The 144179-nt window shown below is 41.7% G+C and overlaps 1 protein-coding gene and 1 long non-coding RNA gene across 2 annotated transcripts; both read left to right on the forward strand.

The window, feature by feature from the left end:
- Positions 1 to 10695: 10695 nt before the first annotated feature.
- TGFB2 (transforming growth factor beta 2) lies at positions 10696 to 71599 on the forward strand. The gene is made up of 7 exons (XM_023922855.2): positions 10696 to 11672; positions 48493 to 48656; positions 63324 to 63456; positions 63564 to 63674; positions 65367 to 65541; positions 66099 to 66252; positions 68075 to 71599. The coding sequence occupies exons 1-7, from the start codon at positions 11330 to 11332 to the stop codon at positions 68231 to 68233; spliced, it is 1239 nt and encodes a 412-aa protein (XP_023778623.1). The 5' UTR covers positions 10696 to 11329; the 3' UTR covers positions 68234 to 71599.
- Positions 71600 to 82291: 10692 nt separating this feature from the next.
- On the forward strand, positions 82292 to 87232 carry LOC147655044 (uncharacterized). Its single transcript, XR_015283739.1, has 3 exons — positions 82292 to 82355; positions 82885 to 83092; positions 83508 to 87232. It is a non-coding gene; the product is annotated as an uncharacterized LOC147655044 (long non-coding RNA).
- The last annotated feature ends 56947 nt before the right edge of the window (positions 87233 to 144179 follow it).

The raw sequence follows: 144179 nt of genomic DNA on the forward strand, positions 1-144179 counted from the left end.
GAGAGGCTCTGAGAATTGCTAAAATTGCTACCTACATATTTCGATTTTAGGCTGCTTTATTTCACAAGATTTGTTTTTGTTGACTAGCAGTTCAAAAGATTTTGTTTGGCCCAGGCACCTTCCAGTCTCTTCTCTGGGCTGCCCTACCCCCTTTTTCAGTAATGTTCTTCCTCTTCAACAAGCTACCAAGAACAACCTTCAGCAGCTTTTCCCAGCAGTCAGAGTGCTCGCTCTGTTTTTCCCGCTCCCATGAATATCTCTGCTCAAGCAAAGCTGTGCTGCTGCCCTTCATTCCAGAGAGCATGAATCATCTCAACTTTGTATATTTCTGTACCTATCTATATAAAGCCAATAAGGATGGGGTGGTTCCAGTTTTGTTAGGCTTCAAGCCAATTCCAGAGTATGTAAAGTTGAATATTCTATGGATTGCACGCAAAGCAAGGGTTTTGTTTAATAAGAGAAGGCACAGGGTCAACTCTTCCCCATGTCTTGTGTCCCCTGTTCTAATTTCTCTTCACATTAATTGTCCTAACTTTTTTCAGCAAGGAAAGCATGAGTTGGCCTGTGGAAAAAAATGTCTTGTCCCTGCTTTTCTTCAGCCTCCTGTTAGGGAAACACCTTGGGAGTGGTGATGGAATATCCTTGTTGTGCCTGATGCCACTGTACCACAGCATCTTCTCTGCTAAAACCTGGAGGGAAGAGCTCCCACTTCTGCAGCTGTGAGGCAGGTTCTCCTGGGTTCACATGCTGAGCAGAACAAAAGAGCTGGAAGCTGCTTTCTAGTGAAGATAGGGCTTTTTTTGGTCCAATTTGTTTTAAAGAGAGAAATGAATTGTTTGGAGGCCATAAAAGTTTTTTGACTATCTGGTGCTTCCAGAAGAAGGTGGTCTGTAGAGCTGCATCTGTTCGGAGCTGGCTCAGTAGCGGTCTCCGGGGAGGAAGGCAGAAGTCATCTGGCACAAAACACTCTGCACAACTGAAAATGACAAACTTCTCATTCTTATGAAATGAGTCCTGGCACAGTTAATATACACACAGAGCAGTCATCAGTGTTGTTCACTTCCAATCCCTGCAAATTGCTCAATGATTTCTTCAAGACTTGCTGAGGTAAGGAGTGAGAGGGCCAGGAGAAGGCTTGAGGTAGTGGAGACTTAGGATCATGTTACACAGATTGGGTCCCTGTGCTAAATAAGATGTTAAACTCGGGAGTCTAAGACCTCAGACACTGGAGACTGAACAAGTTCTTGATTAACAGATGGTGGAAGACTGTACATCTCATTTACTGCTGTTCTAAAGCAGTGACTTCTAACCTCTTGCAGCATGTAAAACTCAAATGTTTCACCTGTTTAAGTGATCTAGCAGATACGGGCTTTTTTCTTTATCATTCTTCTTCAGACTTCTAGCAATGGCTGATGCTTCTTAGACAAAACATTGTTTTCAAATGCATCTTTTCAATAGCTTTTCTGTTTTAAGGGTCATATTAAAAATGAAACTCCAGTCAAACTGAATACCTTCAGCGTGAAAAGATCCTTGTGTTTGTGTAACGCTCCATCCCTTATTTTTGTTTAAACTTATTTTTGTTTAAATCCATGTGTTTCACCTGTTGGATACGAAATGGTTAAATGAAATATGGCACTTTCATCAAGCTTCTGGATGTGAACTCATGAGCACAAGGAGTGTTTCCAAGAGGCACTTTGGAAGGTTATTTTAGGAATACTCATAAAAATCATTATTTCTTCACAGTGCCACAGTTGCTTCAATAGCCCATTCTTTCATGCCAGTGCATGAACTTCTGGAGCATCATTTTACAGCATTTTCTTAGTGTTTCTTCACTGTGTTTTCAGTAAATGTGGTGGTGTTAATAGTGAACTGCTAACCAGGATCACACTTGCATTAAGGTTTTCATACCACTAGGATTTCTTATAGACATAATGTTCTCAGAAGTAGCTGAATAATTAATAGAAAGCGTTCACTTACAAGATAAGCTGGTTACACTTCTTATCAGAAACTCCATGCTGTAATTAAGGAATGGTTAAATATAAAACCTGCTGATGTTATGTTAATAGTTCTTTAAGTCACGTGTTGTAGGCATGTGTGATTTTAAGTAGAAGGTAACGGGGTTGTTTGCCATAGTTCTGTCATAAAATCTGACATACTTAAAGATTTCAGTAGCCATTTGTGAGCCCTTTATAAAGTGGATTATGAATATAATGGTGGAGATTGTGACTTAAGGCCCATGGCTGTTCAATCACTCTTGCTTTGAAGTTTGCTACATTCTCATATTGTTCAGGACAGAAAAGCTTAAAAGTGTTGCTTGATTCAAGCAAGAAGATAGTGAAAAGCTTTCCTGATTATGTGGATTTTGCATTGACTTTCAGGTTGAGTACAGTTTATCTCAAGAGGATTTTCTGTGGTTTCTAAGTGATCCATAAATTGTGAGTTTTGTGGGCAGTGAAGCAGCCTTTTACTTAGGGTACCCTATGTCCAGGGACAAGAACTGGCCTGTGTCCTTTTCAGGAAGGGTGCCTGAAGTCAGGCAGCTGAATGAAAACTGGAGAGCTGAGTCCCTGAGCTGTTGGTAATTGAGCTTTTGACATACCTGCCCATGGCACTTTCCCAGTCACACCTCCCAGGGCTGCTTGGAGGCAAAGGGCAATCAAACACACACTGTCAGTCTTTCTACCACGGGGTACTGTGCATCCTTATAATCCTGAGTTTCAAAAGAGGTTCACATTGCACAGTAGTGCAATATTGTGCAGTATACTTTTGCACAAAAGGTAACAACAGTGTGGATTTGTATATAGTGGCTTTTTAGAGGAGTGAAGTATTTGACAGTACCTGCTGAAATTTGGTACAACCTTATGAAAGAAATGCTCATTAATTAAGAAAAGACTTCATAAAATTCTGAAATGTCTGTTCATGATTAACAGAAAAAGACTGAAGATTTTTCAGAACCTTCTGACAAGATCCTCAGTTTAAGGATGCATTACTCAGCCCAAACAATGTATTAGACCCAAGTATAAATATGCTTCCACTGTGAACATTGATCAGATTGGAAGGATGATATATTGGTATTCTTGTGGATTTTTTTTTGTGTTAGAAAGGGGACTGGTCAAGCCTTGCAAGATGCTGAATATCTTTCTGATGTTGTAGCACTGCAACCAGCAGGTCAGACCAGGATTGCCACTGCTGTTCTCTCCATCTGCTATGTTTTGCCTTTTTTTTTTTTTTTTTTTTAACTACTGGAGTATTCTTTTATTTTAAATTTTGGTATCATTGCCTAGAATTAAAGAAGAGGAACAGATTTTATGTGAAGAAGATTGTTCAAGTAAGAAGGGAAATGTGTGTCTTTCTATGTCAATATTGTGCCTCCCAGACACAGGCTGTTGCCTTTGATTCTCATTCACTTCACTTCCTGCTGAAGTACATTGCTGGACTATTTGTCTCATGATGAATTAATTGCTTTTAATTTCATAGGATTGCAGTGATGAGCTCATGGACTCAGGTCCTTTATGTGAGATACTACTGGTTCTGATGCACATTTGCAGCCAATTTGTAGGGGTTTTTACACTCTGATTTAATTGTTGATTGGGTGAATGTTCAAATGATGCTGGAATTTGTGAGAGGAGTCATTTCAGCTGTCAGTCCATATCCATGATGGGGAAGTTTAGAGACTGGTCCATAGAGCCCAGCTAAAACCAGGGTTACTTCAATTGCAATCCCATCTAAAAGGTCAGTGATTCAGGGGAAGCAAATGCTGAACATCTTTGCCACTCCACAGAGGTGACCTGTTCAAGATCCAGCTCTGAAATAATCTGGATATAGATCAAAATTAGTGATACAGAAATGAATCTTTCAGTTTAATTCTAGGAGTCACCAAGCTCAAACCATCTATCTAGGAGGATGTAGTTTGATCAGCCATTCAGGAATACTGCATTCATTGATTTCAGTGGTGAGGCATAGAAAATGGGTTTAAAAATGTGTAAGGCTGAGAGGCAAAGACCTCTGCACTGATCTGGTGAGTGCAGCACAGAAACTTGGTACTGCATGAAGTCTGGTTTGGTTTTGTTTCCTGCGGTAATATGAAAATGCATTGCTTTCTGCAAGCTATCTAGGATATTCTTGAACACATGTTGCTTAAAAACTATTAGGAAAAAAGCATTTCTGAAGCTGTGTTAGCTTATTAGAGCTTTTCAGTTGTGCAGACTGCATAGGCAGTTTGTGAAGAAGTCAGGATGCCAGACACAGAGCTGTTTGTTTCGTGTAGCTGCAGAATATGATTTAAATGTGGCGTTACTGGCTGGCCCATTTTTGAAGTTGCTGCCAGTTAATCTTGCTATACACGTAATTTTCTTAAAATTTCAACAGCTCAATCTGGGTGCATATTCTAACTTGGGTTACATGGTTTTAATTTGTTGAATAAACTCCAGTGGATGCTCTGTTAGGAATCCAATATTTACAGATATCATTTGTGTGTTACTTAATGAGGTATAACCGAAATCATCACCATGCAGTTCAGAAATAGAAGGCAACAGCTGTAATACTGAGAAGGAGATGCAGGTCACGAGTTCAAACCTTGAGATTAAAGGGATGACTTTTACCCTACTGTCTTTACTTTGTCATGCTTGCTATAAGTAGATGTCAAGGCCCTTTGGTTTATAAACCACTGAGCTTATATTTCTCTGTCTTATTTTATTTTTATTTTTAGTTAGTGAATCTGATCATTTTCCTCTGCTGATATTTAAGTCTTACTGACTTAAGTGGAAACAGGATTTCCTGTGGTGATTAAAACCACAGGTGCTAGGATTAAGGAAGGCCTTTTTTTCAGCAGCATATAGACTAAAACTGGAATGATACATAGAAGATTAGTGTGGCATCCTCAAGGCTGACAAGCAGATTTGGGAAAGCACATGAGGGGATCAAACTCCAGGAGGTGTAACCATGGGGAAACTTCTCTGGCAAAGTTTTTATGAGGACTTGAATCTTAACTGATTCAAGTCCTGGAACTCAGCTGCTGGAAGCAGAAACCTCTTTGGATGCAGCGCTGACGTGTGCAGCCTTTATGGGAAATGTGTGTGTTTTTAGGACAAGGGTTTTAGGCTATTGATGCTTCCCAAGACCCTAACGTCTGGCTGTACTCTGTGGAGACAGGGTGCAACTTCACTGGAGAGAAGCTATTTTAGGAGTTGTAAATCCTAGCCATGTAAAATGTGAAGAATAACCTAGCACTGAAATACAGGCTAAAGTGATGTTCCTTTCTGTTCTCTTTTTCCTCTTAGCCGTAAGAATTTTTTTCCCCTTCAGATTTTAGTCATTCTGGCTTGAGGTGTCCTGTCTAAAGTTCCAGGGTTGTTGTTGTTTTGAAGATTTTTTGGTGGTCTTTGGTAACAGTTTTTTTGGGGTTAATTGCATTCTAGATGGCTTTTATTAATCTGCAGTTTTAGACACAGACTATACACTGCTGTGTGGACATTAAAGCTTTGTGTTCTTACTTGATGGTGGGAGATGATGCCATTCCATAAGTTCTCGGGGATGACACCTGAATGGCTTTTTGGATCAGATCCTGTTAACTTCTCTTGTGACTGTTTCCACTGAAATTATTAAATCTATTTGTAGGAATGAGAACTTTTTTTATGTATATAGGTATGTATGTATGAATACATAAAAGTACACAAAAATGTGTGTGTCTATAAATGTATATAAAAGCAGAAGTTCTTATTCCTGTTACATGTTTTATATATGTTTTATATATATTTAAAAGAAGTTCTGGTTCACACAGATTATCTCTCTCTCTCTCTCTCTATATATATATCAGAAACATACTGTTGATTTGCAAGTTGACAAGAAGTTACATATGTATATATGAGTAGCAGTCTTGCGTGTCAAACAGCATGTTCTATAAAATAGCCTTTATCTTCTGGAACATGAGTGCTGCAGGAATGGGCTGTGGTTGTGTGAAATGCAATCCTGGAGCAGGGGGGCTGCTTGTGTTAGTAAGGTCAGCAGGGTTTGCTCTCAAATTCATCCAGGCGTTACAGCACACACTAATGAAATGTGCAGCACAGAGGTATGGACTTCTACTTCACTAAGGATAATAAACAGTAAAATCTAAGGTTTTATTGTAGTATATATTACAATTTTCCATTATTTGTCATCTCCTCTTTGCCTCACCTTTATTAGGTGCCACCTTGGCTCTCCAAGTTGAACCTATAAAGGTTCAACGTGTATTTTTATAAAAAGGAGAATTCAAAAGTTTTTTTTCCCTAGCACCCTGCATCAGAATGGCTGAGATTCTACACAACCACAGTTATGGCTGCAGATTTCTGTGCGTCTCACAAAGAATTAATTGTGCAATCATCCTACACTCGTCATCAGTGTGAGAATTTACAAAAGTCACCTCTTAACTTTTAAAAGCTATTCCTCTTCCAACAATGTTCTTTAGTTTATGAAATGTGACCAGCCACCTTACTTAATGACCTGGTCGTCAGCAGTTTTTAGAAAGATTATTGCCTTTGTATTTTGCACAGCGCATTTGCGTATAACCAAAACAATCTAAAAAGAAACCACAAATTGTAAAATCTTGACCACGTAATTTTTAACTTAATAGGAAACATGAAACCTTTACATTTAGTGAAGTAACTTTCCAGGTGTCCCTGTTTTTCTAATAAACAGTTAGTGTTTATTAAAAAAAAAAAAAAAAGAATACGTAAAAAAGACAGTATTGTATTGAATTGAAAGCACCAAAACAGATAAGTTCTGTTCTTTCCCCATATGCACGCTAAGGGCCCATTCCCACTTTCTGACTTAGAAAGCTTCCACTGACAGCAGCCCCACAGGACAAGGCCATTTCATAGAGGCTCAGGGAAGAGATAAATGTCAGATGAGTTAAACTTCAGTGGCAGATAATCCCAGCAGCTTTTGAAACTAACAGGTAGTCATCAATAAAAGCTATTGTGGAATGAATAAAAGCTAAAAAGCTTTGCAAGATAAAACAGAAAGTTGTAATTGGGATAATAGTCACAAAAATTAACAGTAGTATGTAGAAGTAGAATTACCTGTGTAAAAAGTAATTTTCTAGTTGAATTCTATGATATAAAACTTTATTCAGCTTTGTCGAGTGCCTGCAGTTTGGTTCTGCCATTTCTGACAGTTTTTGATTGCCTTCTCTATGTGTTCCTCGCTTTAGCAAAGTAAAAATGACACCTGTTTGAGTCTAGTTTGCAGGACTTTGGTGGCAAAAAAAACCTCCTTAAATGTGCCAGGGGAAGATTTTAGAACTAAAACCAGATCTATCATGATGCATATGTTCCAGGTATTTTCCATTTAGATTACATAATGGAAAATAGATGTTTATGAATATGGATGTGTATTTGAATGATATGGCTAGCAGGTAGGTGTCCCTTCCTGGAGCAAACTGAAGCAGCTCAGGTGTGTGTGGTGGGCTTCTGCAGCTGCTGGGGATTGAAGCCCAAGCGGCCAGGACTTCTGGAATGGAGTATGCATGCTCAGGAAGTTCTGCATGGCAAAAACACCACCATGATGACATCAGGAAGTTTAAGGGAATCCAGCTTTGTTGCAGTCATAAGGCAAAATGTAGACACGCACCTGGCTAACCTTGATACCCTGTGTCACACTAAAAGGGTCAGAAGAGAAGGGTTTTTCTCAGATGAGAACAAACCCAAGATTTATCTTAATTATTTTCTATTCTTTTTCTTTTATTTTTTTTTCCCTAGATGGTCTAAAAGACATTGAGGAATCATTGCCAAATCAGAAGGAATCTCAGCAACTTTCAAAATCTAGTTGAACTGGTTTGCTGTCAGCTTGGCTGGATCTCTGTAAGGTTACACGGAGGGTTTCTCTGGATCTTGGACCTCCTGCAGCTCTGTGGGCAGCGTGACCAGCTGGGCACTGAACACTTGGGGGTTGGTGGCCTCCAGCAGGGCATCCCTAAGGCTTCAGGATTTGTAAAAGTCACTGCCGTTAGGGTTGGTTGAGTTTTTGGGTTTTTTCCCAGCAATAATAAGCTTCCAAGGATCAAAACACTTTGTAGTCCGGCGGGTTGTGTCTACAGAGCGATCCTGAGAGGTGGGGGTAAGTTCCGTGCCTGAGGAGGGTGTCCAGCACTGTCCCAATCACTGCTCTGAAGCCCTTGAGGTGAGTGGTACACAGAGTCAAGTGTTACAGGGCTGTAGTTGCTGTATAAGGAATTTCTTCATGGTTTCAGCTGTAGCTTTTGGAGGAAATAATTTAATAACCCTTTTCTTTAGAAGTATTTGCGGTTGAGGTACCTCGTGTAACAGAGCTGATTCCTCAGCTGGCTAGCAGTGGAGCTGTGAGATGTAACAGCTCAAGGAACTGTCCCTTTGGTTTTGTACAGGTGTGCTGCAGAAGTGAAACCAGCTGAGTCTACATGTTGAGCTTGCTTGTTTATTTGAGTAATTTTGGAAACGCTGCCATTCCTGACACTGCAGCTGTGTTTTTGAGGTCAGTAGGAGCAGGACATTGACATGTACAGCAGTGAAAGAGTGATGTTGTGGCAGAGAGGTTTAATCTGGCCTTGCAGGAATTCATGGATTTAAGTGGAAAGCACTATTAACTCTTGCATCGTGAGGATGCAGTCTTGGTTGTGTGCAGGGCTGTACATACCCACATGCTGGTAAAGAATGAAGTTTACTTTTAGAGCCTGTGTGTGTACACATACCTGTCAAAAATATATTTTCATAGCTCCTCCATCTCTCGCAGAACGTCATCGTTGCTGGTACCCACAGCGGTCCGAGGTTAGCTCCGTGTTGGCGCGAGATTCCCCCGCAGCAGAGCCCTGCCAAGGCAAACAGCGTGTGGCAGCTCCGTGCTGCTGGGTGCCTCCATCACCCCAGCACACAGCCACAGCTGCTCAGAGGAAGCACTTTTCCTCGCTGGGAAGGAAAAACTCGCATTTAATTTGGGGACTGGCGTTCTCCAGCTTTGGAAAACATTTGAAAATTTTGCAGAAAGAAGATGGTTTCCTGAGGTGTGGTCAGCTGGAGGAAGCCTTCGGTGGTGTTTGGCTGGTTTGTGTCTTACATGATTCTCAGTGTGCTTCCAGGTGCCAGTTGTGCTGCCTCCTTTCTCTTGTGTGTGATTACCCATCGTACCACTGGCAATGGCTGAGCTGTTCTTGGGAACACCTATGGCCCTTCAAGTACCTCTTCTACATCTTTCTTCATCTCTGAAAACAGAGGGTCTTCAAAAACAGCCTTGCCCCACTTTGGATGATGTTGTTGGAAAGTTCTGGCAAGTAAAACCTGTGATAACTTAATTCAGAAGGGAATGAAGAGCTAAAATGGGTGAGAGTAAAGAAAAAGGCTACTTGATCACTTTTTAAAGTTAATGTACAGTGGTGATAAATGAACTGTAAAATAAAAGCTTTATGGCAATGAGTAGAGGGATGCCTAGTAGACTGTGGAGTGATTTCCCTGGGGCAGAGCAGGGTATGGATGGAGCCTGTGATGTTTGTTGTAGCCAAAAGAGGCAGCGGAAAAATTGAATTACAGGCATAGCCAAAGCATCTGGGGCTTGAGAGTTTCTGTCAAGTGCGGATGAGGATGTATTTGCACGCTTCTGACAGGAGTGGAGACCTCGGCGAAGGAGCAAATCCTCCTCGTCTGTTGTCTCTCCCTCTTTGGCCGGTGGTACCGATTACCAAGGTATCCGGGGAACAGCGAGAATCGCCCAAAACGCACTTGGAAGTGAAACTCAGGGGCAGCGCTGAGGAGCGCTCTGCGGCAGAGCAGCGGGCAGAGCTGCCCCGCAACCTTGAACAGGAACGCGTCTGAGCGGTGTCCAAGAGGCGTGTTATTCTTCCTCTAACGCCAGAGTGCTATTTGGCCCAATTACTTTAATAAAAGGTGAAAGAAGCACTAAAGCCTTTATTTAAACAAGAAGTAAAATAAAAGCCTGGCAGAACTCGCTTTTTTTCTTCTGGGCTCCGAGTTGCCTCCCCTCGCCTCTCCCCGGGCTGCGGCACCTCGGCAGCGGCCGGGCTGCGGCGAGTCCCCCGCGGCTGGCGCGGAGGGGAATAAATAGCCGGGCGGCGGCGCGGAGCCCTCCGCTCCCGCAGCCCCTCCACGTCACTTCGCAGCGAGCCGAGCACGTGGGGCGGGGAGATCGTATAAATCTCCCTCTCCCTGCGCGGCCGTGATGTTATCTGCTGGCACCCGTCCCCTCCGCGCAGGGAGAGCCGAGGGGCCGGGGGCGGCAGGCGGGGGGCGCCGGGCGGAGCGCTAGAGCCGCCGGGGACGGGGCCAGCCCCAGCCCCGCGGGGGAGGCCGGCGGGGCGGGGGGGGAGAGCGGCGCTGCGCTGCGGCCAGCCCCGGGCGGCCGGCTCCGCGCCTGCGACCCGCGGGAGGCTGCCGGGGCGCGGCGGCGCTGCCTCGCCGACTGCGGCGCGGGCTTGGCGTTTCGGAAGGAGGAGGAAGAGGAGGGAGCTGGGAAGAGCTGTGCGGCGCGCAGCGGCCCGGGCGGGGGTGGGTCGGTGCATGCGGCGCGGGGCGCACGCAGCAGCCTGCGGGACGCGGCCGGACGGGAGATCGCCGGGCGCCGCCGCGGGGCCGCCGCCTGCCGCTGCCGCTGCCGCTGCGCCCGGGCCGGGCGCGGGGGCCGGGGCTCGGCGCTGCCGGGCGCACACGTGCGCGGCTCTCGGGGCTGAGCGCCGCCGGGCGCGGGGCGGTGCCGCTGCCCGCCCGGAGCCGTCGGGCGCCGCGGGCGCACGGCGGGGCTCAGCGCCGCGCCGGCAGCCTCTCTCTGCCGGCTGCGGCAGCGCCCTGTGATACCCATCACTGCGCCTTCTCGCCCTCCTTTTTCTGGGTTTTTTCCTTCCCCCCACACCCTCCCCCCGCTTCAGATTTTTGTTTTACAGCGCGCTGAGAGCAGCCTCTCTGCCATTTACTTGATTTGCAGGTTTGTTGTATCTGTCTGGGGGCTTTTTTCCTTCTCCTTTTTTGCTGTCCGGCTCGCTCTACCCCCGAATTTTATCTAGTTGTAGCAACTTGCTTTTTCTTCTTTTTAATTTTTTTTTTGTTTTTTCAATTATTATTATTACTGGTGGTTTTTATTTTTTTTTTTTTTTCACTGGCGCCTCCCGTGCGTTTTCCGATTGCGAACCGCCCTCGCAAGCCGGTTTTTAAGAGCATTTTTTTCCTGCAGATCTCCCCTTTGTTTGCACAGATCCCCTTTTTTTAATTTTTAAATTTTTTTTTTCTTGTTGTCGTTCGTTGTTAAAGTCACTTTTTTTTTTTTTTTTTTTTTTTTTTTTTTGGTGGGGGGGGGGCGCTGTATTTAAACACTTAAAATGCACTGCTATCTCCTGAGCGTGCTCCTCACCGTGGATCTGGCCACCGTGGCTCTCAGCCTGTCTACCTGCAGCACCCTCGACATGGATCAGTTTATGCGCAAGAGGATCGAGGCAATCCGGGGCCAGATCTTGAGCAAACTGAAGCTCACCAGCCCCCCGGACGAGTACCCCGAGCCCGAGGAGGTGCCCCCGGAGGTCATCTCCATCTACAACAGCACCAGGGACCTGCTGCAGGAAAAAGCCAACCACAGAGCCGCCACTTGCGAGAGGGAGAGGAGCGACGAGGAGTATTATGCCAAAGAAGTTTACAAAATAGACATGCAGCCTTTTTACCCCGAAAGTAAGTCCTCCGTGTTTGTGCATGTGTGCGTGATTTCGCCCCCGAGGCTGAGCGGCGCTCAGCACCTTTAAATAGCACCCCCGAGCACCGCAACCTGCCTTCTCTGCTCGGCTCGCTTGTCATCCTCGGCATCGCTTAGGTGAAGGCTTCTAGGCTTTAATTTCGGTGACGGGGTGTACATATGACTGGGTGGGTGTGTTGGGGGGTCACCTGTTGCCCCGGACTGGCGAGGTTGGCAGAGCCCTTAGAAGTCCCCCAGGAATCCCTCGGGGTGCCGGTGCAGCGCCTCGCACCTGAGCAGAGCTCCCCCCGCCCGGGATCCCCCGCCAGCAGCGCCTTGAGTTCCCCGGCAGCCCCCTGTACAGCCTCCAGAAAGAGCCAAGGTCTTTCCACTGCTCTTGTTTCCCTTGGAGTGTCCGGGACGGGCAGGTTTCCATCTCTCCATAACTGAAAAGAAAAGGAGGTCTTTAAAAAAAAAAACAAAAAACAAAAACCAACAAAAAGTCGCCAGCTCGTCTTGTCTGTGTCCCTGTAGAACATTGTCCCGCAGGCTGCTGTTCACGTTGGTGCTCAGAGAGGACAGGGACGTCCTCCTTCCTCTTCCCACTTTAACTAGCCTCCCCTTTTGGTTCGTGGGCACTTTTCATTTCAGGTACAGAAAAACTTTTCCCTTCTGGGTAGCCTCGGTTCTTGGAACCTGTCTCAGCCCGTCTGCCTTTTGCTGTTTTTAACGACCTTCTGGTGATCCATGCCACGTTTTGCACAAAAAAAAAAAAAAAAAAAGAAAAAGAAAAAAAGAACAGAAAAAAAAAAAGGTACAAATGCTCCGTGCTGACCAAATCCACTTAGAGTGATTAATAATCATAACGATGTGCCTCTTTGTTTTGGTAGCAAAGCTTAAGTGCATAGGAAAAAAAAAGAAAAAGCACCGCGCTGCCTTAAAAGAATCTAGATCATCATCATACCAGGGAAAGTGAAATACCAGAAGCAGAAAATAACTTCACCGTTCACATAACCAAACCCTAGTCCCTAGTCATTTCATTTAGCTCTCTTCCCTCCCCCACCACCTGATGCCCTATATACTTGCTCTCTGTTTCTCAAAAGCACATAGCTCTCGCTTAAATAGATAATTCAGCCATTTTGGTAACTTTATCCTAGAGTTTCTAATTGCATTTTCCTCTTATTTATTTTTAGTTTAGCAAGTTGTAGCTTTGGGGCTTGCTCTGTCTTGCATGGGATAGTCCTAGGATGCCAGCCAAGGTATCTGAACCCCACGCTCCGTGCAGCTGCCTCCCTTTCTTCCTTTAGTCTTAAATGACAACATCAGGTACAGGACATCCTGGCAGTCAGAGCCATTTTATTATTGTAATTATGGCACCATCCTTAATAGCCATGATAAATACACTCCACCCTTATTACCCTTGGGGAAGAAATACTTTCTTTTTTAAAAAAAACCCCACATATTCGGAGCCAAGTGGGTATGAGCAGAGTGGTTCAGTATAATTCATAGCTGTAGCAAGAGCACAGAAGTCATGCTTGTTTTCCACGTTGACGTACTGTATTATTTTGCTGGTGGTTTTGGTAGAAGTCAGCACTTCCTTTTGAGACCTATTAGATCGTACCCAGGGCAGAGGAGCACCTATGGGCAAAGGTTGGGAAGACCTATAGCAGTGCCTTGGCTTGGGGAGTTGACCCTGTAGCAGAGAGTCTCTGAGAATTGTAAAGCGCATCCGTCCTGAGCACCTCTGTCCTCTGTCCTTGCCTCAGCAAACTTCAAAGCACCGATAGTCCAAACTGCAGCTGCGTACTTTCCAGAAAATTAAAATATCTGTGCTGTGTGACTTGGATGGTATTGACAATAGAGGATCTATTTTTAAAACGTTGTCAGAGGCCAGATTTGGTCTGAAGTATCGACAGAGGCTTTGGAAGAGCAAAGGAGATTGCAGGTATCTACCAACAGAGTGCATCAGACGTTTGGGATCCGAGGGCCAGCTAGCAGCAGATCCAGCACTACTGTGCGAGGGCTGTCGCTAACATCAGAGTAAGTAGGTTAACTGTTTTTCCACTGCTCTCTAGTTATGCTGGATGGAGCGAACCTTTCCAAAAAAGACAGTAAGGAAGAAATCACTCCACCATATTTTAAAGGAAGAAATTGAAAGCGCAGCTCTGGCGGCCACAGGCGCTTTCTCCGAGGCATTTCAGAGTGGATTTTTTTAACTCTGCAGTGTCTGCTGTGTTGGAGAGGCTGGAGGGAGAAGGGGATCAGTGTGAATGCACTGGAGGTCAAAAGCTGCTATAAGGCAGGCATGGGAAAGATCAGTGGTTCAGTTTTTACCACAAGTTGTTAGCATCCAGTAACTGACTACAACCCAAGTATTACAAATATGCTCTAATTATACTCATAGTCAGCAATATATCACTACAGATCGCTGATAGGTCTTCGTGGGGCATTTTGTAAAGTTCAGACTAAATATTTTTAGCAATGAGGAGATTTAAAAGGAAAACTATAAGAGATATTGTATATACCCTAAGGCATATTTTGTCTTAAATATTATCCTTGGCCAACTGTACTGTATAAATACAGTAAATATGAATAGAACTGGCAAGATGCCAATCTCCTGGGATGAATTTTAGTCAAGAAGGTATTTATGGGATATAAATAATACTGTGTCAACATTTAAAGAAGGGATCTGATTAGTTTTGAAATTATTCATATTAATCTTTTCACATGCTGTTAATTTAAGGCTCAAACTATAAAGTTTTGCTAAGGTTTACTGATAGTTTGCACTGAGGAAGTAAGGGGGCATCTGGCTTGAGGGTCCGGTTGAGGTTAAGGACACATCGGGATATAGGTGGAAATTCAGCAAGTCAGGGACTTGCCTGACCCAAAAGCAACAGATGTGAAAGAAGTGTCAGAAAAAATAGTACAAAGACATTTGGAAAAAACAGAAAGCTTTTGTCTGTCAAGCATGCCTTGTGCTCAGGACAGTATGCATCTGTGTGAGTCTGAATCTCTCCTAAGTCCAGGTGGCAGTCAGAATTTGAGGGTTTTTTTCAGAGCAGTTTAAAGAGGAAGGTTGGATATGGTGTTCTCTGAGCACAACATCAGAGAGTTCTTGGGAATTTTGTGCCTAGGCAAAGTTACCTGAGTAAAACTGGTTACTGTGAATTCTGGATCACATTGGAAGCTTATTACTTATGAGTTCTTCATTGAATATCTAGGCCATGATACTTAAGCTAAGTGATGATTGCCACTGCACTGAGGGTAAACAGAAATTTAATGCCAACACAATTAGGGGTGGTGAATTGTAATGCTAATGAGAAACGGGCAGACTTGAGAAAAACAGGCAACACATGTATCTGGAGGCAAAGTCCCATTCTGTCATCTTCATTCAAAGCAGTTTTTACCGTAGCCTGTGAACTGGTCTGTAGTGACAGATTAAGGCCAATGCAGGTAAACGTTTAAGTTTTCTGCATTCCTGAAGATAGGTTTAGAAGTACTCATTAGCCTAAGAAAACACAGTTTTTTCTGGGTTTGGGCCTGGGTTTCATGAGTTTTAAGCTACCTTAGTGTGAAGGAGTCTCCCTGGGTTCCATCCTGCCCTAGTGGTGAGGATTACTCTTCTTAGGAGCTCTGTCCCATGAATATTGCTTTACATAGGCAGGCCATCATTCTGCTGAATATTTGCCCCATGAAAGACAACATTATAAGCTGGGAGGGCACAGTGACATGCTTCTACTTTATCAACAAGGACTCAATTTACCAGCAATGTTACACATATGTGTGCTCCTTGTCTTCAGGGTACCGGAACTGCTCCTGCAGACGGCTCCCAGCACTGACTGCATCATTAGCACGATGTTAACAGCTCACCTGTGTTCACATTTAGCACAAGACAGAGTCTAATCTGTCGGGTTTTCTCGTGTTATTAATGATATGGAAACAGACTCAGGAGGAACAACTAATTTTAAAGCTTTCTAGCTATTCTGGACCTATGGTTGTGCTCTGGAGCACCTCTTACAAGAGGAGGTGTTTGCCAGGCGTACTCTCTCTGCATTACAGAGAGCACCTGAAGCAATGTGAAGGTTTTCCCAAGGAAAGACATGGTGGGGGAACAGTTCCTTATTCCTTAAGGAATGACATTTAACGCAATCTTCGTAGGTGGAAAACCCCAGGAAATTGCAAATGGCATTAGAAAGGCACAGGGTAATTTTCTAGACAGTAGTCCTCTACATACTGAGAGGCATAATAAAATAACATGCTCTGGTGCACTAATGAAGGGCAGCACCACATGTGCTTCCTGCCTGGCTTCTGAATCACCAGCCACTTTTACTGTAAGCAGGGTGCCAAGCTGGGAAGCAGGGGGGGAAGGTACAAGAGCCAGTCATGGAATGAGGCATGGTCCTTGAGTTTCTTCCAGAGGATGAAGCCTGCAGAAAACTAAATACCCATGATCCCCAGCTTTAACACTGCATGGTCAGATGAGCTACAAGACAAGGGCTATATTCCCAAGTCCTTTCCATAACCCTCCTGGAGCTTCTTTCTTGTGTCTATTCCAAAGAGGCACTTTTCACTCTAGTTTGGTGAGTGAGAAGGTTTGACAGAATCATGGCATCATTTAGGTTGGAAAAGACTGTTAACAGTCATCTGAGTACAGCTGTTAACCTGTCACTGTGAAGTTCACCACTAAGCCTTGTCACTGTGTGCCACATCTGTACTTGAAAATACCTCCAGGGATGGTGACTCAACCACTTCCCTGGGCAGCCTGTTCCCGTGCCTAAAAGCCCTTGTGGTGAACATGCAGCAGTGCCCCTGCTGCTCCCCACCCTCCAGCCATTGACAGTGTGAATGTTTTATAGTCCCAGAGACCTTTCTGGAAACGTGCCCTTGTCTTCTGCTCGTGGCTGGAGATGTGCAGGGAGTGCCCAGAGCTTGTGCTGCTCTTTCTGGCTCTACTTGCAGTACTAGTGTGAGTAGGTGACGGAGTGAAGAAAGCAGAGCATCATCTTCATTAGGTACTGGTTTTAGCCTTGCTCCTCTCTGGTACTATGCATGAGAACAGTAGTGGCCATCAGGATGGCTGTGTAACTTTGAAGTTATTACTTCCAGCATTTTGCTGTCAGCTTGAGACTCCTGTCTGCACCAGAGCTGAGCAAAAGGATGAATGAGAGAACTGGCTGTCATTCTCAGTGAGCTTCTTCAGCACAGCCCTGAAATGCACACGGAGCTTCACACACACGAACAGACTGATTTGCATTAAGGCTCTGTGTATGCCTAATTAGCTTCCTGAGCTGCGGCCCGGTTTATGGCGCATTTGCAGGGATGAGCAAAGCCAGACAGTTCAAATCCCTCTCACTGTGATGAAATCTGTCATTTGGGCATGGGAGCCCAGTGAGAAGGAAACGCTTTACAGCATGTTTTAGAGAGGAAAGAAGAAACTCTTCAGTGATCCTGAAGAAGGCTGACCCTGTTGGGCAGCTGGCTTCTATTGCCTTTGCACTGATGTGCTAGACTGCTCCTGTATTGCAGATAAAGGGAGGAACCCCAGGGTATGGTGACAAAAAGAGTCATGAGTGAAGACACACAAATGTTTTTGTTCCTGTTGTGAAACCACATGCAGCACGTTTTCAAGCAGGCAGTTTTAGCTTGAGGATGATACGCTCCCCAGGTATTATTTAATGTAATAATGTGTTACGGATGTTTCTGGTGGTTTGTTTAGATTAAAAGGATTGGTTTGGTCATTTGTTTAGGGGAAGCTTGCACCCTGCCTTCCACTACAGGCTGTTGCTTGCTTCCCCTTCAGTCTGTGGATAGTTGGTTCCTAGCTCCAGCATCACTGTTGGTTGGCTTCCTGTAGTAGTCAATCTGAAGCAGCAATGTTTCTTCTTAAAACATCTCCTCCATGCTTGTCCTTGCTGTCTGTGCTGTGTTAAATGATTGCAGCTGGGCACCCGACTGTACAAGACATTCAGCTGCAAGGTATAGAGGAGAAACTCAAAGATTTGTCTGTAACAAGACAATAAAATGTTGTGAAAAAACCCTTTAGTGTCAAGGGTTGTGTTTTATCTCCTTCCAGTGTGACCAGTTGTGTTTGGATTTATGAATTGCTCATGAGGCTGTTCACTGCTGTGGTTCTTTTAGCTCGAGTGGCACAGGACAGGCTTTGCAGAAATGAGGGGCTAGACCTGGCTTTGTTAGACCTGTCTGGTTTTTATGGTTTTTTCACATGTGTTTGGTGCTCTGTGGTTTGGTCCACCGTAGAGAAGTTGCTTCTTTGGGTAAAAGCATTCTTTAAAACAGCCAGGTTTTCCAAAGAGAACATGGCAGCTCATGCCACTGGGAAAGCTTCTGGCTCCTTGTGGTGGAGGTTTTGTTGGTTGAGTTGAGGCAGCTGTGCAGAGAGATTGCTCACTCACTGTGAAGAGACAGGCTCTGCTGAAACACGTGTTGTTTTTTGGGCTCTCTGGCATCCGTGTTTGGTTTTCAGGAGATGCTGGACCTCACAGGCACCCCTGCAGCAGATGCATGGCAGAAGAGTGTGGAGAGGATCTTCAGAACATCTTTCCCTTGTTCAGGTTTTAATTTGGACAGTGACTGAGGAATGCTTCTCATTTCAGGTGTGATGCTCGTTGACATTCAGGCTCTTCATTCTAGAGCCGAGCTTTTCTCCTCTGAATCCCCCTTAGGGAGGGAGCCTCTTTTTGTTGTTATATAATACTTAGTGCAGTGTGTGCTGACTTCAGGTTATTAAAAATAACTGTATAAATTGTAAAACATAAGTTGACCTCATAGCTGACCCTGCTTTGAGCTGGAGGTTGGACTTCCAACATGAATTAACCTGTAATCCTTGTAATACTACATTTTAATACAAGGAAAACAATGCATTGTATTTCAGCTTCTACAGGGTGGTCTTGATTCAGTATCATTATGGATGTGATGTTTTCTGCAGTCCTGGATTTGTCCCTCTGCTGAAGCTTTCCTGCACCAAAATGTTCCTGTTCTTCTCTCCCTCTGCACACGGTTTTATTTTGCTTCTCTTGCTTGAATGTTGCTTTTCAAATAGGCATGGTAAGTTGCATGAAAATAGACTACTGTATTGGACTTCAGCAAAAGCTGTGGCATAGTTTTAGGCAAACTGAGGAGGGGCGGGGAAGGAAAATGTTGTGATACTGACCTTTCACTTTGCTTGTTTGGCTCCTTCCCATCGTATCTAATCCACGCTGCACTGACAAATACCGCATCTGTCTTGACAGGCAAGTTCACAAATAACCATTCATTCATAACTTGGAGCTGCTGTAAGACTCCTTATGGATTGCTTAATCTGACAGTTGTGCATTTGAGCAGAGACTTTGAAGCAAAGGCTTTGTAGAATGACCGTGAGTTCAGTCTGACTTTGTGCAAGCTAAGAGGGAGGTCTTGCGTGAAAGAGGATACTGTACTTGAGGGTGTGTTGCGTGTGTGCATGCGTGCACACACGCGCGTGCATACATTTTAGAGTATTAAAACATCTGTTGTTGCCAAAGCCCAAATTGGAATGTTCTGGGAAAGATAATTTAATTTTTAGCTTCTGGATTCATTTCAGTGATGGTAATTTCAACACTTCCTGGGGAGAGTCTATCGGTGGTTATGTGCATCAAATGCAGCAGTAAATCTGTCATTCTTTCCATTTCAGTTTTTCAGGCTTACAACTTCGTTATTTTTCCCTGTTTGGCTGGTGTTAGTATCCAATGTTTTCCCTGGCTTCATCTCTTTTAAACCCCTGCTTTGAATTTTAAAAGGCAAGCTAAGCCTGTTGAAGTTCCTTCTCTTACTTGTTTTTGTTTACTTACAGCATTTGCAATTCAGCAGCTAGCTCAGCTGAAATAGTGATGGTAATATATCTTTACCATGGTGATGATTGAAAGATAGGAATCAGAACATGTTGGTTTTCATTCCTTGGGGTGGAAAAAAAACCAATCCACAAAATCCCCCAACCCTGTGGGTGAACTTTGTACTCACAAGGCTGAAAAACTTAATAGGTGTTAGCAGCACTTAGTCTTTTGAAGTGGTCAGAGAGCACCTCACAATCACATATTTGATGAAGGCTTCTGCACTATAATACTTATTTATCCTGAGCCCTCAGTTGTGTTTACAGCTGATCTCCAGTACCCCAAATTGAAAGAGCGGTCCTTGCTTATTTGAGTGGGCATTGTCCAATATGAATAAAATTACTTCTCTGGGGCTTTGGGCAAACAGTCACAGAGATCTCTAGGACTGCCAAGATGTACACTTGGAAGAACACCTGAAAAACTTCACATCTTCCAAACAGTGTGTAAAAAAATGCTGCAAGCTTGGCCTCTTCTGATGCGGCAGTGGGTTGAAACAAAGGCACAAGTGGCGGTCAGGGCCTGGTGTTCACCAGAGCCTGGGACAGGCTGCTGCTCCTTGTCCCTTGTCTCTGCTTGGTCTCGTGGGTGGTCCAGGCTAGCAAATGGAGAGACATCTCTGTTCTTCCTGACTATGGAGGGGCAGCTCTGCCCTTGGCATCACAGTTCCTGGCCTTTGTGCTTTGAGGCTTTGGTGCAGGGCTTGATCCAACTGACTGGAGAACAGTTTTACAGAGCCCTTAGTGAGTGCCTAGTAAGCAAGGTCTATGGATGCCAAGGTTCAGGTCCACTGGCAGTTCATTTCTGCTTTCAAATGCCTGCAGGGGATATAAGGGATATTTGCCTTCAGGGAAGGATAAATGATATATTGTATTCTCCAACATGATAGGACATTGTAAACAGTCTGGAGATGTGTTGGATCTATGCAGATCATTGATGTTCTCATTCTCACCCAATCTTCAAGAGATCCAACCCAGTTTTCTTGGCTGTTGCAGTTGGCTCTGGGCCTCCCTGGCAGAGCGAGGGCTTGTATGTCTTGTGCCAATCACTGCTTTATGCTCAGATTTTTCTTGTTGCACACTTTGGAAGTGAAGTAGCCGCATTTCAACATTGAGGTTTGCTGAAAGATGTCCGTACGTTTCGCTTGTTGTGCTCGTTGCGTGTTTATCCAGCCTACGATGGCAGGCTCTTGCAGCAGACACACGTCTCCTGGTCTGTGAGTGGGGAACAAGTTCCAGCTTTCTTGAAAATCAATCTGTTGTTCTGATCTGGTGGTGTGATAGGAACTGAGAGGCTCCCTGCCAGGATAAACAGTTTGCAAATCAAGGGAGCTAAGTGAGCAGCTTTGGCCCAGTTTGGATGGACTCAGAACAGATTGTTGGGGGCCTGACCTTTCCCTCTTTGAACCTGAATTCCCCCCTTCCAGTTTGCATTTCTCCCTGATGCTAGGAGCCATGTATTTGGAAGTTTCACATTCCCTTTGCTAATCAGGGAAGAAAAGAGTCCCAGAAGAATCTAGAAAAAGGGATCTTTATGAATGTGGCCATAGTCCGAGTTACAGCAATATCATGTATCTGAAGGAACTTGCCTTCTTCCAAGCTGTAGTCCCATTATTTACCACACTTTATTGGGAAACCTAATTTTCTCTGGCTACAAGTGTATTTGTTGAGGTAGAATCTGGAAAGGAATCTGCCTCATGCACACTTACTGCCACTGGGCCAGCTATACATGTGATACAGTCAAACTTTTCCACTTCTCTGCCTTTTGAGAGTATGTTCCCCAGATTAAGGCCCCTGGTTCAAAGCCTGCTGAAAAGGCTGGAAGTCTTTCCACCGTCTGGAGAAGTCTTTGGTCAGGTATTAAGTGTCATTCCTTTGTTTCAGGGAGTGGCCGCATCTCCAGTATATATTGAGGTGTGTTACTGTAATGTGGTGCTTTCCCCTTTATTGAATTCCCACTGGAGACATTCTTCTGCATAAGGCCCTGAAAAACAAAGACCACGTTTGAAAATAAACACCTTAGTTAGCTTTATTGATGGACTCATTTGTTGGCAGATGTCATCTGGGATCAGCATATGGTGGCAATATGGCAAGAGCTGCAGAATGCAGAGAAGGAGAAATAAGTTAAAGCCCTGTACTACTTAGGTATTCCACATCTTCCCTTGTCTAAAATAAATGACCATCTGACTGCAAAGGTCTTGGCAAATAAACATACCATAATATATCTTTATCATCCTCCCTACAGCGTGTTTTTGTCTAGAAGTTCATCATTCCACATCCAGAGGCTTCTTAGAAACATATGCAAAATCAGACCTCAGCACCCAGAGCAGGGAAGAATTTAAAGGCTTTGACTAAGAATGTGGCAAACCTCTGTGCAGTGGACTGTAAAGAAAGGTCAGGGCTAAGCCAACAAGGTGTTTTTATGTTATCAATAAAATCTTAAAAGTCAGTTCTGCATAGAGCTGGAGCCAGGAGGACCATTTCTGAAAGTCAGTTTGCTACATGATATATGCTGAGTTTACAAGCTGGAAAGCCAAGGAGTTTGGAAACAGGAGCTGTGCTTATAGCATGAAGGTGCACGTGGTTTTGCATAAAACCTCTCTGACTTGATGTGTCTCTAAGCTCACAGACTTTTGAAATACATTTTTTTGCATGGATGAAGAGCTGGAGCAATTTAATTTGAGTCGGTAAAGTCACTCCAGATTTTTCCCTGTGATGTTGAAACGATTCTGTGCAGCATTTGTTTCGGCAAGCAGAACAGTCATTGTGGCCAGGACTTAGAGCAGCACCTAAAGGAGTGGCTTCTTTGTAGCCTTTGAGAATCCCAGGCTTTTGTTCAGATGAAGACTGAGGCAGTTAAATCTGCTTTGCTGATAAGAAATGTCCTGAATGCTGTTCTGTATCATATTTGTACTTCTACTCTATACTTCTCAAACCCTGAAAGGACTCAACGTCCACCACAGGTTGTTGGGGTTTGTTTGTGTTTGCTTTTTTTTTCAAAAAAGCAGAGCAAAATGGTTTGTATACTATCTATGTGGTACTTCCTGTGTCCCGGTGGGATGAGTTTTCATTTGATTCGGGATATGAAACCAAGTGGTTTAGTTCTTGTTTAATATAAGGGAATATTTTAATGTCACAGGATATAAAGTGCCTTAATATAAGGTCAGCGAGACCTGCAGGCAGCTTTCTGATTGAGCCTGTATGTAGCCTGGCAACTGAAGGAGATGCTCATCTCAGCAAGGATGAGATGTTCTTCTCAGGGTGTAACATTTCCACATTTGTTCACACTCCTGGCTAATCAACAGTTGGTATCATACTTTAGAAAGGATGAGAATGATACTGCTTTAGGAAGCTTTGAGCTGTGATGGAATGGACAGGTTAAAAAAGCTGGAAGTTCTCATTATGGTCTTCTGATCTCTTTACCTGCATATTCCAGGCTATTGAGTTTTGAATTAATTCCTTTTTGAAGGGGAGTTCACAGCACACTTTGTAAATTATTCCAGTGATTAATTAAAGGGACTAAAAATGGGTGTCTTCATGGCTTATGTTGTTTAGCTTGAAGTTCTAGCATTTGAATGTGGTTAAAAGCTTCACTTGCTATTTTGAAGACCCACTGTCAGATCTGCGGGTTTTCTGTAGGTACCCACAGGAAATGGAAGATTTGGAGAGCGGAACAGAGTAAGCTGGTGTGGCTGCTGGAAGACCCTGCAATAAGCTCCTCCAGGAGCTTGGCACAGACTGCTCTGTCCGGTTTCAAGTGTCCTTCAGATCTGTAGTCTGTGATCAAGGCACGTCTCTTTAAAGGATGCTGTAATCCATGGGATACCTTCTAACCTTTTCAGTTGTTCTCATGGTTCCCCTCTGAAACTCCTTTGCTTTGTTGATGCTCTGCTGAGACTCTGGGCAATGGTATTGGATGCAGTGTTTCAAGAGTGGCTGTGCCATTATCTAGTTACATGCATGTTGCAAACTCCTATAATTCAATACTACACAGTTCATACAGCTAACTTAGGCAGTAACTTTGCCAGGAGCTCTGTAAAGAGAAGTTAAAATTCATGCTTGGGTCATTACCCACCAGGGTCTGTTCCAGGTTCTTTTCAGAGGTGCTGACCATCAGATGGAATTGCCTTCTTTGGAAGTATGGTCCAATTTCTCTGTCCTACTTCTGCATTTCCACACTGAAAAACGTGTACACCTTGAAAATTCAGGATTCAAGTCACTCTATTTTTGGTGCATCTTCTTCATTATTTAACACGTCCATATCATTATTGAATCTGCAGTTGATTAGTAATGGTTTGGTTTCCTTCCAGCTGATGGATAAAAATATTAGATAGTAGAGTACAGTAAAATGTGACCTTTGTAGATGCTTTCCTCTCAATAATGGTTTGCTGTTTACCATTGCATTTTAAGTCTCACAAAAGTGCAGGGCTTTGATTCATTTACTGCCTGTTTGTGTCTTCTCATTCCTATTTCCTAATGAAGCCATCATGTAGCACCAGCTTAAATGTCTTGCAGCTACCCAAGTACGTTATATTAAAACAGTTGTCTTACCTACCCGTGTCACTCACTAAGGTACAGACCAGTGGGACCTCTTTTCCTGGAGCTGCTGTGGATCATACTTCCTTAGTTCCTCTGAGCTCTTTCTTATTCCCACGCTTCACATATTTTTTCTGGGATCAGTATAAGGCTGACTGTGAAAGTGTGATATCACTGATTGCCTGTTTTAGGATTGTGTATGAACAGTTGTGTTCTGCCTCAAAATCTTTAAGGTATTTTTCAGTGTTTAGGATTTATTGAAAGCTTTAATAATTTACATTCTTCCCTGGACAGCTCTTTAAAAAGTCCTAGTACAAGTTATCTGGTCTTACTTGTTTTACACTGTTGTTTTAAGACCTTCTGAGTTGATGCTGGAATAAAAAAAAATCTGTTCATCTTATCCTTGCCTGGCTTACTTATCTACCAAAGTATATTTCGTATTTCTGTACTACTACTTCAGCAGTTTTTATGTAATGGAGGAATATCACTGTTAAGCTTCCTGAGTACTTAAGTAAATTTCATCTCCAAGATTCATCGCCATAGAGTTGGTCTGCCCATTTGTTTTTTCTTGCCTGTTACCTGCAGTTCTTATTTTCTGATGTTATAGTAGTTCTCAGCAGGTATTAGTTTTAGTTGTAGGTTTGTTTTTTTGGTTACAGTTTTTTAATTTATCTGCTTGGGGTGGCGTTTTTATGGTTTCGTTATGGTTCACAGACAGTTTTCCAACCCGAGTGGTCTTATTTGTTGATTGTGTATCATTTCTACTTGTGCAGCAAACCAAGTGTCAGTCCAATATCCTGTACAGTTTTCTCTGTAAACGCTTCCAGTTCTGTCCAGTTGATTCAGTTCATTATTTTATCATCTTTGTATGACTGTTTCCTTCCTAATACTAAACCCATATGTTCATTTCTTTGGGACTTCCTGGTTTTGTGCAGAACACAAGGTAGTATCCTCTACCTGAGCTTTGAATCTTGCCTGTCAAGCACCTCGCTTCCATCTTAAAAATAAATCTGTACTTGAGTCTGGCTCTTTGAAGCTGCTTAGTTGTTGAAGTGCCGGCAACCTAAGGTCAGGGTTCTGTAGAGACCAGCTCATCAGAGAGTCACCGTATTTCCTCAGGAGCCAGGTGTAAAGATGTGGCCTGGCAGAATTTGGTGGCACTCATGATGACGAAAGCGGTGCCACCCACCACTCCAAACTGCAGACTGGGTGGTGACGGGTTATCTGGGGCTTGTACCATTGGCAGCTCTTCCTTCAGAGAAGCAAGGGGCCAGACACTCCAGCTGTGAGGTTAGTTCTCTTGCCAGAAACCATAATTTTGGAAGGCAAATAATATATTTGGATTTCTTTTCCATGTTCAATAGCACAAGACATGGGAGACCTCCAAGTCACCGACTCAGTTGGTGACTCCATGTGCAAAGTAGTTAGTGGATGTGTTCTTCCTTCCCCACCCTGAGGTCTGAGCCCTTAACCTGTAAGGAAATTTCACTTGTGCTAAAAATAGTGTAGAGGGCATAATGGATAGTAAGTCATCCTAGTAATTGCAACTTAGTAAAAGGACCTTGGCATTAGGGTTATCTGTACTTAAATAGTAGGAGTTGATATGCTTGTTAGCACGAAATTGGAGCTGACTCTAGCAAGTATCTTCATGGAGCAATCTGGGTTTGTTTTATTTTTTTACAAGTTACTATGTCAGAGAGAGTGACCAGTTACTCTGCATTAATCCTCTCCATGTTAGCCATGATTCCATGGTAGCAGGATTTGTGGCTAGCTGAACATGAAGCTCTGCAGATGAGTTTTCCCAGGTTTTGTTCTACTGTTCTGTCCTGTCTGTGCTGCAACTTCTAATCCTTCCATCTCCATCTCTGTAGCTGTTTCTGGGCTCAGTGGGCAGACACATTTCCCATGCAGAACATGAAGCATTTTAGGGATTTTCAGAAGTGGCCTGGGAGCTTTCTGGGCCAGCTGCAGTGAAGAAGCAAAGGAAAGAGTTGAAAGCTGAGCACCTTTGGATGGGCAGACAGGTGTGTGTTCCCTGCATGCAGACAGCTAGTGGCACTTCTAGTGTCTGCCGAGATTTCCTGAGAGAGGCTTAAAATCTCTGTGCTTTTCTGTTCCTGATTTGCACTGCACCAGAGTGTAAATCATTTTAATTGTAATTACTGTTACAAAGCAGGAAAGATTGAACAGTTTTAATGTGGTTTAAAACTTTCACTTCCCTCTGTCTCTAGCATTCATCTGTTGTCTGCTCTCTTTATCTTAATCATTTAAAGATGTGTTGCCTATGCTTTGAGTCTGTGAATCTTGACTTCTCTGCAATGAAAAAAACCCCCAACTTAGTTTTCTTTCACTTTTCCCTCTTCATTATACTTTTGCTTCTTGTATAATTATTTTTATTTTTTTTATTTATTTTTTTTTCTCCCCAGAGTGAAGGGGTTGAACAATCCGATCTGCTTTTCTTGAAAATAACTTGCTTTCATTTCCTCCTCCAGCCAGGGAATAGTTTGGAAAGGCTGTTCCCTGGACCCTTGGCCGAGCAGGAGAAGGCAGCCAGCTGTGCTGCTTGCCAGGGGAACAGGAGCGCTTCCTGGCAGAGGTGGGGCGAGAGGAATGGAGCCTGTGCCGTGGGACTTTGCTTTCATCTCCTCCACTCTCTGCAAGGCACTCCTGAAATTTCCTGACCACTGCTGGATTTTCCAGTTAGAGTAGCTAACTAGTGAGGCACACTTGTGTAGAAAAACAGCTATAGAGGAAGAAGATGCAGCTTGCTCTCACAAACAGCAGTAGATTAAAACTACTAATAAGGGAAGATGGGTGCTCCCATGTGTCTGGTCATCATCACTATTCACCTGGTGTGAGTGCCCTTTTGGTATAATCATCCACATACGTTTCTTCTGTTAAAAAGAAGTCTATAGTTTATCCTATTCAATTTTATTCTGCATATTTAGGTTTGGATGTGCTGGAATGTTCTGATTCCTTTTTATTTATTTTTTTTCCCCCAAATTTCTTGATATATTTGGATTTGTGGGTTTGCTTTTGGGGGCCCTGAGTGCTGCAGTACCTGAGCCCTGTTGCTGAGATGAAGTCTTGGGCAGGGAGAGTGCATTGCATTCTGGCTTTGGACTCCTGCAGACAAGTTGCTGTCAGCAACACTGCAAATGCTTTACTTCTTGGAGTATTCTCTGAAGTGAAATGTTGCAGGTTTCCTGGTAAAATCTAATTCAACTTAATTCCTTGGTCTTCATTGCAGGGGCCTTTATCAGAAATATACAAGCAAGGAGGCTTCTCTTTTAAGCCTCTGGGAGAAAGTTTGGAAGTATCTATCCCCTTTTATGATTTCATCACAAACTTGTTTCAGAAGAGGTCCCAGTTGAAAATGACTCCCCTGGAGAAGCCTTTCTTTTAATTGTCTCCAAGCCTAAATCTGTAAGTGTTTGCTTGCCTTCTTCCTCAGGCACTTCAGTGATACCTGGAGATGAAGTAGATTCTCATGCCACGTTTTTAAGTGATACATTCCTCTATATCTGTACTGGTTCAGCATTTATCATGAGCCTTAAGTGAAGCCAGCAAATGGTGAGAGGTTTGTGGCTTGGCTTCAAGTCACAGCTGGTCTACCACTGGTGACAAAGTTCCTCACATGAGGAGCTGATTCCTGCACTTGCACCAACAAAGTCTTTAAGTGGTAGGAAGCCTCAGCATCACAGGGAAGCTTCGCTCGTGCTCCCATGTGTTTTCAAAGGTGGAAGAAACAATTTGAGGCTTTATTTTATCCACTTTCCTGAAAGTCTGGTTACAGTGAGGTGAGCTTTACAGACTTCTAGTTTGGATTGTTGCAATTCATGATCCTGCCATTGGATGCAGAAACTGCTGATGGCTGACTTGACAAAAAGCAGCCAATGCCATCAAAAGCAAATACATCTCGTGTGCTGTGCAAATGGCTTTTGCTCCGCCAAAATCTTCCTGGTAAAAATTTGTGTCACTGACTGGAATTTGGAAACCCCACGAGAGGTTGGGATCTGTCTGCCCTAGAAATTTTGTTAACCTCAAGTAAATACAAAAATATCCATCTTACTTTTAGCATTATGAAGCAGTGGTAGTGTTTTTGGGTACTGACAGCTAAGCAGGTGGGCATGAGCACTCTTAGTTCAAGGGCATTGGCAGCCATTCTCTGTTGTTTGTAATCTTTTCTTTGCTTCTGACAAGGAGCTTTAAACTTTTATTGATGCCACCAAAGGGGAAAAAAAAAAAAAATCTACGTGAAAGCAGTCTTGGTTCTTCTGTGCCGGAAAAAGTGAAAAATAGAGAAAGAAGTTCACTATGGATATTGCTTCTTTTTTTTTCCCTTTGGTGTTATTGAGAGGTGCTAAGTAAAACATCTATGGGTAGGAACAGTCCAGCTGGGGAGGCTGTTACTGCCCATGTTTAGTGAGTCAGGGCTCTCCACAGCTCCTGTAACAGAGATCCTTTTCTTTGCTCCCATTCTGGTCCTTCTAGTGCATCAGCCAACTTTCACCCCATATTGCAGCTGCTGACAGAGAGGTTTTCTGATGTGTGGAGCCAAGGGCCAACCACAATTTGTCCATGTATTTACAGGGATCATTTCACTCCTCTAGAAGCGCAGCCAAGTATTTCTTGATAGAAACATGCTGCATCCATCTAACAACACTATCCAATTGAGGCAAAGTGGAGAATGCTGTAATACTTGTATTACAGTAGTTGCTGGAGTCCCAGTGAGAGATCAGGGCCCTGGTGCGTGAGGCACTGTTGATCTCACAGTACTGTTCCCATTGAAGCTGACAAGTCAGATAATGATGCTCTGTGGTATTATCAGTCATGCTGCAAAGGGCACGTGTGCTTGAAACCAGAGATTTTCATGTGATCTTAAATATTTCTTCATGTGAGAGTATTCATCATCTCATCCAGATTGCTTATCTAGGAAGTGATCACACATGAGAAATGGAGAAACTTCATGTGTTCATTCACTGCTACTGGTCATTCTTTTGTTTTGTTTTGGAGTTGTTGGGTTTTTTTCTTCAGGGGCAGACATTAATCTTGGCCTTACAGCTCCAATAACTATTATTTCTCATCAGCAGCATGGTGAGTCTGAAATAAGAAATTAGAGTCAAGAGGATATTTTCCCAGAAGATTACAGCAGTTGTAATGGAGGTCAAACTTTTGGCTTCAGCTATTGGACTGTTTCGCTTTAAACTTGAAATGCACATCAATGAAAGGAGCAAGTTCAAAGTTTAGCATGAAATAATGCCAAAGACTAAGGGGAAAAAAAAGCATATCATAGTAATTTTACAAAAATTCACCATCACTCTTCACACTGAATATAACTTTTCAAGCAATATAACAAGCAATCCCAAAATAATGAATCACCACTGGCGGAAAGTGTCATACTACATAGCATCCTAGTTTGGGGAATTCACAGTCAGGGAATAGAGTATCAGTTATAATTATTTACTGTATTGTTTTAAGCACAAACTTGGTTTTAATACCACAGAGAATTTACTCATTATACTTGCATCATTATACATGTCAAGTATCCTGGTATAAATTCCTTTAACACAAGGCTTATTTCTTTAACTTAAGGAACTGTTATGATTTATTATTAGTTAGTTCCAGGATAGTTGCAGCAGACTTTCAAGTGCACTGCCCAGGAAACAGAATGCTTTGAAGAAATATTGTTAAATTTTTAAGCTAGCTGGTCTCTGTGTGTTTAATTGGTGTCCTGTAAAAATCCTTCCCTTAAACAGGAAAGGGTTTAGAAGCCTGCCACTCATTCTGGATGCAGTGGGAGCCTTCTGTGCATGGCCCATGTTGTCTTTTCATGATGCCTAGAACAAATCTTCCATGCTGCAGCTCAGAGCTACTCAGGATTTATCCCTCATGAACGTGGAAAATGGATCATTCCCCTGCTTTCTGTGGCAGCTGGTTGGATAGCTGGGGGCTGTTTTTACGTAACACCCTCAGTAGTCTCTTTCTGGCTGAGCAACCCAACCCATTAGTCCGTGTTTGATACTCAGTAGTAATCTCATTCCTCTGCAGCACCTAGGTGGGTAGAGCTTCTGTTATACCTAGGAGACACTGATAACTGCTGGCTCAGGGCAGTTTTCCAGCCTTGCAGCCTACCTACTGTCTGGTTTTGTCTAGACCCCATTTCCCTCCTTTGCTAACAGGCATGTCAGTGTCCAAATGTACTGAAGTCAATATATATGTTATCCATGGTTTCTCCTCTATTTGTAAAGTTTGTTATCCAGTCCTGAAGGCACTTCAGTTTGTTTGGACACTAATTGCTTCTGACAAGGCCATGTGTGAGCAGTTACTCAACTCCTTGTTTTCTTCCAGGTGCTAACAAATTTTTTGTTTGAATATTTTTCCACTCTCATTCTACCTTTAATTTCTCTCTACCCCTTATTTCCCTCACTTCCCCTTTTATTTTATTTTTTAATAGATAGCTTAGATTGCTCCATTCCAGTCTTCTGATGCTTGACACTGTACTTAAAATTATCTTAATTGTAAGAATAGTGTACTAATTTGTGGCAGGTATTTTCAGAAGGTTAGGTGATTGTAGAAAAATGTGCAGGTGTCCATAGTCCCCTGCACACGAGGCTGTGCACTATAGAGCTGCATTTCTTGTATAAGAAAGGTAGAAAAAAGAGGGACTGAATGTGTGTGTCACAGAGACTGCCTGGATCCCTGCCTGAGATCATGGTCTGTGTCTGGGGTTTTTCACACTGTGCTGTGGCCCTGGTTCATCAACTGGTCTTTTAATTGGTTTGTAGCTTACTATGTACTTGGAGAAGCAAAACAAAGTTTGGGAATCCTCTTGAAATATATTGAGTTGCTGGTTGTATGTTAAAGTCACTTGTCAAATTTGAACAGCGTCATGATCATCGTGCTCTTTTTGTTTTCAAAATCAACCTGAGGAATGATGAGTACTATCTGTAGTATGTGCAGTAGCATTCTGTAGTATCTTTTACTCAACTGCCTACAGGAGGCTGTCAGCTGAGAAGAATAGAGCTCAGCTTTGACTCTCTCCATCTCACATTATGATTATTTTGATTCCTTTTTTCAGATGGAATTAGGATTTGATGCCCTTTCCAAAAAATGGAAGCTATGAAAAGAATGGAGAAAACAACTTCGAATAATTTTCTCCCAGGCCTCTCTTTTGAAATAACTGAATGAATTGAGAAGTAATTTTTCCATACTCTTTTCAAGAAATCAAAATAAGGCTGTATCATCTTTCTGACTCAGTGTACAATGTTGGCTAGGTTTGCTATCCCAGAGAACACAATTGGTATTTACGAGAAATATAATTTTCTACATTCTTGAGCTTTTGTTCTTTGGATAGGGACTACTCAAGTTTCATGCTAGCACGGTACCTTTCCCTGGTCTTCAGGAGAGTGGGATTTCATCTCTTATGATTAGTAGAGATTTTCAAGCACTATTTTTTTCCAGTGGCCTGTATTTGATGCCATCGATTATGTTACTTTGCACATGAGTTTATCCTTTTTTACATTTCCTCTCTTTTTTTTTTTGCTTCAAGTCTCAGTGGCCCCCTTGCTGTAAGGGTGCCCTTCCCTCCACCCTTGGGCTAGCTGACAAGGAAGAAGGAGATATTATGTATTTGCAGTGCTTTAGGCAAGTGGTGCCACAGATTAACTAGAGATGTGGTTTATCACATGTAGGTGCTATTCCACTAATCCTTAGATTAGCACTTTCATAATTTACTTGAAAATTAACTATTCAGTCTTTGTTTTCTTTCATTGCACTCTGGAGCCGTTGGATCTCCTTCCTTAGCTCTGCCTTCTCTCCATTTTGACACTATCCTATTGGGAAGAGATGTGCAGTGCTGGAAGGAAATATTTTGTGTGTGTGTGATCCCAGTTAATTTCTGTAGTAAAAGACGTCACTTTTCCTTGCAGTCTGAGAGCACATTACTTTTGCTGCACTGATGCATTGAGAACTTGTTTATCTGCAGTACACCATCAACCCTTCTCTTGCTGTGTCCTTGCAGTTGAATCATTTTTTTTAAACTTTTTTTCGCAGTGATTTTAGCATTTATGATTATTTTGTGTGTTCTAGTAATACTTTTGTGTGCGTAAAATAACCTATTGTTGTGTAAATTTAAAAATGGCAAAAAATTGTTCTTTGTTGCTTGGTATGACTGTAGGGTGTCCCATACTGTAGCTGGTGTCCCATACTTCTCATTTGTGTCTGTGATCCTGAGGTGCTGGTAGAACCTGTGTACCAAGAATACAGAGCCAGGACAAAGGTGTCACCTCATTATTGATGTACTTCATGGGCATTTTGAAGACAAATTCCTTCTGAAGTTTCACCTCTGAAATGTAGAACTTTTCCTTTTGTATGGAGGGTCAGATTGAGGAGACGCAGAATAGTCCTGAAGCATTCTATGTTTGGTATAAACAGGTGGGATATTTCACTGCCACCTGTTCTTTTGTGTCGGTGTTGAGGAGGACTCTGCCTCCAGGGTACACAACCAGTACTTCAGACAGAACACCCAACTCAACAGCAAACTCTTCAGACAGTTCCCTGTCTCACAGCCACTGTCCAGTGCTCGTTCCCTCTGAATATGATCCTTAAGTATCATGTGTAATTGGTGTCAGTGTCATATGACTGGAGCAGTAAAGACTTATTTCTGGAGCCCTGCTTCTGCGGGCACAGGTCAGCTGAATACCTGCAGAGCCCCACCAGTAGGAAGTATGACTAACAATGCATGTAGAGCAGAAAATTCAAAACTTGCCGTGAAGAGCCACCATGGTTTTCATGCTCCTTTGAACTAATGTGTTTTTTCAAATCATTCTTTAGCTTCTATTCCAAGAAGCTGCTGAGGCATTCCTAGTCTGTTTTGATCCTTAAGAAATGCAGACATTGACCCTGTAGTTGCTATCCATATTCATTATCGCAGTCATGGTGTTGTATGATGCAATTTGTGGAACTCTTTCACTGAATGTGATCTCTGTCTGGAGTCTGCGTTAGTTTTGGATTCTTCTGAATCATAAATGGTCAGAACATCTTTTTCTAATATTTAGTTGGATGTCATTTGGTTAGTCTGAAACATATTCTTTTATATTTTTTGTTTCTTCATGTGCATATAAGTGTGTCTGTATTTCTATGTATTTCTCTAGAGAATTTTGTATCAAACATTTATGTGTGCCCAAAAAAGCAGAAAGTAAAGTAGCTTGCCAATGTAAAGCAAATTTTGGGGGGTATTATTGTAAAAATTTAAAAGAAAACAGGTGAAACTTCAGGTGGAGGCGAAGAATGGAAATTAGCTGAGCAAAACCTGTCTTTAAAATAGGAGGCAATAAGCAATCTGTTGTTGAGCTGGGGTGTAGTTCCATTGTCTTGGTGATACCACAGACCTGCTGGAGCTGTGTGTCCCTAGCCCTGCCACTCAGGTACCTCTGGTGCGCAAGTGTCCTGCAGCACAGTTCTGTTACCATGGTGTCTCCTCCAGGGTGTGAGAACGCTCACCAAGGAAAAAGGAATCAGCAACTCAGCTGTGGCAATGTCTGTCCAAAAGCCAGTTCTCTGCAGATGAATCTCGGGCAGGTGGTGGCACTCAGAGTGATTGATATTTGTAGTATTTCAGGGAAAGACGTTTATCTTGCCTTTTGGAAAAATCCAACTGGATCAATCTAGCTGTTTTATTTGGACACAGGAAAGCCAGTCTAGCCTTGTAAACTTGAATTCTCAGCTATGAATAGCGCAGACAAGAGCTGAGTGCCCACTATGATACTAACTTCTGCCCTTTCCTCGTGTGTTAACCTGTCACAAGGAGGGGCCACGCCATCAAATGACATTTTCATGTCTGTAGTGCCCATTGTTACCTTGTTTAATGCAAAAAAGAGTCCATACCTGCAACAGCCCTTGCAGTGAACCTTACCCTTCCCCATCCTTCTTATTCCCAACTCTCCCAATTCTCTTCCATCTCAGACACTAGAAGGTTAAAATATAAAAGCTGCATAAATTGTAACAAAAAAAACTTAATCCTTTTTCAATCTGTATATGATTTTACTCCAGACAAGGCAGCTTTCCAGATTTACATAAACCAACATTTGAAATGGAATGGTTTTAAGACTCAGAAAACTGTCTAGGATATCTTACTATGTTAACTTGAAATTATTCAGAAAAACAATCTCTTTTCTTCATCTTTTCTTTTCCTCTTTATTTTTCCTTCTTTTTTGTTTCCTCTTTTTTTTCTTGCTTTTCTGGCAATAAATTTTTTAGATTTTTTGTTTTTGTTGTATTACTGTTCAGGAGTGATCTGGGGGGGCTCTCACTTGCTCAGAAAGGCCGTTGTTTACTCACTCTTACTGTGCTTGGACCAATAGAGATTGGAGGCCACAGTTTAAATCAGACTGGAAAGAGGTGGGTTTGTATAAAAAGTAGACTTGTTGGAATAAAAAATTTTTAGTCATCAGTTCTAGAACATTTCCAGCATTGGATAAAATAAAAAATTTAAGTTGGAACAAAAGGGTCTGAGAAGCACCTGAGGGTCTTCCCATACCTTGCTACTAGTCAGAGGTCCTTGCATGAACATCTGTGATGAATATGGGTGCCTTTTCAGATTCAAAGATATTTTGTTTGTTTCAGCTTCAGATTTTGAAAGGCATTTTGGTACAAGTCTTCTGAGGATTAGGTTAGCAATATAACTTTCTGCCTCAGTGTCAAGCAGACCTGTAGCCTGTATGTAAATTAGTCAAATTATACCATTCAGAGCTTGTGCCTGTTGGGCTGGCCAGCCCTTGCATTCCCATGGGAGAGAAGCTGGGAATGCTGTCTCTTTCTGACTTGTGCTGACACAAAGTATCTAATCCATACAGGTAATTAGTAGAAGCAAATGTTAAATTCAGAAGAGCTCTTCCAGCCCTAGGGGGTCCTGCAGTTCAGAACAGAGTGCTTGGAAGTTAGCATTAGTCAAGACTGAGCCTGTGTGGACACAGCCCTAGGTTAGAAGGTGAGAAATGCTTGGAGTTTATCCTTGCCAAGCTATGCTGCATGATGCCAATCAATAAGGCTTGATTATAAAGAGAGTTTGAACTTAGTTGCTGTTTTATGACTGTTCTTACTCTTCAATATCACCTGGCTGTCAGTATTATTCTGGAAACTCAGTTTTGGAATGACAGAAATTTGCCCATGTTGGTCCTTGCTGTTGTGCAGTTCATAATGTGACAGGCAAGGATCCTGTATGACAAAGTATGACAAACTGGCTTATCTTCTTTCTCTTGTCTTTGATTTGTGAAGGGCAGTAGCAAAAATGTAAGTGTATATTCCAGATGGAAAGGTCTTTTTGCAATTTTCAGGGACTCTAAAAAGGCATGTAGCACTCTCATCTTCTCTCAGTGGCATTTCATAGAAGGCATTTCTTAGGGAACGTTTCTCTTGACTATGGTTTAGATTTTTAAGAGGTTTGTACAGTCATGGCATTCAGTATCTTTATTTGAAATTAATAAAGCCAGTCAAATACTGTTTGGCACTAGGCAGCAAGGTACATGTGAGACACCAAGAAGGGACTCTGCTGAGCTCTAGATGCTACGCATTCCAGACCTGTTACCTTGCAAGTGTAATATTTACAGCATTTCATTTCAGCTGGAGATGAAGAGCAAGCCTGTGAAGGAGAAGGGAGTTGGTGGGATTTTGAGCTTGTGGAAGAAAAGCTTGACTGAACTGGTACAGCAGCCAAATTCTCCCTGGGTAATTGACTTACATGAAGACGTGTGAAGAACAGTCACTCACGGGCAGTTTGTTCACGCTATGATCAGCGTGCGCCGCAGTAAGAGGAAAACAAGAAAAAGAAGGAAGGAAAAAAGAAAGGCTCACTCTAGCTGTGAATGAAAAGCACCAAGCTTTTGTGTTAGCAAACATGAGTGGATTCTTGGAAGGGCACAAGAGTGGTTCCAACACTTCTGCTCCTCTGCACACTTCAATTGATGCCTTTATTAACTCAGAGGACTTCTGTGGGGGGGGGGGGGGTCATGGTCCATGGTTCAATTGGTGCTTGAAATCTAGTTTAGAAACAGAATTAGTAAATGAGGAAAGCTGAAAAACTGGAAGTCATAGATGTTTATAATGGGTGCAAATAATAAAATCCAAAGCCTGAGTATAAGTGAGGCAGCTTTGCAAAATCACCTTGATATTGCATGTTTCATTCCCAAAGGAGTGCTGCTGGAGAATTATTTCAGATTTTTGTCTATCAAACTAAGTATCAAGGAGAAATTGGATCTAGTTCAGTTTGGACTTATTGGATTATGCCTTCATGGTATTGTAGCTGAAAAAAAAAAAAAAAAAAAAGGCCGTGATTCCAAATATGATGTGTAACAATTGTGCAAATTCCTTAATCCTGTTTTCCATTCATTTATGTAGTAATTAAAACCATAAACCTGGAAACGATTTTCACAGGCAACTTTCATTTGCAGAGACCTGTTTAATTTCCTATGGTTTATGGCTGTATATTCAATTTTACTCTCTTCCTCTTCTGGAAGAGGGTGAAACCTGATGGTGTTACCTTCATTATCAGTCTGTGCCTTGGCTTGGTTTCTTACAAGTTGCTCAGAACATGACAGTGTAATTTTGGGGAGAAGGAGGTTTATTTAGTTTTGTTCTCCTTAGAGAGTTCCACAAAATGCACAAATGAAAGAATAATCATAAGCTTAAAGAGGAAGGAAAGTTCTAAGGGACTAATTGAAGAGGGAAAATGCCTGAGTGGTTTAAAGGAATGAAATGGTGGGAGAGCTCCAAGTGAGATGAGGCAGCAGAAGTAAAAGAGCTACCACCAACTGTGATGAATGACAGATGTGCACCTAAAAACCGTGGTGGTGGGGCTGCATAAGTACTCAGATAGAAGGAGGAAAAAGAGAGTTCACAGTTTCAAAGGTACATTGCCTTACCTGCAGCCATAAGTAATGGGCAGGACTTGGTACTCCAGACCTTTGGCAGTGGGACACTACTCTTTCCAGGTCCATCTTAAAAGGAAAAGTAACTTAGGAAAACTTGGTTTATGGTATACTCTTACTCAGTAGTCATCCATGACTGAGCAAAGATTGTTGTACTGATGGGTTCTGTGGGATGCACTGTTTAAATTAATCTCTGTGCAAGGGACCTGCCTTGACCAACTTCCGACAGCTGAAATTGTACTCTCTTCCCATGGTAAAACAAAAAAACAAAGAAACAAAAAAAAAAAAAAAGAAGAGGTGGGGAGACTGGATGACTCTATCTAGCCTGGAAAGTCATCCAGGCTGTGAGTGGCCTGGAGAGTGTTAGTAGGAGGTGACTGTCCACAGGCCAGTTTGAGAAGAGTGGAATGAGCAATCTCTGCAGGAGGTTGATGCTCATTTTCATCTTTCTCACCAGGAGTGTGAACTTCAAGGCCACTTACAGCATAAGCAGGAAAGCTGTTACCTCCTCCTGCTCCTGCTCAGAGGAGGCCTCTCCTAAACACAGGTTGGGTAGGATGGGAAAACAGTAACAAAAAACACATTCCAAGTGTGAGCTGCATGGAGGGTTTGGTCTCCTCAGTCTGAGGAGCATCATGAGGACTAGGTTCAACCTGTGCACCCTCGCTGCTATGGGCTCTGAGGGAGGAAATCTTTTAAGCATGTGGCAGCATAAAAAGCCCTCAGAATGACTCTGAGAGGACTTCATTCAAAGGGAAGGCAGTGCTGTGCTTTTTCTCTGAAGGAGAGTGGTAGGCTTCTTGCCCTGTTACTGTGCTAAATATTCAGAGTGTTTTTACCACTTATATCACATACATTGAATTCCAGCTGATTGAATTGCCCTGCAAATGTATAAGAGAAGAAATAAAACGTTGGACTTGAGGACCAGAGAAGTGATATTTGAATTATTCTGTGCTAAGGTAGAGAGGCACATAAACACAGCAGCTTAAACTGAGTTGTGAAATAGCCTGAGAATGTATTTTTGCTGCCATTTCCTTGATTTCAACACCACTGAGTTTGTCATGTATGACGGCTTTGTGGTTGTTGTGACACTGTTGGAGAAAATTGGATTTGGGGAAAGTTTTCTTAGTTCTTTAAATAATTCAGAATGGTTTCCAGTTCTGTTTTTTTTCTCTCCAGTGCAGCTTGGTTCTGCAGTGCTACATTTTTTGTAAAGCAGATTTCTGTATAGTTGCATTGCCCTGGCATAATATAATCCTTAGGACATATCCAAGAGATTTCCAGCCATCCTCGTGGATTTCGTAACAAAGCTTGTGATTAGAAGCCCTTCTGTGCAGAAGATTAAAATGGAGATGGAAGGCAGCTCAAGTCATCCAGCACTAAAGGCACAGGTCAGAGCCTGTGAGGAGCGTGTTTGCTGTCAGAATGCAGCAGCCTGATTTTACAGAGAGACAGACGATGGGTAACCACAGCTCGCCTTAAATGCAGTACTGAGTCCATCTCCTTAGAGAATTCAGTCTTGTAAACCCTGGTTTCTAGCACTGAGAGGATATGCTTGTGCTTCTGTCCAAGAATCAGGCTTAAACACTGATCCTCCTCACTGGAGCTGCTTTCAGGGGTCCCCAAAAGACCACCCCAGTCCCCAGGTCTGGGGGCACCTGAGCGGGCTGGCCCTGTAGGACCAATGTTCCGTGGCTCTTGTGAGCATCCTGACCCTCAGGGCTGGTTGACTTCTCTGCCTTGGGTGCTGCTGAGGGAGTGCAGCTTTCTTACTTTGCCATGGATGGCAGGTCCCCCCAGGGCAGCAGGATGCTGCTGCCTTGGCCTCGTGCCTGTGGAAACCCTGGAGCTGAGAGAGGGAGAGATGCAGAGTGTGCAGAGCCGCGTGCAGGCATGCCAAGCTCCTCTTGCAGACTGACAGGGAAGATAGATTTATAACAGAAGTACTTTTTTTGTGTGAATCTGTGGGATTTAATAAAAATATGCCTGAACAAAGGATATTTTTTTAAATGTACTTCATTAGTAAAATGGCACTCTGGTAACATGGTGAAGCCAGTTTGAATCCTGCTAGCTGGGGATTTGAGTGCGAGTGCAATTCATCAGATGGCGGCCAGGAAGAGGAAGGATTTTAAAAGAATAATAAATATATATAGACTTTCTCAAACACACACACATAAATCTAATCTTACACGTAATCTGCCATTGAGAAGGTAAAATGTTTTTCTTAGATAAAAATTATTTAGGGTGATTTGGGTATGGGGGGGAGATTGGAGCATTGATGGCTGCTTAGGGGGTTTCAGGCACTGCAGTCAGCATCCCAAGGTCTGTGTAAAGCAGTGGGATACACACCAGTGCAGCTGGGCTTGTGATCGTGTCTATCTCTTCAGCCTGCCAGAGGAGAGGTGTCTTTTTACAGAAGGTATCACTTCAGTAGCATGCAAGCAGAAGGAGATTGGGAAATGGAGGAGAAAAAAGGTCTTTGTTACGGGGAAGACTGTTGGTCAGTCTTGTGAACAGCAGAAAATTGGTTTGCTCTGTTTTCCCTCGCTGAGGTCACTGCAGCCATAAAACCTCAGCTGAGCTGTGCCAGCAAGTCAAGTCTTACTCTGCCTGTGAAAAAGGTTTGCGTTCCCTAGTGAGCTTTTTCTTCTTGCCCCACCTTTTTTTTTTTTCTCCTTCTTTCTTATTTTTTTTTTTAAGATGAGATAGGCAATTGTACTTGCTATTCTTCCTTATGATTCCTAGCTGAAAGAGGAGCAGCCTTTCATGGAGAGAGATGAAAGACACTAGGACTATTTTTCTTACATTCCAATGTAAGTAGAATAGCGAAGTACATACCTGAGACATTTCCAAACACAACACACATCTATTTACATATTTGATTTCAGTGGTGATACATGATAACCTGGGATTTCATTCAAAGGATCCTGATGGGGATTTGAAAGGAGTTCTTCTTCCCTGAATGTTCACAAAATAACTGCTGAAAGCTGAAGGGCCTTTTGTTAGCAGATAAATTCACAGAGAGGCTGGAGACAGTTTCCTTGTGATGAAAATCTTCCCTCTGTGTGCAGTTGTGGGGGTGAATTCCTGGCCCTTTTGAAAGTGTTGGGAATGTTTGGTCAGTGGGACCAAAACTTTACTCAGGTTTTGGAGAGGCTGTGGCATCTTTATAACACGTTCTAATGCCTGTTGACAGACACAGCAGCTTTCCTGTTGGCTTGTTGTGCACCTTCCCTGCAGAAAGGATCAGCTTCCCTTGGGAATGCATGGACATGGGATTCTTGTGCTGGCATCCAGTGCAGGAGTGAGGGACACATCTGAAGATGTGTTTTTCTCTCTCACTATTAAAATTGCAGTGTTGCATACACAGCAGTGAGATTAGAGGGGGTTTATGTGTGAGAGAGCGAGCGGTTGTGCTGCGCCTTTACCCCTTATGTTTTAACCTGAAGCCAGATTAAGACTTCTTTGTTGAGAAACAAAGAGAGCAGTAGGGTTTTGTGTTTACATTCCCTCTCTGGCTGCTTTGTATGACAGGTGATGTGTAAAGAGGACTTGGAGAAGAGGAGAATTGAGGTCAGACCTTTCAGACTTCCTAAAACGCCTGGAGATTTATATATGGGATAGACGGTCTGGAATGGAAGATTCAGCATTTGCTGCTCTCCAAATCCCAAGTGATTAAGTTACCCCAATTAAGCATTGCTCAAATGGCTCAAAATGTAGACCAGAGAACAACTCTCATGTCAGTGTTGCTCGCATTACCCAGCCCCTGTATTTCAGCATGGACAAGGGAAAACAAGCCAACAGCCCAGAAAGGTTTGAGGGCAGGCAGAGAGAGGAGGCTCTGGTGAGATCACATGGTGGAATTTCTCTTCAGGAAATTCACATTCATAAAGGCAGGGCAGAAAGTGACTGATGAACACAGTGCAGGTGCTGTCATATGAGGTTCTGTCTTACCTATTTCCATCTACTCCAGCTTTTGCAAATAGGGAAAAGAAACATCAGGTGAGGGGCAGTACTATGTGTGCTACTTTGTCTCCAGAGGGTCTGTCCCCTAGGAGAGATTCCATGCTCCTTTTTGAGAAACAGGAGTATTTGGGAGTGGTCACACCAAGTAAACCTGGGTTGGACTTCTGGTTTTGTGTTCCTGAAAGGGATCAGACCGTTTCCCCTTACATCTTAGCCAGAGTTTTCAGTCATTTCAACAAGTCTTTGAGTCTCCTCCATCTTCAGAAGTTTCTATCAGTGGTTGATTTGAGAGGCTCGGTGTTTATCCAGATTATTCTAGAAGTTAATGCTCAGAGAGTTTTGTTTTATAGCAGAAGTGGTCTTCTGGGCAGCCTTTGCTTTTGCAGAAGAGAAGTGCCCTTTCCTAAAGGAATTCACCCGACAGAACACATTCTCAGAACAGGAGACCCTGTGAAGGACCAGGATTCTGACTTGTAGTTGTCTCAGGACTGCTCTGTGGGGGTAAAATAGTTACCAGCTTTTGCAGTCTCTGTGCTGTTTTACCTTACCATACATCTGAAGATGTTAACTCATACATGCAGTCTGTAGTCCTTTGTCCTTTGTCTTCCTGTGTATTCCACAGATGTTACCTTTTTGCTCCAGACACCCCACACAAACAGCTGATTTCCTCCAAAGTAAATTATGTAGCTTGTCTGGAAAGACTATGTATGTTTCCCTCCAGTGTTTTTCTGCCATTGCTGAAACACAGTCGGATTTTCTAATCTTCCCTGCAATGAGCAGTGATGGGGGACAGGTTTTTTTCTCTGGCAGGTTGCACCCACCTGAAATCTCTATCCCCTTGCAGCAGAAGTGTGTGAGGCAGCAGTGCCTCCCTGTCCTTCACAGGACCCTGGAGACTTTTTCTGATGCTTTTGGTCATCTCTGATAAAGCAGAATGCTCCTGCAGCTTTTCTCTTTGCTAATTAATTTGACTCTCCTTTGCCTTTTGGGTGATGGAAGATCTGGGAACCTCTTTCAAAAGGGGTCCATTTGAGGCATATGCTGTAGCCCAGACTCCTGGTGTTGCACCTCATAGGAGGTGAGCAAACACACCTGATGTTAGTCTGTTTTTTTATTTTCTTATGGAACCCATAAGAGAGGGAGGAGAGAAGAAGCCACCACTGGCTGTTCAGGATAGGTACTTCCTCTTCCTTCTTTCTGGATGGTGTGAATAGTATGGATTTTTTCATGCTAAATGCTGTTTTGGACTGAGTGTACAAAGACTAGTAGCTTGAAAATAATTATGAAAGGGGGGCATACAGAGGAGGTCCAGTGGAAAAAAGGATCTAAATGAGGGCTTTCTGGCTGATAAGATTCACTTAAATCAGACAATTCAGTGATAAAGTAAAATTACAGCTCTTCTTACAGTGGTCTGCATACCAAATTAACATCCAAGTCAGTCAGTTTCAGCTTCAGCATTTAAATGCAGTTAATACAGCTGAGGTTAAACTTGCAAGATGATTTGACCCAGGCCAAGGAGAACAACTACAAAAAACAAAATGAAACTAAAAAACCCCAACAAAAATAAAAGATTAAAATGTGTTGAATTGTTACAGCCTTAAAATAGTAATTGCAGCTTTTTTTTAAGCAAGATTTGTTGCCCACTGTAAGACTCACATCCAGTTCCAATGTGCTAATAGGGATGAAGTGACAGAAATTAAGGGAGCATGTAATAGGATGCCCTTCTCTTTGCATCTTTATGGTGACCCATAAAGCCAGGACTTAAACCCCTTTTGTACAAGAATCCTTTGCAGCAGCTTTGCTACACCACTTACAATCACTTGAGTTTATTTTGCTACTTGTCTTTGTGAGAACTTTAAACCTAAACTTAAACTTAATCCTGTGACTCTCCAGGAGATAATTACAATGTCTCAGAATCCTTACTGTGCCAGTTGCATTTTGACCCAAAGACGACTGCAGGGTGTTCTTCACCATTACAGAATTTGAAAGTACAAAAGAAAATTATGCAAAGGTGTTATCAGAGTTCACCAGACCTCCAGAGCTATAGGAGTACCTTGAGGGAATGAGTTATTTGGGTAACTGGAAACCTGACTACCAGATCTGTTTGTTGTTGAAGTCATTGCTTTGGCCAGTCATCTTTTGATTCAGGCTTGGTGAAGCAATGAGAAGTAGCAGCAGAACCAGAAGGCTCTTGTCAGATTTTAAGTAAGGAACACATAATTTCATAAACTGTCCTCCGAAAACTCCCTCTTTGCTTCATTGTGCCAGTTTTTCCATCTGGATAGTCCTGGGGTTGTTTACTTTTCATATATTGTCATAGATCTTAAATGTGTTTTAAGAGAAATAGCAAGTGGCTTGACAGTGAAAAATATGTCCCAAAATCTGGTAATTAGGTAGTTACTCTTTCTCAACCTGCTGTGTTCCCAGTGGGTTTTTCTCTGACTTTCAGTGCACAGTCCCTCCTCAGTAGCAAATGGCTGATGACAGATAAAGGTAATACCTCAGAGGCAACTTTGTAGATAAAAACTGTAGTATTGGAGTAAGTCTCTTACACTACTTTCGTACTGTCTGACTTTGAAGCCTTGCTGCAAGAGCCCAGAAGCAATGCCTGAGGAAGAATGGCACAAGTGTTCTGTCCAAGATCAGCTAATGGATGTGCTCATAGCTTAATGTCACAGTGGGACAGAGTTTCAGAGCTAACGGGAAGGTGATGCATGACTGATTTACCCTTGAGGGCCTGTCCCAGTGCCTGGATATGACCTGTGGCTTCCATTATTTGGTCTTCTTTGATTGCAGAGAGGCAGTTTCCAGCAGGATTTTGCAGTCACATCAGGGTCAGGAGGGGTGAGCAGAGTGATTGTTTTGGGCTTTGGGAGCCCAGATGCATTAAACAAGCTTCTAATTTCTTGGAGAGACTTTCCCTGGAAAAGAGGAGAGGATTTGTGACCCAAGTGTGCCTGACAGGAAGGATGGGATCCTGCTGGAAAGATGTGTCGTCACAGCTGACAAGATGTTCATCCTTCCAGCGCATGCTGCTTCACTTACCGTGTCTGCATGTCTTTGGAGGCAGCCTGACCCAGCTCCTGGCAGGGACCCCAGCGCTGAGCAGGGAGAGAAATTCACACAGAGGGAGGAACGATGTCACGTTACGCTGCTTGTTAGGAAAAAAAAAAACCCATAGAATTTGCTATCAGTGAGCTGAAATCTAAACAGCCTAAATGGTCCTAATAGTTAGAGAGGTTAGGGAAGCTTGCCAGAGCGTGGAAAGCATAACAACTGCATTTAATAACAATCAAGCTACTCTTATAAATATTTGCATGTGCTGCTTCAAAGCCTACTACACGGTCATTCATGTACTGCAGTTAGAAAGATGAGGAGGGGAAAAAAAGAGAGCGAGAAGAAAAGGGCACTCCGTGTTTTGTAGCTGCCATAATAAAGAATGGGCAGAGCACCAGAAAGAAAAGAAAAAGGAAAAGAAACCCTCCAAAGTTTAATAAACACAAAAGAGAATAAAAATAAATCTTTGGATCATTTATTACGAGCCCTTGATGGAAGGATTAGATTGAAGCTCTCAGCCTTTCCAGTGTGGGTGTATGTGTGAAGGCGGCCTGTCTGGCCTCTTCCAACTAGAAAAGAAAAGTTGTTTACATTTCCTAACTTGGGCTGTGCATGTAATTGATTTCTTTTTGTTTCAATAGCAGAAATGAAAATTCAGAGGGGGGAAAAAAAAGCCTCATTTGGATACAATTGAATTTAGGTCTTTTTCCTTGCCAGAATGAAAGCTCAAGTCTCAGAAGAGCTGTGTCAAACAGAGTGTTTTGTTTCTCCTGAAATGTCAGTACATGCAGTACTTGTGAGGAAAGCTGTGGAAATGCAGGGCTTAGTTCATCAAACACAACTGCGCAAGGCAGAAGTGTCATCCTTTTATGCAGGTTATTCCTGATTTGGGGAATATCTTCAGCATGAAACAAACTTCCTATCCCCAGCTTTCAATTTCAGGGTGCTTGACTGCACCTTGCTCTGCTCCCAGGTGCTCCTGGGGGCCTGTGTGCTGTTTTGGATGGTTGGTCAGAGAATGTGTTGAGTCTCTCCCATTTGCAGTGTTCCAACCTGGAGCAACACTGAGGGCTGTGCTGGGATGGGTCTCCTGCACCCCTCCCATTGGTGCTTCTCTGCTGTGTCAGAGCAGGGCTGCTTTCTGTCCAGGTTGCTGGCACAGAAGCCTGGAGGATGCTGGACACTGAAAAAAGACAGTAAGAGGCACAGAAACCACAGTGTCCTTACGCACTTAATCACTCACATACCAGAGTACATTTTAACCTGGCAGTTTGGACTGTCCTGTGTAAAGCAGCTGATGAAGTTTCAGCTTGTTCAAGAGAGAACAAAAAAACCAAAATGAAAAGAGTAAACTTGTGGTGCTCAGTGTTTAGCAGCCTGAAGGGAGGAGGAGGATGGATGCTGCTTTCACCTTCTCCAACAGTGTTGTGTAACTCATCTCAACTTTGATGATTGTGATTATTACAGCTGGAAGTCTTCAGGTTTTTTTTTTTTGAGGGTTGATTTAATGAGTAATTTAAAAAATATAAAAATTGAACCTTTCATTGCATTTACTATTCTCTGTCCCACCAAAACAAAAGAAATGTGTGTTTTCCTAGCTGCAGGAAACATATTGCTTTAATTCCACTCATTAATGATAATAGTTCAAAGAATACTTCAGAAGTCCAGTCTGCAGCAGGGTAGACTGCCTTGGTCAGAGTCATCCTGGTGTCTGCTGGAGTCATGGGGCCAAAACCAGAGGGGAGTGCAGAGGTATCCAACTGAATCTGAATTGATACAACTGTCAGGTTAAGGTGGAGTCACAAAGAGAGATAAATTGCAGCATCTGAGATCACTTAAAGGCTAATCCAAAACCTTGTAGACGCCACAGGGTTCTTACTGTTCCTTTAAAGAGAGTTGCAGGTCTCATTTGTCAGTCTTCATGTTGATGAATTTTCACATAAACCCCAATTGTGCAGTCAGCCATTCCTTCTTTTTTTCATTTGTCCATGAATAATGCCTTTTCCTCAGTTGACTTCCTGTGGATACTGTCATGAATGATAGAGTAAAGAAATCAAATTTCTTTTGTGAGGTTTTGCATATAAAGATGTAAAACTATCTTACAAGAGAGATGAAACTTCTGTAAGACAAGAATTTGTGCTTACTCATAGAGGGTGTCCTATGCCTGCCTTCCAGTGGAAGGTAAATGCTTGCAGTGTATACAAATGCACATATGCAAACACAAAAACAGGCACACTGAAAGTATATTTATTCTCTGTTTTCCTTATGTATGAAAGAGAGAAAAAATGCAAATGCAGGAATGGCTCAGGAATATCCACTCAGTTACATATTTAGAGATGTGTAATATACAGTATCTAAAACAAACTGGAAGGAAGGCCTGCAAATATAGCACAAGAAAGTTCTAGGAATAAGAAGCTAAATATAAACCAAACTGACAGTTAAATAAGGCTTTTCAATCTAAAATAAAGTCAAGATGGACAGGGTTTGTCTGTGCCAGGGCAAGTGAATGGCTGCTAGTTTGGCTTGTCCACAGTGAACAAAATGCTAGGTTGATGCCTCAAACAAATGACAGGGAAGGACAACTTACAACTCATCCTGGAAGCATCAATCTTATATATACATATTATTATGCCAAATTATATTCCTAGTAGGATTAGGTTTGGCTGAAGAGCAAGTAGTAGTCTCTGAGTTTCCTACAGCAGGAAAAATAAACTGGAGATACTATTTCTCTCTTAAAGGAGGATGTAATCTCTGAACCAAGTAGCTTTTATAAGACTTTGCAAAATGTATCAAGATCATAGTTGCAAACATTTCAGCGTTTCTCAGAAGCCCTTCCTCTGGTGTTTTGAGAGAGTCTAGCACTGATGTGTTGCTGATGGGAGAGAGGAGCAGCTTTGGTGTAGGAGTAATTTGCATCCGTTTGCCTTTGAGTTCTCACTGGGAGATTGCACCAGTTTCCTGTCAAAAAGCATGGTAGCCAAGAATAGCGATTATGATGCCTGGGGGGTTATTTTCAAGCACTGCAGATGTGAAAATCTGAGAACCCTTTTTTTTTTTTTTATTGTTTTTTTTAATTACATGGAATCATAAGGAAGTCTGGGGCTTCCTGTTCATAGTTGTACCTGTTTGATCATACTGAGGGTCTGCTTTGGGAAGTACTCTTTCAGAGGATTTTTTTTGAAGTGTTTTGAGAACTTGTCATCTCTCACTTATAATGAATCCACAGTTGAGGCTGTGATTATTTCTTTATCATCAAAGATTTTCTCGTAGCTACATTTATTAAGTAGTCAGTTTGAACTTAAAGAGCTACAACAAGTGAGTTATTAAATGTGTAACTGTGAGAACACCTGTGCTTCCTCAGCTGAAAATGCCTCCCCAGCCCCCAAACGCAATTTTCCTTTTTCCTTTTCATTTAATTTATCCACTTCAGTTTTCCCACTTTAAGAGAAGAAGAAACCATTCCCTCCATTTGAGATTTTCATCAGGCCTTAAAGTAATTTCATCTCCTCTCTGAGTTGTGTGAGCTTGTCTCCTTCCACTCCCTTCCCCTCCTCTGCAAGGAGTTTGGGTGTCAGGCAGGAGTGCTGCAGGCAAATCTTTCCTGGTGCTGCTGCTCTTGACAGTGTGGAAGATGACGGCTGAACCCCTTAGGATTACCTGGTTTGTGCAAAATTGCCTTGCTGCTTACCCTTAGTTAGGGTTTACCACTGGGAAGGAGAAGTCTTGTTTTGAAACCTAAACTGAGATATCTAACACTGCTGTTGAAGACTTGAGACCATTTTTCTGGGGTTCTTTTCTGCTTTTCCCCAGTGTATAGTAAGGGGTGGTTATGTTTATGGCTTTTACTGCTTCCAAGCGGTCAAAATTCATGTAATCCGGTTTATGGTGTCTACTGTCTGCTTGGCTTTTCCCTTTGTTTTTTCCTTCCTCTTCTCTTCCAGCCCACATCACTGTAATCAGAATGACTATTTTGTTCCAAAAATATCCTTTAATAACTAGGTATGGAATAACATCTGAAGCTGGCTAATTCATGCCCCATATTCTGGGGGGAAGTGGGTTTCAGAGAACATATAGATCAGATGAGCTGCTGTTACTTGTTGTCTTAGCAGATCCCTGTGAACTCTCTGTAAGCCTGAAGGCATTTACCATGTACCAACAGCTATGTTTTTTTCTCAGTTCATAAGTATTCAGGATTTTCCACCAGTAGGTTGAAAGAGGGGAGGTTTAAATGCATGACCTGAAATAGAGTTGAAAGTAGTTGCTAATCTCTATTAATATGGCAGTCTTATAAAAAACACATGGGGTAGATTTTCTTAATTTTTATTAAATTGTTAATAGTACTAAATTGACCAGTGGAAACTGAACCGTGCTTCAGATATTTCCCTGACTGAGCCTGTCTTGTGTTAAAACGTTTGAAGGAGCAACGTATTTTATCATCAAGAGAAGTAATAAAATCCCACTGCTTTCTTGCAGACGCCATCCCGCCGAACTATTACAGCCTCTACTTCCGAATCGTCAGGTTTGACGTCTCAGCGATGGAAAAGAACGCCTCCAACTTGGTGAAGGCTGAGTTCAGGGTCTTCCGCCTGCAGAACTCCAAGGCCCGCGTCTCGGAGCAGCGGATAGAGCTGTACCAGGTATGGAGGCACCTCACACACCTCAGCTCCCCACCTTGCTGCTGCTGCTGCAAACCCATCTAGCAGGCAGAACAAACCGCGGGGAGAAGCAGTTGAGTTCCCTCTCTCCAAAGCAGCCTCTTATTTCAGTGCCTTCCCTGGAAAGGACTTCACTCAAAACCATACAAAGCTAAAGTGTACAAACTTTTTCTAGCAGCTGAGCCTGAGGACTGCAGAGTTTTGAGTCAGCAGTGTGCCCAGGTGGCCCAGAGGGTCAGTGACATCCTGGCTCATATCAGCAATAGTGTGGCAGGAGCAGGGCGGTGATTTTCCCTCTCTATTCAGCCCTTGTGAGGTCACATCTCAAATCCTGTGTCCAGTTTCAGGCTCTTCACTGCAAGAAAGACATTGAGGTGCTAGATCATGTCCAGAGGAGGGCAACAAAACTGGGCAAGGGTTTAGAGAGGGAGTCCTATGAGGAGTGCCTGAGGGACCTGGGGGTGTATAACCTGGAGAAAAGGAGGCTCAGGGGTGACCTTATCACTCTACAACTCACTAAAAGGAGGGTGTAGCCATGTGGAGGTTGGCTTCTGTGCAACCAGCAAGAGGAAATGGTCTCGAGCTGCAGGACAGGAGGTTTGGGTTGGACATCAGGAGGAATTCCTTTACTGAAAGGGTTGTCAAGTATTGGAACAGGCTGCCCAGGGAGGTGGTGCAGTCACCATCCCTGGAAGAGTTCAAGGAATGACTGGACATGGCATTTAGTGCCATGGTCCAGTTGACATGGTGGTGTTTGGTCAAAGGTTGGACTATGTGATCTTGGAGGTCTTTTCCTTAGTGAAGTCTTTTCCTCTTCAACCTTAGTGAAAAAAAGAGTGAGAGGACAAGACATGAAAAAAGTTATTCCCAGGATCTCTGTCTCCCAACACCTGGCCTGAACTGTAGTTTACATAGAGGTCAAATTCATCTCTCTGGCCCATGTTCAGGAGAAGCTTTTTAAGCCTTTCTTGTAGAAATGAAAACTGAGTTGCAGAGCTTAGGTGTTTCAAACCTGGCTTCTATATAGTCGTCCAGGGGTTGAGGCAAGGGAGTAGACAATTCAGGGGTTGTGGAGTGAGTAAGAAAATGCCCCATGACTCTTCCACTCCTGAGTGTTGACAAGATTTATGTCATTTAATCTTTAAGGACTTTAGAGCCTTTAACCTCATTTAACATAAGAGTCTGTGCATTTGTGCAAGTACTGTCTAGAACATATTTCATCTAAAGCATAGTTCTCCTCACAGCAACTTAAAGGGGCCCAGCTCCCAGAAGTTTATACTGAGTAAAAATCATGGTTGTTTCAGCAACCTGTGACATGCTCTGCTGAAAACCCTGGTTCATAGGATACCACCTTGTAAAAGTGTACAGAGACCCTTCTTAGCTCTGTTCTTGCTGCCTGCATTGGCTCTGCTTGGGCACTGCACTGGGCTTGCAGCACCGTAAAGTCCGGCTCAGTTGGATCCAGTGTGTGTGCAAATTTGTGTCTTCTCCCTCATTTTTAAGTGTTGACTTTTTCCTGCCTGGTCTGACCAAGTGGAAGCCAAACCTGAAGCAGAGAGAGGGGGCAGTTTGGGTTCACAGGCTCGCTGAAGTAACAGTAAAAGCCAGTCATGGAGGCTGACAGCAGGAAAAGGGCATTAGTCTGTTTAGATGTTGTTTAAAGGTAGGAAAAGTTTAATTTTCATTTTAATGTGGTTCAGGTCCACAGGTGGTTACTGGGGGCTGCAACCTGACTGCCATCCTTTCCAAGAACAGGATGGCAGAAAAGTTGAGCAAATAACGTGTTATTTGTTAAAAGGGAAAACTAAGAATATCTATTGAGAATCACTGGTGTTGCCTGTATAGAGCAGCCATCCTAGAGAATGAAACTCAGAATACACTGAGTCCCAGTGATGCTGCCACAGCAGCCTGCTGAAACAATTGTGCATTCTGGCTTGACCTCACTGTTCAGACATCCTAAAAGGAGTTGATGGCATCTCTGGGCTTTCTGTTGTTCCACTTTTGAGAGCTGTTAGTCAGCCACCTGAAAATAATACAGCTGTGGTTGCCTGAGCTCAGTTCATTGCCTTTCTGTGTTTGAGGAACATGGGACACAAAGAGTTCAGCAGAGGTATGGAAGAAAGGGCCTTTGCTTGGCTGGGATTTTGCCTTGTGATGAGAAACAGCTGGGGCTTGCTTGAAAGAGCCTTACTCCAGTAAGCCTGTGCCCATAGAAATGACTGACACCTGCATCCAGGGCAGGTACTTGGGTCCCTGGATAAATACATGGCTGGTGAGTAAGGCAGTTTCTTTTTTAGCTTGGGTGGAGCAAACTAAGTGAAGTGTTAGGTGAGTAATGAGTGCAGGTTATTGTAGGATTAGATCTTTTCTCCACCAAGTAACAGGCAAGCCAAAGGCAGCATGCCCTGTGTGTTTATGCCAGGCATATTTTAGGCATGTTACTTTGTTCCTTTGCTTGTAGAGAGGCAAGCTGTCTCTGGATCATTTCCCTTCGGTCATGTTTATTTCTTGAAATCTTGTATGCAGCTCTTCCTAAAACCTTGTATGACAGGGATGTTACAGCTCTGTGGTGGGCAGTCTGAACTGTGTGGGCTCCTTGGCAGGAGCATGGGAGTCCCTAAATGTTGCTGCAACTGATGTCCATCACAGCACATGAGGTTAGGATGCAGTGTTTAACAGGAAAAGCAAAAGAAGGGAGAAATTGGAGACAAGGGACCCAAGAAGCTTTTGGGTCCCTTCCAACTTGAGATATTCTATAATTCTACGGTGTATTTTAGAACAGTGCTATAGAAAGCATTCTAAAACTTTTACTATATGAATTCTAGAGATCAGAAAGAAGAAAATCTATGCAGATGAAGGAGAAGAAGGGTTGATAGGAGGTATTGGTGCCCCAGTGGTGCTGGAGGAGCTTGGGGCTGTGTATTAATGTATTGAGAATGCAGATAGAGTTGTCTAGTGGTGAACATGGTACAAACATGGGAGATAGAAGGGGAGCCTGAGGAAGATCCTCATTTCAGTAGAAATGGGAGAGGCAGCTATCTTCTGTAAGGGCTGAAGACTTAGTCAGGGATCTGACTCCAGCATGGAAAGCCATGCATGGAGAGTGAGCCTTGCAGAGGGGATTGCCGGTGGAGTTGGCATGAGCAGCTGCTGCTCCTCCTCCTCTGTGCATGAGCTTTGCTTCCTGTCTTGTGACATACATGCTGGGCTTGCCAGGGCTGTTGTGCCCAGAAGGAACAGTGTGGTTTTTCATCTTGCATAAGCAACATTTAATTATTAGGGTTTTTTTTTTTTTCCTCCTTCAACCAAGTTTCAGGTTGCCTAGTGCTTTGCTTTGTTGTGGAGTTCTTCTTGATGAGGGTTTTTGAAATTCCTCTCATACCTTCAGTTTCAAGGAATGGTTGTTCCTTTGTCCCCTTGTCTTTCTCAGTCAAGCAGGAGGAGAGGCGCAGAAGCCTTCTGGGGAGAATCTGAGCTCTCTTGTGGTTCACTGAGATAGTCCCTGAGCATGTGCACATCTTCTAATTGCCCTCCAAGAGCTTTCTGATTTAGTCCAGTGGCAGTTTAGTAGTAGCATATGCAGTAGCACTGATGCAGGAGGGACAGCGTTATTCTAAAGGACTATTTTAGGAACAGCTAGAGACAGATGTGCGGGGTAAATTGAAAAAATAAGCAAGCAGAATATAAATATTTTGTTTCTCTGCCTGATTATTTCTTTGTGTGGTCCTCTGACCTTAGAGATCTACCCCTTAAAATGAAAGAAGAAATGCAAAACTGCACCTTTTCAGCTAAGCTTTCCTCAGGCTGTACTTGGCTCCCTTTTCCAAACCACATCAGAGAGGGACTTTGTGTTTTCCTACAGCCCTTGTTTGCACTGACTCCGGGAAGTCAGTCTGGGGCTGCTTGGCATGGTGAGCCAGGGCTGTGGCCCCTTGTTCCCGGCCCCTGGCCCAGCAGCAGGACCCTGTTCCCACCTCAGAGGCTGAGTAGGAGCAGAGAGCGCCCCACTGTATTTATGCTGGGAGTGAGTGGTTATGAATCTGCTTGCCAGGTTTTCTGACATCTGTATTTCTCCAGGCAGTGAATGCTAGAGATTAATTCTCATGGAGGTGCCCTGGGTGCATCCACAAAGCCAATGGGCAAGTGGTAATCCCTGTGTGCAGAAAATGTCTGTTTTCACCCAGAACACTTCTCTTGGTATTTAAGGATTAGTCAGTCACATCTGTGTGTTCCTGCACAGATGGGAAGTGCAGTGCACATAGAAAATAGTCTTAGGATGGAAAATAATAAAACTCACAGAAGTAGGAATTAAGTTACTTTTATAAGGCTGGTATGAAAGCTCCTGTCTCTTCTTGGCTCTGGTTAAGTGAAGCCGCAGAGAATTAAATTCTTTAAAGGCACTACCTTTTCTGTTGTTTCTTCTGCCCAAAAGGGAGGCTTAATCTGATGGTTATCCTGCTGATCATCAGCACGTTGGAGAGTGGGAAGCCAAAGGGAAGGAAGGAAGCGGCATGACCTCAGACAAGGCACGCTTCTCCCTTCCACTGCGCCATGCTCGCTCAATGCACTTCCCAACCTGCACCAAGACTTCAGAAAATATTAAGAGGATAAAGTGCTTTTGGGGAAGGGAGGAGGAATAATATTAAACAAACAAGTTTTAGCATCCTCCAGTGGCCCTTGCTATGTTTTTACAGATTTATGCCAAATGCAGGCTTTATTGGAATTTGATCAGATAAAGCTCAGTTGTTATGGGAATGTCTTTGTTCATCAGTTTTCTTGCCTGCTTTGAAGACTTCATCGCATCTTTCTTTTATTAAGGTGCTTCTGTATTTATGAATAAAGTCCCTGTACCTTTCAAAAAAAGCCTTGTCTTTTATGAATAAGCATTCCAAACAACAAATAGGCACCACTGCAAAGCAGAACTAGTGGAAACCCTTACAGGGTGAAAAGACATCCTTCAGAGAGTGCTGTGGTATTGGGTTTAAGGTATTTTTATTACGTACAGGCAGTCAAACAATAACAAGTAATAATTACTTCCTGTGGAAGCGGTGCCATGTTTTGTTAACACATCATAAAGCGTCACAAAAACTGCAGCTGAAGCGCTGTGTTTTATTGTCATCGTTATCTGAGGCTGCTGTGGGTGGGATTACCTGAGAGGCTGTGGATGGGAGGGGTGTATCCACAGGATGTATCAGAGCAAGGGTTGGGGCAAATGGGCAGTGCCAGGTTACAGCTGGGGGGGACACATCAGATTGCAGTGAAGAATTTGAAGCAAACAGGAGCAGACCTTTGGTCTTTCCATGATGGGGAGAGCCCAGTCCATGTCAAGAGCTTCTGTGGAGCTTGCTCAGGGTCTAGGAAGAACTTTCCGTTCTCTAGGCAGTGGTAACCCCCATTTCTCCCAGGGCCTCTCTCCCTGCTTGGAGTTACGAGGAGGAAGATGCTGTGGAACATATTACCCCATTATGAGTCAGATTTAAGTTGAAACCACAGTCGGTTGTTCAAATACTTTCAATTCAGACAGTGTTTTGTCTTGTTTTTCAGTTGGGGAATACGTTTAGAGTGAGCTACTATAGATTTGGGCCAAATCTCCATGGTGCAAATCTGAGGCAATTTACACTGACTGCAGCAGAGATCCTTCAGGCTGATCTCCATATAATCAGGAGCAGAGGGGCCTTGCTCTCTTTTCTTGCCAAAAAGTGCTGTCTCTAAGAAAATACCATGAAGCAGGATTTGTGGCTGTGAGCTGGCACAGGATGTCTGTATTACAGATATCACCTGGGGCACTTGGTATGAAAGAATTGACTGCCATCGCTGTGACCTACATCTGAAGTAGTGCATTTGGATCTCACAGTTTATGTATTGCTATCCTGAAACCAGACTCTTTTATTCTGAAAGGTTACGAGGTTATGTTGAATGGCAAATGCACAGTGTTCTTTGAAGTGTCAAACCCAGTATAAAGTGTGGATGTAACAACTTTCTACTCTACCAAGCTCCTGTTTCCCCCAGCAACAGCTCAGGACCAGAGGACATTAATTTGCAGTATATTTCAGCTGAATTGCAGTTTTCTCCTTGTTCTAGAATTCCCTTTTTCTGGTTCCAGATACTGTATGTCCTACAAAAAGATGTCAGTGCGTCGGAGACCATGTCTAGGATACCTTCTCAAATACTCTGTGAGTGTGAGGGGAAGTATTTATGGCTGCATCATCAGCACTGTAATTTGAGAGCGTATTTCGGATGCACCCGCCTCTTGCCAGGAATAGAGCAGTTACTGAAGACAACTTGAAGAAATATATAATATTTCCATCAGCTCCTGGCAAGGGCCAGCTTGTGCTTCCCAGCTGGACACTGCCATGTGTAGAAGAGCGAGCCATGGATGGCTATATTGCCATTTATGGTGCCTGCACATTATTGGAGGTGTGGGAGTGCAGGCCATGGGTCTGAAAACAACAGCTAGGTTTGGGTTCCTGCTCTTTGGGCCAGGGTTTGTGGGGTAGCCAAGCCTACATTACGCTGGGACATGATCAAGTTTGAAGGAGGCAGCTGAGCGTGATAGTGACTGAGCTAAGGAACATCAGGTTGGCTTGATTGCCATGTGCTAGAGGACCTGTTGGAGGGGGAAAGGTGGTGTTCCTGTTCTGGGGAAGTGTAGGAAACAATGTGGAGCTTTTTTTTGGTTTTTTTGAGGAGCTCTTTTTGGAGGTATTTGTTGGAGAGAAACCTACCTGAAGAAGAATAGATGATGGGAGAAAATGGAGGAGGATGGGAATGGTTTGGGTGGAAGCCTGTAGGTGGTGGGAAGAGAAAACCACAAGGTTATAGGGAGTTATAGGGAGCAAGGCAGGCAAGAGGAAGGGAAGAAAGAGGAGGGACTTGTGGAAGAAGACAACATCTTGAAGGAAGTACTATGTCCAAATACTCATTTAGCCAAGAAAGCTGGATGCCAAAATGTAGTAAAATGCACATGAAGATGAGATGTAGCTGTCAGGGACAGGACCAAGGAAGAGAAAAGGGCTTAGGAGACCTGTGCATAGAGGGGAGATGAACACAGGAGTACCCTGCAGGATCTGGGAGATTTGGCTAGAAGACAGGAGAACCCACTCTGTTTCTGTTGACTTTGGCTCCTCTTTGTTGATATTTTAATAAAACATAATGTGCCTTTGGCAAGTTAAAGCTAAAGGCTAGATAAGTTTACGGGATTTTTTTGTTTTGCTTCATTTTATATAAAATCTTTCTTTGGAGCTATCTTGAAATCTCCCAAATGGCAGGAAATTGCCCTCAATATTTCAGAATCTTCCAGGAGGAGGACCCCAGACCCTGCGTTCTTTTTTATTGCTTATACAATGCAGTCTTCCTGCCTGCTTAAACATAAATCAGGCTGGATGGCCTCGGGGCTCTGTCCCCAACTTACACTGCACATGTATCTTCAGTATCAGGAGGAAGGCCCTGCTTGGGGAGCAAATGGAGACAAAGTCCCTTCCCAGGATCTATTCTCTTCCCAAAGCTCATCTCCTTACCACAGGGTGATGCAATGAGTCTGTCACAGTGATTCCATGACATACTTGACTTCCCCTCCCTTTCTGACATGGTTAGGTCCTCATCTCTTTACCCACCTCACACTTCACCTTCTTTTACCTTTAAGTGAGCATCAGCCAACACTGTAAGAGAATCCTTCTGCAGCTGTAGCCCATCCAGATATAAAAGAGTTTGGGTTATGTGTGCAATATGTTCTTTTTATTTGCAAGTTTGCATGAAGAACGTGTCTGGCAAGTTCTGAGCAGATGGATCAGAGAGCTATGGGTTTTTTACAAACTTTGGCAAGTACTCCATACCTTTCTTTGTATTTTGGCAGGAACTCTGCATCTCATATACTAGTCTCTAAAGATTCTGCCCTCAGTTTGAGCCTGATTCGGAGACCATTGCAAGTAATGGAAAGACTTCATTGATAAGCAGGGGGACAGTAAAGCCCCTTTAACTCCATAGCACTGAAGGCAGAGTCTGAATTACTCCTTTGCAGGAGTGGCTACAAGAAGAGCTTGAAAACTCACACTGACATTTTTTAAAAAGCCAGTCTCTTGCACTTAGAGGCAGCTAAGGCTTTGATAGCCAGTAGATTCCCGATTATCTGGCAAAAGGTACTATATGGAAGCTTTGCACTTCATACCATATGTTTCCACGTGTAATGAGTAAGAAACTGGAGAGGTTTGCAGCAGAATCAAGGATTTGCCTTCCCTTATGTCCAGGACAGGATCAAAAGGCCTCAGATTTAACCAGGGAGTGAGAAAGGATTGATAATTAGCATGGCCATTTTTTAACTGTAAGCTTCAGAAAGAGCTGGCTGAAGTCCCTGAGAGCTGTCCGAGGAGACCTTTGAAATCTGGAACCAGGCAGTGAGGGAATCTTTCAGCAGGGTGACTAGTATGTAAGAATTTGGAAACACCAAGCAGCTGACCTTGGGAATCTGGTCATTCCAGTGAGAGTTACAGAGAGTTACACTGCAGTCCCCTGCAGTTTCTTCTAGTTCAGAAAAGGTCATCCTAAATGGCAGTTTTCAGCCATGGTGTGCATTGCTGAACTTATCTCTGCCCTCATGTTAACCAGCACAAGCACATCATTTACCACTGGATCTCATTGTTTGGGTTTATTTACTTTAAGTACATGTCAGGTTATTTCCATTATTTTTAAAAGGGCCGTGAAGTTCCAATGGAAATCATGGATAATGGCTGATAAGTAAAAGAAAGAGTAGTGAGCCTGCCAAGATGTTGTAATACACAAGAACATCACAGGAGTCTGAAATGACAGAGAAGGGAAGGGAAGGAAGGAAGTTATCAGGGGGCCAACAGCATCTGGAGGGAGGAGATCAGACAGTCCAGAATGAATGGAGAGGAAGGACAGATTAATAACAGGTTTTCACAAGATAATGCCATATTTACTGCTGTTCAGTGACTGCAGAACCCACACTGGCTGATAGCAGTGACCGTTTCAAGTTCCAAGGCAATGCAGGAAACAGGATATTTTTAAGTGGCCATATGATCTTATTACTATGTTTGGAAAGTTCATCAACTTGTTTTAAGAAACTGTAAGTCACCAAAAATATTTCCAAAGAGTCGGTGACCATAATTCTCAAACCCAGCTATAAAATGCTCTTGGTTTTCTTGGCTGCAGCAGATGTATGTCATTGATGCATCAGCCTGTGTATCATCACTGCTGAACCACATTCAGTTTTTTGTTTGTTTTCTGGCTGAGGAGGTGGTGAATTTATTTGCCAAAACTATTCCACTGTAAATTATACTTAATTGCAATTTTCCTATTCTTCCGCATCTGACTGTGGTGACAATAGAAGAGCAGAAGTAGTTATTGGCCAGAATACCAAATCTGAAATGAACTAAACAAGTTGCTGTTCTGGAGCTCTAGTTATTTAAAAGAACCAGTGTATCTTCATGTCAAATTTTTTCCTTTCAGCTGTGTAATGAGTCACAAAGACAGGCTGTTCTGGCGTCTGCTGTCAGTGGTTATTGTCTAGAATACATACACTAATGTGTTGATTCAGTTATCCCCTGCTTTTAGCTGCCTAAATACATGAGCGGGGGAGTAGGCAAAGGAAACTTTGAGCAAAATAATTATGTTTCTTTTAACAGTCCTGGGCTTAGGAGTTTTTTCGAGTTTGTTTTTGAACCAGTTTAATTACACTGACGCCGAGTGCTGCTGCTCTGCTCATGTCAACTTCTGATATGCCGCATTCTTTAAAGTAGTCATGTTTCTGCTAATTTTGCAAGCATCCTGCTTTGTTTGTTATCATGAATTATGTAGTATTCTCAGTGTACTTTACAGTTTATAAAATACAGACTAAGATAATCCTTATCCTTACTTTTATACTCAGAACTGTGTGATAGTTTCTTGAGGTGTGTGCCTGTAAATAAACAGTTTCATCCTCCAGTATTTTAATGAAGGTTTCAGCTACTTGATACTTAATTTGTTCAAAAATGTATCTGTTATTGCTTCCCAGTTAGTCTGAAAAACAAGCATAGCAAGTGACAGAAGTAATTTACAAATCAGTATTTTCTGGAAACCCCTCATTCTTCTGAAACCAGTTTGTGACAAAACTAAACTTTTTTTACTGCTGAATGCCCTGGTCATGGCAATTTGGGATATGCTTTCAAGATAACGTCATGTGTCAGCCTCCTCTAATGGACGAAGAGGAGCACAGACAAGTCCCTGCCAGCTGAGCAGAAGTTCTCCCCCAGAAGACTGAGCAGAATGAAGAGTAGATTTCAACAAGATTTGTAAAATACCAGAAATCTGGCAGGCCTGATGAGGGTGGCATGTGAGTGCTGTCATCACCAAGATCCCCGGCTGGGCTTCCTAAACATATGGAGCTGCACAAACAAGAGCAGTGCTTTGTTTGCATCTGGCTTCTTCATGAGCCATTTCCTGCCATTAACTGCATTATTCATTTATTCGTGTGTTTGTTTCACCTTGATCTGCTGGCTTTAGCTGCATGTATGTGATATCCAGAGACCCTTCATGGTATTTGTAAGAGTATTTTTTTAACCAGGTGTTTCCATGAAGCCTCAGAATTGAAAAAAAGTGTGTGAGAGGTAGGTTAGCAGTGGGCATAGAGAAAGGTAGGTAGAAGGCAGTGTACAAGACACAAGGTCAGGAGAAGATTAAAAGGCTATTTTAGTTGGTGGTTTTCCTGTGAAAGGGAGGAATCACATACAAAAATGGGGTAGAAAAACCCTTGAAATTGTTCTTAGAATTTAGAGCGTTGCCACTGAATGAAGATTACTCTGTATACTGGTCTAGAAGTCTGGTGGATCACCTTTTGGTAACACTTCTTCCAGTTCAGCTCATCCCCACAGCATGCGATCAAATGCGATTGTTCTCTGTGCAATCAATTTATTAAAACAGGCAGTGCTGCGTTACCACTCTGTTGGAAGCAAGAGCAGATAAGCAGATATCCCTGGACAGGCATGCCCATGTCCAGAACCCAGGTTTGTTGGCTTTGAGCTTTCTCTGAGGCGTGTGTGAAGGTGTGCGTGCTCGCAGCCGTCGGCGCGCAGCTGTCGTGCATCGCCAGCTGTTTGTACGTGTGGGTGTTGGGATGTGTCCCTCCTCAGTGAGGCAGGTGGGGCTGCCTGTGTGGAAACTCTGTCTCCTGCTCATGCAAATGATGGGATCTGTGTCTCTGCATGCAGTGGGTGATGCACAGGATTCCCCCACTGGAAAACCTTAGCCTCCCACGTCATGGCCTGTAGTCAGACCAAACTCTTTCTACCTCTTTAAGAGGGAGTGTTTGGATAAGGTGCCAGAAGGAAGTAAGAAAGGATTAAAGGAGAAGTTTAACTCAGGTGATTTTTCTCTTCTGTGGATTTTCTTTTTTCCCCTTGCCTTCTGTTAATATCTTTAGTGCACTGAAAAGTTTTGCACAAAGCTTTCATTTAGCTCCTGCAGGTACAAGCTGTGCAGCAGCAGTTCTGATAATGGTGTTTGATGTGGTTTTGGTGGGCTGAGCGTGAGGATGAGGTGCTGTTTATAGGTAAGGCAAGGCAATGTTTATAGGTGAAAGCAATATCTCTTCTAAGACCAATCGGTGTGGTTGGAATAAGTAGACAAGCTTTCGAGCACAAAAGCTGCAAGGCACAGAAAAGGCTTTTATTCTCTTTTTGAAACTAAATTAGTTGATCTAGTAGGAAGAAGGGATTGGAAACAATGAAAGAGAAGTTTTTCATTGAGGATATAGGCTTGAGGGTGTATTGGAAGGAAAAGGTGTGTTGCTGATGGGGAAGGTTAAAACCAGAAATGTAGGGCAAAGTAAAAAGAAGCAAACCAAGGCAGGGAAATGGCAGAGAGAGCCTAAAATGCTTATTTCACGTAGTAATATCTGGAAGAATCATTTGAAGAATATTTTGTAGCTGTAAGAGTTTCTGAGAGATTCCTACAAAAAGGCCCCTTTGTTTACCACCATATAGAGTGCAGTTGCTTCAGTGTGGATGGAAATAGAAAGCAGTGTAGGAAAAGAAACTTAATCAGATTACTTTGTGGGAGAAAATGGACTCTTAGGATACAGCCTAGGATTTTATCTTCCATTAGCTTTCCACATCTGCAACAGTGTCAGAGAAAAAGAAGGGAAAATGGAAATGGTGGGGCTAGAAGATCATTCTTGCTTACAAGTACTCGGGTTTTTAAGGTCATTCGTCACCCTAACACTATAAAGATATTTCACCCAAGAAAAGGAGATTGAAGTTAATTTCACTAAGTGTAACACTCTTCTCACTTAATAGCCTTTTGCTTAAGAACTGCCTGTGCCTGTTGAACCCATGGTGTCAGCTGTGGAAATTCTCTCGTACTTAGTTTGTGACATTTTACCTCATTCTTTATAATTTTCTTCCTGAACATGCTGCATAAATAACATGGGGAGAAACTTTACTTTCAGATATTGTAGGTACCATAGGGTGGATAATATCCAGCTGTTTTAGTCCAGTTTCCATCCTGTCCCACAGTGCCATACAGTTCAGAAACCTGCCAACACTTTTCTTGACATTCAGCTCAGCAGTGGGGATGGATTTTCCTTGTACCATTGGATATGTGCAATGAGGATTTCTTTTTGAGGATATTTTACAAATGCCTTTTATTTCAGGTACACACTGACAGGTCTTGACTCTGTCTTTTGGTAGCAATTTGGATAAAGACTGGGATAAATACGTTTATTTTTGATACCAAGGCACAGCTGTGTCTTCAGAATATGTCTAAGACCAATTATAGTTAACACCAGGAGATTGCTTTTGGCACATTACTTGCTTTTAGTCCTTACATCACTGCCAAAACTGAGGTATGCAGTTTCTGGAGTCTTTGGAAAGATATGACTGTGCAGAAAGGAAGAGAAATAAGCCAAGTTCTTGTGTCCCATTTGCCTCAACCCCCTCCAGCCCCAGCACATCCTTGCAGAATGACAGCTGCATTACATCCTCAGAAACACTTGACCTGATAAAGACCAAAGGGAAGGCAAAGTTATATTTGTACTTCTCTGGGACTTTCCCAGCATTGATTACTGATTCTCTCATCCCTCTGGCACTTCTGAGCAGTGGTAGTCCCCTTGCTGCTGCCAGACTCTGTAAACAGTTGTTCAGACACTTTGTTTGAAGGTTACCTCATAAAAAGGAGTCCCAATGTTCACTGTTTGAGTGTCTTAGTTTCTACTGGGGAGCTCGGCATTGCCTACCAGGGGCCCTTAGTAATCTTCTGGACTTGAACCAACACCTTCTCACAGCTTTTTGCTAAATGTGTTGATCAGAAAGAAGACAAAAGAACTTGTCATATTGCTGTTCTTTTCATAAGACAAATGTTATTGTAGGAGCCACGCTGTTGGCCTATGAGAGATCCAGCACTGCCTTGCAATAAATAGGAATAGGGAGCCTCTACATGCTGTCTCCACATGCTGGACAGAATCTGAGCTTTCCAAGCCTGTTTAATTATGAAAAGCCTGATTTTATCACGATTACATAGTTTCACACCTCTTTTGAAATATTTTTCTTTACATGTTTTATGCAGTTTCACCATGATTTTATTACAGCAGTTCTTGCTAGATGTCAGGTTCTTCTGGGCTGAGAAAATAGGAGGAAACAATGAGACGTTGTCAGTTACTCATTTGGAGATGGACTTGGGTGCTTAAAGAAGGGAAAAACACAAAACAATATATGAAGTCGCGCAGCTGGCATGCCAAAAGTTACAAAGTGATGTTATCGTGTGGTATCTTGATTGGAGCTGACTTAATGTTGCATGGCATTCCAGCTCCCTGCATCACAAAACTATCAACAGAGTAATAACTAGAAAAGCAGAAACCTGTGAACAGCCAAAAGACCAATTGTTTTTGTCCTAGAGTTAGGGTAAATAATAGCAGGCTGTGCTTGTATATGGGAAGGCACTCACTGAATTGTGCCTGGGATGAGGGGGACTGTGGGCACTTGAAATTCTGGTCATGTGGGGCCTGGGCTTCTTTTGTTCAGGTATTTTTTATTGCTTGGCCAGTAGAAGCTTTGCTGAAACATTTGACGCAAATACAAATAAAGCATGCATCAAAGTTAGGACAGAAGCAGCCTCACCTGGTGCACAAATCCATGCAAGGCCATCTGTTTAATGTATGATTAGTACCTGAAATCAGAGGGAAGGCCTTAAAAGCATGAATAAGGCAAAACCATAGGTTAATTATAGGGGAGAAATGTAATATCTTCAGTGTACAGACTACATTGTATAGCCTGGACTTTGGCATCTTACGCTCTAGCCAGTGTAAATATTACTGAAAAAGGTAAAATAGCTTCTTTTGATGATTACTGTGATCTCTTCAGCGCCTGTATTACAGGATAAGTTTTCAGGGCAGTTCTTTCTGTTCTGATTTCTCTCACAAAGGAATATGTGATGGTGTGTTTTGCTTGGGAGCCTAAGCTGATTTCATTAGGGTGTTTTTATATTGTTCTTCTCCTTACACACCCTAAGAAGATTCTTTCAGAAAATGTGCCTGAATGTTCATCTGCTGCATAGAGGTTTCAGCTGTAATAGTTTCTTGTGCTATTTTCTAGTTATAGTGGTCCATTTTAAAAGCAACCAGGTAAATGTTAACCTGTAGGCAATCTTATTTGTTGTTTCTTGCAGGTTTTAAAATCTAAAGAATTATCGTCACCAGGACAGCGCTATATCGACAGCAAAGTAGTTAAAACAAGAGCTGAAGGAGAGTGGTTGTCTTTTGATGTCACTGAGGCTGTACATGAGTGGCTCCATCACAGAGGTGACAAAAAGTGCTCTCCTGCCCCAGCTGCTCCTCCATTTACTCAGGAGTATCTCAGAATCATTCCACGTGTAAAAACCAACTCCACTCAATTTTGTGTTTTGCAGACAGGAATCTTGGATTTAAGATAAGCTTACATTGTCCATGCTGTACCTTCGTGCCTTCCAATAATTATATCATCCCAAATAAAAGTGAGGAGCTCGAAGCAAGATTTGCAGGTAATGAAAGGAAAAAAACTCCCAACTTTTAAAAATGCTGTGGTATGTACTAATTGAGGAGGGAAACAAAAAGCTGTTTCTGCCTCCTAAATGGCATTCAGATTCATTTGAGAATCACGATTCTCAGCTGGTAGGAAATGGTACTAAAGTCACAAGGGTAGAACCATATCACCTGAACCCTTCTAAAATCAGAAGGCATGATAAAGCTGTCTCATTCATGCAGCTTTGATGTCCTTAAGAGTCTGTTATTACAGTTTCCAGCATGCTCACAGGATATACATACAATTTTGGATTTAGTGAAGATTCTTGCACAGTTTGCCATCCACTATTGGATAGTAATAAGAAAACAGCTCAATATTTTCAAAATAAACCATTTGCTCTCCATCCTAGTACTGTAATGAGTCAGACTTAGTTGAAAAGATTAGAATGAGTGGGAATTAAAATATAAAAAAACTGTGTAGTGAGGGTTAGGAATAAATGTGCTCTTTATGGACAGCAGGCAAGGTGACATGGAGTAAATATGCCAAGGTCATATATGTATGCTCTCTTGTGTTTTTAAGCGATTAAACTTTCAGTTTCACAAAGAGAAATTATATTTAATTGACTGTACTACAGTTACCATCCACCAATACATACGAATCTATAGCTAAATTAGAACCAATTTCAACCTAAATTCTGTTCATGAAGTTCTCATTTATTGAAATGTGTCATGATTTGGTTCACTTGTGATCCAAATATTTGGCTATATTCCTTGTCAAGTATTAAGTTTTTCTAACCATTGTTTCACTGAATTGGAATTTTTTCCTGTAAGTACAAGTACTGTACATATGATTAAAGCCATTGTGTGCATTTGGAAAATTGTTAGTATGATGTTTGGTCACTATAATTGCATATGTTAAGAAAAGAATAGTGTATGTTTTTCTGTTTAGATGGTAGGGGGTTAATTTTCTAAAGGATCTTAACCAAAGGCATAACATGACTCCTATGAAAGGCCAATAGCTTGAGTTTCTTGTCTGTGTTATTGCCATGATAAGAAGGTAGTGAGGCAATTAGTGTTAAAAGAGAATACAGAATGTGAGGCCATGGATTGCCATTTCAAGACGAAATACTTTGATCAGTGTCTTTGCCATGCCCATATAAAGGAAGAGAATAAAATAACTGACTTTCTGGGGAAAATTAGCAGATTTAAATGAACTGGCAGTGAAAGACAGGGAATTTACAAGTATCAGAAAGAAATGAATGTGATGGAGGAAACTAATGGGATAGAAGTAAGAGTGGGAAATGAAGGTGAAGTGTCCAGAACAGCTTTAAGTGTTTTAAAAGGTACATACCTGTTGAAAGTTGGGAGTACTGCTCGAACTGAAGCAACAAAAGAATCACTGCTTGGGGCATTTGAAGCTAAGACAGCAGATGCAGTGGCTGAAATTGCCTCCTCTGTTACTCATTTAAATGTTTCTGGTAAATGTACTGAAATGCCATTAAACAGATGTGAATGTGGGAGGGTTGATACAATAGCTAACAGTGAATATCTTAGGCATTTTGGGTCAAGATTTGTCCCCCCCTTCCCCGGTAAACATGCCCAGCTGACACCATCATGGCCCAGTTTCTGAGAGATTTTTTTTAAGAGATGGTTTATTTAATTTGTGAAGAAAAAGCAACACAATGTTTATCACCAAAATGTATTTTTTGAAGGTATTGATGACTACACATATTCCAGTGGTGATGTGAAAGCTTTAAAGTCCAATAGGAAAAAATACAGTGGGAAGACCCCACATCTTCTGCTAATGTTGTTACCCTCCTACAGACTTGAGTCGCAACAGCCCAGTCGGCGGAAGAAGCGTGCTCTAGATGCTGCCTATTGTTTTAGGTAACTATGCCTGCACATCCAATATTCTTACACAGTCTTGGGAGGTGTCATGCAGTTGTTTATCATTCTTTTTTTACAGTTGGCATTTATACAGAATATACTTCTCAGACCCAGGGTCTGTGTCTAGCAGGTCTCTGCCTGGCAGTCTCCAGTCCCACAGAGAGAGGGGCAGATTGTTGTGACCCTAGACAGCAGAAGCTCAGTTCCATGTGGGATGATTCCCAGATGCATTAACCCCGTAGTTAGAGCCAAATTATCACATTCCCTTTGTTCACCTAGTCAATCTGCTCTGTAGGACCTGGAGAAAAACATTTGAGTAGTCCTCCAGGGGAGCCATTAGTTTTGTCTGTATGAACAAGTTCTGCCATGTCTAAGCATCTTGTAATAACTGTAATTTTAGTTACAGCATAAGCTACTATTGGTTTGATTTAGTTGAGAATTTTTGTGATTCAGACTTGTCTGCCTGTAAAGGATCATTCAGGGAGCAAGCAACTGTATTATTTTTACTCCTGGTGTTGTCCTTGTTGTGACCTATGTGTTTATATTTTATTTCCCAGGAATGTGCAGGATAATTGCTGTCTGCGTCCACTTTATATAGACTTCAAGAGGGATCTTGGCTGGAAATGGATTCATGAACCTAAAGGATACCATGCTAATTTCTGTGCAGGAGCCTGCCCATACTTATGGAGCTCAGATACTCAGCACAGCAGAGTAAGTAATAGATTTGCTAATTTTCAGCTTCTGTTTTGTAACTGCAGGTTGAGCTATGTTTCTGGGACTGACATCAGCACCAGTGTCCAGAGCTAGTCTGAGTAACTAAGGATGATGAAGGGTGGCCCTATAGAGAAACTCACATATGGCCTTAAGCCTGGTGTTGAAGCAGGAGAAATGTATTGGCCCAAAGATTTACCTATTTTTTAATATGTTCATTGATACGAACACATGGTTGCATTGAATACTTTCTGTGAGTATGTAGCCTTTGGAGGTGGCTTGGAAAAGGCTTTTCATTATAGACTTGAGTGGAAGATGGCACAATGAGTTTGGTCAGTAAAGGCACTGAGGGAGGCACTTCAAAGTAACTAAAGGGCTGAGTTGTACTGCCTGGTCACCACCTACTTTTATGACCTGCCATTTCAAGGTTAGCACCTGCCATGCTGAATTTCATGAAAATCTACTGATAGCTATGTTTCTTTTACTTCAAGAGACATATTCCTTCTTACATTTTGAAAATTTCTAAGGGGAGGAGGGACTTTGAACTGACTAAGAGTTGTCTGATATGGAACTTTTTACTTTAGGGATTAGATGTAGTATTTTAGCCAACTGCCTTAGTATGAGTAGTATTCTGCTGTGAAGTGCTAATTTCCTCTCAGCTATCACTGAGGATGTCTAGACAGTAAATGCTAGAGACAGACATTTGCATCACAGCTTTGTAAAGTGAGAATTTCACCCTCGGCTCCATACTAAGAATGATGTCTCTCCTTTTTCAAACCTTCCTTAAAATGACAGATCAGTGACAGCCAGCAGGGAGAAATTGCCGTGTCCAAGGGACAGCTTGAGTTCCTTTTGGTTGGTAAAACCATGATATCATGTTCTTCCTGAGCTTACAGACTCCTTTGTAGCTGTCACTGTCTGTGACATTGTACTGTTACAACGTCAGCAGGCAGAGGTATAAATAAGGCGAGGATGTTTCCGTGCTGATGTGGAGTAGTGGTGTACACGTTTTGGAACTGCACTTGTTTTTAAAGGAAAGAGGAAGAGTAACTGTCATGGTCACAAATATGTGGTTTGGATAATTGCCCAAGGAGCCAGAAGTTGCCTAATAAAGTAGCTAGTGTTGCTGTCCTGAACAGATCTTCTGTCTCTCTACGCTGCAAATGTTGTGTAGAAGTTCTAGGAAAAGGTCACTTGGTGTTTGGCTAAGGCATTAATGGCATCCTCAGGAGCACCTATGCATCATCAGTGGCTAACCCTACATACTTCCCTTGCAAAGAACCATGCACAGGAATCCAGGGTGACATAGGTGATAACTCCATGTATCTGGCTCTCAGCATGAGCAACTGCAACTTGAGTCCTGGTGCTCACAGGGTGGCATTAATGGACTTAACATGGCCAGAGGGTAAGAGAAGAGGAGTGCCTGTGCTCTGAAGAGGTCTCTACTCTTTGGTCACTTGAAAATCCAAAATCCTGTAAACAGAAAATAGCAATTTGAGGAAACAGATAAAAACCTTTCCATTTCCTCTGTCCCCATAAATATAGTGTGCCTGTTGATTAAAGAGCAACACTTTAGAGGCGGGCTCCAGGTATGTACCTGCTTTGAGACTTGAGACTGTATGGATAAAAGTTTAGGAAATTCAGGCATATTGTGAGGACCAGATTGAAGTGAAAAAGCTTAAAAACCCCCTAAAATCCAGGAACCTTCATACCACATTCAGTGGGCGTTCTCTCAGGTGCTGTGGGAGGAAGTGATGCAGAAAATGGTTCTCTCATTAGAGGTAGCTGCCTTAATCTGGTTTTTTTTGGTTTCTCCTTCTAGGTACTCAGCTTGTATAACACCATAAATCCAGAAGCTTCAGCCTCTCCGTGCTGTGTGTCCCAGGATTTGGAACCCCTCACCATCCTCTATTACATTGGAAAAACACCCAAAATCGAACAGCTGTCCAACATGATTGTAAAGTCTTGCAAGTGCAGCTAAAGGATATCCCTGAAACAGCATGATGTGTGTTTATAAAAAGAAAAGATAACCAAGGAAAAAAAAGAGAGAGTGAGAAGGAAAGAAAGAAAAATAAAAACCCAGGTTCAACAGTGTTAAAAGAAAAAAAAAAGAAGAAAAAAAAGCGGTACTAGTCTGAACTGTTTGAAAGTTTGTTTTGTTTTTTGTTTTGTTTTTTTTTTTCAACTGGCATCTGAAGCAAAACATTGAAGGCTTTTTCCTACATTTCACCTACACATAGTGTGAGATAGACAAGAAGCAAAGTTAAAGAAAAAAGAAACCTTTTGAAAAATAAACACTGGAAGAAAATTGTTAGTGTTAACTATGTGAAAGGAAAAAAACAGGAAAATCCCATGAAGTGGAGTTGCTGTATCTGTCCCGTGCCTTACTTGATCTCTCTGTATTGTTACGCAATAGGCATCCTACCCATTCCTCTTAGCTATAGAGTTAACAGTGCGTTATTTATTTGTGTGTAAAAACTATCAAATGAACATTTCTGTATCACCATTGGAAAAATGAAAACCAGCCAGTGTGGACAAAGTGGAGACCAAATAAGCTGCCAGAAATGCTTATAAAGCCTAAAGGAACACAAGTTCAAAAGAATCAGAAAAGTAATGGTTAGTTAAGTTCGATTAAAATAGGAATCGGTTATTATATTACTGACAAACACTGCCTTTAAAATACCTTATTTTTCATGCCAGCTGCCTAGAGAGACTTCTTGTAAGGTCTCAAACCCTTGTTTTAAATACTGAATAATTTACTAATAAAAGACACTCTGTTTCAGTCTCAAAGACAAGTCTATAAGATTTTTTTTTTTTTTACTGTAAATGATTTAAAATGTCAGTTTAGTAAACCAGTGAAATATTTAACATGTACTGGTCTAATCTTCAGACCTTAATATGTTGCTGTATAGCTATGCTATGGGAATTTTTTTTGTTCTTTTGGTATATGTAACCATACCTAGAGTATTACAATAGGTGGGTAGTAAAAGCCAGCTTAATTGGAAACATATCTGTAGATCTCTATTTGTAAACTATTAAAAAATTACGTACTTTATGTGTAATGTGTAAATTTTCACCATATTTTTGTACTCTGTAATACTGTCAGCTCTCATGACTTTGAATTTGAATTTGGGGCTCTTTTGATCACTCAGAATCATGTGTTTCCCTCTAGCTGGCCAGTATGAGTAGAGTCCCTATATTTTGACTTGCACTACAAATACATGTTTTATAATAATTGCTATACATGTGCTTTGTATATTGTTCATCATTATGACATAAGCTACCTGACTCCATTTGTTTTTCTGTTTTATAAAAAAGGATTAAAGCGGTCTCCCCCCACCCTGCTCCTCCCCTCCTCCTCCAGTTGTCCCGGTTCATAACACTTGGACCGCAGTGTGGTTTGGATTCCTGGGCCTTCCCATTTTCTTTCAGCTGTAGGCATTCAAACAGATGGGCAGGGAGCGAGGTGTTGAGAGAAGAGATGTCCCAGCCTGGCTGAGGCAGCCTTGCAGAGAATGGCATTCACCATGTGCAGGAGGCTGTAGGGAGCAGCCGCCGCGGCGATGCTCGCGCGGGGCAGGAGTGGGATCGCAGAGCCCTGGGATGCACAGCCCGGCACACGGGACCTCTGCAGCTCCTCTGCGGGGCTGCTCCTGCTGCAGGTAACACAGGTTTGCCTTTGACTTCCTCAGTGGCACAGCAGGGCCCTTTAGGCTTCTGGGGTATGTGTAAGGATTGGCAGGATCAGACCCTTGATTTTTCAAAGTTTACCAAATTTTTTTTCTCAGTCGAGTTCACATTAAAGCTTCTTTTACAAAAATGAAAAAGGAACGTGGGGGTTCCTAGGATTTTGTTGTTAACATGTTTTCATGTTGTAGAGGGAGTAAGTAAAAAGATCACATCACACACATGCTTCATTTTTAAAAAGCCCCAACCTAAATAAGAGTAAAAAGAATTCTGAAGAAGGCACAATCGTTTCATTTCACATGATGAATGCTGCTGCAGAGCAAAGCTGGAGACCTGCAATGTGAGCATTCTGCTTGGATGAGAAGGACATTTTCTGCCGTTGTCCTGAGCAGTGCTGGGAGGACACTCCTGAGCTTGGTGTTGCCAGCACTGGTTTTAAGAAGTGCAGTTTCTTTGGCTTCAGCAAAATGTTGGTGCAAAATTGAGGTGCTGACACGGTGGCTTGCACAGGCAGCTCCTCAGGACTTCTGTGGAGCCTGTGTTTATTGCCTAGATGGGAACATAGCCCCAGAGCTGATCCAATCCCACCCACTGGCTCAGGAGGGGAAGGTATGTTAAGACTTCTGATTTATTTAGTGAGCTGAGGTGAACAGGTGGAGAATCTGTCCTGTTAACACTTGCTTGAGCCAGACTAACGCCAGTGAGAAGATGCACTGAACTCAGTGAAACTCCTCAGGGTAATACATACTCTGGATTTTGCTGTATAGCAACAGCAAAATTTGTTTTATCAGGTTCAGTATGAGAACTGTATTTTTGTTGGACAGGAGAGAAGACAAGGGTGAGCACATTTTACAAAACTTAAAAATATTTTTGCAGTTCTCTGATACAGGAATGCTGCTCAAAACCACTTTTGAAAAAGTGGAATGGGAGATAGCATAGTTGTCCAACTATACTCACTGTGTGCTGGATGTAGCTGAAAATTTGGAACTTGGATTTAGAGTTTTTCTCTAAGCATAAAACACTATTTCTGTAAGTCAATGCCCCAAGATCAATTTTTTTTAAAAATTTCTAGTGTTCCTCAAAATGCACTGATAATATTTAAAATTCTCCATTTTAAATCTACAATTTTTTTTTTTTTTCTTGTTCATTAAGCATGTATTTCCCTTTAATTACCAAGGGTGTTAGGCCTGATCCTACAATATGCAGAACTCATGGGTGAAATTCTCCACTCTAGAGTGAGGTAATGTGAGTCCTTAGCACTTCTCAGGTCTCATGTAAATACCCCTCGAATTATCTTTAGATGGGTCTGCAACAGCTCAAGGACTTTGTGCTATGGGGCCTTATTTTGGCAAGGTCATTGCCACTGTCTGAGCAAAGTCCCTGAGAGCTGATGGGAAATGTTCAGCATCTTGAACGATCAGACCCAAGGGGCTGACTGGGGCTGAGGGGGAATCATAGCACTTAGCTGGGTGGGGTAGGACAGCACTTCTTATGTGTTTAGCATCAATACAACTGTATGGTTGGCATGGTTTAAAGGAGAAAAAAAAAGGAACTTAAAGAACAGCTGTGTTGTACTTTGGTGATTGATTACTCTGTATTTTAACACATTGTATGTCTGTTTTTGTGGTGCTCTAGTGGTAAATAAATTATTTCAATTATATGCTGGTGTTGCTTTCCTATGGCAGTGTTCTTCTGGCACAGGCAGTTCCCCAGCTCTGGAATGTTAAATCCCTGCAAAGCTTGATTTGGTGTGGGATTTTGTCATGTGCGACCTTGATGTGGTTCACCGCAGGCTGAGGTGAAGAACATCCTTCCAGGGTGAGGGTGGATCGTATCTGCTGTGGGGGTTGCTCTCACCTCAGCCACTGTAGTGGATGTCTTTGTCTGTAGACAGCTGCCCCAGTTATATCAGTTTACCAGGAGCAGCCATGGAGCACATGGAAGTGGATTTTTGACACAGGATTCCTTAGTTTGTTGTCTATTTCCACACACTCTGCAATATGCAATTGCATTATCTTGGCAAATAAAAATTAAGGGTCCTGGAACTGCAAGCCTGAAAAGTGTTTCATCAGCTCTAGTCACTTAAATAAATAAAACTGATGGGAGGAAGGACTTCAGGATTGAATCATTGCTTTTAAAGTTAATAAAATTATATATGAAAATGCTTACAGAACTGGGACTGAGGAGCAGACCAGGGACTGCTCTTCCTGGTGCTTCTCTGGCATCTAAGGAGTGCATAGCATTTTTTGGCTTGAATGAAAGAGCATGTTTATGCCAGATTGTTTAGGGTTATTGTGATAAATTACAACAAATGGACTCTGTGGTCTGTCAATATGTTTAAGAATGTAACTTGGGATGAACATTAAAAACAATCTTAGGGGCGATTCCAGCATAGTTACACTCCAGCCTTAATCGATTTCAGTGAGTTTACACAGGCATAAAACGATAGTCCTTCAAAATTTTCCAGATGCCAATTTTTATTCTGTCTATTTTTAGCTACCCAGCTATGTACTTTGACATGAAAGTAGCCCACCAGCCTCATTTTTATCCAAAGAAGCCCTCACCCTGCCTTGAGGTGAGAATATCTTTGCAGCCCTGTCTGCTGTATTCGTAAAGTCAGTGAGGAACAGGAGGGTTTGAGGAGGAATGCTATTTGGAAGTTGTAGGTGAGAAAGTGGCCATGGTGCCTGTAAGTAAAGAGGAGCTCAGTGGAGGGAACACTGTGTGCTAAATGAGATTTTATAGCATGGGGCTGAAAAGGTGGAGGATCTCCCGTGGTAATGAGATTTATGCAGAGCATTTTGATGCTGGGCTTGTCTTCTTTTTGTTAACACAGCCTCTCTAGACTGTATCAGTGAAGCCCTTACTGTGTTTGAATCAAGTTGTGGTTAATAAATACGGAATATTCAAAGTAAGAAAAAAACAAACCATGTAAATGTCTTGAAAACTGTTTTTTAGGCCAAAATCTGCCTCTTAGTTCAGACAGAACAGATTCTATGAGGAGCCATGAGTTCTGGAAGAAAATAAACCAAGAGGTTATGTAATTATATGTGGTTATAAAGTAGATGTGAAGTAATGTAGTTGGCTTGTCAGTGGGTATGGGTGTAACAGTAATTTCTTCATCTGTATAAAAATAAAATTAAATGGAACAGAAAGTTGATGAGAACTTCCAATCAAATTTGATATGCTCATTTAATGAAGTAACCTGCTGGAATCTAATACAGAACCCCTGGGGTATAAACCTTTCTACAGCCATATGGTGGTCCAAGAAACAAATATTTCCTATAAATGGGGTATTTAGTGCCAAACCAAGATGATTGCAGGAGGAAGGGTCAATGATCATCGATCTTTGGGTCTCAGCACTGTTTGCACATAGTACAGACAGGTCCTGGTTTAATGATTCACAAACTTACTCCAAAAACATTTGCTACAAGAAAGGGGACAAGGAAGATAAAAATGGCAAAGGGGACCAGAGTCTCTTGTTGTTCAGTGGATTACACCATGAGCTCCCACATACTGTTTGATCCAGCTAATTAGAGATGGATGCAACCAAAATGTTAACATGTGAGTACATATTTGATCAAAAATCAAGTGGCTGGGGCTCTGAAGTAGCATTCAAACCTGAATCACTTTTATGAAATTCAGTTAAGCCCAATCTCTGCAACTGGTTTGTAACCAAACCTTAATCACCGAAGTTGTTGCTGGGGTGTGTAAGGCTTTGAGCTCAGTATATCAGAAGTTCTTGCACTGGAGCTGCTCTGAGCGTGCCAGATGCAGGTCTCACAGCCCAGTCTTCTGTTTTTTCTTCCAAGAGCAAAGGCACATAAATAAAATTGCCACTCCTACGAATGACAGTTGTAAACAGTCAAAATGTCCCTACGCATCAAGGTGTTTCCCAGAGAGCCTGGAGTGTTGTGGGTCACCTCATTCTTCAGTGATTTAAAGATCAGCATTATGGGGCTGTATGATGGGTTTTTGCCATCTGATGGAACCCACATGAAATGAATTGATGGCTTCATTCCAGTTCCTAGTGTAGACTTGTTGGCAGTCTCCAAGGATATGCAGACTAATTTCATCCATCAAAAGCAGAAAATATCTTTATCCAGAAAAAAATGTATTTTTTTTCCCCCTTTGGAAAAATGTAAATACAAGACAAAATATGCAGCAGTTCATGAGCAAGTTATGCATTCCTCTGCAGTGTGTAACCTGTTCTCAAAGAGGTGGTCTGGATCAATTTGTGAACAGTTAGGAGGGAAAGCTGCATTTGGAGATACTCTGAAACACATTGTTTCCTCTGCATCTTCCATGAAATCCTCAGTTACCATAACAAAAAAGGAAATAGAAAAAAAAGCCAGAAGACTGTCAATAAGCAAATGAACTGACATTTTTCACCATGATACCCAGCTATGATGTGTAACACAGAAGGTGAATCGCTGCACATCCTGGGTGTCAGCTACAGCCAACTGATGTACACCACAAGCTCAGGTCACAGAAAGCAGAGCAGGAAAGATGAACACAACAGAAGGTTTTTGTCAGCATTAAGTATAGGCCCTACATAACACCGCAGGGAAACTGGACTAGTTTTTGTTTTACTTTTTGCTTTGGACGGCTTCCATAGCACGATGGGCCATTCCCATTTCTTGTGCTTTAAGAAAAGGGGTATCTTTAGGGAGGTAGGAATTTACCTAGGAATAACTGAAAGTCACTGATACATTTTGAGATCATTAGCAGTCAGGAGACATAATTTAAATGAGATGTTAACAAAACCTTAATTAACTTTTCCTGTAGCTAAACACCCCTTGCTGTTCTCCTGGCCTCTATCTCTTATTTTAGTGTTAAAAGTTCCTCCACGGCTTTGTGGCAACAGATGGTGTCTATCAAATTGTCAAAATCTCAGCAAGTATCCCAAGGACTGAGGAGGAGATCTCAAGCATTAAACCCCCAGGTTTCTCTAGTTCCTGGTCCCTTAAAGCAGCACAGTAACACACCAGATGATCTGCAGGCTGTGCACAAAGCAGGAGCTCAAATGCACTCTCAACAGTGGGCTATCCATGCAAATGCAAAAATACTCTGTTTTGATCTCCACAAAATACTCATGGACTCATTCAAACAACTGGTCAGACATCCTCCCCCACTGTAAGCCTTGTGAGCAGTGTAGGAGGAATCCATGACTCTTACCCATGCCAGGGGAAATTTATCCTCAGAAGCCAATAAATATGCAAAAATATGTGTCATGGGTTGTAGAGAGGAAAACCCCATCGTCCTGGATTTTAGCTTGAGTAAATTTCTTCTCAGTAGCTGTTAAAGTGTGGTGTTTTGGGTTCAGAATGAGCATGGTGTTGATGACTCACTGATGCTTTGGGCTTTTTGCAAGTCCTTTGCTAGAGCAAGGACTATTTTCTCCCCCTTGTCTCATGCTCTGTCAGTGAGGAGGTGAGCAAAAGAAGCTAAGAGGGAGCACAGCTAGGACAGGTGACCTGAACTGACCAGAGGGACATTCCATACCATAGAACATCATTCCCAGTGCATAAACTGGAGGGAGTTACCTGGAAGAGTAGCCAGTCTGAGTTCAGGAAAGGGGTCTGGAATCGGTCAGCGGGTGGTGAACAGCTGTATTGTGCATTACTTGTTATTTTGCTTCTATTGCCATTATTATTATTTGCCATTGTTATTGTATTTTGCTTCATTTTCAACCATTAAACTGTTCTTGTCTCAACATACAAGTGTCACTTGAATTCTCCCCCCCATTCCACAGGGGTGAGGGGGGTTGAGTGAGGAGTTGTGTGATGCCTTATATCTAGCTGGGTTTAAACCCACAGTACACTTGCAAGCAAGAATGTACATAGTGAAAAAGGAAAGAAGAATGAATCAAGTCATGCTTGATCCATTTCTATGGATACATAGATTAAATTAGTGTATATAAATTTAAAGACCTCTTTAAAATTTACATTGGTCTGCAATGTTTATATATATATATATATATATATATATATATATATATATATATATATATATTTCTAATGTATTTGTAAGCCACTCTCTCTATTTGCTAAGTAACTTTGCACTTTCTGGACAGTTTCACTACATGTATTCCTAGCAGTATTGCTGTATGGCCCCAGGGAGGAAAAAAGGAAATTTCAGATGGTGATTCTCTTCTGGGTTACTCCACGATAGCAGTTGGGGTTTGTAACTTGCGTTGCTGGATGCAGGAAATTACTTTTGGAGGCAACAGAGTTGAACTGACTGGTCTTATTCCCAGCTCTCTTACTTCAGTTTTACTATAGCACAGCTTTTTCTACAGGGGACAAACCAGGCTTTAAAGTCATTTGTCTAAGAATAGCCAGGCTCAGATTGCTGTTTTACTAGAACCTTCACACAAAGCATATGTGTTTGTGAAGTGTTTGAACACTGATAGCCACAGTAGCCTGGAAGAAGGAATTTCTATTTCACATCTGAGCTTATATTTGAAATCTAGAAAGATGATGTACATGGTAGTCTTCTGGAGAAGGAAATTGGTCTTATTATCATTTAAATTTGTATATTTTGCAAGGTGTTGCTGCCATTTTTATCTCATCCAGCAGCATTGAAAATAACATTCTCTAATGCTGGAATCAATTTTTGGGCTGTATTTATTGCATGGGTGTAATATATAACTTTAGCCTGGGGAAAACTATCCTTTTCAGTTGCTTATAGTGCTCTCAAATACTTTTCAGTCTGACCTTTTGATACTGGAATGCAGCCCAGAGATAAATTTGTCTACAGTTTTATCAGGCTTTATCTTTGACTTCTGAGAGTAACAGGTAAGTATATTTGCCTTACACTTTTCAAACATGCACAGCTCAGCTTGAGAGCAGAATTCAGTCATTTGTACTCTAGTTTGTCGGGGTCACAGTCAGATGAGTATATCAGCCTTCATTTCAAACATGAAAGCAGATTTCCAGTGTTCCTGAGTGTAAAGAAATACATGGAACCAGGAGCTGTGATGAACTAACACAGCACCATCTACTTCAGTCTGCAGAATTACCAGAGCAGACCATGGAGAGTTGTTTTGTTCTCTATAGATTTTCAATGGAGAATATGCTCTTTTCAGAGGAAAGGCCTTTCCCCCATGCCTCTGGCATACAGCAACAATGTCTCACACGTGAAACAATTGTCATCTTTTTTCTTTGGAGTTTAAGGATGGAAACATAAGGATTTCAGGTTCTTGTAGAGGAAAAAAAATAAAAAAATAGGAAAAAGAAGTAGTTAATCATCTAAAGTGTTTTCAGCCTCGACAATATTCTTCCCAGAAAAAAAATTGCAGCATGAGCTGATCCACCTGTGTAAGTGTCCTAGTGAGAAGTCTCTCTGGAAACAGCCCTGCCCCTTCCTATCTGTATCAAGAGGACAAACTCAGTCCTCAGTGCCAATACGCTCCAGCAGCTAATGGAAAGGGATGACAGACACCTCTTAAAACTGCTTTTAGCTTCACTTCTCTCTTGCAGTTGGGTCTTTATTCACTGCTGGGCAGTGGCAACTTGACAAGAGAATAAAGCTGTAATGGCCCTTTGAAATAAGGTAGATGCAGAAGACAAACTGTGTTCGGGTACATCTTGACGTCCAGCGCTGTCTGACCTAAGAGAAAATGTAAGCGTGAAGGAATGTCATTCAGCAAATAATGAGCAAGAATGGTACCCTGCATCTCCAGAGAGAAACAGGCAGAAGGAGAAGGTTTTTCACCAAAGACCTGCTAAGGAAAGTGCAAGAGCAGTGACTCTCTCTCTCAAGGCACTACAAAAAATGATGACACATCCCTAGGCTGGCCAGGCACTGCGTGGGAGTAGCTTCATCGCAGTCTAGTTTCAGCTTCCTCATGCTCTTGGGTTGTTTGGTGGTATGTGTCTGTCTCTGAATCCTAATTTATTCCTTTGAAATCTTTTCAAGAGTAATCTGCCACAGAATGTGTTTGTATAAAGGGATGAAAGTAGCAAATGTCCACATGAAAAATAAAGGTCAGTCAGACACTTTTTATGTGAATCATCATTACACCCATACTTCCTGCTGGAATAATTAGGAGATTTGTTTAGAACACTGTGCTTCTTTTGATTTATTCCAAATCTGTTGTAAATTACTGACTAGAGATTACATGCTGAGAAACTTTGTACTAAAATAATTCTTAATCCATACCAAAAATTTTCAATTTGCTTTAAGGGAACTGCTTCCAGAGGCTAAAGGACAAATCTGTTTCTTTTATCTCTTCATTCTGCAGACTGTCTCCTGAAGTCTCTCTGTATCAATGCCATGAGTTCGTGGTGTTGATTTTCTTGTATCTTATGTTGGCATCTCTTGAAAAAGTGTACGGCACAGAAGTTTGTCCATCAGTTCACCACACAGGCTAGGTGGCTTTGAAGCTGAGTTCCTAAAAGTGAAAGAAACCTCCCAATTTCCTAATCTTGGAGCCCACATTCCAAGGTGGTTTTTTGGATCCCAGTCACAGTCATCCCTCTTCAAGTCTGCTTCCAGAAACTCAAGATTTCTAAACAGAAGGTACCTTTCATGATGGAAACAGAACAGGAAGGCCAGAAAGCTCTTTAGGTCTGTTTATAGGCTTGGAAACCTAAATATATTCCTAGCTAAGGAATATTTACGTGAATACAACTAGCCATATGCAGTGATGAAGTACAGCCAAATTCTTCTTGTCTCAAAAAAGCAAAGGAGACTTCTCTGCACACCCCATAGTGAAAAGCTGGTTAAAATGGGGATGTCCCTAGAGGTGTTCAAGGCCAGGCTGGATGGTCTCAGGGCAACCTGATCTAGTGGGTGGCATCCCTGCTCATGGTGGGGAGGTTGGAACTCCAAAATCTTTAAGGTTCCTGCCAAGCCAAACCATTTTGTGATTCTATGATTAGCTCCAAGTAAATAATGAAGCTGACACTGCTGAATAGCCACTGGATTTCCAGTATTCAATTAACATTTTATTTGTTTGACTGGTGTCTTTTTGGAGGTTTTAAGATAAAATTTGGTGCATTCACTCAGCCTTCAAATCCAGCATTTTTTAACTGCTTAAATGAGAAATATTGTGTTTTTGTGTTGCTATTTTAATGCAGCAAGCAAACAGAGATCAAAGTATCTTGAGAACTACATTTAATTATAATCTCCGCCACAAATGCCAGAGCAAGATGTGGCTCTGTCATAAAAGAAAACACAGTAAAACAATATTATGCAGTTTACAAATTCCATCAAACCACTGTACAAATAAACAATGCTACTGAATCACACAACAAATCATCTTACAATTAGGCCACACAAGACCATCTGGTTTGCAAACCAGCCTACAAGCCAAAGAGGAAAACTTTGAAGATAAATATTGCCATATGTGGAAGCCCAGGAAAAATATTGCTTACTAGCACGGAGCATCATTTTGAAATGTAATTCTCCGTGGGAATTGAAGATTTCTTACTGAGGCTAATATATTTTGCAAGAAACCTCACAAAATGGAAGCATAAGGTATTACAGATAGACCCAGAGACTGCAAAGGAATGAAAACCCTTTTAAAGCAGCTGGATTTAGCCTGATTGCCGCTTGAGTACCTAAGTTAAATTGGAAGTTGTAACATTTTGTCTGTCCAGGACTTTTGTCTGGTTGCATAAAGGAAACATCCTGTTCTTTCTCAGTCAAAGTGTACTGATAATGGAAAAAAGTAGAATTTGGTCTACATGAGCTTTAAATGGCTAAAGTAGTGTTATTTAACCACTCATTATACTGATAATCAGAGATTCTTAGCATTCTGATGGAACAGTTTTGCAAAACTCAAGGTCTAAGGATCAAGATTTACCAAAGCAAACAGATACTTGGAAAGTCTGTCTTCAAGTCACATAATGGTTGTGCAGTTCAGGAGACTGGAATTCAGCATTCTTAAACACCAAGACACCTAAAGACAGACACCAACAATAAAGATGTCTATAATCTTCTCTCAAAGATGCTGGCAAAGGAACATGTTTTTTTCTAAAGTCAGAGGTATGTTCCTCCTTAATATTTGTGATTCAGGGTCAGGTCCTGAAGCATAATGGTCAGTAAAGGAGAATATTAAAAAAGAAACAAATAATAAAAAACACAAAATCAAGATCAGCCACTCATCCATCTGAACAATTTTTGATTAATATAAAAAATGCAGAAGTGTTTCATTTGCTTGAAATTTACAATCTCTGTGCTGTTCTGCTGGTTTGTTCCCAATTTGTTTTGCCTTTTACCATGAAAGACCATGAACATTTGAAAAGGGTTTATCTTTCATGCTTTGAAAAAAAAAAAAAAAAGTTGAAATATTAAAAAGGATAGTTAAGGACATTTATAGAATGATAAAATACACTTTAAACTGCATTGGTTTATATGCATTATACAGGGTATAAAATTGCTTGAAAGCTTATAATTGACATCTCTGGCTCATTAAATGTTTTCTTTCTGTCACAGGTATTTCTCATAAAGATGATCAAAGGTTTGGATTCTCCAGAAAATGGCTCATATGTTAAGAATAACTCAGAAGTGCTGAAGTCACATTTTCATTCTTGCAGGGTTACTAATGAAATCTTTACTCTTGGTACTGAGGTTTTAGAGATGGGTTTAAGCAAAGTTTTTACAATCTAAGAAAATACCTTTAAAAAGGCAGCCTCCACTCCCAGTTTTCAGCCTCATGGCAAATGTAACATCCCTACAGTTGTCCTGATTTAATTTTTTTCCCAACTGTGGTGTCCAGCCCATCATCTTTTAAAGAGGTGTTATAGAACTAATTGCAGTTGTGGAGCTTTTTTTTTTTTCACTAAGGTGTGAAATTACATACGTGTGTCACATCTCCAGCTGGCCCAAGGCACACAGAGCTGGGGCTCCATTTGCTGCATTAGTTCAGTCCAGCAGTTTTGGGGGAGGTTTGATTTGTGTCAGCACATGCCTTGATAAAACACAAAGAGAAGCAAAAGTGTTGTTGGCCTGACTTTGGGTGTTTGTAGGTTTGGGCCATCAGAGTGTTTCATCACATATTCAGTGGATTCTGCATGTCACAGGGAGCACTGCTGTGCTTTATGTATATTCCCAGCTCATGAGAGTGTTTCACTCTCTGAAGTTTCTCCTAAAGCTCCTTAGATCACAGGGTGGAAAAAAATGGCCTGCTCTAATCCAGATATAGCAATTGAGCCTTTTCTCAGGTTTTCTGGCTGATGTCTTACATGGTTTGAGGTGCAGTCCCTGCTTTGGGCCAGTGCAGAATGGAAGATCTCTCCTTTTTGCACCACAGGGCAGCAATTTTCATGGAGATTCAGAAGGTGGTATGCAAAAGTCTGGCAGTTTACATCATATATAGATTTTTTTTTTTTTCCCAGTTTTTTCAGAGTTATGCTGGCGGTTAAAATGGTGAGCAAGCAGGTTGTGCAGGCCTCAGCTTAGGATTTGCTTTACTTACTGCATTTTTATTTCAGACAGCAGCAGTCAGATTGCCAGCATTGACAGCAGGCCTAGCCCTACCTGGAGCAAGAGGAAGACCTGATCTTTGCTCTTTCACTGGGGCATAGAGAGCTAAAGCTGTGGAGAAAATCTTGGCAAGTCCTACCACTCAAAAGGATTTTCTCCTCAAATGACTATGGTCTCAAGCTTTGACAGAGCAGCGCCAGCTTCTCCTGGCTGGAGATGTGCTCATGGCTAGGCATCAGCACTACCCCAGAGATGGCTCAAAACATGTGTGAGTCACAGAAGGGAGAGTTTCGGATGGCAAATTTGGAAAAGATGTGCTGGGGTAGGGCAGGGAGGGGCAGGGAAGGGCAATAAGAGTGCCCATGGCTGGGAAAAAAGGGCACTTATGGTCACTTTATCTCTGTTTCTTGCTCTGTTGTCTGCCTGTCTCCTGGTATTTCTACCACAGCACAGGCTGCAGCCCTTAGTGTGCAAACAAACAGTCAGAAAGAAAGACGCCTCCTTCCAAGTGCCTGGATTTTGTCTGAAATGTGAGCAGGAGATGCAGGAGATGAAATCTCCCTCATCCTTGCTGAGGCCTGTCTCTGCAGCTGATTTTGAACAGCACTGAGTCATGGCAAAAGACATCAGGAACTCCCTGAAGCCAAATAAACCCTTGCCAGCATCCCAAAGGGGATTCCCAGCCACCTCACTCATGTGCAGTGCCTCTGGCATCCAGTGACTTGCCCAGAATTATTTATTTGTTTTATTCACCTCTGTTTTGTCTGGAAAAGACTTATCTGTTTCTCCTCCCGCGGCTCAGGTCTTTCTTTCAGCTCCTGCCAAATCCAAGGGCCACTAGTTTTGCAAGCTTCTTTGGAGGAGGAGCCATCCCTCCTCCTCCTCCTCCTGGTCCGGCTGGCCAGCAGCCAGCTCCTGGGAGGTGACCAGGACCTGCGAGGAGAGGGATGCGGTGCCACGGCTGGAGGGAGAGACGCCAGGTAGGAGATGTGGTGTTTGGCACCCTGCAAAGGCTGTGGGGCTGAAGTATCACCCTGGGACATGGCTTTAGCCCTGGGCTGAGCTTCCAGTGGGGACACAGCCCCCTTGCACACAGGGGTGATGGCAAAGGCAAATTGGATGGAGAGAGGAGGAAAAGCGATGCTCTGTGGCACCGGGAAGCTTTGCCAGGCTATGAATACGGCCCTTAGCTCCTGGCATGTGTAGGATTAGCTCTGCCACAGAAAGCCTCTTTCCCCCTTGCCAGCGAGACCCATTCTGGCTGGGACAAGACTCTCAGCTGCTGCCACAGCCAGGCCACTGTCATCCATGGAAACACACCGGTTTGATTCATCCTTGTATTTTCATCTGCGCCTTGCTTGGGGAGCTGCCCAAGCAGCGTCTCCAAGGAGAGGGGCTGATGGGTGGCAAACCCCAGCAGTCAGACCGCACCAGGGGGAAGGAGTGGACCCCTCCCCAACTTTTGGGGTGTCTCAGGTTGGCGTGGGCCTGGTTGTGCTCCCACCACAGGCTCAGACCCACCGGCTGCAAGGGAGAGCATCGTCAGCATCGCCGAGATCCAACGCCCTTCACTGCGCTGCACACACAGCACTGTCCTGACATTAAATAAATAGTAAAAAAAGGGAGATGGAGAGAGAGAGTGAAACGTACACCCTCCATTTCACACAGTGTCCAGAAAGCCTGGCTGTCAGCATCCCGCTGGACTCCCTCCAGACAGGTATTCATTACATAGATTTGACTTTTTAAATACGATAGAAATGAGAACTGCAAACTTAATATGTTTTTCTTCTTGGGAGATGAGGGGGCAGGAGGGAGGGGAATAGCATTTACCTCATAATTTCCCTTTCTCTTCCCCCCCTGTGTAAGCCACATTATTCTTTCTGCAAAGGTACTTGGGGAAACTTGCTAAAATTTTCCCTCATGCTTGAAATTTACTTACCCTGGGTAACAGGAAATGTGGTGTCTTGTGATGTAGATTGTTATACCAGATGGTAATCTTAGCACATGCTATTTGTGTAGATCTGCGGTGCAAGTGAGTCATCATTCGTAGCTGACCTTCACTGCTGTGAAAATACTTCTTTCAATAATAACAACAACAATGACAATAACAATAACAAACAACCTTTCGACAGGGTTCGCCTCTGCCTGGCGTGAGGACAAGGGCCTGCTGTGCAGCCGGTGAAGGTGGGTCCTGGGCTCTCGGCAGAGCACAGTTACAATCCCTCTGGAGCAGGATCCAGGACTCGTTACGAGTCTTTCCATTGGCTCTGCTGAGCTCTGGATCAGGCCCAGGTCGTGTTGCATCACATTTCTTTACAGCCTCCTTACGTTCCCCTCTCTGCACTCCTCTGTTGACAGAAAGCACTTGCCCTTTTTCTGCCATGTAGGAAGAGGCTCAGCCCCTTAATCAGACCTAAATAATGGGACCAGCTTGCTGATGTTTTCTAGGTCCCTGCAGCATGTTGAATTTAGCAGAAAGAGAAGACCGTGAGAGGAATTACCCCTGAATCAAAATTATGCGTGCAATTTCCTCACCTTAAAAAGGAGCATTTTTACCCGAGACAGGTAGCAAAACCCTTTGATATTTCAATGGTTTTGCTGGAGCCTCCCACAACACCTGTGGCAGTCTCAGCCTTTCTTATCCCTATTTGTTGTCTGCACAAATAATTCTGAACACAGGTTCCTGCTTCTGCAAATCTGCAGATCTAAGGCCAGATCCTGCAAGGGCTCTATGGATGCAGGATTGAGCTCATAAATTGAAATTACATTTGTTATTAGTAGTGCCACTGCAGTCCTGTAGAAATCCAGACATAGTATTTGACTCCAGTGTTTCCTGCAGCAGTGAATTCCACTCTGGGAAGAAGCATTTCCTTTCATTTTCCTGAAGCTGTCCTTCTGCTGTGGGATTTAAGACAAAGATTCATTTTTCTTTCCATTAAAATTAAAATACTGGATGCTAGCGGAAAGTGGTTTCTGGCTCTTTGTAAATATCAAAACCTCAGACCTTACTAGCTGTGATAGCTTTCCAAAGCTATTCTTCCAGGCATTTCAGCATCACATTCTAGCACTGTGTCCTAGGAAAGAGGGTGAGAGTTTCAGAACAGGGTACATATTCTGCTTAGAAAGTTGTTTGATAAAATAAATAAAGCATTTAAGTAAGGAGAACCCAGAAGCCTATCATATGTCAAACTTTTCAAAACCAATTACAACTCACATCTGATAGAGTGAAAATCACACTGGCAATTAGATCAAGAATGGCTGATTAAATTCCTCAGGCTCCCCAAATCACAACGCCAGTATTTGTTTCAAAGACCTTATAATTACTGTATTTAAAAGGCTGTTATTCAATACTCTACTCTAACTCTAAATTGCTCCTGATGTCAGCTCGAGGTACACGAAATCCTGCCTATGGCATGTGCTATGGCTGATCAGTGCACATGACCCTGCATATCTTTTGCTTTGTACTAATCTTCTCTAAGATCAGAGGAGATGGATATTGCAGAAGAGGCAGTAGGTCTGACTAAAAGCCTATCAAATCAGTGGAAAAACTGGATGTTAATGGACTTTAGATCAGGTCCTTTGTGACTGATTTTGCTGGATCACTGTTGCAGTAAAAATGCCTCTTTTCTCATGCTGAACTGTACTTATCTAGCAGCCAGGGGAGTACAAGTGACATATACATTCATCTTAACCTATTCCACATTTTTCAGCTGATTTTATGAGTGGATTGACCAAGCAGGAGCTAGTTGCTAAATAAAATAAATTAAAAAAAATTACTTTGGAGTGCTGTGAAATCACGTATTTCTTCTACGGCCTGTCTTGTTCAGGAGCGTGTCATATTTGTTACACTGTCCTGCCGGTAGCATTGATAAAGTGTTATAAAATTGAAGTCCATTTTCTTGCTCTCACATCCAGGATATTCAGTCCTTGTAAAAGACAGAAAAATTCCTGATGTTTGAAAAAGTTACTTCTGGTGCCAAAACAGACAGAAAACGTCTATGCTCCTGTAGAAATGCAAGGGGAATAAAGCTGTTTCTAAGGGGATAAATGTCTCTCCTATTTCCTATTCCCTGTTACTTTGGTTACTGTTACTTTTAAACATTCCTAGCATTTTGCACATAATAAAAAAATGGCAAAATCCCTGTTCATTCCTAGACACTATTTTCAAACCAATGCTGCTTGTGTCAAAGAAAAGTGAAAAGAGCAAACTCCATCCCACTCCAGTATAGCAACCCATCCTAGGTGAAGCTCTTGCTACTCTGCTTTTTGATGGAAGGAGATATAAAAATGAAAAAAAAAAGTAAAAACAAGGATAGAAATTGCGCAAGAGGGAGGACTTGAAAAACACAATCATGAGACCCAGTGACCTGCCTATTATCTTTGGTCTTATGATCACCATCAACTGCATTTCTTCCTTCTGTGGTTTGGTCCAGGATGCAGATCCTGTATATGGCCATGGTATGACATAACAAAGAGTGCTCAGCTGTGGATAAGTGTGATTGTCATAGCAGTTATTCCTTGCACCCAGCCATCATCACCTCCTCCCCTCCACTGCTACTCTTTCCCCCAAAACTGTTCTTCAGGGGAAGCAGACCAGCAGGCAGCCCCTGTCACCATTCCATTACCAGAGCCACAAACCAGTGTGTCCACATCAGGACAAAGAGCTCACCACTAGGAACATTTCCTGCAGGAAGCTTTCATAGCTGTCCTGCAGCTTGTGTTTCTTTTATTTATTTAGGGATCTATTTTCAGCTTGCTATCTATTTGTGCTCTACCTAGGGCAGAAGGGTTTACTGGCCATCTGAAATATTTTTGTTCCATAAGCATTGCCCACCAGGGCTCCTAGGTTTGTGTTTTGCATGATAGACTGCATGGGATTTCATTTGTACTTTAATAACCTATTAAAATGTCTGAGAGCTGCCACTATAGGTTTGCTCCTCCTGAAAGCATTTTAGCTTTCATTAAACAGTAGCATCTGTATTTGCACTGTGGCTTTGATTTTTTTTTTTCTAAATTCTTAAAAGTGTAAAAAACTCATTAATTTTTTTCCTCAAAGTGTTACACAGAAAACATTCTTGTCTGAAGTATCTACAAATATGGCATTCTCTGATGTTCCTCGTTTGTCTGTCATTAGTAATACCCTCTAGTAACCTCTGGCTAAGGCATTTTTCAGATATGCAGTTCTTCTGGTAACTTATTTACTCAGGACAGTTTAATTCAGAGGCAACATCTGGATTTCCATGGAAGCCAGTCTTACAGCTTAGCTGACTGAGGTACCACAGAGGTCAAGAGAACTGCCTGTGGTGATACTTTAGCTGCTACTGAACTTAGGACCTTCCTGCCTTCAAAACACTGTGTTGTAACTGTCAGACTCTCTCATCAAAAATCATATTCCTGGGGATGATCTTCTTTCCTTGGGCCCTGATTACATCCTTCCTTTTCCATGGTCATTTTTAGGCCAATTTTATCTGTTCACTATATCAGCCCTGCAGTACTGTCTTAAGAAATATTGCTTTGCTCTGCATTTGCTTCCAAACCACATTTCAGTGTTTTCTTCAGATGACAGACAAGTGAAAAAAGTTTGAAAGTATCCTTTTGGCCCTTGAAAAATGATTTTCTATTCCTTACAAATTTCTGAGGTGCACAGGTGATCTTCATCTTCATCTTCATCTTCATCTTCATCTTCATCTTCATCTATGATCATCTTGTGAAATTATGTCTTCTTCAGAGCGTTTTGAAGCCATAAAAAATCCATACAAAACAAAACTGTATTGTCTTCAACTGTTGTTTGTGTGCTAATTAAACATCTCTTTGAACAAATGGTGTAAACTCTCTAATAAATTTGTAATGAAAGAAATATTCAAAGCCTCTGTGATTAATGAGCAGATGTTAACAGGCAGTGCAAGCTTATGGGAAACCATTTCTAATAGTGATGTCAACAGAGAACAATTCACAGACATAATTACTAAAAAATTATCAGAGACTTCCTTGTCAAGTATTTTGTATGTTTATAAAGCTGTTGGTGACTCATTTTAAGCAGTCTGGGAGACTTATTTGATTTGGAATCGGGGTTTTATTATAGCTTAGCTGTTATGTAATAGTTTACTCAGACAGAATGGTCAGCTATTCTTCCATCTCAGCATAGTCCTTATGTGTGCTCTGAGATTCCTTGTAATTCTTTCAGCAAATCGTATCTAAATACTTTTCCATACTCTGGAAATACGGTTCTCGTTAAGGCTGAGTAGTAGAACAGCTCTTTGCTTAATTACCCATTAGATTGTCTGCCATCCACTATAAAGTTCAAATGCTGCAGTATTAGCCACCCTGTGCTGCTCAGTTCCCTGTTCCACGTGCAGCAGCTCTCTCTGACATGCAAGCAGCCTCAGTAAATTTTGTCTGTGTTTGTTTTAGAGGCAATTTCACAGCAGACAGAGTGCTGCCATTTATGAAAGGCAGGTGCAATCACTAATTACTTAGGTTACAGCACAAACTGCAATTAATGTTGCCTGTCTCTCCAGTATCATTAATGTTGAAGCAAAGTAATCTGGATGTAATTTTCGCACTGGCGCTAAAATGACATTTCAGTGAATCCAAGAGTTTCTTTTTCCAAGACATTCCAGTACAATCAGCTATAGAATTACCTATCTTTTTCTTTGATTGCTTACTGTCATTCCTTCAGATGAACTCCAAAACCCAAACTTGGAATGTTGAAAAAGGCAAGCACAGCTGTCCTCCATTCCTGGCCCTTTTCCGGGAGACTTGGAGGATTTTATATAGCTGAGATGTAGCTGGTATTTGTAGAAAGCACTGGGATTTTTGGATGTTAATACAGACTTGTTTTGGTTTCTGTGTATCATGGTAGTGACTAGCTGTGGCAGATGAATAATGCCCATCAATATCATATTTAGACTTGCACTACCAACTTGCCAACAAACCAAGATAGTTTTGGGCAACTGCTCTGCAAACTTTCTGTAGCAGACTGTTGCATACTTTCTTTGCATACTTCATGTTTTCTGATCTGCAAATATTATTTAAATGAAATTAAAATTGTCAGCTGCAGTCAAACCTGACACAATTTCCTGGAGAATTTCTTTGCTGCACAAACACAAAAGCTTATCAGTACAAACAGGTTTTGTAAGCAGCTCAGAGCATAATCGTTTTGGGGCAGAAATAACCTATATTTTTAATATGCATAGCCAGCCAGCTGCTTTTGGTACAGATGAGGCCCTAGTGCACATTCTCAGCCTGCAAGGAGATTCAGAAATATTTGTAGAAAAATACACCTTCCTAGAGATGGCACTGGTGGTACTGCAGATGTCAGCATGCTCAACAGCAACTAGAAAAGGGACTTTTGCAACAGGGAGCAGAGATGTCAGAGTTGGACCCATTCCTACTCAATATGGAAACTCTTCTGTGTCTTGGAGAATAAATGCCTCAAGGAGTTTGGCTTCCAAGGGTTCCTAGAAGCCAGCAGGAGCTGGGTGCCTAAAAAACACTTTACAAATGCTCTGGGACCAAGAGTGAGCAAAAGACTTTTGTGGCTGGAACTTTTAAGGGAACTGCAGCTTTCAAGGAGATGATGGAAGTATTTTTAATCAGGAAGCCAATAAGTGAAATGTTGTTCTCAGATGTATGGGTAGATTTTAAATGACTCCTCTGATGTTGGGACACCTGATCTTGTATTTTTCTCTTGCTTTTTCTACCTCTCCTATAGCCTATATGGCTCTGGTCCTGGGAAGATCCCTGCTCCTGAAGGAATTTTTTGACAGCAGATGCAAAAATAGAAGGTTTCTAATCACCTTGGTGACCTCTCACTGCTACAGCAGTTACCCTGACTTTTATGAGGGGTGGTTTGAAATCTGAGAACTGGAAAGAGCCATTTACATCTCTCTCTTTCAGATTCTTTAGTAAGAACTGACAATGTGACTCTCTGGACCACCTCATTCCCAAGCTTCCCTGGCTCTACACACAGTTCCCTTGTGCCAAGGAGAAGCTTTCTGCCAAAACAATGCCACGCAGGTGCTCCCTTTTGCCTGCAGATAATTCATTCCAACCTGTTAGCACACCTACAGCACTTTGGGCTTGTGCCTAACAGCATACTTTTTGCAAATATATCAGTGTGAAGCAGAGATAGGACAGCGGGGGCACACTGCAGCTTTTTCTCTTTGCCACAGTTTCTGTAGCATTACTGGGGAGATGTTTATCTGAGCAACATCTATCCTGGAAAACAGGATAGTGCTGGGATATTGACCTGGAAAAACAACTCAGTACAGAGAAACTGCAATCCTTTTCAGGATTCCCATCAGCACGGGAAACTTGTGAGGCCTTTTGGGAGCATCCACAAGTGAGCATTACCTAAAGAAGTACCTTCAAAATTTGGATAAATGACGCAAAACCAGAATTTATAAGGCTGGGAGACCTTCTGCCTTCCCTGCTGTGTTCAGCTGTGGAGCTCCCTTTCTTTCCCAGGCTTCAGGCCACATGGGTTGGCAAGATGGCCTTTGCAGCAAAACAGAAGCACTTGGGGGTGGGTGGAACCACCTTTGCAGAGACCCCTCCTTACCAGCCCTGAAATCTCCCAGAGCACAGATGAGTTGAAATTTAGCAGTGTGAAAATCTCACTCATCAGGAGCGAGCCCTGGCAGTGTGTGCTGTGATGGGAAGGGGAACATTGGCTGGTTTGAGGTGAGTTACTGCAGGAGCTGAAGTGACCCACCCAGCTGGGCAGCCCCAGGGACAGAACGCTCTCAGCTCTCTGTCCTTCAATGGCAATACCATCTGAGATGGAAAATTTGAAAATGCACAAGAACATTTAAAGGGTAAAATGTTATTTTAAGCACACAGTGTTTTCTAAACTTTTTACGTATCTAAGCTATATTCATTTATGGCGTGATCAAGCAAGGTACCAAAGCCTATATTTAAACATGCAGGAGCTCTAATCAACTTCCTATTGCATGGTCAGCACTGAGTGTCATCATGGAATGCATTCCTCAAGTCATGCTTTTAACTGGCTCTGAAAAGCCCATCTCTACACTGCTGAACCACATCTGAGTCTTTTGATACAGGCCAGACCTCAAGTCAGCAAGCTTAAGTCTGTAATATTCATATGAATAGTAATTAACATCCTCAATAGATCTTTTAATTATAAAAATATTCTGCTTTTTTATGGACAGGTGTAAACAGCATGCAGCCTGGTGAACGGTAACAGCAGAAATATTGAGGGGTGTAAAAGAGATGGAGGGAATGACTCATGTACATATAGCTCTGAACACCATAATTTTTGAAGTGACTTCTGGATAGGAAAGTTGAAATTGTTACCAAAACAATAAAATTCAGGGCCGGTTTTATTTTGAAAACCTTTGAAGTAACTCCCTTTTATATATTTTAATGTTTTTAAATTCTCAGCAAGACCTTTTGTAAAGTTATTTTCAATTTTTTTTTGGTCAGAAAAATTGTGGTGAGCTATAAGCATGGGTATGTAAAATGAACAGTAATAAAATAGCATTGTAAAATACAATACAACCTGAACAGCAGGTACTTTCCAGAAGTGTTTTTGTTACATTTTGTAAGATATGCTTGGAGGAAAAATGAGTGTTGCAGTGTCCAAATGGCTAAAAAAGCAGACCCAGTAAATAAACCCTGTTTTGGACTGTTTGTATCTAGCTGGAGACTACAGAGCAGAAAAGGGAGGTGCTCTGCACAGGGATTGCTTGAACTTTGTGAAAGGGAAAGGAAGCTCTGGGGGTATCCTGTGCCATAGAAAGAAATGTGTGTCAGAGCTGTATGTGTCTGTATATTTATGTGGTGTGTGTGGGTGAGAGAGAGGGTCCTGGAAGCAGAAACTAAATGAGGGATGTGGTCCTGGAAAGAGAAAACTAGGGAAAGGCCAAAGAGCATTGCTGAGCTGGATCCAGCCCTGGGACATCACTCCAGCCAAGGAAGCTGTGAGTTAGATTTTTTAAAATTTTTTTTTTTTGCATGTACATTTTTTATTACATTCTGAGTAATTTCCCACAACATTTCACATTTTTAAGCCTTTTCAGAAGGGGAAAGGGAGGGAGGCTTGAGAAACATCAGATTTTTTATTTTTATTTTTATTTTTTGAGAAATTCCAGGTCTCCTGAGAGCATAAAGCATTTTTAAGGTTCCTTACCCGTATTTAAAAACCTAATGATGACATAACCAAACAGACTATAAAGGAGCAGCAGCTGCTCAGTGAGAAGAAAACCGTAGGGGGCAGATGCTCTGCTGGCGATCGCTGGTGGAATCAGAGGCAGGCGGACAGATGTCAGCAGCTGGATGTTCCCGGCCATCAGCGAAGGCTGGTGTTCCTGCCGGCCATCCTGGCCAGCCGGGAGCGGGCAGGGCAGCGCACCTCCCCTTAGAGAGGGAGAGGAGAGGAGCCCGGCTGGCTCGAGCATCCCAGCGAGCCCGAGGTGCGGCCGGGATGCAGAGCATCCTCCCTCCTGCGGGACCGGCCTCCCTGCGGTCCTGCCGGCTGCACAGCCTCGGGAGAGCCCCGAGGGAGGGCAGCTCCTCCCCCAGGCGCCCAGAAACAGAGCCCGCTTCTGCTTAGGTCATTTTTGCCGCCTGCGATAATTATTTCTATTACTTGTCGTTGTTGTGGTCCGGTTTTTTTAAAGTCGGTTCTTACTGCGTTCGCTTTTCAGAAGAGCTGGGAAATGGTTACAACCTGGGGGTGATGATGGTAGAATTCACTACATAATTTCTGAGTACTGTGGGAGATACATCCTCCCATCATAACATTTTTATGGCAAGTTTAATGTTCGGCTCATCTGGAATAAGCTGTGAGAGCCACACTACAGGAAGCTGTCAGGGTTACTGCCGATTTTTTATTCTCTTTGGAGGAGAAGAAAACACAGGCTTCTGTCCTCAGTGGATTCTGTGATTTGTGAAGCACTGAAAGAGATCATATTTCTGCAGAAAAGGAATATCCAATGGGTAATTATTTGTGCCAATTCCAGTTCAAACATAAGCCTTTCTTATACAAATAGTTCGTGGCAGAGCAAGAGGTATTAGGAGGGATGTGAGCTGTAACCAGAGTGGAGGGAATGCTAGTATTTTGTCCGGACTGGGGTTTGGGAGGTGGGTTTATTGCTGTTTAGAATAAAAATTGAGAAATTCTGGACCAATGCTGTGCTTTATTTTTGTTCTGTTGTGAAATTCCATCCTTACAGCTCTGTCTTTCTGTCCACACAGGAAATCTTTTCTTTTCCAAAAGGGCTAGACTCTGCGTTTTATATGCTGCCCCAGGTTGTGGGCACTGCAGAATGGTACCAGCCCGAGAAGGCTGCACTGCCCAACCCTTCCCAAGCAAACTACCGGTGGGGGAAGAAGGTGGGGGGGAATTTATTACTTCTTTTTAAGTGCTGCAGCCACTCTCTTCTGCCACATGGAGCACAGGAGGGGGCAGAGACATGCTTCTGAGCCCCCCCCTTTGCCCCCTGCCTTCCCCGCCTCCTCGCTGAAGAGTTGCTCCTGTGTTCCCTGGAGAAAAGAGACTGTGATTCTTGGCAGACTTCATGTCAGCTACTCAGGTCAGGGGGAAGTCATTACTTCCTCCTCCCACACTGCTCAGTCGTGTTAGGTTAGGACAAGAGTTTGCAAGACGTTGCCCAATATTTGTAATGTGTCTTTCCCACAAAGGAAGAAACTGAAATGCGTCATAAACCTTAAAATTCCAGAAAATGAAGCTGCTTCATTGATAGGTGAGAATGTACCAGAATATAATAAATAAGGAATTTGAATATGGTTGTGGTTACAGCTCTCATCTGGGAATGGGGAGAACTTAAATTGTCTTCTTGACCACACCTCAGACTTGGATTTTTGATTAGGCTGAGACGATGTCTGTCTTTGTTGTTCTTCTTATTTCAATAATTTTGAGGTAGTTAGCTCCTCAAAAACTTTTGATGATAGAAAGGTCTCTATTTTCCCAGCTGAAAAGAGATTATCCACCTGGGAAGAGGAGACAGGAGGCTTTCTTGTGTACTGAGGGCATTTGTCACAAAGCAGCCTGAGACAGTGAGTGAATAGACTCTCCTTATTGTTGTAAGGCTTTATTTATTAAATACAGTAAGCAGTAGGACTACAATGACAGTAGTAAAATTATAATGAGGCTCTTTTGTCACAGAAATAACAGTGGGACCTCAGCTGACATATTTAAAGGAAAAGAGAAAAATGGGAAGACTAGTGGAAACATTACTGAGCCCTCTATCCCTAACCTATTTATCTTAGATAATTGCATTCCCAATTAATACTAACTATTATTATCTACTATCTATTAATAGAACTTAGTGTTGTTCTTTTCTTTCATAGTAATGAAAGAAAAGAAATTCTTTCTTTTCTTAGTAATGTCTTTTCTTTCATATCATTATTATGGGCAATGCAAGCCCCACAAGGAAGGATAGCCACAAGAAGAGCACACAGAACTCAGACAGGGAAACACAGATTGCCTGCTCTGAAAAGGGAACCCTGCACTGGCATCATGATCACTAGGAACTCCTTCCCCGCAAAAAGAGAGCCCCCATCTTATCAGTTAATTAAATTTTATGAACTTGGTAATTTCACCACCTACCCCTTCTACCCTTAGAAAGTAGTGGAGGACAAGCAGGCTTTAAGGTATGGTGGCCTAAATCCCTTCTCCCCAAAATTCCCTTCTCCCTCCCCACCATCTCACAGGAAAATTCTGGGTCCTGGTACAATATCAGACAGCAAACACATGGATGCTATAAAGCAGCACTAGTGGAAGTACCTGCTCCAAAGGAATTGACACCAAAAACCTGGGGCTCTCATTTTTCCCACAAGCAAGGTGCCCCTAAGCCAGCTCATGCCTGTTGCTAACACTGCCATGCATTTCCAAAGCCTTCACACTAGAAGCAATTGCAAGTGGGGACATTTCTGCGTGTCTCCCACACCTTCCCATTCAGGATACCCTGTCTTTTCCAGGTTATAAAGATTGTGTGTGTTGATGTTGTCCCGAACTGCCTGGCGGAGCTGGCTGCCATATCTGATGGTATGTTCTTGCACTGGCACTGCAGCAGACTGGACTGGGCTTCCAATAATAAGCACTGACACTAACATAAATATTTGTGGTTATGCTTCCCATTTTTTCCTTATAGGAAGCAAGCTAAAATTTTGAAATACTTCAGTGATGTGATCAGTGGACAGTAGTGGGAAAAATTTTCTCCAAAACTTGATTTGTGATCAAAACAAGGAAGGAAGATCTGAAAGACCAGAAAATAGTTTTCTTAATCAGGATATGGCACTTTACAACATCTGGATGTCAAAGCAAGTGTTTTGAATTCAATATTATTAACATGTGTCACTTAAATGAATTTTTTTCCTTCAGAGATGATTGGGTGGTTACAATTTTTGGCAATGGTTTTGCAGTCTGTTGCTTACTTTACCTGACCCATGGTCTGTTTGTCTTATGATGTCTGTGGGAAAACAAAACAAAACAAAAACCAGTTCCCCCCCTCCTTCCCTCTCCCCAGTCCTGAAAATAGCTCAGGACCCAGAAAAAAAAATCTAGGACTGAGCCTCATCCTCTCAGTGAACCGTTCTGACCGGAGGGTAACCTCATGGGATTAATGCTGCTTTTGTCTATGACATCATGTAACACCAAAAAAAAAAAAAGTATCTGATTCTTCTGAAAATCAAAGAGACATGATTAAACAGAATATAACAGCCTGGGAATGTGGAAAAGAAAGTTTGAATAGAAGGTCAGAGAAAGATCAGGCATCAGCTCTCGCTCTCTGCAAAATGATAAAACTAACAGGGAGTAGTGACTCAGCTTCCCCTGATCAAAAAGCTCCTTTCTTTGCAGTGTAAACAACTGTAGTCAGTGTTCTTGAAATCCCAGACTGAAACATCAACCAACGCTGGAAAATAAGATTCCCCAGAATGCCTTCCCTATCCTAGGCATAACCTGTGGCTGAGGTTTCAGGGGATTTTATTCCCTGTGACTGGGATTCACTGTCTAAAGCTGGCTGCTGTATGAGTAGAAGGGAAAAAAGTTTTGTTATGTGGATTGTGACCTCAAGAGTGTGAAACAAATATTTTGTTTCAAATCATCCCTTAACCCATTTCAGCAGTAAATTGAGTGACCAGTTTTATAAACCAAAAAAAAAAAAGTGGGGAAGTGTGGCTTTGGAGGAATGAATAAAAAACGAAGCTAACAAAGAATAACTCTTCCAAGCTAAAGCTCGGTGTCTAATTTTTTGCTGAATAACTTGTTTTGAAGAATAAGAGACTCCTGCTCTTGCCAGGTCCCTGCAGCTAGATTTTATAGCTACAATGAACAAGTATGCATCTGTGTAAATGCTCTTTAATTTTCTTTTTACATCATATTTACACTGCTCAGACAGTAAAACTGCTGAATGTTTTAATTAGCACTCCCATGGCTATGAAGTTGTTTGAAACTTTCAGGCGATGTGAAAAGGCTGGCACACCAATAAAGGCTGCATCGCTCGATGCTGACAAAGGGGGCGAGGTGTTTGAAGTGCTCCAATTGTATTTGTTTTGGGCTGGGGACCGGCCCGAGTGCCGGATTCCTGAGCCCTTACACAGACCCGCAGCGTGGGCAGCGCTCCTTGGAGCGCCACTGCATCCCTCGGGACATCTCCCGGAGCCTGGTCCTGCCCCGAGGGACCTCAAGGCTGCAAAGTCCGGCTCAGGGAGGGCTGGATACTGTTCCTGCTCCAGCATTTGTCACCTGTGGAAGCAGAGGTGGGGAAAGTTTCGGGCTCAGCGTTCTCAGAAATTCCCCCGCTGAGGTTATTAAGAAGAAATCAAGTAGTTTGAATGAAATGAATGCTTTCTAGGGAATGAATCCTTGTGTTTTTATTAATGCAATTTTAATGTAATTTTCATAGACTTATAGAATAAATGAGGCTGGAAAACACCTCGGGAGGTCGTATAGTCCAACCTCATCAAGAACAGTATTTTGCATGTAAATGTGGAGCTGGCAAAACCTGCCGGCTGCAGAGTATCTCCTGCCTTTGCTGACTGTAGAACACATACCACTGTGCAAACTGTCTAACACTGGCCTGTCAATTCATTTCAGCCCCAATCCATGCCGGGGGGGGTGGAGAGCAGCTCCTCCGTGGTGTTTGGGCTCTGTGTGGGCTCTGCCAGCACAGCTGCTGATCACCAGGCTGTACCACTGGAAGCAGACTGCAAGAGATGCTCTAATGCAACTGCTCTGTAGAGCAGGACCAAGAATCTCTAAGCTGCGTGGGCTTGCTGTGTTTGCAGTGTAGACATTTGTCCCAAAGACCTACACTGAAGCCATGGATGGTGCTGTGGCTGTTGAAAATGCCCCCTGGAACTTTCATAGCTCAGATACCAATCGGACAAGTGATCGCGCTTAGCTTGGACTCAGCATCCCCCTAAAGACCAAAGGAGAGGTCTTTCACTTGGCATTGGAGAGAGAAAAAGGAAAATCTTGGGACAGAGCAAGTAAATAAGCCCATGGACTTGAGAAGGCTGTTAAAAAATATGAGAATTTATTGAATTAATAGTTCAGGTGAGTACTAGAAAAAGTGTGACAAGAAAAAAAAAAAAAAAAGAAGAACAAATGAAGAGGAGTATTGTAGGTAAAAAGAAACTAAGATGATAAGTAGTGGCAAAACCCAAGTTTTTCTCATGTGTCTTCAAACAAAAAAGAGATACTTAGGAGGACACATTGTACTGCAGAGGGTATTTGTCACTTCTGTGTATGAGGCATCATAAGGGTGAGATTTGGTGTGAAGACCCAGAGGCCAAAGAGCAAAGAAAAACCTGAAACTCTTATCTTCTGTTACAAACCCAAGTTTCATTAACATTACATTTTTGGTAGTTTGAATTCTCAAGTTTTAAAGTAATTGCATTGCTCTCTCTGAATTCTGGTTTGAGGTCAGCTTCTGATTCTTGCCATCTTGTGGTGTGGTGCTGCACTGCGACCATCCCTCAGCTCCTCTGCAGATACAGCAGCTGAAAAACAATCTGCTTTCATAAAGGTATCACTGAAAAAAAACCAGAGGCCCTTTCTTTGATGATTCCTTTCTGTAATTTACAGTATTTTTCCAATACCTAGGTCTTCATTTAAACTCTGTATCTCTCTTTGTTTCCCCAGGTCTTAGAAGGAGTCCAAACTATTCCCAGTCTGGAACCTGAGACTGACAGAAATGACCTCTCTCCAAATCTCTTCCTAGCCTGAACTCTTGGGCCATTTCCTACTTGCAAAGCCACAGAGTCTCCACACTCTTCTTGAAGCTGTTCTTGGATTTGAAATACTCCAGTTCATCATAGTCTGCACTGTATCCCAGACACTCATTTACCAGAGCTAAGACCATTTTTTAAATAGTGCTTTGAGAGGGAGCTGTACAGTTCAAGCTCCTATCCTCCTACCTCTTCTATCTTATCCTTCCATCCTCCCCAGACTCTACACTTTTAGGCAGGAGATAGTCAGAGGAGAGATGGCAGACCTCTGGAACCCACAGGCTTTAAAGGAACCCCTCTACTCTTGTGGTGCTGTTTATTTCAGCAGTCCACATCCAGGAGCCAAGCCCCACAGAGTTACCACAGGTGTTTCCTATTTTTAATAACCTAAATATCAGGCATGTGTGCTATTAGTGACATGCTTTTGTGCTTCAAGGTGCTGGAAAATGATTAATGTGTAAGGGTGTCTACTGCCAGCGTCTGATCCAAGTTCACTGACTCTCAGTTAACCGGTTAGGAAAAGTCATGTCTCGTGCAGTAGTTCTGTCTCAGCAATCTTCCTCACTGAGAGGTCTCCACGGAAGACATCTGAGGCTTTGCTGACTTTCAGTTCTTCTCAGACCTTTCCAATCACAGTAAGAGTTGAGTGATTTTGACACTGGGGTCCTCTCTCTCCCAGTTTGCCAGAATGATGACTTCATTCTGGGCTTGAAGAACTTGGAGGTCAGTCAAAAAGATGTCTGGCTAACTGGCTTACCTAAGGCTGGCCAGCTGTGGCTGTCCTCGCTATCTGATAAGCCTGGGACCCAGTGAGAAAGAACCTGTGTGTAACAAGTCTGCAGGGTCAGTGGTCCTGTTTAACAGGATTCCAATAATGAGTTTAGACTTTATTTTCCTGGCTATATTGTGAGCTAAAAAAAATATCCTCAGTTTATGTCTTAGTTTGTAGACCTGGTTACAAAAAGGTACAACAGAGGGAATATGGAAACAGATGAGTTAAAATTAAAAAAAAGTTCCAACTCAAAGTTCATGTCAAGGTTTCATTTGTTTGCTTGTTTGCTGGATTTTTTTTGGTTGGTTGTTTGGTTGTTTTTTTAAACAGCAACAAAAATAACAGCAACAGAAACCCAGAACTGAGAGCCAAGCAAAAGCATGAATAAAGGCTTCTTTACTCTAGGATTTTGATCAGAATCCACAAGATTTATCCAGATACATTAATTTTGCACCTCTTTGTGTATCTTTAAAAGGATTTAAGAAAGCTTGAGCTGTTCATTGTTGTTCAGCTGTTCATTGGAGGTGGAATGCAGAATCATAGAATGGATCAGAGGATGCTTTGGATTGAAAAAGACCTTCAAGATCACCTGGTTCCAACCCCTTGGCATGGACAGAGACACCTTCCACTAGATCAGGTTTCTCAATGGCCAGTCCAGACTTGAACACTGCCAGAGATGGGGAATCCACAACTTCTCTGGGAAACCTGCCCCAGTGCCTCAAAATGCATGTTCTTTGCATTGTCTGATATGTGAAAAAACCCTTGAGCGCTAGTAGATGACCTGATAGAATCTGAACAGGCTTCACCAATATTTTTGCTTTCAGGAAATGTTATTTTTCTTGCAGCTGGTATGAATTTTAGCTTTGATGAGTTTTTCATCCTTTTTTAGGTAGAAGTTGGTGAGTGACACCACCCTTTCTAAGTTAAAAGGTGCAGTGCTAAAGCAAAGCACAGAAACAGCAGCTCCCTCTCTCCTGCTGGGCCAGTGAGCTCAGTGCTAACTCATCAGAGCCATACAGAGAGCAGGAGCTGCACAGACTGCAAGGATAATAAAGAGCTAACACTTCGTGCCTGCCAAAGGGAAAGCCTGAAAAACAAATGGCCTGTGGGTTGTCTTCCCATCACATCCAGGGCTGCACTTGACATCCACACGGACTGTCAAGTCCCTGCGCTCTCAGCCTGCCTCCATACAGATATAGGATGTTCAGTACTGCCCATCTTCTTCCTACTTGTCGTTTTTTGGGTGTTTTAATTGTATCTGTGAATGTTTGCTCCTAGAGAAGACTACACAAAGCCAGGGGAACTCAAGGGTAGGGTATGGGAAATGGTGAAATAAAACCTCTCCTCACTGAAATTTGTCACAGACTCCCCACAAGACACAGCTGCTTGATATTACTTGCTAGAAGTTTGAATCAAAACACATACTCACCAAAAAACAAAAACAAAAACAAAAAAACCAAACCCCCAAAAACTAAAAAGAGTGGCACATACCAAAGTGTAAAAGCGTCAGAGATAGAAAAAGGGCTAACAAAAAGGAAAATAGAAACCACGTTAAACACTGTTTCCTCTCAGTTTTGACTAATATCAGGGAGGCCAACAATGAGTATACCACATCAGAGACCCTTTTCACCTTGCCCAAAGTAATGAGCTCATGTTTGCAGATTGCCTAACACTTTGCTTTCAAGCCAAAAGTATCAGATTTACACTTGAGTAACAAATTGTTACAATGTGGGAAGAGGTTACGGACAAAGTACAAATCTGTGGGATGCTTTAACCATCTACGATTTTGTTTGCTAGAACGTGCAATAGAAAAGAGACGACCTTGAGCACCACAGTCCCTAAAGGGGAAAGATGGAACAAGGCAGTGCCACGCAGTCCCTGACACTGCAGGATACTTCATTAATGCAAAGCAACTATACATGTCTTCAACAATGCCTTCAGTTTGCTCATTTGCTTTGTGGCATTTCTCTTTTTAATCCTAAATTAACATAGTTTTGAATGTTGTAGAGGAAAATACAACGGGTACCTTCTTCCAAAGTGAACATTTGCTTTTTCTGCTCCTTGGTTAGATGAAGCACTGAAAACAAGCTCCAGCTCTTGCTTTCTTTGCAGGTGGGACCCTATGGATGCAACTGATGAGAGAGTACGTGTGTTTTCTCTGCTCATCCCACTTGTCTACTCTCATCTACCTGCTTCATTCTTCAGTTCTCTGCTAAACCTTGTCAAATTGAAATTAAAGGTGAACTTGGACTTAAGTGATGACAATAAAGTGGTTTCATGGCAGACCAGTAGATCCTATTTGATAATTCAGCATTCATTGGCCTTATATATCTTCAGCAACTTTTAAAGAGCAAAAGTAATTTTTGGGTCTCCAAGGAACACTCTGAAAATTTTTAGAATACATTTTAGGTATGAGCTGTGACATGATAAACTCTCTCCTTGTTTTCTGCTTTGGCAAGCATGGTAAGTATTTTGAAGAGTATTGAATTAATTGACTTAGCATCTGTTTCTGCAAATACTTTTTGCTATACAGCTGAATGTTTTTAGGGACACTGCTTCCCTGTGTACTGAAGCTGCTTTCTTACCTGGTTTTATTTTAATTACTGATTGGAGATGATTGCTGTAAACGCCTGAAAACCTGAGTTGCTTTCTTTATTTTATAGTTTGAAAAATCCATCTCTAATCCTGGCTCAGAAAATCTTAAAAGATAATTATTTTGCTTTGTGTCTTCAGATACTGGAAAATGTTTAAATCAATGCTCCCTCATCTCTCTCTCTCTGTCTCCTCTTCCACTCCTCTTGCACGCTTTCTCTCTTGATGTCTTATTGAACAGGAAAAAGGAGGGGGAAAAAATGCAGGGCTTGAAGGAAAGTCTCAAAGTCATGAGGTACAAATCCTCTTTCCATATTCTTTCCCTGCTTCCATTCCCCCAGGGCCCTTGAAGGCAAAGATAAAAGTATCTCAGATGGCCAACAAAGTGTCTCTGCCTGATTTTACTGAACGGGAGAGCATGAGACAAAACAGACTGCAGTGTGGTTGCCATTTAAATTAGCTATATAAAATTGTGATGACAGTCTGAGTTAATTAATAAATCATTATTACAATTTCATATATTAATATTCTGTCTACCATAAAAAGTCTACATATCTTTGAGAATACTGCACAAGCCAAATACTGCTTTGTTACAAGGCATTTAACAGATGATTTCCTTCTGTGAACAATATTATTCAGAGGACAATTTAATGCCTCAAGGGATAAAATGTGTATTTCTACAGTCATGCCATAAAGGACAGATTTTGGGAAGATTTCCTGAGTTTAGCTTCTTTCCTGCAAGTTCAGAAGGTTTTTTTTTAATTTCTCAGCTGACTTGACCCAGTGACTCTTCCAGGGCGTTGAAGAGAGCAGTGTCTATTGTTATTTATTTGTTATGTTCTGGAGGTAGCACTTACCTTAAGGAATTAGTGAGAGCAGCAGGATGCTCCTCATTTCCACCTGGTGAAACACCCTCCCTGTCCTGCTTTTCCCCACCTTCCTCTTCCAAAGCCTCTACCCTCTGCTGTCCCAGGCTCCCTAAAAATCCCTCTGCGTCTTTCTTTGGCTTCAAAGAGCTGCTGGAGGTGAGAGGGGCTTTGGATTGAGCTGGGCGGCTCCGAGATAGCAACTCAGTGGTACTGATGACGTATTTTGATGATGTGTGAATCGCACACAGAAATAAGACAAAGGAGTGCATTTTTCGGTCCACTGGAAATACTTTATGTAGCTTGAAATTCGGTGTTCCAGTGAGTGATCAGATACATAAGTTTAAAATCAATAAATCAGTAATTAAAAAAAAAACCTCAGTAAAACCAATCCAGAATTAAATATTTTTGATTCTTCAAAATTCCACTTCAGTTTATTTTGCTAAAATTGTTTACTAACAAGGGCATGAACTTGAAGGGAATTTTAAATATTTTATTACCTTTGGGTTTTGCACGCTGCTGCCTTGAGATAAGCTGCTGCAAGCTGGAGCACGTTTTCAAGGTTCTAAGTGAGCAAAATGTTTATTATAATCTTAAAATGCTACATTTAATTGGAATTGCAAAATGTTCCACAGTGTTAGATACAAAATACTAAAGAAAAGTAAGTTTTGCTTCTTGCAAATATATATTAGCCTGTATTGTACTGCATGCTGTTCTGGCTAGATTGCTTCTGGTACCCGAGATAATTAATTTAAAGCAGCCTTGCGTATCTCCATGACCCATCAAGAAAAATTATTTGAGGAGCAGGCTGAGACTTAATCCTTTTCTCTTACTCCTGGAACAAATGGAGATTCTTCCACAGAATTAACACAGTGAAACTAGTGTGAAGTATCTTCTCTGAGGAAAAAAAACCTGGCCCAAGGTTTCTGAAATATTTGGGTAAAGTCTCAAAGTGAAGGGCACCATATGTATCTAATATTATTTGGTGAAATGCAAATATATCACTGCTGCAGCACTCAGCACTTCGGTCACAGCTCCCTGTTACAGTGTGCCAGGAGGCAGTGGAGGTAGTCAGCCCTTTCAAGAAAACATTTCATCCCTAATCCTGACTCTCCCTGCCTTCTCTCTTCATTGTCTCAGCTATGTGAGTGAGTTGTAGCCTTGACAAAGACCATGTTTGGATCATTGTTAGCTGAGTGCTCTCGAATAGTTTTGTAGTATCAGGCTAATAAATTTACCACCACTAAGAATTTTTCCAAATCAGCTTTTCTCAGGATGATGTAAAAGTATTGAGAATGAGTGACAAAATGGTTTTATTTTCTAATGAAGCAAAATGAAAAATTAAGCCAGAAATTTCTTGTTAGTGGAAAAAAAATAAATTAAGATTTCAGGTAAACTCCTACCCCATACAGAATAAATTGAAATGCAGAGTTATTTCATGGCCAAATAAGACCTGTATCATAAAGCTACAAGAAATACTGACCTAGCAAAGAGAAATTATTCTCATTTTGATCTGTCAATAAAAAAAACAGCATCACATGAGTTATTATCAGCATGTAACTTTATCCACATGATGCCTCTGGTTTTGTTCTTGCATGGCCTCTGACTGTATCTACTTCACTGCTCCACTGGGAAAAAATGGGGGGGTGGAAAAAGGGCTTTGTACTTTCTCAGCTATTAGAAAATAAAATTCTAGACCTTTTTTTTTTTTTTTTTTTTACTCAATGTGACCATGACTGTCTTTTGTTCCTAGCCTTGCCGAAGAACTCTGGGGATACCTACACTTTCCTTTCTTGCACAGAAAAGAAGGATATTTTCAACCACAAGAAGTTCACACATGATGATTTCACATGAAAATAACTTAAACCATAGCACCTTCCTCATTCTAAGGTGTTATGTGTGCAAATGGGTTGTATGCCAATGATTTCTTTACTGAGAAGAAAACTTTAGATCATCTGTCTCCAAGAGAGAGTACTGCAGATTGACAATATTAAATTTCTTTAAGAGGTGAAACAAAATACATGGGCTTACAGAAGGATTAGAAAATTATATCCCAGCTGGAAAATTTTATGGGTACAGAAAAATTGTGTGAGTGAAATACCAGTATCATAAAATAAATAACAGGAAATATGGTAATTTATGTGATAGAGAAAATTGTCACTTTCAGAATTGCCAGAAAGTCAACAGCATTTCACCCATTTGACTTCAGAAGTGAACTTAGACCTCAGAGGCTTAAAAATATATAAAGAGAAGTGAAATGAAATAAGAGCTCATGAATCCAACAGGGATTTACAAAGAAGAAAGCAATCTGTGCTAAAGGAGTTTTATAAATTTGGGAATGCATGTAATCAGAATTTAACTTATTCCTGGAAAGTGATTTAGAATATGCCAAATAAATTAAATTCCATTCTGCAAGATGAGCAATTAATGGGGCTCCTAATTTAGAAAGCATCACAATTCAAAAAATGGTCTTTAAGCCTGTTTAACCTTAAGCATATGTTGAAAACCCACTGAATTCAGCTGGAAATTAAACACAGAAAACAAGAGGAGGTCGAGCATGTCTACGCAGTAGTCTGCATTACTAATGCTTTATATTTCTGGAGATCCTTGCATCTCACGAGGGAAAGGCATTTCACAAATATTGTTGGGCAACCAGTGCAGCTTCCATCTGACAGGACTGAGAGCTGAACAGGGGAAGTAGGGGTGCAGATCTCCCAGAGGGCCCAAACACAGCCACGTCCTCCCTGTTCCCACAGACAGGGAACAAAGGAGCCATGTCCCATCCAGTGCCCTTGCAATGGCCAGCGATTGTTAGCCACCCTCGGGCCAGAAGAATGAACCTACCGCTGCTAATTTCTATTTTAAGTGCAGAGGAATGCTGCGGTCGTGCCGATACCGCTCCGCGGCAGGCGCTGCTGGCAAGTGCTAGCGCAGCATTTAATGACAGCGACTGCATCTACAGAAGTGATACCGGCCACTGGGAAGCAGTTGTTGCAGGAATGTCGCTCCTGCCCTCACAGTTGCTCCAAAGCCTATTAGAAACTGCGTTTTCCCCATTTTCATCCTGACATTCGTGTAATTTTAGCTTCTACGTTTTGGCAAATACCGCCATGTATTTTTGGCTCACCCCTGAGTTATCTGAAGCAGAGCAGTGTGATTCCAGGCAGAAGAAGGCAGAATTGTCTCAGAATAACAAGCAGATTTTTTTTAATGCAGTGCAAATGGTTCATACATTACTTTTGCATGAATCAGACATTTATTTTCTAAAGGAAGACAGGGTGGGGGAAGGAGGGCAAAATCTTTTACTTAAATCCTCTCATAGCTCATTGCTGAATATCAGCTTCTGGAGACAAGGCAATGTATGCTAGGCTTCTTGGTTATTGTGCTTTTGGAGATTAGCTGGTTTGAGTCATGAGGGTGTGCTACCTCACCCCAATTACGGAACTCCAGCAGAAATGGTAAAAACACGAAGGAAGAAAGGGGACTTTTCCAGCATTCACAGGACATTCACATGAGCTGCATGGGCAGGATGAAATCATGCAACTGCCAAGGAACAAAAGCAAGTAGCAGAAAATGAACAATTATGAAATAAAGGGAGTCCTACAAATGCTAGAAGATGGAGACTGACTTGCTTTTATGCTGTGACCTTTCTTTGTGTTTTGCTTGCCACAGTAGTACTCTACAGACGAGATGGCACCAACTAAACCTAAAAAATGAGTGACTGCCAAGATAATTCAAAGAATAATGAGGTTGCAACAACTGCAAAGATGCAAAGAAAACTGATGCCAGTTATCTCTTCAGAGAGCTCAGCAAGAAGGAATCAAATGCTTAGTCTTTAAAATGAATGGTTTTAAAACCTGAGATCACAGCTTAGCTTATCAGGACATGCTGATGTACAGGATTATGCAGAAGTCACATGGTTGAGTCTTTGCTTATGATTAATTTTGTGAAATTTGTTCTGCAGCACATTGTACCATTTTTGCACTGGAGGGAGAAAACTTGCCTTTTGTAGAGGACTATATGAATTAAACTTTTAAGGAGAAAGGAATGAGAATAAAAAGTTCAGCTTTCTAATAACTCTTGTGACTTGGATTGAAAGACCTCAGGAGTAAGAAGAGTTAGGAGATCTCCTTATTACACTGCATGTGTTAAGCAGTCCTTGGACCCTGATTGCTGGGAGAGGATTTCTCCTTACAGCAGATGTGCAAGGTCAGGGAATGGGTGTAGGCTTGGCCCCCTCCCAACCTCTGGCCATCGTGGCCAATCCTAGAAAGGTCAGGAACTACCAGTACATGTTGATTTTAGAGGGCCACCCTTACACAGAAGGAAAAGAACAGAACATGCCTATGACACCTCAGAGAAATATTCTCTTTGCATGAATCTCTAGATAGTGCAGAACACTATCACTGCAGTCTTAGCTCTCACTGTATAGTCCTAAAGGATTTCTTCTGTCCCTAGCTGAATACTGATGAGGATCAATCCCCACCTGTATTTATTGTTTCCTACTCTCAGTTTTATTTGGAATCTCATGATGCTGACTCTCACTCCAGGCGCTGGAATCATGGTATTGCCTGAGGACCTTTGCTTTCATTTCAAGCACTCTCCTATATTAATTGTTATAACCCATGGCCTGTACCAAGTACTGTGCCATTGAATGAGAGTGTGGACCACAAAAACGAAGTATCTCAAGGGCAGACTTTTAGAATCATCTCTTGTCACATAAACACTCATGGAATAAGTTTCTCTGCTTCTCTCATCTTCTTTGGGAGCTCTTGTAAACACCTGCCCACCTGCTGAAGAAGACAGGAATCTGTCTTTTCATCCATGCTTTGAAATTCCACTTCCCAGTATTCTAGCAAACTCAGGGAGGCAGGGAGAACTGTGTGTAATGGGTGTCTGACCTTGGGCATGGTGCTGCAGGAACAGAGGCTGCTGTGGTGAAGTGCAACCTGTAGCAGCGTGTTCCGTAAATCTTTCAGATTTACTGCAAGAATAGCCTTTTTCCCCTCACCAACCTACTTGTTGTTTGGAGCTCTGCTTCATGCATGTAATAACACAGAAAAACATGTTGAGCTGAGCATTTGTGGGAGGCATGGGGAGAGGAGTTGTCTGAAAAAGTAATTTTAAATGTCGAAAATAAGATATCACATGCAATGAACACAAACGTATTATTAACATACTGACAGAAGCCCTCAAAATTTCCACACTGATCTCATGATTTTTCAGGCTTAACTCATAATTTTAATTTTTTTTTAAAGCTGACAGTATATATTCTTTGATTATGTACCCTGACATTTTCTCCCCTGGGTGCTTGTACAAGAACAAATCCAATACATTGAATAGAGTACTAAGCTTTGAAATATGGACCAGAAAAGAGAGAAAGATGAGTTAGGCAACAATTTGATCATGACTGGCCTTACATATGAGCATTTCTTTTTCAGGGTCATGACTGGACCAGGGATGGAGAAATGACCCCAGCCAATCAAACAAGTTCTGGACATATTTCCAGGGTTAGACCAACACTACATTGATTCCTAGCTGATGGTTAGAAGCAGCAGTAACAACAACCACAAAAAATGGACTGGTCTATCTGTAGTGCTTGTCAGCAGTTTATGAACACCATACTTTGCCTCAAACTTTTTTACCCCTCATTGTATTACAGCTTCACCCCAGTGGCTTTGTATGTCCAGTAACCTAAAGGATAAAAAAGCAAAAAGTCACAAAAAAAGAATATTATTTAATGAGTTACAGCCTGAACCATGCAGTCCATGGATAGCCATATGTCTGGGGAGATGACAGGTCTAAGTGATGAGCCTTGTTGCATGTGCACACCATTCCTCGGGAACCTATTGCTTTGATTTAAAAGGTACGGTGTGCTTGGCTTGCTCCTCCCAACATGTGCTAATGTTCTGTGTTTTTTGCTGTAATAGATTACTTAGCAGTTCATACTAATGTTTTGGAGGCAAATTGCTTTCCCATGTTTTATATTATGGACACTTGTTCAGGTCTGGTTCTGCGAGGAGCTGTGTGCTTTCAACTGGCAATTAAAACCATGCTAATGGGAGGCACGCTACTCTTCCCAGATGTGCAGAGCAGGTCCCCTGGTGCAGAGAGTGGGGATGCTCTCCAAATGTGGGACTAGTACCAGTGACTCATTAGAGGCACTGCACCAGATTGTCCAAGCACATAGGAGGAGCAATACATCTTGTCAGGAAACAGAGCGAAAGCTTATTTGTTTATTTATTTATTTATTTGGCTGTGCACAGCCTAATTCCCATCTCTTAGTAACAAGGAAAATGTTTAGGTCTCAGATTTTCTAGTGCTCCTATGATACGTATTTAAAACTCTGGAAGTTACTGTACTCATAAAACATCACCTTCTTCATTCTCCACTTACTTTCACATGTCCATATTGATGGGATAGTGTGTTTTACTATTCATTGATGTGTTATCTTTTGGTAACGTAGAAGCAAATTTTGAGTTCCCGATCATTGCTGTGCATGAGCTAACTCAGATCCAAGAGAAGTAAGTGCAATTCCATGCTGCTTTATGTATTGGTGGCTTTTTTCCCAGGCTGCTCTGGACCCAGTAATTAAGAAATAAGTACTCAAAAAGGATAGCACTGTGCAATTACTTAGTTAAGTAATTTGGAAGTAGTTCCATGATGGCTTGCAGGCACTTAGCATTTGGAACGCCCACACACCAAAAGAAATAAGCTTTTTCTTAGGTTCATGGAACATAACTCATAGAATCATAGAATCATAGAATAAGCTGAGTTGGAAGGGCCCACAAGGATCATTGAGTTCAACTCCCAGCCCTGCACAGCACGCAAGAGTCACAGTATGTGCCTGAGAGTGCTGTCCAAACGTTTCTTGAACTCTGTCGGGCTGCCTGGTGCTGTGACCACTTTGCTGGGAAGCCTATTCCAGTGCCCAGCCATCCTCTGGGTGAAAAACCTTTTCCTGATATCCAACATAAACATTCCTTCTGAGCTTCAGGCCATTCTCTTGGGTCCTCTCACTGGCCACGAGAGTGAAGAGATCCATACTTGCCTCTCTGCTTCCTCTCGTGAAGATGTTGAAGACTGCAATGTATTCCCTGCTCCACCTCCTTCTGTTGTTTAGATCTTGTGAGTCTCCAAAACAAAAGCTGGAATTCTGTTTTTGTTCCATCATCATGTCTTATACAGAAGTATAGAATCATTAAGGTCTAAGACTGAGTCTAACAATCAACCCAACACTGCTGTGTTCACACTAAACCATATCACCAATGCTGCTTCCACACATGCTTTTTGAAGCTTCCAGAGATGGTGACTCCACCACTTCCATGGACAGCCTGCTACAATGCCTGACTTCTGGTGAAGAAATTTTTCCTAATATCTAACTTAAACTCCCCTGGCTAACTTGAGACCATTTCCTCTCAATCTGTCACTTGTTACCTGTGAGAAGAGACTGACCTCCACCTGGCTACACGCTCCTTTCAGGCAATTGTAGAGAGGGATAGGCTCTCTCCTGAACCTCCTATTCTCCAGTCTAAACACCCCCACCTCCCTCAGCTGCTCTTCACATCATTTGTGCCCCAGCATCTTCCCCAACACTGTTGCCCTTCTCCAGACTTGCTCCAGCCCTCAATGCCTTGCACCCAGAACTGCACTCAAGGTGTGGCCTCACCAGTGCCCTGCACAGGGGGACAATCCCTGCCCTGCTTCTGTTAGCCACACTATTGCTGATACAGGCCAGGATGCCAGTGGCCTTCTGGCACACCAGGGCCCATGCTGGCTCGTGTTCAGCCAGCTGTCAGCCTGTACCCCCAGGTTCTTTTCAGCTGAACAACTTTCAGGCACTCCAATTCCATGTGTTCAAGCTCTCATCTCCATGAAAAAATGTGAATTCATCGTGCTCTTATTACCAGTGAGGAAACCTAGGAGCTATGTAGGGAAGCATTTAACTCGGTTGAAACTGAATTAAAGTCATTATTTGAATGGTTTATTGCTGGATCATGCTTTTTGCCCAAGAGCCAAAAGATAAGGGGGAAAAAAAGCAGAACAATACCTGGCAGGTACAGTGACTTGGTTGTGGTGCAAACTTTTGCAGGAGTAATAGATAGTAGTTCACAAAAAAGAGATTGAAAATGTTTTCCTGCTTGATAAATAAAAGCTTTTCAAAAAATCAAATAAGTAGTAAATGCAATGCTTAGAAAAGGATGGCAATTTATTCCCCATGCACTAAATATTCTCATGCTTTACTTCTTGCATGACAGCAAGTTTGAGTTTAGTGTAGATAAATAGATATGCACAGAAATTATGTTGGCTATGCAGTGCCACAGTGCAGCCCCTCAACAGACTCTTACATTGATTTTAATGTATAGATGTTATGGAAAAACATATAGATCATTCCTATCCTGTACTGATATATCCCACCTTTATCCTCCAAGAAATTTAAGTGTGATTGAACACTTTTCCCTGAAACCATTTGGCATTCTATTCTGAAGCATTTAACTCTGTTTCTAGCTTGGGTTAACAGTTATATTGAAAAGAGTTATAGAAATTTCACAAGAAAAGGTAGCCTGGAAATATTTCTTTACCCTTCTTAAGAAAATTCCACCTTAATTTTGCATTTGCAAGAAATATTGGGGGTTCTTGTATGTTAAGAATTATTGTTAGGTTTTCAGGGTTTTCATTTTACAAGAAAAGACTCAAATTACCAGAATTATTTTTCCTCTAGTTTTGTCAAGTGTTGCCAAAAAAAAGAAAAAAAAAAAATCAGTGAATTCTGAGTTTTAGGTGAATCATCTTATACTATTCTTGCACCAATTCCAGGAGTTTCAGAAGGACTCTTGGTTCTGGTTATAATGTTCTAAATATATATATATATATATATATATATATATATAAAATATACACAGGCTCCCTGCTGCCATCACACATCATGTGGTTTATCCAAATCTAAAGCTGACAGGCAGTAGTATTCACCTTCATATTACATTCCATCTGATGGGCGCCAGTGAACTGGACACTGTTGTGTCTGTGTCTGCTGTGGCTTTAGCTCCCACAGATAGAAGTAAACAATACCCAAGGCAAAGTCTGCAGAGACTGATCTTCCACCCAGCCTTCTTTAATCTTCAGCCAGTTGGACAGCTTGGGAGCACTTCAAGAATCCATACTGTATGTGAAAGGGAATCCCATATCCTGGGGTTGCTTTTTTTCTCTTTTCTTAGCCATCCTGCTCCAGTCTTTGGGACATCAACCCCTTTTACTTTTGGTGTTTGTGTGTCTCAAGGTTTCATCAATCATTGGCACTCACATGTTTCCACACTGGAAGAATATGCGGTGAGAATTCAACATTCAGGTTACAAATGCATTTCAACTAATTTGTGAATACTGTGGAAGGCTAAATTTTATCCCCTCTGATTGTTACAGGGCTGCATAGCAAGCTGTCATCCCATCTTTATTTCCAGCTCAGCTGCGTCCCACTTGTTGAACGCGGGATCTGCTCATACACTCAAAGCTTGCCAGAGGCAAAACCTCTCCCAGCACAGGGATTCTTTTGTCCTGCATGTTCAAGTTCTTGCAATGTCCTGTCCCTGAGCAATGACCAGAACTCAGCATCAATAGTCATTGCAGTCAAAGATTTTTAGCTTTTATTTTTTTTTAAGGTTTCATCAAAAATATTTCCTATCTAACTGATGTTAGATACCTACGAAATATGGACAGCACATATGTGAGTAAAATGACTTCTCAGACCATAATATAGGTTAGCATTTAGGCTTGCCAAAGAGTGTGAGTGTATCTTTGATCTGTGGGTGGCATTCTGTATCCAAATGTGCAGTACAAATATTATTTATCCTTTCAGTCAAGTAATTTATGACTATCTGACTTTAAAGAGAAGCCAACAAGATTCCAGTTTAAAAACATAATATTCATAACTTCCCTCTCCCCCCCCTCCAATCTTATTTCATGCTGCCAGAGTCTCATTCAAATAGATTGTTTAGCAAGTTCTAAACACCTAACAGTTAATTTGTAATGCAAAACAATATATACAAGGAACTCTGTCTAGTCTCTGCCAGGCAACTGAAGAATTGTGATTCATGATGAAGAGAAAAAATTTGAAAATGTCTTATTCTATTAACCCTTTATACATCAATTGTTTAAACTATGTAGGATAATGGTACATATAGGTTCCTCTACATGGTAGTGTAAGCATCTTTTGCCATGAAGTTTGGTGTCCCCAAATTATTTTTCATGTCATACCGTGTTTAAGGTATTAAAGAGGCTATTTAAAGTCATGAAGTGACTGACAGCCATCTACTTCCCGTAAAACAAACCTGCATTTTGTAGGGAAGGGGGTGGCCAGCAGCCAGAGCAGCTGGGGAGCTGGGGTGGAGCAGCTGGGTCAGGGCAGGGCTGGGAGGCTCAGGGAAGGTACTGGAGGAAGCCCTGTCTGCTGGTGACTCAGCCCTTGGCATTCACCTCCCAGAGAACCAGGGCCAGAGTGGCATTAGGGCACCCAGTACAGGGCTAGGGACTCATGCTCACAGCGTGGAAAGTTGGATCAGTAGCCATTCATACATACCCCTCGCTTTTTTTCAGGAAAATAAGTGGCCTGGCTGGGCTACATTTAATGTGTTTACATTTGTCTATCTAAAATTAGCCTCTCCAAAACCACTTCTTTGGGCTGTGAAACAACATTCAGGCCATAGAGGTGTTTAAAGAGCCATTGGGATGACACATTTTTGCTTGACCTCTTAGTCTAGACCTTTCCTGAGACCAAACAGACCTGAGCTCAGCACTGCAGGGGCACAGCCACACTTGTTTTTGCAAACCTATTTCTTACCTTTAGCATTGTAGTGGTAATGTACTCATACATAAATGTAGACTAGATATAGATACAGATGATAAAGGTAGGTAGATAGATAGATAGATAGGTAGATAGATAGATAGATAGATAGACAGATAGATAGATAGATAGATAGATAGATAGACAGAGAGATAGATAGGTATAAAACTGATAGAGGCAGTAGTAGATGGATGCACTGGTACAGTAGCATGGCCACAATTCAGATCTGGGTAGCCAGGGTCATTGACCCTGGCTCCACAGCAGGTCCACAGACATGTCTTGTGTTTGCTTAATACCAGAGCTGTTACAGAAATGAGAATCAGACCTTCAGGTTTATTAAAAACCTTTACAAAACTGTACAAATAAAATCTAAAAATCTGCTGCCAATTAATAAAGTTGCGGCTCTGCAGGGGCTGTTATTATTGCACTGTACACAAGAGACATTTCACACTAATATAAGCAACAAAATTTGAATTCTTCCCCTCCAAGAAGGGACTAAATGAGAACTTTCAGGAACCTCTGACAATATGGGCCTCATAGCAGCCTCTGGAGCTTTCCTGGCTGTGTCCTGCAGAGTGGAGCTGGTGCACAATATATCCCTTCCTGCAACGCCATAATTTGCTCTTTGGACATTTCTTTTTATAGAGTTATAAAAGTTTTCAAATTTAATTATTTTTAGCACAAATTTCTCAACATAAACACATCAGGTACGTTTCTTCACTTAAGAATGTCTGAAGGAGTTGTGTTAATGTGACCTTTCTTTGGTAGAATTAGATTTTGGCCCAGCATTAGTAGCCTCCAGGGAAATCCATCCTCCTCAGCCCAGAAGGATTTCCAGTCTTCAGTCTGAATAGGTGTACTTTTGAAAGTTTTCCAAGTGAGGAATTTCCATCAGTACACAGAATTTTCACAATTTGTGATTTTTTTTTTCTCTTTTTTTTTTTAAGAAAAAGAAACTGAAGTGGGGTTAGAACTTTCTTGGGACAATGCACAGTAACTTACATAATTTTATATGTTCATATCCTCAGTCAAATCAGTAAACCTCAGACAGCAGATAAACAGTGGTTAAGAGAGAACATTTTATGGATATAAATTAGTCATTGTATCTTAACAATGAAATTGGCTAATTGATGCCAAATACAGTTGTTAATGGGTATCTAATTTTAACTGATGTGTATGTATGATTTACTGCTTCACACAATTATCTTTTGTTACTTAAGGCATCCTACTTTATCTGATTATCTGGCAGCAGTAATCATTTATTTCCTGAGGTATTGGAACACGGCATAGGCTGTTCTTATATTGAATTAATGTGTAAAATACACCCTCCCCAATAAATCCTGCCTTGAAAGCGCAGCCACGAGGGTCAATGCAGAGCCTGTGATGGAAGCTCATGACACACAAGTGTTCTACCCACTCCATTACTGCCCTGCTGTGGAAATCAGGATCCACTTCAAGAGGCTTTTCCCTCTTCTTACGGGAGCTAAATCCCTGTTATCTCTGTGACTGACTAATTCTTACCTACATCTTCTAAACTTGGAAGCTGACAGACCCCTGTTCTGACTGGTGACAAGGAGGGGTCCAGCACATCTCCACGCTATGTCTGTCTTTCTTTCAGGCTCTATAATGCCTTTTTCTTCCCGTGCTATCCAAGCCTGAACCAGCTGACGCACAGTCCCTGACTCAGAAGCACAGCAGTCTGAGTAGACTTGGCAGAAGAAAACCAAGACAGGAAGCAGAAGATTGGAGGTACTTGCCCAGCAAACAAGCTGCAGCTCATATCCGTGCTTCCTGACAAGTGAAGGAACACGATTTTTGGATTGCTGTTCTTTGGATACAGGATGATGCAACACTCCTGAAGGACTCCCAGACAGCAAGAAACTCATCAGGTGATGTTGTTATGTACCACAGAAGGAGGTGGCTGCCAAAAGTGGCACCATGATGTAGCCTGCCCAAGAAAACAGGGTTATGCTGAGCCAGTGTGACTGTGTGTGTGTTTCCCTCAAATTCTGCTGCTCCTGCACGTGAGGATGGGCATGGACAGGGATGGGGGACAGCAGGGGGTGCTGCAATAGGACAGGGAGGGTGACTTGGCACTTCTACCTCCACTGCTGGTGCTACTGACTCCTCTTTCCCCTTTTTCTCTGTACCCACACTCCTTCCACTTCTCCTCCATTCAAACTCATCAGGAACGTATAAATCCTTTCCTCCTTTGCCCTCTGGCAAAGCAGCCCAGGCAAAAGGAAGCACACAGGAAGGGACAGTATGGCGGGGATGGTGGTAAGCCACAAGATAAAAAAAGGGCACATGCACAGCAGAAGGCTGAGACTGAGAGGCCTGTGCTCTGGATTCATGGAGGAAAAAGAGGAAACTTGAGAAACAGAGAGCTCTCTCACAACCCCCTCTATGTGCCTCTGTGAACAACAGGTCCCTCCTCAGCGTTCTCATTCCCTTCCATTTCCCCTCTGGGCCACCAACAGAAACCTGAATGTCTTCATGCACTGAGAAGCCTCCAGTCGTCCCTGATGATCTCATAATTTGTGTTTGTTAGACATACACTTATAAAAGATATTACGAAAAGGGCTTCATCATTTCCATCCTTCTTCACCCTCTAAGCTAATTTCATTTATTATGACTTGTGGCCATGAGGTTTATATTTTACCCATAGTCTCACTTACCCAGAAGTCTTGTGCTAACTCTAAAACTAACTCTAAAATAGGAACTGTGTATTATCCTTGAAATGGTCTGTATGTCCTCTAGTTACCCTTGTCCTCGTTGATAATTAAGAAGTTTCCAGAACAATTCCAGGGAACCAGTTTAGTGAATATTGCATATTGCCTCTGTTGAGGGTAGAGATATTCCATCTTTTTGTGATGTCATTGTGTAGAAAGTAACACAATATGCTTACAGAAATTGCCACTGATGCCTTCCCAGACTTGTTAAAAACATAGACTTGCAAAAACATTTGGTTTCAGCATTATTTCAGAAAATTCACTATAGTTTTGTATGTAACATTTCTGAAACACATGAAACCTCAATTTTCTTCACCCAGAGTCAGCAAGAAATGCAATCGCCTGTCCCACCTGGAAGTGATCTCTTTCTGGTCCTACAATTGTAGAACGTCCAGCTAAGCTGGTAATTATGATTGTTAGTGTTGTCACAATTTCTTAAGATCTTATTTTAATAGAAGGCAATCACAAAACAATATTAAACATGCCAGTGTTAATTATGCTTATTCTTTAGACAATTGTGCTGTCACTGAACTGATGTGTTAGAAAAAAATTGAGGACCTTTGACAAGCACAGTGTCATACTCAAACATATGTGGGCACTCAGTACTGAAAGAAATAATGCCAGATGTGTGTTTGCACAATAGTATGATTCATGATTACTGAAATCTGTGTGATGGATAAAATTTAGTGCTTTTTAAACCATTTTGATATTATTTTCCATTGAAACCCTGCCCTTCTTTCATGACTTTGACAGAGAGGACCTCTCTATTTCCCCTTTAGTAATTCTCTCTTTTCTTTCAGGTAGAAAGCATCATGTCATGGATGCCACCTCTCCAGCTGGAAGACATTCTTCAGCCAAAATGGGATCCTGGCATTCTGCTTAAATGTCAACTGCCAGCCTGTACAATTTAAAATTCAATAGTTTTCTTGACTTTAATCAATAAAAGAATTTAGGTATTTAGTCGGCTCACATTTTTACAGTCAAATGTCACAAGCTATTCACTCACATGACTCAGGATCTGTGCTTGTGAAAATTTGTGTGTCCTCATGCAGACTTCACTCTTGAAATAATTGCTTCCATAAAGTTATTTGTAACATTAGATTGTGTTTCTGCAGAAATGTGAAATCATGCATTTTTAGATGATTTTTATTCTAGTAAATTCAAGAAGAATTTTCTCTGAAGAAAATGTCCTTCACAATGAATTACTGCTAAAAGACCTTTGCATTCAGATTATAAAAACAAAACAAAACACAAAACCCAAAACACTCATATATGGGATTGCTCCTGCTTGAATAACCTGTTCAGGATTAGTGGGATTTCTATGAATTAGTGGGATTGCTGCTTGCAATGGGCATTGCAAAGATGCTCATTTCCAGAGTTAGGCTGCTACACAGCTACAGTGCTACACATGGCTCATGAAAGGAGCAGGGGACGATGTCCCAGCCTCGAGCTGCAGCACAGACCTTGCAGACCTTGTCAACACCACTCTATCTTGTGTCCAGCTGCAGTCCCCTCCCCTGCCCACTGCCCTGCTCTGTGCTTGTGAGAGGTCCATGCTGTTGGCCCAAGATAAGCTAAAGGAAACATCTTCTGGGAGAGGAGGGCGGACATGGCACAAGAGCTCTTGAGAGCAACGTGCCATCCTCATGAGAAACACTGATGAGAACATTCCTGCCTTCTTTAGGAACTCGGGCATTTCCAGGCTTTCTGTCAGGGGCTTACATTCAAGTGCCGTACTTTATTCCACGAGGACCTCAAGAGCACCTCAGAGATGAAGGATGTTTCTCTGGCAGATTTTCCATACAGAAACAGATGTGGTTCTCAGGCACTTGCCTGCCCTTATCCTTACAGACAACAATAGTGTATGTGTTTTTTCTGCACACGGTAGTTTTCCCTCTTTTGTTAGTTTGCCCTATTTCCTGCCAGGTGTCTTGCTTTCCACTGGCCTAGGCTTGTTTTATTTTACGGCTGAGCCTATTTACATGACTGTCTCCATGGAGATACTCAAAACCTGGGCAGACACGGGCCTGGGCCACCTGTTGCAGCTGACCCTGTTGGAGCTGGGGATGAGTTAGATGACCTCCAAGGTTTCTCCCAGCCCCAGCGAGTCCGTGGCTCTGTGAAACAGAAGCCAGTACAAATTTTCCTACCATACGTAAATGAGATTTATATTTCCCACACTTTGGAGAATACTTATAACTGACTTAGAGGAAAATAGAAAACAGCACTTAGCACTTGCCTGAAGATTTGCAATCTCCCACAAGCACTTAATGACACAGATGATGATGACGTATTTCAGATCATATACGTTGAAGAGTATTAAAGTTTTTTTTGGCGTACAGCTCTGCTTCTTCGTTTTCCCCCTCACTCCTGCTCTATGACTGTGTAAAAAAGAAACTGTTTCACCAACATACTTAACACCACAGAATGGCATGAACAACATTTCTTGCAGTTGCTAGACAGCCTCCTCATCTTTTCATCTTGGCATAAAAAAAAGTGACCTGATTTAAAATCAGCAGAGTTCTTAGATAACACAACCTTTTTTAGCTGAGGAGATCCAATATCTGATAAATATTGACACTGTAAGGCCAGCCTAACTATGCTATCAAGGAACAAAGTATTTTTGGGTGAGGTTTGGTGCACACACCCAGTAAAACAGCCATTATAAAGTAGACATGGTAAAGCACCTCAGGCACTCTGCTTTGAGTTTGGGGAGGTATGTCACCTCCCTTACAGTGACGTCTCAATTAAGTGTTTTGTAACCTGTTTGGTAAAGGTAAAGGACAGACTGTGCCCACCTCAATATCTCCTGTCCCAAGCTATCACCTGAACAGAAAGAAAATCTTAGAATTCTGTATGAGCTGCTACAACGAACAACAGCAAGGAGGCTGAACAGATCTGAGCACAGTTAGTGTTTTCCAGGGGGCATGTTTTTCCTGCTCAGAATGGGTTTATTGTACTGGGTAGCCTATCCAGTCACCTGCCATTTCTCACCTCTGCACCACTGACATGAATGCCTGAGTATTAATACTTTCTTTGGCTTTTAGAGAAGGGGAGCCTGGCGTTGTATATCACTCTGCCTGGCATTCAAGCTCTATGTAATGCATCCCTTGGAATGTTTTGCCTAAATGCACGCAACTATCCGGAGACTTGAAGCCTAGGGCCCTATTGTCCAATCATATGTAGTGTGGAATTAAATACCTCTTTGTTTGGCTATTAGTTCCTATTAGTTTCTTCTCAGCTGCTGCAAGAACATCTGTTACAGTGTGCAAGGCACTCCAGCACATAGATATAGCCTTCCACCTCCCTGTCTTTCCAACTCTCTTTTTCACCTACTTCTGAAAAAAAAAAAAAAAAAAAAAAAAAAAGAGGAATTAATTCTTTACCTTACAGGAGTGAAAAAAGAAATGTTATATGTGCTTTCCAAATACAGTAAAAGACAGTGCTTCAGAGAATACCCTGTCCAAGAAGCAAGCAGAACTGTGAGAGGAAAGGGTGCAACACAGGTGTAAAAGTAAGCACATGTCTTATTAGTTAGAATATTACTTGGGGTTAATTAAAGAGATGTCATTAAGCTCCTTTCCTGTTATGAGCAAACTTAAAGGCTCTGGCTAGCTGTGTTGTGGAAAAGAGATTAGATAAGCGGTCTTGCAATAATTTGCTTAGCTCTTTTGCCCCCAAAAGATCAGAGGTCAGGGACCAGAAATCAGAGAGTAAACCAAAAGAGCTAGACAATTTCATTTAAGCCATCCACTTTAAAAAAAAAAAAAAAACAAAACAAAAGCAAACAAACAGGAAAATAAAACAACAAAGAAAATTTGTTGTTAGAAACTTTAATGTCATGGCAGATGACATTTTCTGCCACAAAATGTAACCATTAAAGCAATAGACAAACAAAAAGAATAGTTACACTGCAGGTGCAGGCCTTGCTCAGGAAAATACAGCGTGTCTGACCAGACTGGGAAGTGACACACCTGCTATTTAGGACCTGCCTACCAACGGGTGAGGAAGAATCCAAATCATTTCATCAATGCACAGTCCAAATCTGGATGAACTCTCTTGCCTTTTGACCCATTGCCCTTCCTGCATTTACTTTGATGACTCCCAAGCTCTCGTTCTCTTCCTTGATTTCTGTAGTACACCAATATACCTCAACTTTCAGACAAGTTTTTACCACCTGTAGAGAAAGCTATTGTCCTAAGTAAGTACTGGAAAACTGTTTCAGATAATAAAATTTCTAATGTACTTCCAGTATGCAGAATTAATCTTTTGCCATTCATTGTTAGCACTGTATTATATTAAACTTCTAAAAAAGTGCCAAGCCTTACTCATGATGTGCTTTTAGGATGGTATCGAATGTGTCCTTGCTTTTAGACATATCCAGATACAGAGAGTTTCAAGAAATGTTAATGTGCATACATATCTCCAAATATTCTCTGCAACTGAACAAGATGCCTTCCATAAACTTCACTTCAAAATCAGATTTTCTTTGTGTGTAAGTGATTTTCCTATTCTGTTTTTCTGTTAGTCAACACAAAACTGCCTGGAAAGTTAAGAGGGTGATATCTTTGAAATCAGTGTTCAAATTCTGTGTTGACAATATTTCCTCTTTCAACTTGAAGAGTTAATGTAATTTATTGAAAATAATTTAAGAAAAATGTGATAAAACATGGGAATGTCTGACAATAGAAATGTGAGATTTGTTCAAAGACAAATCAGAATGTATCAGAAAACAGCCACTGAAATATTTTTTCAATTGTCTGTAAAAGGAGAACTCTAAAGACCTACAGCAGGAATATAGATGCATACTCTGGGGACATTTCTGGCTTTCAGATTCCTGCATTTTTGCTGCCAAAGACCAAAGCCAAACATATTGCTAAGGCTTTAAGACGCATTTTCATCAGTAAAATATCTTATAAAAGAGATCCCAAAAATATTGAATGACTGCCAAAATGTCAATTAATTTTTTTATGTCCTCATTGAACAATGAAATATTTATGTTAATAAAGGCATGCTATAATAAATGAATATTATGGAAACCACCATTCACAGTTTTTAATTAACAGTAGGCACTGAAGTTAAAAATGAGGACACCCTATATTCTTACTGCTTTAAGGTTTCATTTCAGATGACAGTGCTCTGCACAATAATTTTGCAGAGATATACTGCTCCAGGAATGTCTGACACTCGTTCTGATTTTGTTTTTTACTAAGATTATTTATGAGTAATCTGTGTTTCCTTGGTGCATGGTGAGAGCCCAGTCTGGTGCTGTTAACACCGCATTTGCAACTCAGTTTAGGAAAGATGTCACCTCTATGTAGAATTTTCACTTCTGAATTTTAAAAGTATCTGTAGCTTCACTAACTTAAGCCATTCCTTCACACCCAAAAGAGTGGCTGGTCCACTGAAATGGTTTAATATCTAAATGTTGGTATTGTTCAACTTCCGTGTATGCAAAAGCTTCAAGTTATCGCTCCAACATTAACAAGTGCTCCTTTCCAGCATCAGTAGGTTGAACAGCATAAGTTCAGCACATGGAGAAGCTTTTATTCTGTAGCCCAGAGACCTGAATGGTGTTGTGTTACCACTCCTGAGCTGGCAATTAGAGTAGAGGCAATGGCTGGCACTGAAGCTTGCTTTGAGAGCAAGCAATGCTCCAGATTACTGTTTCCTATTTTGGACTTAAATTTGATCCACTTGCAACTGATGTTGGATGTGACAGATAATATCCTGGATATCTAATTTATATTTGATTATTTAAGGTGAGATTTTCCAAATGGTCTCAGTGCTGGAATAACCCCTCTCCCACTGAAGTCACTGCCAAAGCTAGAGGAGGTTGAAAAAACTCCCATCCTTATTAGCCATTGAAATATCTGGTGAAGAAACAGGAAGCCAGACATAATTTTTATGCTGGCTCCCTGGAAAATGTACTGACTTTTAGAATTTTCTTTATGAGTTTGAACTCCTCACCTGGCTCCCTGTCGAAATCAGCTCACAATAGGAGGTGCAAAATACATATTTTCAACTAAAAGCTCCTGGGATGGTTGCTCTTACCCTCTTCCTCCTCTAGATACAGAGCATCTGGAATGGTGTCAGGCATCTCATAAATAAAGACAGCTGCTACTACAAAAAGTTGACAGGCAAATAGAAGGGATTGTGACAGAAAAAAAAGAAGCAGGGAACAAGTGGAGGATTTTGCTGCAATTTCCTACGCAAACCTCTCTACTGATACCTTTTTCCTGAAAGGGAAGATTATTTTAATTTAGTCTAGCCTCCCTTTCACACATTTTTCTTTCATGTGATGTCAGAAGCAATACTTTTTGGATCCTTAAGTGCTGTGATTTCAGTAAAGCTATTAAACAAATAGGGGCCTCCTTGGAAAGGGACGAAGAGTGATGTGTGCTATAAAGACAAGAAGAGCCAGATGTCACTTGTTAAACACATGGGTTGAGAAGAGTGAAAGGCAGATCTGAAAGCTTAGATAAGCATCAGGGTATTCACTCCTCCAGCATGACACACTCCGTCTTGTAAATAATTGCTAAGTGTCCTCACACTCACACAGCTCATGGATTCCACAGGGGTGAGAGCATAAGACAGCCCTGCAGACACACTTTTGAGGTAACTCTAATTTGAACTAGGAAGCTATCCAGTTTTGATGTCAGGAATTTTTAGTAATATCCACAGCACTTGGGTAAGTGTTTCTCATGGTGAGCTGGCCTCACCAAGAAAAACAAGTGCCCTATATTGAGTCAAATAAGGCCAGCACAGAGCACTGGTATCAGAATTTTTCTTCTTTCTTTTCCAAACTTAAAAACCTTAATACAATCAGGGCTGTGGGGCAGAGGATCTCCTGTCACTTTCCAGTTGTGAGGAGTAGCTGAAACTGGCACTGGGAATTGGACCCATCTCCTTAGAGACATCTGTTAAAGGCGTTATTTCTTACAACATCAGAGCACATTCAACAACATAAGGAAGGTGCTCTGCCCCTTCCTTGCCCCACTGCTCTGCAGCAGAGAGCTGTGCTACTCCTTGGGTGCTACCAGAGAGGAGCTCTGCTTGCTGAGCTTGCTGGCCCTTCTCCAACTCCACACAGGGCTTGGGAAGCAGCAGTGATGCATCTTCCAGTTCTCTGGAAGCACAGAGCCTTCCTGGCACGGACGTGCCCTACAGGCTGTTTCCTGGCAGATCACATTCACACTGTGCAGCGTGAGCAATGCAAGGTGGATCTGGCCAGAGGATCTTGTCCAGTGCCTTTCAGGAGCACCACACCAGAAGTCACACTTCCACAGCTAAAACTGTCCCACTCCTTAGAGGGTACAGCCACAGGGATTCACACCAAGCTGAGAGGTAGGTCCATGGAATTAATGTATTTAACTGGTACATATAGGCAGTCTTAGATATCAACTCACATGCTCATCATTTGCAAGATTCAGGCCTGCTTGTGACCCAGGTTCTGCTCCCTGCAACGCTATGTATATCAGATATTCAAATGTGATAATGATGGGAACAGATGTGGAAATATATAGATAGCTCTGGAAACCAGTCAGAATGGCTGCATCTCATAGTGCCATGCTGGAAAGGAGGAAAAAAAAAATCAAAAGAAACAGAAAATATCCTTCTTGCTTAAAAGAAACCATAAGTTGTTCTAAATTTATTGTTCATACTCTTATTCTCTATGCAGGCTTTAAAAATGAACAAATTCTTTAAGATCACAAAGCTCTCACTGTCTGCTGAAATGGCAAAGCTAGCAGCAGCCAGGGTAAAATTTCAAGATTTCCACTTTGAAGTGGAACTTGGAGTTAATGGGCTGGGCATGCCCTGATACATAGTGCACAGCAACATACCTTGGTTGAATCATAGAAGCTAGAGATGGAAAAGACCTATTAGGTCATCTTTTCCATCTCCCTGCCAATGTAGGATTATTCTCTGCCAATTCAGGATTATTCTCGAATGTTTTCTAGTCTAGCTTTAAATGACTCAGGCTGTGGGGCTTCCACCACTTCCCCTGGGAGGCTATTCCACAGACTAATAGACTTTGCTGTTAGGGAAAATTTTCCTGATATGCAGCCTGAATTTTACTTTGTTCCATTGCATGTTAGTTCTCCCTGTTATAAGTGTATTACACTACCCTAGGTAATTTGTCTCCCTGTGTTGGTGTTTATGACCTTCAAATACTTTGAGATGGCTTCAAAATCCACCTTAGGATGGATCTTAGGTAGCATTATACACCACTGCTGTCATATATAATATACTTGTAGCATCAATTAGATGATGATACTTAAAACATATTCATATTTTCTCCATCACGCTGTGAGATCCTCCAGAGTGGAACACATATTGCACCGCTTAGTAAAACCAAACTTGCCTCCTGCTGTTTGGCAGAAATTGTACCCCAAGTGATTGAAAAGCATCTACAGCTTGAAAAGTGCCTGAAGCTACTTGATCCCGCCGTGCTGACTTCCACCTGTGGGATCACAACGTGTGATGGGTTAAATTAGCACAACTGCCTCTGCTATTGCCTTTTCCATACATTTTCCACATGGGCATTTCAGAGTGAGAAGCTGACAGGCAGGTGGGGGGAAGCTCTCTGGGGCTGGGAAAAGAGAGGGCAAGGGAAAATTGCTTTGCATGAATGGCTCCTGAAAGGGTGGAGACACTCTGGCTTGGATGAGTTTGGATTAAAAAAGCAACAGGCAAAATTAAAGCTTTTAGGGCACAGTGGGGGACAGCAGCATCCTGGGGCCTAAGGACTGGGAAGGTATAAGGACTGGGAAGCTTCCTGTGGGTCAGGATCTTGCAGCCAGGGCTGTCCCACCACTTCCAGTTGGGGACCAGGGCAGGACAGGGCTGAAATGGTTTTGTTTACCAGGAACTACTTGGAAATGCATCAAGACACTGCTCTTCTATTATACAGCCGAATACATTTTAAAGACCTCCCTGGCTGTGCAGAGGGATGATCCCTGAAAATCAGAGTTCTCTTGCACCTGCTGCAGGGTGTCCTTTAGTCCTAGAGACTCTCTCTGCATATCTCTGTGTGCTGGCCAAAGAGTGGCTGTGTTACCTACAGGTGACCTCCTCCACTGATTTTCTTCTATTTTGATGTGACCATACAGGGAATTGTGACAAAATCTTCACTGAAGAAGACACAGAAATTTCTTATCCTGACCAAAATTTTCACAGATTTTTTTGGAGAAAATCCTGCCTTTTCATCATTGTTGCAATAGAGATCACTAGCAGTCACAGGACCAAGATGCTGAGACACCAGACACCATCCATTTATACTTTACCTATCCCCCCACTTTAAATTTATTGCTTGGTTCAGAGTCAAATACTTTGAGCAGAAAAACTTAGTGACTTTAGTTACAAATTAATCATAGCATTTTGATAATGTGAAAATCAACAGGATTAGGACATCAACGTATTTTACAAGGAACCTTCATAATATTCATCATGCTACCACAGTCTTTCAGCTTTGTAACACACACTTAAACACATGGAGACTTTTAAGAATTAGAAACTTTTTAAAATAAATTTTTTACTAACAGGAATCAGAAAAACAAAGCAAAGACATTTCCTTAGATTCCAAGCAGAAAAATGTCCATAAGATATTGCTGCAGGAACAGTAAAAGAAAGCCCCACAAAACAAATCAGAACATTTGAGAGGTGTCATCATTCAGCCCATGAACTTGCACACATGGAACATCTGCTTTTGCTCTATGATTGCTCCTAGTTGTTCCACAGAGGTCAATAATTCACTGGCACCATCTCCTTACATTTAGTTGTATGTGTGATCAGGCTCCATAAAACACATGTACAGACCCTTAACATGCTTCCAGCACTTTTGGACCATCTATCCCAAGATCCTCTGTCTCACCAAGAGCGTTTGATGTATGGCATAGTGACTTTGTAAACCATATTGCCTTTCCCATAGGTTTATATTGCAGCTTGCTAAGGACCAGGCGAACAGCAAGAAATAGTTCCCTTTAAAATCACAGTAGTCTCAAGTAAAATAATCTTCTGCTGGTTTTTGGGTCCTGCTCCTGCTGGTTCCCTTCCTCCTGCCCCCAACTCCTAGTAGAGGCCAATTCCTGCATGGAATTGAAGGGCAGGTAAGGAGAAAAGCCAGATCCATGTCACAGCCCCCACCCTTCCCTTCTTCCCAGGCTTAACTTTATTCCTGATTCCCTACCTCCTGTCCCCCAGCAGCACAGGGGGTTACAGGGTAGGAGAGGGGATTACAGCCAGCTCATATCATGTTTTTTTGTGCTGCAGCTTCCTCCTCAGGGAATGGAGTCATTCTCCTTCTCCAGTGTGGGGTCCTTTCCAGGGGAGATAATCCTTCACGAATTACTTCAGCGTGAGACCTTCCCATGGGCTGTAGTTCTTCATGAGCTGCTCCAGCATGGAGTCCTTAGGAGGGTCACAAGTCCTACCAGGAAACCTGCTCCAGCATGGGCTCCTCTCTCAAATGGCCAGCAGGGCCCTGCCAGGATCCTGCTCCTGCATAGGCTTCCCATGGAGTCACAGACTTTGTTCTTGCATCCACCTTCTCCAGTGTGGGCTCCTCCATGGGCTGCTGGTGGACCTCTGTTCCACCGTGGGATCCATGGGCTGCATGGGCACCATGGCCTCACCGTGGTCTTCATGCCTCCTGCTTTAGCTGGCATTGCACTGTTCCCTCCTCCCACCACTTAAATAGATGATCTCAGAGGTGCTGTCACCATCACTCATTGGCTCAGCCTTGGCCAGCAGCAGGTGTGTCCTGGAGCTGCAGGCTCTGTTGGACATGGAGGAAGCTCCTGGCAGCTCCTCAGAGAAGTCACTCCTGCAGTCCCCCCACTACCATTACCTTGCCATACAAATCCAATATAATGGTATCATCTGACAGAGAACATCTTTGGAAACTGCTACTAATTTAACACTGGAGCACTGACCTAGTCAGCAGCTGCCTTCATTCTCCACACACTTTTAGACACAGACTTAAAAGAACATAATAAAGAATGAATTCATTGGCTATACACCAATGTTTCATGGGAATGCATCGGTTTTGTGAGAGTCAAATTAAAAATGAGAAGCATTCTTTTCAGGAATTTTACTGGTATATAAATACACTTAATTATTTTATTCCTTTAGACAAACAATATGTACAGCATTGTTTTGAAATACAGAGCAAAGGAAATAGCACAAATTATTTCAAGATAATACATGGGTGTGGTATGGATAACAGCTAAGTTTGTTTTGTGGACATAAACCCTTCTGGCTCTTTCCATGCCTCTTTGGCAAACCCTTAAAACACGTTGGCACTTTATGAAGAAACTATACAGCTATGAAGACTTTGGAGAACCCCATTTTTTATTGAGTCTAAATGCTTTAAGTACACCAGTGTACATCCTTAATGATTAATGCACGCATGGCAATACAGCCAAACCACACAAAGCTGTGGAGTTACAAGGAGAACCATCTGGCCCTCCCTTTCCTGGTGCCATCTCCTCTGTGCAGGACTGACACAGCTCCTGCAGAGCTGCATCACCTCCTCCATGAGGCAGGTGAAGGAAAGGGGCTGGGAAGATGGAACAACAGGTTGTGCTGCGGCAGCAGTAGTCACTTGGGTCAAGAAAATGTGGCTATTCTTGGCTCAAAAAACTTCTTTCCTAGAACAGCAAGTGGGCCACAACTGCCTCTGTGATGCTTCTGTATTAAGGGATGCTCCAAAGGCAGTGGAAAAACTCACTTTCCATAGCAGTGCAAGAGCCCCAACTGAGCCGAGTGCTGCAGGTATAGAAGGGGAGCAACACAATTCATGGATGAGAAAGTGGCCCAAATAGCACAGAGCCAGATACTAATACCCTTACTCATAGTCAGTAGCATTCTGCTTCATGAACTGTCCCTTGTGGCACTTCTAATTTGGTTCTCTGAGGAAGGTTTTGTTAAGCCAGAGTATCAGAGGATGATCTTAGTGTTGAAGACTTAAATTAGGCAACCACCAAAAACCCAAGGACCATTAAGGGGGAAAGGGCCAGATCTTGTGTTTCTGTTTTCTTCCCTGAAATGTGGTTTAAGGCCTTTCCTAAGGGACAGTTCATGCATTTTTACTGATTGTTGTGAGAAGCCAGCTGAACTGAGTCCCCCCGCCCATGCAGCAGAGCTGAAAGCAGAGCAAAGCTGAAGAAGCAGAGCTGTGAAGATTTTGCAAATGCCTGTTTACTGAAATGAACAGATATTAATAGGCACAATTAAAAGGCAAATATCTGAAGTCAAACCAATTAAGCTCCTGTGCATCTCTAATGACAGTGATAAAGGCATTGCTATTTAGTGCAAAACCAAATGGTCCTAGATTAAGTGCTGGGCACTCAAATTTCAGATGATGCTAGTAATCTGAATTTCTCATTATAGAATTTATGCCAGACTAACACTCTTGCCAAGGATGATTTAACTATTCACAGTGTCAAACTGACCTGGTAGCTCATAGAAAGAGAGCACTAATTGCAACTTCATTTTATTTCATGACAAATTAAAAACTGGGCGGGGTTTCACATCATAAACTCAAATAATAATGAAAATCTCCTCTATTGGCAGCTGTACTTAGAAGTATTAAATCCCAGCTAACAATAACTAAACGGGCAGTTTCTTCTTCCCTTGAAACCAAAGGTATTTCTCCAGTGATAAGGTAGGACTTGCTCAGAGAAAGGATGCTGTTATCTTCCTGGTGCCTTCTGCAGCTCTGCTTTCCCAGCATCCAATTACAATGTAAACATTTGCTTTTCTTATCAGTTCTGTGCTGGAGCAAACAAGGTCTTAAGAAAACTTTCAAAGTGACAGAAGGATACAAGAAGAAAACAGCAAGGAGGGCACAGTTGAAAGGGGAGGATAGGAAGATATAACTGTTAAATTTTCTTTAATTTAATTACTCAGTACACAAGAAAAAAAATAACCCAATGCTAACTCATTCAAAAGTGCAATAGACATGGATAAATATGTGCCTTAGACCCACAGGTGTTTACAAATTTTAAAACTTAAAAAACATCCTTATTTACCCCAATATTAATGCATATAAAATCTACAGCTTTTATAATTGGCCTGAAAAAATTTATAACAAATATTCTGGAGATGGTAGAAGAGAAGGCAGATATAATCTCACTGAGTGTTAAATAAACACAGGGAATATGACTTTTTGCTTGCAGTTTCCCTCCTGCAGGCTGCTAGGCTGTGTGCTGTGATTCTTCTGAAAATCTTTGCAAAATGCTATGGAAATTATTTGATATTTACAGCCTGATCAATGATCAATGATCAATGCTTTATTTGCTGGTAAAGTCTGTTTGGCACCAAGTCTCCATCACTTGATTTAGCTCACTTTGCTTACATAGAATTTAAATAACAGGGTGCACCAACTACATTCAACATCAAGTTGAATATGAGTGCACAATCTTGTATTTAATGAAGAACATTGCATGCTCCTATTGAAGGACATGTCAATGGATGATGACTTTTTGCTATGTAAATGCAGTTGCTGATGTAGACTCTGTATAGAAACAATCCTACAAAAAAGAGTGATTGCAATAGAAGGGAATATGGTTAGAAAATCTGAGGGATAAAATTTGTGATACTTGGAAAGGAAAAGTGGTTTTTGGTGATTTTTGTGCAGGTAACTCCACTGCAAATGGCAAAAGTATTTCAGAGTGGTAAGAAGATTGTAGATTAGTTAAAACAAAACTCTCTCATGTCCCCACTATGTCTGTTCAGAATTCTGCTTTACAGGAATCACAGCAGAAAGAACAGCAGCAGTAACCCTATTATCTCTACAATGCTCAGAATATGAAAGTGCTTTGCAAGTGAATCATGACTGAGCCATAACTGAGTGCACTGAATGTGTCCTTGACATGGTCTGTGATTCTGATTCTGTGCCAGTCAAGAGGACGTGAGTTTTTTCTGCAGGGTTGCCTACCCTTCTTGCAGAGAAGGAAAAGTGGTGTGAGAGCAGCGCGGTGTTTGAACTCCAGCTATTCTCTGCTGCCCAGAGACATATCCTACTTTCTGTCAGAGGCTCCTACACCCAGGAGAGAGAGCTGAGAGAACAAAAAAGCCACAACAAATCTGTGGGCACACATTATTAATGGATACACCTCCTGGTCTTTGCCAGCCCCTGCTCCAGGCAGCAGCCTCTGCAGTCTGTGGGGTAGCACTGGTCCTGTTCCTGCCTGTAGGGAAAGGAGCCACACTGCAAGGAATGCATGGATTTGATGAGAAGTTCTTCCACCATGCACCATTTTTGATTAATTGCTGCTTTCTCCTGTACTCTGAATGTCATTTTAGTATGCCAAGAATGTCAAAGTTTTAGTGGTCAAATATAGCCAAGTGCATTCTTGGAAAAACTGTGACTGAAGAGAAGGACAAAGTTTAACACATGATATGTGAAACAGAGGTGAAGGACTAGAAGATCCCAGAATGGGGAAGTAGCCCTTACTGCATGATCCGTACTTTCTTATTCTGAATTCAGTTTCATCTTAAATAACATCATAATTTGTCAAAGTGTAGATATTACTTTTATCAGTAGATTTTTTCTTATTCTCCCTGCAGAGCACCTCATTTTGCTGCTGTTTCCATCAGCATGTCTGTAAATGTAGTGGCACCTTCATTTTTGCTGGTGCCAGATTCTTCACCTGTAGAGTTTCTATTTCCCTTCTAAACACAACATATAGAGTGTGACAAACTTGGCAAAGATAATATCTGATTATATTAGGAGGACCTGCAGAAAGTGAATTGTATTCCACTGTGAGCTTAAGGAATTGTAGTGCAGTACATGGGGAACTCAGCAAGAGGCATAACTCAGGCAAAAACCTGCCTCCAGAAGCTTTGTTCCCATCCTTTGCTGCTCCTCAGAGGCATTTTCTGCAGTAGGATGCTTATCTCTCTCCTCTTGTCTGCTCAGTCAGACTCAGCCTCAGTCTGTGAAACTGTTTCAGTCTGCCTCATCCCTGGATTCACCCTTCTTTGTTTGCTGACTTATATTTCTGGTACCATTATTTCCTTGGCAACACATCCTGAAACCAGACAATGTCAGGGATCAAGTGGTGAATTATAGTAATATATCTACCAATATTTATACAAGGCAAATAGAGGCACAGTAGAAATGTTAATTCCCAGTTTCATGCGTTCATCTGAGATTAGAGGCTGACTGTTCTTGAATCACTCCATGTGGCACTGTTATCTATTGATTTTATTCTTTCTTGCCTGTTTTTTTTTTTTTTTTAAATTCTGGAAATAAAGAGAAAGCTGATTTATCTGGAGCAAACAAAATTGATGCAAGAGACTTCCAGAGATAGAATTCTTCAATCTATCCTACCAGTTTGCCCAATTTGATTCATTTATAGCCTCCACTTTTCAGTAAGAGTGTGAAATCTGTGCTCTGTTGCTTTCCCTGCAAGAAAGGCAGGGATGTGCAGTAGTGAGGCAGGGGGAGGTCACCAAGATGACACGGGGAACACATGATGTATGAGAAGAGACTGGGAAGGGCATTCATTCAGTCTTATCAGGAAAAGGGTGATTGAATATAATTTTGTTCTCTTTAGATAAGGAATAGGAGGGTACAGACAAGGTAGACATCAACTCAGAGGAACACACTGACAGCTTGGTCACAAAGTGCAACAAGGGGAATTCAGACCAGACAGCTGTAGATGTCATCTCTAGTTACAGTGATTGTCTGTTCAACTAATAGATAAATAGATATGACTTGTTTTAAAAATTATTTAATGTTCTGATTAGTTAAACATTGTTGAAAGCCAGTTTGGCCACAATGGGCTTGTGTAAGTTACACTTGCACACTTATTTTCATATTATTTTTTTTTCTTGACACCACTGTAGATGTGGTCTATGAATCCAGTGGAGAGTAAGAAAAATAACAACTGTTTTTTATTAAGAGCAAGAGATTAAATCAATTCATTGGACCTGAAACTGCATGAGTAGGTGAGGCAACATTCCAGTTCATCTTAGTTCCAAAATACGCCTTCTCACACTGAAGCTCCACAGCAGGATATGAAATCACAAACATCACATCATCAGAACAAATGCTCATTGCAAGATTGTGAAGGCAGGACACCATAAATCAACAGCTCCTGAGAGCTGCTGGGTTTGGACTTTTCTAAAGATAAATGAAATCTTTTATGGCCTGTCATTTTAAAATGAACCCAAAATAAAGAAAATAAAAATATGGCTGTGCAGAAACTGTAATTTAATAAGTAGAGTTGGCTAAAAAGCAAAAAAGTCTCCCCACAAATGCTTCTGCAAATGGGCCATGATTCAATAAAATACTGAACCGTAAGCTTAGCTTTAAGGCTAATTCCACACTGGTTTTACAGAGAATTTAAGCACTTTGTTAAATTTATCTAAGAGTGTACCTGTTTTGCTGGTTTGGACATACTCATTTGCATTTTTAATTAATCCTTTTCAGATTCAGTCACATCTCTCTATATTTGCTTGCAATGCACATGCAGACAAGTGAATGTCTAGCCTTTTGAGCTGACCAAAAAAGGCTTCCAAATGTATACAGGTGGATGCTGACATCAGCTTGCTTTTTAATATGTTAATTACTCTGGATATTCTTATGCAGCACACGGTGTGAATTAAAAGATGCAATGTCTCCTGGTAGCCTAATAGTAGCAGAGTTCAAATTTTAAGTAAAACTGAGTAATATAGATAGCTAACAAAAATACATTTTGATAGAAAAGGTGTTGGAAAAACCTGTGATGGGCTGGCTCCAGTTGGGTATCCCACTGGAACACACAAAACAGAACCAAATATAAGCAGAAGGTGTTCTGCTGTGAAATGATTCACTCAGCTCTTGCCATGAGTTGTTTCGGCCAAGATAACCGGTTACTTGGCATCATTGCGTTTTGTATAGATTCTGAGAGGAAGGTGCCAAACCCTTCTTATTTTAGCATTGTTAGTGTTATAGCTGTTCTTTAGTTGTGCAGGGCTTTGTTGTTGGTTTCAAAACACTTGATGCTGGGTGTGGTATGCAGAAGCCCTCACCCTGGGAAAGAGAGCTCTCCACGTCCCTGCAGTTTCCAGCAGTGGTTGTTGTTTTTCTCCCCTGGTTGCACGAGGGCCGTTCTGCTGCTCTCGACTGCTATGAACTGCATCAGGAGAGTATCCTGGACAATCCAACTCCTGCCTGGCTCTGCTTCTTTGGTTGTTGTTGTTTGTGTTGCTTAGGGTACCAAGTCGTTTCGGCTGCAGCTTCTTCCTTTCCTGCTCTTCTCTAAACTCTGCTGCTACCCCCTGCTGTAATCTTGTGCTTGTAAACTAAATGAATTGCTTCTAGACAAGCCAAATGAGCCTGCTGGCGACATACAGGGCACTATCTCCCTAGAAACACCCTCTGTAAACTGAAACCAGCCAGCCAGCACCAACAAAGTCATTGCACCCATTCTGACACGTAGACTCAATTTTTTAGCAGAGACGCAAGCAAAGAAAAAGCTTCCCCGGGATAATGGATTTTGGATTAAATAGACCAGTCTTCAGGGTGTCAGTTTTTCTCAGCTGGTAATGAATCCTCAAATCCCAAGGAGTTTATTTGAAAATGTACAGATGGAAAGGCAAACAGATGAGAACATATGCAGGTTTGCGTAGTTGTTTATTTCTAATTTACACAAACATTTTCATATGGGTAGGTGCTCCTGAAACTTAACATTGAATTTCAAATGCCCTGTTTAAACTTAAACATTCTGCTTCAAAAAATAAATCACAGGCGAGAAATTGGCAGCGATTTCAATAGAATCTGTCAATTTATACCAGGTGAAGGTCAGGTTTTAAATTTCTTAGACTCCACTGTTTCTTGTAACCACAACTCTGAGTAGATGGGAGAGTAGCGCAGATCCCTGGTAACTTAGGGATGATGGATGGTGTTTCTATGGGATATACTCTCTCTTCAAACTATAAAACATAGAAAAGGAGTGTTCCATGAGTTTTTTAAAGAATCTGGAGGGCTTCTCTTCTCCCTGGTGTTGTGCATATGGAGAAGGCATCAAATCAAATGTCTGTCATTCTTAATGGAAAAATTCTCACTTACTTCAGTATTCAGTAGGTCACCTTCAAGACATCTGTGTAGTTTCATGAGACTACTCCAAAACATTAAGGAAAAATTGGTCCTCTTTTTTATGTTTTTTTTTTCTATTTGAAAGTGACAATAAAGCATCTTTTTTCAATAAGCTCACATTAAGTGACAGTTAAATAAAGAAACCGTGGCACTTCAAAGCACTCTGTAGAAATTATAATTTAACTGGCCCTTTGGGGTTTGGGCTATGTTAGCTCAAAGGATTCCTGCAGCAGCACTCTAGGTAAAGTCCTAAGAGAGGCATTTTTTCCTGACCATAATCAGAGGGAAAATCTATCAGCTAGAATGACTAAATTTCAAGTACTCTCCTTTTATCCCTGCAAATTTTTCATTATTTCTTATTTTAGCTTTTTCAAGAGCCCTCTCCATAGCTGAGAAGAATGAACCACTAGAAAATCCTTAGATTCACGTGCTTAAAGATAACATGCCTCGCTCCAGTTTTACAAGATATTCATGACTGAAAACAGATCATGATTTCTGAATGCTCCTCTGTTCTCTGCAGGCTCAAAAACCCTACAGTTTTGTTTGCATATTCCTTCTTCTGGGACTACTTTCTCTCCATCAGAATATTATATTTTCCTGTAAAGCTCTGCTTTAGGATTTCTTGGGTTGATGTTTCAGATAAAGATTAGGTGATCTTGCCTGGATGTAAAAAAAAAAAATGCCTACAAAACCAGCATATGGCTTCCTTTTTTTTATGCAATTCTTTTTTACACATAAGCCTGTACAAAATATGGTCACAAATTCTATGTGAATCTATGAGAGGAATATGAATGCAGCAGAGCTCCCTGCTTTAGGAGAAAAATATTCTTTTCAAATGAAATGTAAGTACAACACACAAAAAGTAAAATATGTTCTTTTCTTCCATGAATTTTAATATTTTTTGGCTTTTAGATAAATTAATGATTATACAAAAATTATAAACAGAGTCAAAATTGTTTAATAATTTCATTTCTGAGAAAAGTTTTCAGATGCTGTCCAGGACTTTTGTTCTGAGTAGACAAAAGGTGTGTGTTTTGCTTTTGCCTGATGTGACAACTTTGGGATGTCACATAGCTGCCAAATAGCACATATGAAAGTAAACCTACAGTTCCTCAATATAATCTTACAGAGTAGAAGGGGGCAGGGGAATCTGTTAGATGAAAATAATACAGGGCTGCTAGAAGAGGAAGAAAAAGAGAGACACTTAAAGGAAATTATCTCTTTTTGTTCTTACAAAGTCATTTGACCATTTGACAGCAGGCACTGAGGCACAATATATAGTTGCACCATGCCTTTTAGCTGTATTTGTTACAGATACAATATAACACAGCAACAACAACAGCAACAACAGCAACAGCAACAGCAATAGTAAATAATAATAATAATAATAATAATAATAATAATAATAATAATAATAATAGTAAAAATATAATGTTGTGTCATTGGACTAGATGAGCTGAAAGAAGAACAGCCCAAAGGCTAGTGAGGCAACTGCTCTTGGAAAAAATTCAAAACTACTTCCTCCCATTGTGCCCAAGTGTAGTCCATTCTCAGGCAATATTATTTTGGAAAAATAAATTTCTTCCTGTGACATTCATTATTTAGAGAGATTCATATGACATTGGGTTTGCAAAAATTATTTTCTTAAAGACTATAATAAAAAGTTCTGAGATGTAGAGGACATAGGATAACTCAGGGTGGAGGGGACATCATGTAGTACTGCCACCTGTAGCCAGCAGGGTTATTGATTAAGCACAGTTGGGTTTTTTATGGCTTTATTCAATAGGAAATTCAAAACCCACAGAGGTGGAGTCTGCACAACCTTTCTGGGCAGCTTTTTTCACTGCCTAACTGCCCTCATAGTGAAAAAATATTCTTAATAACTGGGCTGAACACTCTTTTCAATGCACATGTGTTGACTCCCCTTCATGGTAAGGTGCTGGAAGCCCCACACTCTCTTCTTGCACCCTCCCCATAGATAATGGGCACTGCTGCCAACTCCTTCAAAACTGACTCTCCTTCGAGCTAAGCAGCCCCAGCTCCCTAGGGATGAACTGAACTGGGAGGGTAATCTGTAGACAGGCAAGAGGTGCCCTTGGTGCCTCACATATCTCTTTGGAAATGGCTCCAGATTTAGACTGGCAGCAGAACTACAAGTGGAAAAAACCAGGTTGGGTGACTGGGAAAACTCTGCTTTGGTAACTGCATTTGAGAACTTTAGGTACTCTTAGTGCTTCAAGAGGGAAAGTATGGACCATTCCTTCCACTTTACAAACTGGGATGCTGGTCTCCAGCTAACCAAGAGTAAAATCCAGTTCTCCTGGCGAACTTGTGTTGTCTACCTGAGTAAATGGAAAGATAGGCTTTGGTCTGGATTTTGTTCCAGTTTAGGAGCTGTTTTATTTTTAAAGATTCATAACTGTGAAGTTTTTGAGAGGCCATTAGAAAGGCTAACACATTTTTCATCGAAAATCTTAAAAATATTTATAACTCATGAAAAACTAAAAGATACAACAGAAAATTCTCAGGGAATGCATCCAGTACTCAGACCAATGATGTAATTTTGAGATAAATATGCTATATGCTGCACTTTTATGCTCCTTGAGAAGATTTAGCTCCTACCATGACTGGAAATCTCAGTTCAACTTTAACTGTGAAGTCTCTATTCACTGTCATAATAAAAATCAACCTTGGACTGCTCTCAGTCCTTGAAGACTTGAGAATTGATGCAGTTACTTTGTCTTTTAATTTATAGTGACCATACTGAAATGTTTAAAAAAAAGAATAACATTGCCATGAAAACAAATTCCATTCCTGCTGTTACTATATTGCTATAGGCTCCTCTCCTTACAATTGCTAAACAACATGAGATTTAAAACTGTAGATTTTTTCCCCTGTGAATTGCCATTATCCCATCTAATTCCATCAAACTCAGTTTAGCTCCAAATAAACATATCTTTATGCATAGACCTTCAAATATTGCTCTCCTCATCCAATTTGGATTTCACTGTTTTCAGATATACATTAGTCTTACTGTGCAATATGAAACACAGAAACATACAGTGGCATTTCCTTTTGCCCACCATCTTTCTCTTTAAATGTCATCATGAGAATACAGTTGTTTAACAGAAGGCAAATTGTTTAAATGTAAATGTAGAAAAGCATGTTTAAGATAAGTTCCAGTGGAAATAAAGTGGAAAAGTAAATGTGAAGGGCAGCAGGAGCTGACAGATGGCAGGGGTATATGGCAAAGCAAGTATGAAATTAAAAGCTTCGGAGTCATAGCAAACAATTAATTAAAGGTATGCATTGGCTCATTGTGGTACAAATTGCTGCAGGTGCAGCACAGTACTATACATAGAATAGTCTACATTACTGTTATTTGTTCATTTATATGAACCCCTACTTCAGCTGTTTATTTCAAAAAGAGACGTGACCACGAGGAAATGCAACTTCAGCAGGTAACTCCGGCCTGTAATGATAAAACCCCCCAGAATTTGCCTCTCCCCACCCTTCCACTCTGCTGACAGCCCACACTTCCTTCTTCTACTCGTTCAAGCCCAGCCTGGCACTTCTCAAGCTTCAGGTCTGCAGAGGTGAGTGAGCCCATGGGAACTGGGTTTGAGGAAGGAGCCTCCAAAATAGCTCTCTGTTTTTCCAGTCTGCCTGTGCCAAGCATCCTTTCACCAGGAAGAGGATACAGGTACAAATAATTATCTTCCACTTAGATTTACCAGAGATGGAGATGCAGACATAGACATACACAGAGACAGATCAATATATGGATATCTAGATGGATATATAGGGAAGATAAATCAATGTGGATTAGATGTGTATATATATAGATATAGAAAGGGAAGCAGGATAGCTTAGACAAAGATTTGCATGAGTTACAGCTTTTTCAGCCCCCAGTCAGAACCATCTGTGAGTGAGACAGCACTTCAGAGGGATAAGAACATGAATCAGCCCCAAGACATTATTAGGGTGTTATTGTGGCTGCAAATGTTAATACATAATCTAAGGAGATTTCTTCAACCAGCTAGATGTAGAGAAAGGGCATTTTTGTTCAGAAACTTTCTAGATAACTGAGATTCAGCTTTATACCTTGCTTAGAAAACTGTATTCCTACACTCCTTGTTACAGGATACATCTGGTTTTCTCATTACTGTGCAAGAAGGAACTGTGTTATTGCACCAGACAGTAACCTGAGGCTATCTGCAATCATCATTTCCATTTTTCTCTTGCTTTAATGAATGCTTCTCCATTACTGCTTCTACTACAACAAGAGCATTAGCTTTCCTCACCACTGAATTATATCAATTGTGATTGCATTAGGAAAGTGGCTTAGAACTTTCAGAAAAGCTGTGTGAAAGTACTTTAGTGGAAATGATTTCTGATGGAAAATACAACTTGTTGTTTAAGGGTTTTAAGTTTTTTAAAGGAAATATGCAATATTAGCAATGTCTGTTGAGAGAATGAGAATGCATAATTTTGAACATCACAGAATGGCCTAGGTTGGAAGGCACCTTAAAGATCATCTTGTTCCAACCCCTCTGCCAGGGCAGGGACACCTTTCACTAGACCAGGTTGCTGAAAACCCACATCCAACCTGGCCTTGAACACTTCCAAGGAACATAATATGAAAAGTTTTCATTTAGATAAGGAACTTTGATATTGTTTAAAATTGTAATAGAATTTTAATTTTAATAGTAAAGCTACACAGTGTCTTTAGTGAATTATATATACTGCTGCTTACAATACCTGAGTTATTAAAATATAATATACTATAGTGCTTCAGCATGGTTAATTTAAAATGTATTAACAAGAGAATGAATGTCACGTGAAGCTGATGCTATCAAAATGAAACACTTTGGTGAATTTGAAGCAAATTTTTGTTCATGAGGAAACACAAACATTTTAGTTTTTACTTCTGATTCAAATGAAACCCAGTTTTGAAATACTGCATTTTCCACTGGAGATAGGAATTTTGTTTCTCTGACCAGTTCTTGCTGTCAAATAAATTTGTCCTTTGAGAACTGTTGTTACAGATGTTCACACCTAAATACATCTATGGATACAGGAAAGAGATACTGTGATTCAATGTATTACTAGTAGGTATAGAAATTCTGAATTCCACAGCTGCAATTCTTCTTTCCTGTTGATTTGCCTTACAGCTCTCTATAAACTTATTAATTGTTTTGTTTCATTTCTCCCAAATACAGCTGGGACCATACATCATATTTTAACTCACTGTCTGTTGTGAAATTAAAAAGCTTCTTTTTGCAGTGCCCTTTCAAGGAATGAAATACTAAAGCCTGGGAAAGATTGCTGTAATAATTTAATTAGATCTCCTGCAAAGCACTGAGCTAAGCTGAACTAAAATACATGGGATTTTAAAAGTCTGTGTTAAAGACATAGGAATTCACAGCCCTTAATAAGCTGTTGTGATATTATATTTATTGTAAACAGAAGCTTGTGTCTAGAGGAAGCCACCCCTGTACTGTTATTTGCAATTTTCATATCCTGGTCCTCCAGTGAAACACATTTAGAGAATGGAAAGCAATTGGAATAGCAAGAGCTATGGAAAGAAACAGAAAACCATGCAATTGTTACTTTTAGTCCAATGTCCCCTCTTGTCTAATATCAGATTTGTTACATTAATATGCAAGAGAAGAGTGATTTTTCAAAGGCACTTAATAGCACAGTTTTATCCTTAATGCCCTTCACTTAGAATCTGGCTTACACAATGAGGCAGCTGAGTTTATATCCCTTGCAAATATTTTAATATAACAGCATTCAAAGTGACAGTGAATATTTTTATTATCCATATAAATGACCCATCACTTCCTAAATCCTGTTAAGCTTTTGGCCTCAAAAATATCCTGCGGTCATGTGCTACAGAAGTTAAGTATAAGCTATGTGAAAAAATGTTTTCTTTTATTTGTTTCAATTATGTTATCTTTCAACTCCATCAAATATCTCTGGGGTTTTTAAAATACAAAGTGGGAGATGTTTGATTCACCCCTTTAATTCAATAGAGCTTTCAGTTCCTCTCCTGTGCTTGCTATTCCATAGAGAAGTTTGGGGAAAAAAAAATCTGAAAGCTTCTGAACCCTAAATTTTTCTAGAATGAAACTCAAACAGCAGATTTCCAAACTTTGGAGAGGTCTCATATATTTCCACCCCCCTCCACTTCTGGTTTCCATTTAGAAGAAGAATTGTTGAAATACCATGAGGACGGCTGTTTTCACTGCCATGACAGGAAGCAGGAGTGTTGGAAATGTCACAAGAAAGTCTGTTCTTACAAGCTTTCCATCCCAACAGAGCAGTCTCAAGAAGTTGATTTGCATAGTTTAGATGTGGTTCAGATAAACATCTAAACTTCTGAAGAGTTACACAAGATGAATCTGAACTCTGAAACTTCTCAGGTTTGTCTGTCACAGACACTGACATGGCATAAAATTTCAACAAAACAAAGCAATGAACCAATTGGCATGGAAGCATTGCTCCTCCTGCAGCCCTTTATCAGAAATAAGTCCAAAGGCATCACAGGTGTTAGAGGCAGGCTCTCTTGCACAGTGAGTGCCCTGAGTGATCTCATGTGGGAAACCAGATTTCCACAGTCAGCTCCTCCATATCTCTGCCTTCTCTCCCCTTCCTGAGTCCATCAAATTGCTTCACAGGGGCATGTGCAGAAACCTTTTGCCTGAATCCTTCTTGTCCTGACAAACACAAGAAGGGCAGGAGAGGAAGGAAGTGAGGAATGAGTGCCCTTGCTGACCAGCAAGAGAAGTGCATCACTCGGTCTTTCTCAGCAGGGAGGAGCTAAAATTTTTCATTCTTTGGCCAGGTCTTGCAGCTGTACAGCCACACACTGACCCTTATCTGGGAGCCAGCAGGTGGTGATGTGTTAGTTATACATAATTTCCAGAGCAGTATGCACACCCCCACTTCTCCTTTCCCTAGTGCTTCGGTGCCAGTGGTGGGCTATCAGCACCAGGAGAAAATGTTCTCTCAGAACACACCCAACAGAAAGTGCTGCAGTAGCTCTTGACAAATACTTTTGCTTTCCTGTATATTGAGTGGACATTTTGTCCTGGTGCTGATGGACCACCCCTGGTGTGAAAGCTGCAGTTAAAGGAATAATGGGGGAGTGCAGGAATGAAATTCTTTCATTTCTATCAAACAAAGAATTAAACTATGAGAACCTCTTCAGCTGGGAATGCTGTCAAAGCCAAAATGCAATGTAAAAACTCCAGAACAGCTGCTGTGAAGGCAAGGAAGGCACAGAGTTCTCACTCTGTGCAAAAGGAAGCCCAAGGAGCATTTCTCTCCACTCTCAGGCTGCTTTTACTCACTTCAAGGACACTGGGGTAAAGCTTCATCATCATGGGCCCTCAATGCACTGGCAAATCTCCAGTTGTTCCACTGGCTCGACTGGGCCCCCAGTAGAAATGGTGTATCTGCATGGAAGAATCTATGTTTGGAGGGCTCTGTGGTTCCTCCCTGTGTCCTGACATTTGTATTTCCCACAGAACTATGACCAGACATCTGACTCTGAGCATACATCTCCTTGGGATTCAGACTCTTATAATGATGGACAAGCAAGTTTATATAAAAAGAAGTATCAGCACAGGCCTCAGCATAAGCATGTGTTTGGGGTTAAAAAAATTCTTAACTTATTTTCTCTTTTGCATTGTTTACATGTGGGTGTCTTCTGCTATTTTTCATCCCAGCTTGGAAAAAAAATATTTGATATACTGATTTACCATAAGAAAGACTGTTCTTTTGCCATTTCTAGCACATATAGAGTTAGGAAGTGCAGAGATCTCACAGGGGAAGGTCTTCTCAAGAGCTCCTAAATTACTTGTGATTCACTGAAGTGTCCAGTTTTTCCTGAACTCCACTAAAGTCAGAGGAACTGCAGCAGAAGCAGAATAATCTTTTAAACCTTTTTCAATTGGTCAGGGTTTTGTGTGTTTCTCACTCATGATGTATTTCTGATCTCAGAGGCTCTTTTGTTCATCACTTGGATGAAACTAGGAGTGGTAAGTCAGACCTGCACAGAGTTAAAGGCTGAATGAATGTGTGTTTGAGACATTAAGACAATCCCACACATCCATGTTGTGACCCAGAGACAGCCATGGAGAGCTAAAATGTACTTGGAGACGTGAAGGATAAGGATATCTTTACTGATTTTTTTGTCCTTCTCTGCCTGTCTGGTAGCAGGGAGAGATAACGACATAAGCAAGTCTTTCAAACCAGGGTACTTAATTATTTTTATATGAAGAAATCACACTTTTGCAGAGACTGTACATTTCAGGTCTTACAAAAAGGTAGAATTTCAAGTGGCTTTGTTTCTTCAGACTTAAAAACAATCTGAATTGTAATAACACATCCTATTAGACAAGTAAGCCCGATTTCATTTTTTTGTTTTGTTTCATTGCATTAGAAGAATCAAGATGATGCAGTCCACATGGAATGCAAACCATGGCACTGAATCGCAAATTATATGGAAATATGCCTTTCATCTTAATTATAGACTGGACAGGGGAATGTACTATATTCTCTCATAAATGTGAGACGAGGGAAACTTTCCCAGGGTGTTTTGCTTTTACATTTCTGACTCTTATTTGGTTGAAAACTTATCAACCCATGTGATCCTGAGCTGTCTGACTTTCCATGATAAGACTGAAAGTATGTAGGAAATGTTTTCCCAGCGCTGCCAGCAAAGGTCTAAAGGGCTGGGATATTAAAGTCACAAATTTCTGTTTCTCCATAACCCTTTAAAACACTGTCCCTTGGCTGAAATGGTAACTTTATTTTCAGATAGACAGGTAATTTTGGATAATCTGTCCCCATTTTAACTGAATGTTTTATATCTCCATTCTTGGTCTTCTTTCATACATTAGACATTTTGCTAATTTTATCCTGGGTTGTTTTGTTTTGAAGTAAAACAAAGCAGGGGTTTTTAGCTTTTGAAAAAGGGCCAAATCCCACTCAAAAGGGGTGTACAGTAGTACTGAAACCAGCTGCCCTACAAGCAGGTGCCCAAGGGATCATCAGTGTTTTATCTAGGAGGACTTCTGCTTTGACCCACTGTCATTCCCTTTACAGATGCATCCTGAGAAGATCTGATTTAAACTTTTACAAGAGGTAGAAACTGTCAAAAATATTCCACTGGCAGACAAAAACATTTAGCTAATGCTATATTTCTTTTTAGAATACTTAAGGGGACAGATATAATTTCAAGTACATTTGCACATTAGAAATGAAGTGTGTATCGATTGCTTTTATACATCAATGTTTCCAGAATTATTAATTCCTAATGACTCAGACAAAGTGGATTCCAGTGAGACCCCTGAGCATCATTTTCTCAGAAGTTATACACAGTTGCTCTCACTCATCTTATCTGGTTTTAAGCCCTTTTGAAAATTGTGGCCTCTCCATTTTTGTTTTTTCAAAAGGAAGAACCTGTGTTCAGCCTGCCCCATATTCACACTTTTTCATAGCTATAAACCATTCAGAGCTAATGTACAGAGGCCTTCAGTTTGTCCCTGGGGTCAAAAGCTGTTGGAAAGGAGGAAATGTTAAGGGAACTAACATGTGTAAACAATTTGGCAGAGGTGTCCTAAAAATAAACCTTTGGAGTGGAATATAATACTAGCATTAGGAGTGGACAGAATGCAAGGAACAGTGGAACTGAAGTCAAGAGACTTTGGATCATTTGAGATGATCTGAGCCAGCAGGTGGTAAATGTAGTTCAATATTAGCACACATCAAGTAATTTGTCTGCAAGCAAGAAACTGATGCAAGAACTATTGTATGTGTTGAATTAAATAGTCATCCAGCACCATTCTCTGTAAAAAGACCTGGGAGTTATTGTGGAAAAATAGAAAAATAATTGAAGCCAGCAGCCAGCTGCACAGCTGTGTTAAAAAGAAGATGAAAAAAAAAAAAAAGAAAAAAAAAAAAGGTGAAATATGCAAGCAGAATGCCAGTTTGCAGTAGCCAAAGGATAGAAGGGCAAAGACAGGCAATGTGTTTTCTGTGTTAGCTATTTGCAAGAGCCTGTACGGAGTGCCAGTGATTGTACTGTGGGAAAGATATTAGAGCCAAGGAAAGGGGGGAATGATGAGAACAGCTCAGGAGAAAGCAAGGAAGAGTTAGGACCAGACAGTCTTAGAGAAAGGAGCCACTGAGTGGCTTAATGAAAGTTTTGTGTGTAAGAAAGGGAGTGACTGAATACTCAGAAACATAAAATACCCTCCTGTAAAGAGCTCCAAAACTACACATATAAACTTGAAATTACAATGCTAGAGTTAAATAATTTAAGCAACCATAGCCATAAGAGAAAAGAAACTTCACGTTTCAAAGATGAGGTCTGAAATCAGTGGGATGAGACAGAGTTACACCAGCTGAAGATAGAGGTTTTCCAATCAGCTGCAGAGGAAGAGCATAAATCAATGATGAAAGGACCTTATGTTTCATATTAATCACTCACAGAAGCTCTGAGGAAGAAAACAACTGACTCACCTCCATTAACATGGTGGGTGGAAAGCTGCTGGCTGTCTTCCTGCTGGTTTTCCCTCAGATAATGCCTCTGGTGACTGTTCCTGCTTGGTTTAGGAAGGGGAATCCTCCTGAAATTTTTTGAGTTTCTTGCAAACCAGCGCTACTCCCTTGCAGATTAATT

This window comes from Cyanistes caeruleus, chromosome 2, assembly GCF_971803275.1.
Source record: "Cyanistes caeruleus chromosome 2, bCyaCae1.hap1.1, whole genome shotgun sequence".
Taxonomy (NCBI): Eukaryota; Metazoa; Chordata; class Aves; order Passeriformes; family Paridae; genus Cyanistes; species Cyanistes caeruleus.

Excerpts from the sequence above, each read along its gene's own strand:
- TGFB2 (XM_023922855.2), top strand. The coding sequence starts at position 11,330 with ATGCACTGCTATCTCCTGAGCGTGCTCCTCACCGTGGATCTGGCCACC. Across the intron at positions 63,675-65,366 it reads GCTCGAAGCAAGATTTGCAG|GTATTGATGACTACACATAT; the intron begins GTAATGAAAGGA and ends TATTTTTTGAAG. Across the intron at positions 66,253-68,074 it reads CAGATACTCAGCACAGCAGA|GTACTCAGCTTGTATAACAC; the intron begins GTAAGTAATAGA and ends TTCTCCTTCTAG.